General features: G+C 55.0%; 10 protein-coding genes across 29 annotated transcripts; 3 read left to right on the top strand and 7 right to left on the bottom strand.

The window, feature by feature from the left end:
- Positions 1–20103: 20103 nt before the first annotated feature.
- Positions 20104–36790, top strand: LOC120502479 (carbonic anhydrase 9-like). 2 transcript variants are annotated; one of them, XM_039709940.1, is made up of 12 exons: positions 20104–20297; positions 27103–27126; positions 29699–29869; positions 32035–32177; positions 32834–32926; positions 33185–33251; positions 33426–33583; positions 33731–33866; positions 35895–35918; positions 36096–36122; positions 36260–36353; positions 36497–36790. In XM_039709940.1, the coding sequence occupies exons 1-12, from the start codon at positions 20177–20179 to the stop codon at positions 36558–36560; spliced, it is 1122 nt and encodes a 373-aa protein (XP_039565874.1). In that variant the 5' UTR covers positions 20104–20176; the 3' UTR covers positions 36561–36790. The 2 variants fall into 2 exon arrangements, with proteins under 2 accessions (XP_039565874.1, XP_039565873.1); XM_039709939.1 differs by lacking the exons at positions 20104–20297; positions 27103–27126 and adding an exon at positions 28432–28550.
- A 710-nt stretch (positions 36791–37500) lies between these two features.
- Positions 37501–42200, bottom strand: LOC120502474 (gamma-secretase subunit Aph-1b-like). The gene is made up of 7 exons (XM_039709935.1): positions 41981–42200; positions 40912–41082; positions 39762–39835; positions 39468–39590; positions 38990–39117; positions 38634–38757; positions 37501–38414 (listed from the first exon to the last, which is right to left on the bottom strand). Exons 1-7 carry the CDS (start codon positions 42091–42093, stop codon positions 38377–38379), a joined length of 771 nt encoding a protein of 256 aa, XP_039565869.1. The 5' UTR covers positions 42094–42200; the 3' UTR covers positions 37501–38376.
- A 4839-nt stretch (positions 42201–47039) lies between these two features.
- TPM2 (tropomyosin 2) lies at positions 47040–60489 on the bottom strand. Of its 12 annotated transcripts, none has more exons than XM_039709724.1 (9): positions 60267–60484; positions 59286–59411; positions 53113–53246; positions 51967–52084; positions 51775–51845; positions 50950–51025; positions 50757–50819; positions 50360–50429; positions 47040–47351 (listed from the first exon to the last, which is right to left on the bottom strand). In XM_039709724.1, exons 1-9 carry the CDS (start codon positions 60378–60380, stop codon positions 47269–47271), a joined length of 855 nt encoding a protein of 284 aa, XP_039565658.1. In that variant the 5' UTR covers positions 60381–60484; the 3' UTR covers positions 47040–47268. The 12 variants fall into 12 exon arrangements, with proteins under 12 accessions (XP_039565658.1, XP_039565656.1, XP_039565664.1 ...); XM_039709722.1 differs by lacking the exon at positions 50950–51025 and adding an exon at positions 51470–51545 and having other exon boundaries at positions 60267–60481; XM_039709727.1 differs by lacking the exon at positions 47040–47351 and adding an exon at positions 47358–48587 and having other exon boundaries at positions 60267–60489.
- A 3217-nt stretch (positions 60490–63706) lies between these two features.
- Positions 63707–98456, bottom strand: TLN1 (talin 1). Of its 5 annotated transcripts, XM_039710036.1 has the most exons (59): positions 98365–98456; positions 92148–92311; positions 89847–89944; positions 89484–89613; positions 89102–89254; positions 88671–88813; positions 88139–88266; positions 87613–87673; positions 87236–87340; positions 86758–86913; positions 86426–86527; positions 86141–86217; positions 85809–85989; positions 85026–85139; positions 84612–84720; positions 84222–84430; positions 84006–84104; positions 83772–83822; positions 81893–82060; positions 81328–81622; positions 81065–81231; positions 80599–80727; positions 80191–80304; positions 79947–80060; positions 79655–79789; positions 79385–79513; positions 79184–79286; positions 78903–79111; positions 78701–78820; positions 78343–78540; positions 77874–78013; positions 77678–77771; positions 77442–77531; positions 77149–77271; positions 76829–76972; positions 76341–76502; positions 76112–76252; positions 75715–75896; positions 75235–75367; positions 75014–75115; positions 74752–74922; positions 74440–74589; positions 74208–74309; positions 73985–74104; positions 73545–73691; positions 72638–72804; positions 72222–72405; positions 71845–71970; positions 71444–71560; positions 71179–71364; positions 70973–71080; positions 68772–68774; positions 67922–68027; positions 67657–67781; positions 67234–67359; positions 67038–67100; positions 66624–66806; positions 65850–65975; positions 64783–64914 (listed from the first exon to the last, which is right to left on the bottom strand). In XM_039710036.1, exons 2-59 carry the CDS (start codon positions 92275–92277, stop codon positions 64783–64785), a joined length of 7680 nt encoding a protein of 2559 aa, XP_039565970.1. In that variant the 5' UTR covers positions 92278–92311; positions 98365–98456. The 5 variants fall into 5 exon arrangements, with proteins under 5 accessions (XP_039565974.1, XP_039565972.1, XP_039565970.1 ...); XM_039710040.1 differs by lacking the exon at positions 83772–83822 and having other exon boundaries at positions 63707–64914; XM_039710038.1 differs by lacking the exon at positions 98365–98456 and having other exon boundaries at positions 63707–64914; positions 92148–92277.
- Positions 98433–99482, top strand: LOC120502536 (proline-rich protein HaeIII subfamily 1-like). 2 transcript variants are annotated; one of them, XM_039710043.1, is made up of 2 exons: positions 98433–98948; positions 99382–99481. In XM_039710043.1, exons 1-2 carry the CDS (start codon positions 98463–98465, stop codon positions 99400–99402), a joined length of 507 nt encoding a protein of 168 aa, XP_039565977.1. In that variant the 5' UTR covers positions 98433–98462; the 3' UTR covers positions 99403–99481. The 2 variants fall into 2 exon arrangements, 1 of the variants encoding a protein (XP_039565977.1); XR_005627537.1 differs by lacking the exon at positions 98433–98948 and adding an exon at positions 99004–99073 and having other exon boundaries at positions 99382–99482.
- Positions 99483–99519: 37 nt separating this feature from the next.
- CREB3 (cAMP responsive element binding protein 3) lies at positions 99520–103996 on the top strand. The gene is made up of 6 exons (XM_039710042.1): positions 99520–99663; positions 100163–100269; positions 101615–101683; positions 101834–101918; positions 102050–102131; positions 102560–103996. Coding segments are annotated over exons 3-6 (510 nt in total). The 5' UTR covers positions 99520–99663; positions 100163–100269; positions 101615–101681; the 3' UTR covers positions 102901–103996.
- A 2973-nt stretch (positions 103997–106969) lies between these two features.
- LOC120502445 (avidin-like) lies at positions 106970–108676 on the bottom strand. The gene is made up of 4 exons (XM_039709883.1): positions 108547–108676; positions 107810–108020; positions 107575–107707; positions 106970–107161 (listed from the first exon to the last, which is right to left on the bottom strand). The coding sequence occupies exons 1-4, from the start codon at positions 108616–108618 to the stop codon at positions 107128–107130; spliced, it is 450 nt and encodes a 149-aa protein (XP_039565817.1). The 5' UTR covers positions 108619–108676; the 3' UTR covers positions 106970–107127.
- Positions 108677–110407: 1731 nt separating this feature from the next.
- On the bottom strand, positions 110408–112107 carry LOC120502439 (avidin-like). The gene is made up of 4 exons (XM_039709870.1): positions 112000–112107; positions 111289–111502; positions 110752–110872; positions 110408–110592 (listed from the first exon to the last, which is right to left on the bottom strand). The coding sequence occupies exons 1-4, from the start codon at positions 112075–112077 to the stop codon at positions 110493–110495; spliced, it is 513 nt and encodes a 170-aa protein (XP_039565804.1). The 5' UTR covers positions 112078–112107; the 3' UTR covers positions 110408–110492.
- Positions 112108–116594: 4487 nt separating this feature from the next.
- LOC120502413 (avidin-like) lies at positions 116595–119371 on the bottom strand. Of its 3 annotated transcripts, XM_039709815.1 has the most exons (7): positions 119112–119371; positions 118754–118842; positions 118611–118705; positions 117637–117738; positions 117320–117533; positions 116852–116972; positions 116595–116771 (listed from the first exon to the last, which is right to left on the bottom strand). In XM_039709815.1, exons 1-7 carry the CDS (start codon positions 119348–119350, stop codon positions 116738–116740), a joined length of 894 nt encoding a protein of 297 aa, XP_039565749.1. In that variant the 5' UTR covers positions 119351–119371; the 3' UTR covers positions 116595–116737. The 3 variants fall into 3 exon arrangements, with proteins under 3 accessions (XP_039565749.1, XP_039565750.1, XP_039565751.1); XM_039709816.1 differs by lacking the exon at positions 119112–119371 and having other exon boundaries at positions 118754–118858; XM_039709817.1 differs by lacking the exons at positions 118754–118842; positions 119112–119371 and having other exon boundaries at positions 118611–118747.
- Positions 119372–124682: 5311 nt separating this feature from the next.
- LOC120502407 (avidin-like) lies at positions 124683–126116 on the bottom strand. Its single transcript, XM_039709806.1, has 4 exons — positions 125956–126116; positions 125660–125873; positions 125138–125258; positions 124683–124818 (listed from the first exon to the last, which is right to left on the bottom strand). The coding sequence occupies exons 1-4, from the start codon at positions 126025–126027 to the stop codon at positions 124776–124778; spliced, it is 450 nt and encodes a 149-aa protein (XP_039565740.1). The 5' UTR covers positions 126028–126116; the 3' UTR covers positions 124683–124775.
- Between the last annotated feature and the right edge of the window lie 3282 nt (positions 126117–129398).

Here is a 129398-nt window from a genome sequence, read left to right as displayed (position 1 = left end):
CCTGAAGTACTTCTGGAGTGCTCCTTACTCCACCTGTAACATCTCTCCTCCCAGCCAGCCTCATTTCCCTGTGGCTATGTTTCCCTGGCTCTGCTCCAAAGGACAGCCAAGCTGCCCACCCCACCTGCCCCCTCCCTGGGAGGCATGGCTGTGTCCAGGCTGGTGCTGTTATCTGTGATACAGGGTGTGGGTTGCAGTGTCTCAGCACTGCCTTTAGTCACGGGGCTGTTTCTCCTCCCTCTGCTCTGGTGCTGAGCAGTGCTGGATCACAAGGCAGCGCTGCTGGCTGCAAGACAGGGAAGCAGGGGCTGTTCTGGCTCTCCCCAGCACTGCCTTGCAGCGTTAACACACCTTTCCTCTTCCTCATGTTGGGTTTTGGCAGCTGCTTTGAAGCTGTTCAGGAGAGAACTAGTCCAGGCAGTCAAAAGCTGCTGTTGCCAGATTCTTCCTAGCTGAGCCCAGAGGTGTTTTAGCTGGGCAGCCTTGGCTTCTTTCCCAGTGTTCTTAGTTTCCTCCACCATTGGGCTGCTGGGAAGCCTGCCTTCTGGGCAGGACATAGAACCTCTTGTGGTCAAAACTTTTCTAGGAACTTGTGCACAGGGCTGAGACATGTATGAGAAATGCATGTCAGTAATGAAGTCCCTCAGTAACTCTTTCCTAGTTCCTGTGCCAAGAATATGGTGCACGCCCAGGACTAGGAGCCAGCTGCAGAACAGCTCCTGTAGCTTGGCATGGATCCTGCTAAGCCAAGCAGGGTGGTGAAGAGCTTTTCCCCAGCAGTGCCTCCAGTTCTTCCTGGGTGCTGCTGCAGGCACAGGTCACAAGTGACAGTGAGAGGAATGACATGGTGGGGGTCAGGATGATTCCCTGGTAGGTCTTCATGGCACATCTGGCAACATTCCCCAAAGCAGAGCAGATCAATCACAGATTTCTGTTGCTTCTGTTGCAATGGTGCAAATTGAATCACCATGTGTGCAGCCAGGAGCCTGGCACAGACCCAGGCAGCACACCTGTGTTGGCAGGTCAAGTCTCTCTCACATCTGTTACTTCTGCTTTTTCTGTGACAAGGCAGGAGGGAACCAAGGGAAGAGAGGGTGCAAAGCTGCTGGTCAGAGAAGGTTATGCAACACAGATGACATTGGCATAATTTCTGCAGGGCTCTGGTTTGCAGAGTCATTAGCAAACAGCCAGTGCCCTGCCTACACGCAAAGTCTAGCCAAGCTTCTGGAGAGCAGCGTGGCTGGTGCTGGGCTGTCATGGGCACAAATGTGTGCCAGCAGCTGGGAAAAACTGGAGGAAGAGCTGGGAATACAATAGGCTGCTGAAGAATAAAGTGCAGATTTGATATCTCAGCTGTGGTCTTTGCCTGCATGCCCCCAGCTGATGGCCAAAGTCAGCACTGTGTGCAAGCTAAGAATCAATTTCATCTTCTCACTGAAGGTGACCTGTCCTGTGAAGATAAGCTGTGAGAGTCAGATTGTTCAGCCTGGAAAAGATGAGGATCTGGGAGACTTTATAGCATCTTCCAATACCTAAAGGGCTACAAGAGAGTTTGAGAAAGACATTTTACAAGAGGCTGTCATGATAGGACAAGAGGCAATGTCTTCAAACTGACACAGGGTGGGTTTAGATCAGATATCGGGAAGAAATAATTTTCTGTGAGGGTGGTTGAGGAGCTGAAACAGGTTTCCCAGAGAGGCTGTAGATGTCCTGTTTCTGAAAGTATTAAAGGCCAGACTAGATGGGCAGTCTGGTCTAGTGGAATGTGTCCCAGTCTATGGCAAGGAGTTGGAATAAGATGATTTTTATGTTCCCTTCCAAGCCAAGCCTTTCTATGATTCTATGATCCAATTATCCATTGAAGAGGAACCAATACATGAGCAGCCCTAGCTCATTTCCCACAGCAGCATTTTACCTCATAGCACTTGGAGAACTCTGTCTCAGAAAAAAGCAAAGAATAAATCATGTAAGCCAAGGTGGGAAGACCTTTCATGATACATCATGCTAGTGTATGATGTACATGTTCAGCTAACGTGTGATGAAATGTATAGGATTTATGAGAGAGCAAATACCAGCCTTTACTGGGCTGGGTGAGCATGGCAGCACCCTGTGCAGAAAAGAGTCAGGCAGCCTGTGGATCCCCTGAGCACTGCATTTCATTCCCCATGGGCCTTAAGCTGAGCTCTAAGAGGAAGGACAGGAACAGAAACACAGGCGTGGGAAGCTGGGAAGAGCCAGCACACAGGAAGATGGGAAGAGCAGCAAGAAGGATTTGCAATCTTCAGGAATGAGAACTGGAAGTGCTCCTCTGGGCCTGAAGGCTTGGGATGAATTTTATTTCATAATCTGGGCCTTAATAGTCATCCCCCTACACTCCTTCTCTCTAACTAGTGTTTCATACCACCCTTTAGAGAGCTTCCCTAACCTGCTTCATTGTTTTTGCAGAAGGGTTTTGTGCTCCTTTTGTTACCTCCCTCTATCCTTTGCATTTGAATGATCTTGGCTGCAGACTTTTTGGCCAGTCACCTCCGGACTAAGACCTACTCCAGGTTAGTCTTGTCCTGCCCAGACTAAAACTCTGTCTTGCCTTTGGCCCTTGAGGTATCTGGCCAGCAACTCTCCTCCAGGCTGGCTGAAACAGAAATTTTCACCTTCCTTCCATTCTCAACATTTCCTGTCCTTTTTTACAGTTCTGGTTTTTCTCCTCCTCTCCTCAGTCTGGCCAACATCTCTGATGTATATTTGAGTTTTAGGAATGCTTGTAACCCAAGCACTGGTATGGCACTTACACTCTTTTCATGAAGGCAGCCTTCATGTTGTTTGCTTTCTTTCTGGGCAACTTTATAGAGTATGTTGACATGTTTCCTTCCCCAAATGTGTCTTAAAGACTGATTTGGCCAACAGCCCAGGCAAGGGCTACTCCACACTACCCTTAGCCTCACTCCAGCCAGTGTCAAGTGACCATGGAGTGTTGTGACAGCCTCTCTGAGATACAGTCTTTTCCTGTCTTCCAGCTAACTTTGTTATCCATACCAAGTTCCCGCATGGTGTGACTTTGCTGTGCAACAACATTTGGGATTGGCTGCTTGGCAAGGGCTTTGCATATCAGCTTGCTCCTGCTGGTGCACCACAAGAGCACAGAAACCACTGTGAGGTTTAGGGGACAAGCCTGTGCCAGATTCTGGCTGTGAAGGTGGCCAGTGGGGTGTGGTTGGAGCAGATGGAGGAGCAGTGTAGGTATAAAGCCCCATGTTTTCAGCAATCTTTAATACAAATTAAGCCCTGCTTAATCTTTTTCTGACCAAGGCATCGTTTTGCCTAGTGGTCCTTGTTGTGTTGTTCTTGCGTAAGAGAATCTGATTGCCTTTGATCCATTCTGCATTGTTTTGCATCCCAGATGTCCTAGTTAATTAATTCCCCAGACTTACAGAGTCACAGAGCAGGTAAGATTTGAAAGGACCACATTTGTTCCAACCTTCCTGTTCAAGCAGTGTCATCCTAGAGCACTTTGCAGAGGATTGAGTTCAGATGGTTCTTGAATATCTCCAGTGAGGGAGACTCCTTAATGTATAGTAAAAGAGTACTTAAATTTGCTTCAACCTGTTATGTAATTTCTTAATTAGTATGCTTTTGTTCCTGTACAGTAAAACAAAAAAAGTAATCATTTCCAAATTATCTCAGTCACTGCAAATGGTTTTTCGACACATCAGTTTGTCTCCCTTGGCTGTCTTCTTTGTCCCATGCACTTGATTTTCCCTTTGCCCTTTTCCACTTCTTCTTTATTCCACTGTCCCTTCTCTGAGAAGGAAGGGAGAAAACCTGTAATTGATCCCCAGGCCACTTTCCCAGCTGGGGATAACTGGTCTGAACAGCTTTGCACAATTATAGCTTCTCCTTGTAAATTACACCTACCCACACTTTAATTTTTCATTTTATTTTATTATTTAATTTGTCTTTTTATCCCCCAGCTTTCATTCTGAGATCTTGCTCTTTTTCACTACACTGCATTTTTCAGCTTCACCATCAAAGTTTTCCCCCTCACTGCTCACACACAGACCATTTATGAACACATCAAAAATCACAAGCCCTAGCATAGATCCTGGTGGGACACACTGGTGTGTTCCATTTTAAACACTGACCATTTTCCATTCATTATCTTCCGCCTTGCTGTTATCCATGGGAATAAGCATGTTGTGGAGAAGAGCAGTTAAGGACATTTGGTGAGGGATCTTTCTGAAAATGTTTTGGGCATCCAGTAATATCCATCTGTACAGCCACATTAATTAAACTGGATTCCTCATTCCTTTAATGAGTGAGACATTACTTTTTTCTGCTAGAGTGGGATCCTTTCTTCCCCTTTAATCCCATTTTTCTATGTGCCCACAGATGCTATTCCATGGCAGTGTCTTGGAATTCCTCCAGAGCTCTTGGATAAATGCTGTTTGTATAGTTTACGGTTTGTGTTATCAATTTGTTTTTAAACATATCCTGCTAACTGCTTTCACTTGAATCATCTGTCCCTCCACAAGGAGATTGTAGGATGGAAATTTCCCTTCATTCCTTGTTGGTGAGAATTACTCATTTTGCTTTTGGCTGGGCCTCTACTTTCTCTGAATGATCTTTCACACCTCTGTTTTGCTATTTCTGGCAAGCTTCCAGGGTGAAAATGTTGGGGTTTTTTCTCTCATTTGTAATGGTTTGGTGGTTTGGGATTTGGGGGGTTTTATTTAGTTTTTCAGCTTTTCGCTCTAACAGACTGTTATGGTTTTCCATTTCATCTGTTGTGGTTACTCTTCTTCAGAGAATTGCTGAAGGTGTTGAAATATCCTCAACAGGGTGAATTGTCTCTTCCTATATATCTTATTTTCTCTTTCACATGCTAATTTAATTTCTCAGAATTTGGAGTTTCCTGGAAACCCATTACATAATCCTTTCAGCCACACTTTTGCCAACCTTAAACACCACTTCAGATTTCAGTAGCTTCATCCTGAACTCTTTTAGAGCCACTTTGGAGGAGGACAGAACATGGAGAACATTTCACAAGGGCACGTAGAGATAGGACAAAGGAAAATGGGCTTTAGAGGAAAGAGCATACATTTAGATTGGATATTAGGAAGAAATTCTTTACTGTGAGGGTGGTGAGGCACTGGCAGAGGGGGCCCAGAGAAGCTGTGGGTGCTCCATCCTTGGCAGTGTTGAAGGCCACCTGGATGGGGCTCTGAGCAACCTGAGATAGTGGAAAGTGTCCCTGCCCATGGCAGGGGATTGGAAATAAATTACCTTAGTACCCCTTCCAACCCAAACCATTCTGTGATTTTACAAAGCATGCAGAGAAGGTGCAGAATTAATGCCCCATGCAGCACCATGGACCTGAGTCCAGCAGCAAAGTTATGGTAACTCTTCAGCCCCTCCTGTGGTATATTCACACTTGCATGAGGCTCTGGGCATTTTTTGCTATCATCACATATTGGGAATGCTGCACATTTCCAGCAGACTCTCTGGAGGAAGCATAGAGCATCTGAGGCTCATAACTGCTCTGGACAGGGCAGGGCAGGCTAAAAGATTTTCAGGTTGTGTTTTGGTCTGTGCACTGAGTTTGCCTACCATGTCTGGCCTCAGCTCTTTGTATCACAGATCCTGGCAGCTGACAGCCAGGGGAACCCCCTGTGTACCACAGGTTTTGTTCCCATAGCCATGTTTGGCTTCCAGTCAAGCAAAAACATTTGACAAATTAGGATGTTGGAAAATTAGTAAGAAACACCACACTGTCAGGAGACCTGCAAGAGAGTTTCAAAGTGTTTCTCCTGCTGCTTTTGTGCTTTGGAGGTGTCTGCCAGCAACTGAGCCCTGCTGTGGCTGGTCTGGCAGGCGTCAGCTCAGCTGCTCAGTCCCTGCCAGAGGCAGGGATATTGGCTGGAATGACAGCAACAGCACAGCTGAGGGCCTGCTGAGCTGAGAGTGCACCAGCCTCACCACGCTGTGGGCACTGTGCTGGGAGGAGAGCAGGGGGACAGTGGCAGGTGCTCCAGGAGCTCTGCACAGCCCAGGGACAATGAGGTGGCTTCTCTGGAGGAACTGAGGCCATGACTTCAGGCAGATCCCAGCTGGGAATAGGCAGTTATCATCCCATCTTAAGGCTGTAAGAGATAGCTTGTGTCTCTGTATGCTTACAAGTTTGCTGTTATCCTGGATGAAGATTGAGGGGGAATGGACTCCAATCCTGATGAGTTAGGTAATGGAAAATATTTACCAGTGCAAGACCTAGAAATGCTTCTGTAGAAACCAGCCTGGGTCCAGCATTGTCACTGCTGATCCACAGCTCAGCATTCCTAACACAAGCCATTTCCTCAGAGCTGGTTTGAGGTGCCCACTGTGCTCTCCAATGTCAGAGCTGGGGCGGGGGGTTGTTATCATGGGTGCTGCTCCCACTCCAAGCCAGCTCTGCACCACACTGCTCACATCAGCCCCGAGCTACCTCTGTGTCTTCACATCCACAGCAAGGTTAATTTACAAACTCTCCTCAAACAAGGGAGAGTTGGAGTTTCGGAGGGGACTTTGTATTCAAGATAGAGCTGGAAAACATAACCCTGTGCTGTAGCCAACAACTTCCAGCAACATTTGTCTATAGCTTACACCTACAGTTCTCTTCTAATTTCATCCAAATTTGGGCGCGTCTGCTCTAGTTCTCAGTATCTAAATGCAAGACCTCTATCCCTAGTTCCACTTCTCAACTAAATTTTTCATTCCTCTCTAACCTGTCTTAGTGAAAGAAGAAAAGGAAATTCCCTGGAATCATCTGATTTCTTTGAGGAAGCATCACAGGACATGGGGAGAGGCATGTTTGTGCTGAGGGCTCCAAGAAGAGGTGCCATTTTTCCATTTTTCCTCAAGATCAGTGCAATCAGCTTGTCTAGTGCACGCATGGTGTGACTGTGTGTAGCTCCTGTGCTCTGCTGCAAGCACAGGCCATTCCTCTGGTTCTGGGGCGAAGGAAACCTGGCTGCTTTTCAGCCAGATGGCTAATGGCTGGGGCAGGGGACAGCGCTGCTAACACTGCATCAAAGGCTTAATGAATTCCAAAATCATGTGCTCCACGTGACAGCACTAATGCTTCCCTTCAGCGGCTCATTTGGGATTTGGTTAAAAACACATTTTCCTGACAAGTTCCCAGAGCTTGTTACTGCTCTTTTGATCCTGTTATCCCCTCATGGTCCTGCTGCAGGAGGCAGGGGCTGGGTCTCCATAGGGCTGGGCACTCTGTGGGCCCCACGGCTGTCTCTGGGCATTAGCCTTGCCATGGGCACCAGAGCAAGGAGAGCAACACAAGGAATCACAGGGAACATGGGACTCCAGACTCTGTGCTGCGAGTTCCTCGGATTTTTTGCTGGGGCTTGCCATGTCCGGTTTTTCTCAGACAGATTGTTGCTGTCTGTAGAAGATAAAGTTAGAGAAAGAGGCTGCTTTGCAGTTTAATAATAAATGGCCCAGGTTTCCCTGCAGCATGTGCAGATGACTTTGCAGTTGTTCAGGTTTTGTAATAAACACCTGGTGTTTTATGCCCACGATGGCCAAACTCGGTGTGATGTGAAGCTTTTCTGCTTCCTCTTCTCTCACATATGTATTAAATATATGTTTATATTTTAAATTATCACATTTTTCTCTGGTCTTTCAGCAGTTTTGGTGATTAGCATCTTCATTCAGTGTTACCTTCCTATTGGTTTGCTTCACACTGGCTTGGTACACTTTGTGCATGGTCAGATTATGCTTGATCGAGTCGTTCCCTGCCTCTCTCAGCCCAAAACTGCCCAGTTGCTCTTCTTTTGCCTCCTCTATGTAAACTCTAACCCTTCCTGTAAGGGCTGCTGCCAAAGGAGATGGTTGATCTAGCTGGGCTTGCGTAGGAGAGGAGAATCTACTGTTTGCAGAGTTTTTCTTTGGTAGCTGGGGATTGTCTTTTGTCTTTAATTTTGTAGCATGAACTTTGACTTGGCAGAGTCCTCTCTGTGTCATCCTCTTAGGAGGTGAAGAGTGGAGCTTTTTGGATGGAAGAATGTTAGTCTAGATCAAATGCAAAAGATCTTCATTGCTCTTGAGTCTTTCAGAACAGGAGTGGATATAGCACTGAGAAGTGCTTCTGCAGGAAAAGGTAGATAAATTGGGGCAGTAAGTCACAGCCCTGTGATTGCCCAACTTAATGACACTTAATTTGTTGTTGCTAAGTGTTTTGCTGACTGTTTTTCGCCTTGTAAGAAAATGGGATCTTATGTGTCAGACAAATAATATGCTGCAAGACTATGCGGGATACGGAAATTATCTGCATCTGATGGAATTAAACTGTACTCCCTGCATTCCTGTTGTAATTATACCTGTTAGAGAGGAGCCTCTGTGTAACACAAAGGTCTAATTAAACTGCAGCCAGGAAAGAACTTGTCCGTTCATGGTGTATCAAGTTCACAAGAGACCACAGAACCACTTGGCCAGAAGTCTGTGGTGGCCCAGGGGAAGGATTTCATGTAGTCCTCACATAATGCAAGGCCTCCAGCCAGGTGGACTCTGGGGGTGTGTTGGTTTTGCTGCTAACCCTTGGCTCATCCCACCTCATTTTCTGTCTTCTCAGAATGTCCACTTGAGACTTGGGTGGTGCCTCAGCCTCTGCAAAGTGCCTGGGGCTGCCCCCAACCTGGGGACACTCTCCTTTCCTGGTGGCTCTGAGCAGCAGCGGGAATTGGTTCCTCTCTCCTGCACTGTTCAGAACATCTGCCCTCCTTCTGCTCCCTGGGCAGCCGGGAGAGGCTGCCTGCTGTCCCTCTCTCTGCTGGGAGCACGCTGCTGCCAGGGCTGCACAGCCCTGTGCTCTGCCTGGGCTTTTCCACTCTCCGGCAGGTCGGGGCAGATGGACACTGGTGTCCTGCAGAGCTAGGGGTTTTCTCATGCTGCCCTGAGGTCTTGCACTCCTGCCTGAGGCAGCAGCTTTTGTTACACTACATGCTGTGGATTAGTACATAGTGGGGTAGTACCACATTGTGTTGCAGCACGCTCTGAGCCCAACCCACAACACATCCACAGAAGCTCATAGAATCACAGGATAGATTAAATTGAAAAGGAAAAAATCAAGATCATCTCTGCCATGGGCAGGGGTGCCTTCCTCTAGACTATGTTGCCCAAAGCCCAGCCAGCCTGACCTTGAGTAGTGCCAGGGGTGGGGCAGCCACAGCTTTTCTGAGCAACCTGTGCCAGCACCCTCACTGTTAGAAACTTCTTCCTCATATCTAATGTAAATTGACCCTTTTTCAGTTTTACACCATTGCCCCCAGTCCTATCACAACAGACCCTGCTAAAAGGTTTGCCCCTCTCAGACCCAGCAGTCCCTCTAGCAGTGACAAACTATCCAGGAGTGCCTGGTGCCTTCTGTTAGCTTCTGAACCAAGGGTTGCCTGGTCTGGAGCACGTCAGCAGCAAAACTGATGCTAAAAAAAGCCACGAGAGGTTATGAAGAGTTTCAGGCAAAAAAGTACTGGGAGAATGTTGTGCAGAAAGCTGCACAGGGTCAGGTCCCCAGCTGCTAGACGAACATCTTGGGAACACTCCTGCTGCATTTTGCTGCATCACCTTCCACAGGCATCACACGAGTCAAGAGCAAATGTGACTGAAGAGGAGATTCAGGAACAACTGGGTCAGAGACCTGCAAAGGCCAGCTTGCTTGGTAGCACCACTTTGGTGAACTGTTGAGGCAGTAGAAAGATTTGTTAGGGAATCCTCTACTTCTGCATGGGGCAAAAATTATAGCTGGTCTGTAACACCGCAGTGGGCAATAGGTAGATGTCCCCAGACTGAGCTGCTTGTCCCTGAGGCACCCCAAAGCCCTCCTGCTCCAGGAGTGCTTCCTGCAGCCCAGGGGCAGTGCTGCTGGGTAACACCCCTTTGCCTTGTGCTCTCACCAGCCAAAGGCACGGATTAAGGTAGTGAAGGATCCTGGTGCACGTGACACCAAGGTCCTGCCAGGAAACCCAGGGAACAAAATGACTTTGCCAGTGCGCCTTCATCAGGCCATGCTCCCCTCATGCTCCACAGCTCAATGCAGAGCTTAAGCCCAGGAAAACCAGGAGAGGAGCATGCAGGGAGAGGCAGAACCAGATTGGGAAAAGCAGCAGCTGACTAAGAGATGCTGTGGTGAATTGAGACATCCTTGCCTCCTTGTCACAGTGTCCTCCCAGGGGTGATCAGCACCATCCCCCTTGCACAGCTGTGAGTAGGAGTGACAATAAGGCTCACACATGTCCCTGCTGCCCCGCACCCGCGTCCTGCTCCAGCTGCTATCCAAATTCTGGGCTGCCCCTCTGCCTTCTTTGAGGTAGGAGCTCTTCAGCAGCCTTGCAAGGACCTGGCAGCAGCACGTTTCTATAGGCTTTCCCCACGCTCTTTGCATCTCAGCTCAGACTGTGCTGCTGATCACGTCCACCCCAACACCCCGCTGGCAGAGCTATCTGTGGGTTTTATCGCCCAACAATGCGTGCAATGTTATTGTGCTAAAAAGAAAACAAAGCCTAATCCATTTTAAATTAAAACAGTGCCCCAATGTCATGCATCTGATGCAGACATGGTCTGGCAGCACAGTCCTGCTGGCTCCCAGAGGCTTCACCCGAGAGGTGCTGGGCTGCTCACTCTGTTCCCAGCAGACATCAGTCACAGCCTCCAGGCTGGGGGGATTGTTTTTCCCAGGCCCCTCTGGCCTGAAGGCCCTGGGCTGGCCTGTCTCCTAAAATGCTCTGTCACTTATAGGTGGAGCACTGCCATGGCCAGAAGTTAGCAGCAGACAGAAACCAAGGGAGACAGAACTGGGATCTTCCTATGGAAGGAAAGGTTGATGGGAGAAGAGGAAATGGTTTCAAGTTCCACCAGGGAAGGTATAAACTGGATATTGAGAAAAAATTCTTAATTGAAAGGACAATCAAGCGATAGATGACACTGCCCAGGTTAGTGGTGGAATTGCTGCCCCCAGAAGTGCAAAAGCCATGTAGATGTTGGCACTTAGGGACGTGGTTTAGTGGAGGATTTGTCAGTGTTGGGTTAATGGCTGGATTCAATAGTCTTAGAGATCTTCTCCAGCCTAAATTATTTCATGATTCTATACTGGTATAAGGCTACAATAGAGGCTTTGCCAGGTCTGGCTTAGGATTTATGAAGTCTCAAATGAACTTAGGATGGGATGAGAGTGCTGGTCCTTTCAGTCCAAGAGACCATTTTTTGGCTGGACTGCTTCTGTTCTAAGAAATTCATTTCTGTGGTGGTGCCTCACATCTGCGTTTGTCACCCAGCAGCATTAGAGTCTGCTCAGGAGGCAAGGCTGGCTCTGAGGGTGCTTCCCAGCCAGGATTCTTTCCCAGCCCTTCTCCATGGTGACTTTTTTTCCAGCTGATGTGTGCATGGGTATTGGCCACAGATGCACACAACAGACCTGTGGTGTCCAGACTGGGTCGCATGCTTGGAAATGAGAATTTCTGGCTGTGAGAAGCAGTCTCACCTCCACCTTTTCTTCATCCCCAATGCTGGCAAGATGATTAAAGTTTCATCCCATTGTGATGAAGAACATGCTGTGCCCTGCTGTGAAGAGCTGTTTGGCTTGTTTGATATACAGGTCTTTTATGTTTGCACTATTGTGCAGCAGTCACGGGTGTGGGCTTTGCTTCGTGGCCATCACGTGGCAGCAAGCCCTGCCAGTGGAGGCTCTGGCTGCAGGTCCCTCCTGAGATCCCTGCCTGTCTCTCCTCTGCTGCTTGTCACTGCATGCAGCAGAGCCTGGTCCCCGTGTGCAGCTGTGGAAGACAAGGACTGGCAGCTGCTGAGGAGACTTCAGACCTGTTAGATTTTTGTAAGCCAAGTGGCCATGAGTAAAACCCCTTCTGTTTGCGTGCTGCATCTCTCTGCATCTGACCAGTGCCCTTCTATGAAAGATGCGGCCCCTGCCCCGTGGCTGTGTGTGTGCAGCTGGCTCTGAGGCGCAGAGAGCTGCTGGCAGGCTGCAGCACCCCCGGGGGATGAGCTGGGCTGGGCTGGGCTGCCTTGGGGGCGTCTCTCCAGCATATGCTAGAGCCTCATGATTTCCATGTGTCTTTCTGGGTCTCCTCTCCTCTGTCACAACCCTGCAAGCACCATTTGTGAATCTGACTTCCTTTTCCTCAGCCTATTTTGCCAGCTCATCTCTGACAGGGGTGATTCTTAAGAACAGAGGTGAAAGAGTGCATTGACATCCCCTGACCCCGGGATATCCTGCTACGTGTTAAAGAGACATATCTTGTCTGTGGGCTTCCACACAAGCAGGGCCAAAGATGCTCAGGGCATGCGAACTCCGCAGCTGATCTTCTGAGGATCTTTGACAGCAGAGAAGTTCTCTCCTGCTGCTAAACAACCTGCTGAGATGGCTGTCAGGAGTTCTGCTGAAGTTGGCTCTGTGTGGGGGCAGTCTCTAGTCTGGAGGTTAACACCAGGACCCTCTGGCAAAATCCCAGCTGTGCTCAAGGTGAGGATTTACTGTGAAGCCTGAGTGATGTGGTTCTTTTCAAAAACATGGCACATGAAAGCCAAGCATGAGGACAGGGAGCAGGGCAGGCTTGGGAAATACAGGGTTTTTCCTTGGAAATCCAGATGTTAGAAAATAGTATTGAGTATGAAGCAGAGTGGTATGAATTCCTACCAGGATACTGTGCCAGAAGAAGCTAATGCTTTTCCAGACAAGGATGAATTGCAATGAATCACAAAATAGTTTTGGTTGGAAGGGACCTCAAAGATCATCTTGTTCCAATCCTCCTGCCCTGAGCAAGGACAACTTCCACCCTGGATCTTGGATTAATATCTGGGAACAGAGAAGGGATTCCTCTTCCGTGAAAAGTTTTGGTGAGGCTGTGGTCATGTAAAGTGTCCTGTTCTGGTGTCCACATCTTTGAAATAACTTTGATGGAAAATTGGAGAACTCATAGGAAAAAACTATGGACTTTCAGGCTGGAAAAGGGTCCTCCAGATATTAATTAAAAGGGCTTTGTTTTAATAATTTATCAAGGTGGCTGTTAAAGGGTGCTTCAAGTGACATGTGGGAAAACACACAGGGACAGCTCAGAACCCTGGACTGTCACACAGCATAATGAGAAGCAGCAGCATGGTGTTAATCAGACTAATGAAAAACAAATACAAAGTATGTCATTTCAACATCCATTGGAGGCGAGTTCTAAGAAAAATCCTAAGTCCCCTGAAGGTTTATGAGCTCCAGCTATGTGTTTCCCAGAAGTGAACACTGGATCATGTGCAAGCTGCCAGGCTGGGTGCCAGGGTGGTTGGGTAAGGTGATGCCTGGCAGAATGGTCTGGTGACTCTTTTTGCAGCTCTAGGTCTCTAACCTGCCACTGGGATCTTCCATCCCAAGTACCTTTTCTTTTATTTTAACTGCTTTAAGTCAATAAGACACTGTAACAATAGCTGAAAGTGAATTTTTGTACAGCTCTTCCACAAATTACCCTTTCTTTGTGTATTTGCCTTGTAGTCTTATGGCCCTAGCAGTGGCTTTTCTACTCAATTCCACTTTTTGGAGAAGCTCTTAAGGAAGAAAAAGTCACCATGCAGTCCACCACACAGTCATCCACAATGCTGATGGTCTGTCTGAGTACTCCCAACCAGCACCAAGTATCTCCTAAGCAGTGAAAATATGTTTGGTTTCTAGGGTATAAAGTTTACAGGGCTGGGGAAATTTCACCAGAAAGCATTTCACAATTTTCTGTAAGTTACAGCAAGATCCTCAACACTGCTAATTTCTTATTCATTGAGACACTGTTTCTCTTTCCCTAATGCCAGTTCTCAACGGGGGAGTAGCTTGGTAGCTTCCTGTGACTACAGCACAACTCAGAGTTTGCTCTGAAGCCGCTTGCACCAGCCGGGGCTTGCTCAATTTAAACACCCAGGGAAGTGGCCTGAGCGGGTGGTCATTAACACTGCTTCTTACGAGCGTGGAAATTGTTGTAAACTGGCTGGTTACAGAAAATAACCTTATATCCACTGATAAGAGTTTCATTACAGCGAGTAAAAGGTTACAAATGTTTACAATTATGATACTTAATTTCAAGGACAGAACTCAGAGCAATAAATTGCAGGAACTAGTTAATGAACTCACCTGGACTGAGGAGCACGAGGACTTGGCATGGAGCAAGGAGTGGCATGGAATTTTTTAGTTCTCTCGGTACAAAAAGCATCTGAAATTTGTGTCCTGAATAATGTCTAACTATTTTAGGAGGTGACTCCAGCCCTCTGTGCTTGTATATCTATGGTGAATGATATTGAGGATGAACAAAGGAATCTGAGCAATAAAACAAATGGTTAATAAAATTAACAATGAGCGTGGTAACTCGGGGGTCAAGTTGTACATGGAAAACCCGAGAATTGTTCCCAGCTGAGAACCTGCAGAGGAAACTCCAAAGTTCCATGAAAGGGTCTTTAGTAGTCTTTGATGGAGAGCAGCAGAGAGGAAGGAAAGCTGTGTGAAGATTGAAAATCCAGTGTTAGGTGTGACTCCTCAACCAGGCAAGCATCCACCTCCATGCTGTGGGACAGGGGAACAGAAAATGAGGACAAAACAAAAAGCAGGTGTGAGGACACGCTACTCCAACCAGAATAAAATCTAGAGGTGTTCTAAAATCTAAGGTGTTCAAAGGGCTTGAAAATTGCACCCTGAGACCTGAAAGAAGCAATAACTGGCTTACAGATCTGGTGTCTAGCAAGAGGCAGTGTTAGAGCAGAGACCAAAAAAGTTCCACACTTTCAGTGAGAAAAGGGACCTGGATGTCTTCAGGAGAAGAAAAGTTGTGGAATAAGCAGGAAGAAGAATTGGGAGAAAAGGAATGCAATTTTGCTGCAACGATTTTTTTTTTAGTTTACTAATAGATTCTCTCTGGACAAAGAAAATGTTCTAGGTTCCTTTACCAAGATTCCAATACATTTTTAAAGTAATTTCAAATGTAAGTATTAATTACAGTCAAGATGACAAGGAATGCAAATATACCATTTTAAAAGGGAAAAATAATGGTTACCTTTAAAAAAAAGAGGTCCTGCATGGTCAAGAAATGCACTGAAGTGGATTTTAGGACTTGCACTCATAAATACTGTCATTAGGAACAGTAGGGGGAAGGGAGAAGAACATGCTGATGAAACAAACTGGGAAACACTGCTGTGCAGCTGAAAATCAGATGGTTGCAGCAGAGGTGTGAAGACTGCCTGTCATGGAACCTTCTGTTGTGAGCTGCTCATCAGAGTTCCTGGTATAAACTGCTGGAGGAAAACTAAAAAATGAGAGCATGCAAACCACCTAATTGTGTGCTTACTCTGAGTGGTTTCACATGTGGCAGGACAAGGGTTTTCCATGCAGTTCAAATGTATAATTTAACATGTCTGTGTTCAGAAAAAAATAACTTGGACCTTGAAGAGGTGCAGCGGGTTAACAAGATCCTGAGTAGAAGGAGCACTTAGTCTGTGAGAAGCTAAACTCTTTCAGACTTCATTCTAAACTTTCAAAACACAGTTTTAGAAGGGATAGAGTTGCTGCCTATAAATATACCAGGAATAAATGCTGCCGAAAGGGCAGCCTTAATACAGGAGCAAATAAATTCACTTTAAAGGAAAATTCAAAGAAGATTCATAAACTCTGAGGTTTTATGGTATGATCAAGAAAAGACGGGGCAGGAGGATGACCACTGCTTTCCACACGTGGCTTCATCAGGTTGTGAAGGAAGCCACAAAGCTGCTTTTTAAGAAGAGGCATCAAACTCCATGCCCAGGCAAGGATTGTCAGTCCTAATTTGAACACAGCTGTAGGTAAACTCTTGCTCTGTTTGCTGCAATTAAAAAGATTGATGTCTTCACTGCTAAAGAGAGATCATGGCACACCTTGGTGTTCTTGGAATTGCTGTCAGTTTCAAATCCCCACATTTTTGTCCTGCTGGAACAGCACTATAGCCAGTGCTTGCCAGCAGCTGCTGGGAACATTGCCTCCCTACCTGGAATATACTGACATAAGGATCCAGAGGCTCCTATGTAGAATCTGCCCAAAGTCAGATTTATTCTGCTTAAAGAAGTTTTGGTATTCTGAGACTCAGATCTGGAAGCAAGCTTCTCAAAATAAAATTCTGCTTCCCATTATCCGAGTTATTTTTAACCAATAGGCAACAATGTGCGTGTAAATGTTATACATTACAATTGTGCATAGAAACACTAAAATGTGTATTTTAAACGCACCTCTACTGCAGCTGCTAGAATTCACAGTTTTAAAGCAGCTCACGTATCTCAGGTTGGCTCTCAGGCCAGTTTGTTCCCCTGGCCACCTGCTTCCTGCAGTTTGGCCACAGAGAAGAGCAGACCAGGATCTAGACTGGGTCTAGAGCCCCACAGCACAGGTGCTGAGGTTACTCTGAAACTAGGCACTATTACTAGACTGGGTCTAGAGCCCCACAGCACAGGTGTCTAGGCACTATTACCCTAGACATCCAAGGGAAAGCAACTACTTAATTAACACCCTTGTCTCCAAATGTCCCTTGTCATCCTACCTCAGGTGCTGGAGATTGAAAGCACTGTAGGTGTAGGGCTTGGGCAGCTGATGGCACCAGCCCAACAGATGCTCAGATGTGGAGATGAAAGTAAGATACCTGTGAGGAGACACTTCCTGCAGCTTTTGCAATCGCAAAGCAGACTAACACAATCTCAAAGGAGTGACTGTTGTTTAGGCAACTCTACCCAAATCTCAGTAATGAAATACTAACTGCAGGTGCAAACCTGGGATTCACTTCAGTGAGTGGCATAGATCAGCCTGAATTTGTTTGGAAATCATCCAGGGAACTTAATTCTAAATTGTGAATAGGCACAACAGCAGCACTGATAAAATAGTGTCTGCTGTTTTTGCATTAAAAGTAACAAACAAAAAACCCTCAATAAGCTCAGGAATTCACTAGTATATCCCGTGGGAAAGGATTACTGGTACAATTTTGAATCAGGCCCAGAGTGCCAAAATTCTTCTAGACATCCAAGCCTTTCCTTAACACGAGTTAATTTTCCTGGGAATGACATCCTTTTCCTGAGAATAAACCCTTTTACAAGCATTTAGAGGTTGTCCCTCCCTGCAGCACTGGAGCTAAAACAAGACCAGCCAGTGTTTCCAGAAGCACACCCACTCTGTCTCAGGCTGGTGCATCTTGTGCAGCACAGGACTGGAGAAGCTCCCTGGTGCTTTGTGCCTCGGGCTGGATCCCTGCTGAGCTGAGCACAAGTTTGCTGCTCTGTATTTCCAGGTAGCTCACAGCAAAGAAGGGCACAGCCCTGGGCTGTTTGCAGGGGGCTGAATTCCTCTGATCAGATCTCCCCTGACATAATTCTGACAGGGAAGCCCAGGGGACAGCTTTTGGTGAGGATGCAGCACTGGTGTGAACCTTGTACAGGACAACAAACCCCTTGTGCCCCTCCCTGTGTGGCCTGCAAGGCTCATGGAATGTGATCCACAAACTCCAGCATTCCCAGGAGGCACTATCCAGACCAAGTGCCCTGGTGATGGAGTCACCTTGTATTCTAAGTGTCCAGAGCTGCCAAGTGTCATCTCTACAAAAGAGCTGACAAAGTGTAAGAGATCATAGGTGGAAAGAAGACACGTGCAGTTACAGCAGCCGTGATATGATATGCTCATCCTCAAAGAGCAAGAGAGAGGGAGCACAATGAAACCTAAGAAAGCCAGGGCAGCAAAGAGAATGCAGGCTATCCTGCCGGGGGAAGCAAGCAGAACTGATAAACTCAGGTGTGAGGTGGGATACTTCAGGGTCTTGTCCTGAAAAAAGGGTAGACTGAGTCTGTCATTCCTCTGCTGTATAAAACTGCTTTCTTCATCTCCCTTCAGGATAAAGACCATTTAGATAAACCACAGGATATGAGCAGGAGAGAGCACTGGAATTACAGTTTATGGTTTGTTTTCCTCCCACAACCCTTCTTCCTTGAGTCTTGACAAATTAATATCTTCTTATCCAATGGTTCAGTTTATGTGGTGTGGGAAGGAGCAAAGTGGATCAGAATAATTGCATCGATCCTACTTGCAGGTCACCCCTGGAGGCAGAGTTCTCTGTCAAGACCTTCTAGAAGAGAGGGACCATCTCTGGCACAGCCCACAGCAGAAGCCCATGGTGCCAGGTAGCCAATGGCCAGCAGCTTGTGTTCCCAGCTACCAACTTTTTTCCATGGGTTCCTTCTGCTCCAGAAGGAGCACAAGGGAAAAAATCCAGCCCCAGACAGATCTTCTGTACCCCTTGATGGATCTTGAGCCTTATTGCAGCAGTAGCAATCCTGTGGATATGGATGTATTCACACAGCTATGCCGAGCACATTCATAAAGGAAGGTGTTGGGTTGACCAGTGATTTGGGCTGGGAAAGAGCTGGGCAAACTGGTTTAGCAGAGGTGTGGAGCCTATGGGGCATGGCACAGAGCTGGGGCTCCGGCAGCACCGCAGAGCAAGGCACAATATCCCACTAACCTGTCCAGTGCCTTTTTGTGTGTGCACAAATTACATATTGACGGAAAGGATTTTCCCATTCTCTTCTGCACCACATGAAAAAAAACTATTCGCTGGTTGGACTCAAACTTCCTGCTGGATGATTTTCATTGGTTGTGCCGTAAATCCGCTATCCCAGGAGAGTAAGTGCTTGCTCCCTGCTCTCTGGTGCAATCCAGGATGCTACAGACACAGAGTTCACTCCACCAGGCTGGGCAGCCAGGCCCGCTTTGCTCCTTCTTTACATGACAATCACTCTCACCTCCAAACAGCCCTGGGGCCCCATACATGCTGTTTCTGTTCCTGACCCTTTTGTGATGGGAGAAACAAAACCATGGACAAAAAATAAGAGGAGGTTTCACCCAAGATTTATTCAACAGCAGGATGGGATGGACTTTTTGTTTTGGTTTGGGTTTTGTTTCTTTCTTGATAATCTCTGATTCTTACTTCACTTTTTTCTTGGCAAGTTATGAGCTGACATGACCACAACTCTCTGGTCTCTTCTGATGTGTTTCATTAGCTGGTTAAAGACCACCCTTGTGCCGTGCATCTTTGATTACACCAAATGTGCAGCACTTTGCATCTACCAACAATGACAGCAGTCTGTTGTCCATGTGCCCAGACACTTTTGGTGCAGGACCTTGTTCAGGGGTTTTTGGTACCCAGGTACACTGTATGTGTACACTGAGCAGCACCCACAGGCTTCCTGCCACCTCTGAGGAGCAGGAGAAAGACTTCTGCCCAGAGTGGCGTTGTGCCATCCTCTAGTCTCCATAGAAATGTTATTCTTAACTATACACCAGCAAGAAGAGGGCACATCCACCACTGAGGAGTCCCTCACCCACCACCGAGGAGAGGAGACAGCCTTGGAGGGGTCTGCACCTCAATACAGCAGGCTCCTTCACCCATTGCTGAGGAGAGTGGACACTCACCACTGAGAGACCCTTTGCTCAGGGGTCCCAACACCATTACTGAGGGCAGGGGACAGCCACTATCAAAGGGCTCTTCAGCCAGCTCCGAGGAGAGAGGACATCTGTGATGGAGGGGTCCCTGACTGACCACTGAGGAGAGGAGACAGCCACGGCTGAGGGGTGCCAACACCATTGCTGAGGAGAGCAGAAAACCACTGCTGAGAGAGAGGAAACCCGCGGCTGACTGATCCCAGACTCATCACTGAGGAGAGGGGACACTGACTACTGCCAGCCCATTCTCTCATCACTGAGGAGAGGGGACACCCAGAGACTGAGGGGTCTCTCACCAGCTGCTGGGGAGAGGGACCCCGCACCCTTGAGGGGTCCTTGAACCCTCAGTGAGGAGAGGGAACACCCATAGCTGCAGGGACTGAGGAGCCCACTGGGCTCCCCCGGCTCCACCGCGTGTCCCGGCGGGGGCTGCCGTGGGGCGGGGGCACCCCCGGGGGGAGTCCCGGATTCGAGTCCCGCGCCGGGCGGCTCACCTGCCCGGACCGTGCGCCGGCAGACTTTGGCTCCAGCCCCTATAAAAGGTAACGGAGGCGTGAGTCAGAGCCGCCTCCTCCTCCCCGCCCGCTCTCACTTACGTGCGGCCGGGCGGGCGGGCGGGCACGGAGCCGCCGTCCCGCACCCGCGCACTTGCCGGAGATGAACCGCGCCGCGCTGCGGGTCTCGCTCCTGCTCCCGCTCCTGCTCCTGCCCGCCCCGGGCCGTGCCGGCTCCGAACAGGAACACGGCGGAGAAGAGACGCCGCACTCCCCGGGGAAAGGTGAGCGGGGCTCCCTCGGTGCGCGGGGCTCCACGAGGCGTGGGGAACCCCGCTGCTGCCTTTGGGGTCCCCGTGCAGGAGACGCCTCGGGGCTTAGTTTGGGATCGCCTGTGCCTCAGCGCCCTGATGCGTGCGGCACCCCAACACTGAGTTTGGGGTCTCTGGTACATGGGGTGCCCTGAGGTACAGGGTTACCTCTCTTGCTGGGCGGGGGGTCCTTGATGAGTGGAGCGTCCCAGTGCAAGGGGTGCTGGACTTGGGATGTCTGATGCTTTGTGGAGAGGTATCCCCAATGCCAGGAGTTCACCCCAATGCCAGAGAGTTCTCCCCTTGCTTGGTTTTTGGGTGGAGGGGCTGCTGCACCTCCTGCTCCAGGTGCGCCCCAGGCTGAGGTGTCCCTGTGGAGATGCAACCGCCCAGCATCGCCCAGCTGCGGGCGCTGCACCCCCCAGCACGTCCCTGCCTTTGTCCCTGCTCCCGCCAACTCCCGTGCGGCTCGACTGGCCCGACCCCTGCCCAGGGGCTGGGCCCTCGCTTTGTCCGCAGCCCTTTTCCCTCGCTAAGTCCCTCTCGCATCAGACCGAGGGGCTCAGAGCTTCCTGAGATGGGGCTGCAAAGGTTGTGCGCCAAGCGATCCCTGCTCGCTCCCGGGGACCGCCCGGAGGTTCCAGCCCTGATCCCCGGCGTGGTGGACGGCGGCCGGTCCCCTCACCCTGCGGAGTGTCGGCTGGGCTGCCCTGCGCCCTCCTGGTCCCCCGCGGCCCGCTAAGCTCGGGGTCTGGCCCTGCTGCAGAGTTGGAGGGGGGCTGGCGATGGGGGACGGGGACGTGACAGAAGGCAGGGCTGCAGGGTTGTGTGCCCCTCCTCCTCCCCGTGAGATGTCTTGCTGGTGTTGTGGGGGCTTTCAGAGTTACAGGTTCAGGGGAGAAGTCCTGGGTCTTTGGTCTTGGTCCTTTTCCCGGTTGGAGGCTTGGGCACTGTCAGTGCTCTGCAGGGATTTTGGGGGAGTGCTGCGGATTTGCTCTTCTGGGGCTGAGTCTTGCACAGGGGACGTTGTTGTCCCTGTGCATGCTCCTTGTCCTCGCTTTGCCCACAGGTTTGTTTCCCGGGCTCAGCCTCATAGCGTGCCCTTGGTTTTGCCTCTGGTAAGGAATTGTCCTGACCTGTGCCAGGACAGCTGCCCTGTGGTAAGGACCAGGAATTGTTTTGTGCCAGGAGCTGCTTTTGTTATTCCAATGAATCACTTTTCTTACCAGAGCCGCTCTTGCCGGGCTGAGCACTGGACAGAGATGAGGATGCAGACGGTTCTTGCCACAGAGATGAAGTAACCCAGGCCACAGGGTGGGAGGGTGTCGGGCGTTCAGCATGCCGGTGTGCTGCGCTGGCCAAAGGGCTGGACACTGCTTGAGGCTTGAGATGGGTGGGTGGAAGCACTGGGATGGAGAAGGGGAAAGGAGGTGGCCAGGAGGTCAGTAGGGAACAGGCAAGTTAGCCCATGCTGTGCCAGTGTTGAGGCTGAAATTCTGGATGGAATCCCGTGAGAAGCAGGTCATGGCTGGAACCCTCCAAGGCTCCTGCTGGGTGCCAGGACCTGCGTGCCTCAGCACCTCACCAGTGGTGAGCTGGTTCCCTCTTCCTCAAGGCTAGTGCATGATGTAGGGCTGGTGCTTCCCAGCCCATGGACTCAGCACATGCTCAGGGACTTGCCATGGGGCTGTTCCCTGAAAAGAACTGTGGCTTGCCCAGAGACCTGAATCCTACGCTAAGTGTGTCTTTGGGAAACAGTATCTCCCTTTCCCTGCTTCCTCTCCCTCTTATTCAGATGTGTCTTGCTCTCAGTGTCCTCTTCTTGCTCATTCCCCAATGTCCTTTTCCTCCATCTGAACCTATTTTTCTTGCTTAATACTTCTTATTCATCTCTCTCCCCAGCTCCAAGCACTGATCTGTCCTCTGGGATTTCCCCATTTTTATCCCTTTTGTTGGGATGGTCCTTTCTCCACAGCACTCTGATTGTTTCCTGTTTCCCCCAGCACTTGCTGGGGCAGCTGCGTTTGGAAGGAGCAGGAACATGCCCTGGAGTAAAGCCTGTCCTATGCCTTCCTCCACGCAAACCCTTGCCCCTCCTGCGGGGGGCTGGCACAGTCTTGGGCTCCACAGCCCAAGCAGTTCTCCGCCAGGAGAACAAAGAACAATCCCTGCAGCGACCTGTGCTGCCAGTGGCAGATTAAAGGCTGATCCCAAAGGCTTGCAGTGGGTCAGAGTTTATAAACACAAAGGGGCTTTAATGCAGGCAGGCTTGGGAGGGATCAGTGCCCCCGTGGGCAGCACATGGGGTGGTATCCTGGGCTGAAAGCACAGGGGTGCTGCTGCACGGGGGTGGGTCTGGATGGAGAAACCAGGGAAAAGATGGAGTTGGGATGGCACAGCCCTCCCACAGAGAAACTTCCTGTGGGGCTTGGCAGAAGGATGCACAGGTTATGCACCCCCCTGCACAGACCCTGTGCCTGTACTGTGCTTGCCACAGCCTGGAGAGCTGGCTTTGGGCAGCGTGAGCACAGTGGTAGAGCCCAGATTCTGCAATCAGGTCACTGCTTTCAAGGGACGTGGTGTTTGGATGTGTTTCGTAGGCTGGGACCTGGCTGCTGTGGCTGGTCCCTGCTTTGGGACCTCACTCTGTGCATCTCTGCATGTCCTGGTACCTCCTGGTCTACTGACCCTTGGGAACAACACTCCACTTCTCTCTTCTGGGCCATGAGCTCCACTGATCCCTTTGTAGCCTGGTGGCTACAGCAAGGCTACAAAGGCTACAGCAAGGTGGTCCTGGTCTGGCATCTGTGAGCTGAGCTCATCCCGTGGGGTTTTGAGCCAGGTGTGGCTCAGGATTGGGTCCCAGTGGGAAGAGGAGGCTCGGGCAGGATGCCAGCACTCCCTGTGCCTGAGCACATGGCACAGCGTGCCCAGCTGATAAGAGAGCAGGATGGAAGAGCTAGAAGTGAGCTCGCTGTCCTGCGTGCCACACACACGAGCCATTGAGCTTCTAGAGTTCACGGCGAGCAGAGAGCAGGAGTGGCTGTGCTGCTGTCAGGCAGCGTCCACGCCGTGAGCAGCACGTGTTTCAGGGCTATCAGGTGCTCTGCAGCACCTCACACAGCATAGACCCTAAAACATGAAAAAGTCAGGAGGTGAAGACCCATAGGGCAAACCCCCGGTCTCCTTCCTTCCTGTCTGGCTCCGCTCTCAGACCTCCTGCTCTGTGCAAATGATCCCGAGTCCTTCGGGTGCACAGTCCATCCCTGCGTGCCCTTGGTGAGGTCTCCTGGCTGCAGCTTGCTGCATCAGTGCCTTTCCTCTGTGGAATTCACAGCAGCCAGTGGTTGAGCTGGCTCCTGACGCTGCCAAAAGCTGCTCCTACCCTCCCTCCCGGAGTGCAGGACATGCGGAGCAGCACGCTGGTAATGGCAGCGTCAGCCTGAGCTCGGCGGGAAAGTGTTGTTGGATGGTGTTGGATGTCAAGGAGGGAACGGAGCTGGCACTTGCAGCAAAGCCTGTATCCCAGAATGGGAGGGCTGAGTGGGAGCAAGGAACAGCAGGAGAAAGCACAAAGGGAGGGTGTGAAGGGGGAAAACTCGTGGGAAGCTTGGCTGGATCGCGGGCCGCCGGGGAAAGGCGGGTGGCAGGCGGTGCTCAGGTGAACAGGCGGGCTCTGAGCTGCTGAGAACGGAGGCGTTTTTGCCTGCAAGGGCAGGCAGATCCTGTCAGCACCCTGCTGTGTTCTCCTGCTGGAACCCCTGCAAGGAGCTCTCTTATCTCCCGCTGTGCGCATCTCATCGCCAGGGCTCTATTCCCCCGCGTTTTTGGGAGAGCTTTGCAGTCTCTGCCGGGCTAGTGGGTGCTCAGAGGAAAGGCAGGGCATGCAAAGAGCTGCAGCACCGCTGCCGAGGTGCAGCCACGCTCAGCGGTGAGCGGCGGCAGCCCAGCAGGAGGGAGACCTGGCATCACACAGCTTTTCCAAGGAGAAGACGTGCTCCGGCGGGAGGTGTGGGAGGCAGAGTGAATTATGCAAATCGACACTTGGGCAGGGCAGTGGGTTAATGTTCACGGCAAAGGGATGCGAGATTGCCCCAGGTGGAAGGGATGGGAGTAGCTGGTGCAGGGCTCCTGCGAGCCGTGCCGAGGCCGGGGCTGATGCCCAGAGCCTGACCCAGCGCCCGGCCGGGCTCCTCCCGGTGCGTGTGCCCCGGGACACAACCCTCCACAGGTTTGGGAGATGCCTGCTTGGGGGTGGCCTGGCTGTGCCACCACTGCACCCAGATCCGCGGGATGGGAAAACACACCCAAGGGGGCTCCAGTGGGCGGATAGGAGCTCATGGATCCTTCTGGTTTTGATGCTGAGACATCCCTGGGGAAGTCTGTTGTCTTGGGGTGGGTTGAGCTGGCTCCTGGGTGCAGGTACAGCCTTTGGGGTGTCCAAAGCTGCCGAGCTGAGCTGGCAGGAGGCTGTGAGGAGGGCCCGGAGCCCCCTCGGCTGGGAATAGGCGTGTGCTGGGAGATGTGGGAGCCTGAGGTAATTGGCGCAGCGCTGACACAGCAGGGCAGGTGTCAGCACGGGGCTATTGCTCAATCTGTGATATGATGTTTGAGCTGCTTTCTGTCCAGGCAGAGTCCCTGGAGGTGAGCAAAAAGTGGGGTGTCGGGGCAGGCTGTGCCAGTAGAGGCATGTGCAGTGAACCAGGTGCTAGCCCTGGGGTGCTGTGCCTTTCCTGTGCCAGGACTGCCCCAAAGTGAGTGTTTCTTTGTGCAGACAGTGCCAGGAGGGGCAGGAGAGCGGGAGCAGTGTGAGAGAAGATATACAGTGTTTCCAGAGGAGGCTCCATACTCTCTGGATTTTGTGCAAAGTCTGTGTCTGGGTAGCAGGCATCCTTTGTGTGAGCAAGGTGGGCAGAGTAAATGAATCTCAGCTTGCTGTGGCACAGCTGGGTGCATCCCTGGGCAGTGCCATGCCAGCAGATGTGGAGAGGGCACTGCAGTCTGTCCCGTGTCCTGCTGCGTGCAGCAGAGGCTGCCCAGTCCTCTGCTTGCTGCTCCCTCTTCCTATGCCTTTGGGAATACCAAAGAGATTCCTAAGCATTGCTCCTGAGCATCAGAAATGCGACAGAAGTGAGTCACCAATCACACAGGACAGAGCCCCAAGATCTGTTCCCATCTCTGCAGCACACAGTGCCCCTAAACACCCTCCAGCCCTTCCCAGCCCAGCCTGGCTGTGCTCATCCACCCTCCTGAGCAGCAGAGGCACCAAGACCCCCAGCAGTGCCCATGCCTGCATCCTCGCTGAGTGCAGGGCAGGATCCTGCTGGGCTTAGGGCCTTGCATGGGACATCTGGGCCTGGGAAAGCTTGCCTCCTCGTTTCTCACCCCTGAGCTGGAATCCACTCCTATTAATAGCAACAGCGTGTCGATAGCTCTTGTCAGCAGCAGGGATGGGGGCTGGAGCAGCTTCTGCTGAGACCCTCCTGCATCCTGGCCAGGCTGGCAGACCCCCACCAAATGGCCCCACCAAGGAACAGAGACAATATTCAGGTTCAACTGTACCAATCAAATGCTCCTCCATGTCATTGTCGCTGTATGAATGCCCCCCTTTGCCCCAAGCCTGTCCCATCCTGGCGCTCTCTGCTCCTGCACTGGCGGGCTGGGAAGTGCCAACAGCCTGTCTGCAGTGAGAAGCTTGCTGGTAAGGATAAATCAGAGGAGGAGCCTATGAATTACATGTTGTGCCAGCCAGAGCAGACACTTTATCCTTTTGGGGCATGTTTTCCTGCTTGGGGCAAATTTGAGCCCCACATCCCTTTGCCTGGAGCTGGTTGTTTAGAAGGGCTGGTGATAGTTAAGGGGGCATCTGAGAAGAGGTTCTGGCACACTTCTAAGGCCAGCTCCAGTGGTGTGCCAAGAATCCAGGCATTGCTGGCAGCCCTGGAGGAGAGTGACAGTGTGAGGGCCAGCCTTTTAAGTACAGGGTACTGTCAGGACCTTCCCAGGAGGTCTTTTTCCCCTCTAGATCTGCACAGTAGATCTGGAGATCTCCTGTGGGAACCTCAGGTCACATCTTGCCCTGGGTGACACAAGAAATGCAGAGCTCCTGGCATGGGATCCCTCATCCTCCCTCCTGCTTTTCCAAAGGAAAGAGTTTTGCATGGTAGGACCTTATGAAGCTCTGTGTGGGCATTTGGGTGGTCATATGAACTAGAACTGGGGACAAGAGCTGAGCATTTGGCCTGGCACATATTCCTGTGGAATTCCTCTGCAGGAGCGCTCACTGATCTAAAGAGAAGGTTTTGATGCTCGATTTCTTCCTCTGCTGCCAGTCCCAGGGCAGCTTGCCCAGGTGGGAGGAGGGTGTCTGCATGGTGCAGTGCACCTTGCTGCCCAAACTCCTTGTGGAGTGTGAGAGCTGCACTTGTGAAGTGCCTTGCCTTTGGGCACTGGGAGGTTTTGGCTGCTCTGGAGCAGCTGCTGCTACAGCTGCTCAGTAATGGAAGCATTTTTCTTTATTAAGGACGACGACAAAACGTCAGCCCTGGGGTTTTCCCTCTGACTGACAACTGCAAGGGACCTACAGGTGCTCCGAGGAGGCAATACCCTCTGGGAACATGCCCTTGGCTGGGACAGAGGGAGAAGTGGGAAAGCAAAGGCGGGGAGGGGGGTGGAAGGCAGTGGGAACCCAGAGACCTGCTGCCTGGCAGAGGTGTGTTTGCTGACAACCTTTCCCTTCCATTCATGTGGTTCTTTCTTTTCTTTTTTTTTTTTCAAGGCCACAGCCACTGGAGCTATGAAGGTAAATACCCTGCAGTTACTTCTGCTTTTTTCCTACTACCCAGCAGATCCTGGAACTGAGCCAGCTGTGGTTAATTATTACAAGGCTTCCGTGCACACTCCACGGCTCACCCTTCCCTCCTGCCTGACCCTGACACAGTGCCCGTGCTCAGGCATGGATGGGCTGAAGAGCCAGAGGTTGATCTGATTTCACCAGGAAGCAGCAGCTCCAATGAGGGCTTTCCCAGCCCCTTGGGTGTGGGGGGATGACCCCAGGGAAGGGCTCCTCCCTGAACGAGAGCTCCCCTGACCCTGTGCCAAGCAGGGGAAAAGGCTGCTCTCCCCAGGCTGGACTTGCAGCCCTTGCTGGGACTTTGACCAGCCCAGGGATTAGCTTGTCTTCACCTCTGCCCTCCGTCACCCTCCCTCCCCATCCTGCCTGGCCCTGCTCATCCATCAAGGCCTGGGGGGCTTCTCCACAGCACCCATGATAGGCATCACCACAGTGCTGTGACAAATACACCCTTTACTACTTACTGCACCATCTCTCTGGGGTTTGGCTCAGCTGCTAACACCCAGCTCCATATTTACAGGGGTCCTGTGAGGGGGCAAGCCTGGGTTGGCACTGACTGGCCCATGACACGCCAGAAGCAGCCCTCTGCAGTGCAGAGGGAGGTTTCTGAGGCATCAGCCATGCTTATCCCAGCGGTGGTACTGGGAAGAGGTGGCCATTTCAGCAGCCAGCCCAGCCATGTCTGTGGCCCTTTGCCACAGAGCCCAGGAGCACTGTGGTACCTTGCTCAGGCAGCGCTGGGGTGACACCTGCCAGAGGCCAGGCTGTGCAAGGCAGCCAGTGTGTGATGAGCTGCAGGGCAGCAGCTCCTCGGCTTGCCAAGTCCACTTGTAAATGATCTTCTTGCACTCTTCCTAAACACCCCAAAAATAGACTTTCCTGGCAGCTCACCATGCTCTGAGACCTTTCCTGATACAGCTGCACTCAGTCACATGTTGGAATAAAGCTGCTCCCAAGCTAACTTCGTGGAAGCTAAGCTTATGCGCATGGTTACTTCCCTGGCCAGTGCAAGTCCCCTTCCCCAACACCCCCAAATGCTCTTTCTAGAAGCCTCCTCACCCTTCAGGAGATCTCACTGACAGTCCCTCCCTTCCTTCTCACACCAGACCTGAAGCACTGGAGCACAGACTACCTGGACTGCGGGGGCACCAAGCAGTCACCCATCAATGTTGACACGGCTCAGGCCATCTTCAGCCCTGACCTGCGGCCAATCCAGCTCTCTGGCTACAGCCTGCCTGCCAATGGAAGGCAGTGGGAACCCAGAGACCTGCTGCCTGGCAGAGGTGTGTTTGCTGACAACCTTTCCCTTCCATTCATGTGGTTCTTTCTTTTCTTTTTTTTTTTTCAAGGCCACAGCCACTGGAGCTATGAAGGTAAATACCCTGCAGTTACTTCTGCTTTTTTCCTACTACCCAGCAGATCCTGGAACTGAGCCAGCTGTGGTTAATTATTACAAGGCTTCCGTGCACACTCCACGGCTCACCCTTCCCTCCTGCCTGACCCTGACACAGTGCCCGTGCTCAGGCATGGATGGGCTGAAGAGCCAGAGGTTGATCTGATTTCACCAGGAAGCAGCAGCTCCAATGAGGGCTTTCCCAGCCCCTTGGGTGTGGGGGGATGACCCCAGGGAAGGGCTCCTCCCTGAACGAGAGCTCCCCTGACCCTGTGCCAAGCAGGGGAAAAGGCTGCTCTCCCCAGGCTGGACTTGCAGCCCTTGCTGGGACTTTGACCAGCCCAGGGATTAGCTTGTCTTCACCTCTGCCCTCCGTCACCCTCCCTCCCCATCCTGCCTGGCCCTGCTCGTCCATCAAGGCCTGGGGGGCTTCTCCACAGCACCCATGACCACAATGCTGTGACAAATACACCCTTTACTACTTACTGCACCATCTCTCTGGGGTTTGGCTCAGCTGCTAACACCCAGCTCCATATTTACAGGGGTCCTGTGAGGGGGCAAGCCTGGGTTGGCACTGACTGGCCCATGACACGCCAGAAGCAGCCCTCTGCAGTGCAGAGGGAGGTTTCTGAGGCATCAGCCATGCTTATCCCAGCGGTGGTACTGGGAAGAGGTGGCCATTTCAGCAGCCAGCCCAGCCATGTCTGTGGCCCTTTGCCACAGAGCCCAGGAGCACTGTGGTACCTTGCTCAGGCAGCGCTGGGGTGACACCTGCCAGAGGCCAGGCTGTGCAAGGCAGCCAGTGTGTGATGAGCTGCAGGGCAGCAGCTCCTCGGCTTGCCAAGTCCACTTGTAAATGATCTTCTTGCACTCTTCCTAAACACCCCAAAAATAGACTTTCCTGGCAGCTCACCATGCTCTGAGACCTTTCCTGATACAGCTGCACTCAGTCACATGTTGGAATAAAGCTGCTCCCAAGCTAACTTCGTGGAAGCTAAGCTTATGCGCATGGTTACTTCCCTGGCCAGTGCAAGTCCCCTTCCCCAACACCCCCAAATGCTCTTTCTAGAAGCCTCCTCACCCTTCAGGAGATCTCACTGACAGTCCCTCCCTTCCTTCTCACACCAGACCTGAAGCACTGGAGCACAGACTACCTGGACTGCGGGGGCACCAAGCAGTCACCCATCAATGTTGACACGGCTCAGGCCATCTTCAGCCCTGACCTGCGGCCAATCCAGCTCTCTGGCTACAGCCTGCCTGCCAACAAGCTGCTCAAGCTGAAGAACAATGGGCACACAGGTGGGGGCAGAGGCAACTGCAGGGCCTGGAGCACACGGAGAGGATGCTCAGACTCTCCCAGCAGGACTGGGCTTCTCTGATGCCCTTCCCCAGGGCTCTGGGGTGCAGATTGTCTTGCAGGCTGCAATCCTGTTGCTTTCTAGGCAAAAAGGGAAACAACAGGCTGTAGAAATGTTACATGTCCATTTGTTTTCCTGCACAAGGTGAGAACCCCAAGGTAAATAGAGCCTTTGGAAGCTGGCTCCAGAAATTTGTTAACTCCACATTTTCTTTAAAAATGCGTCCCTGATATTTCTGATGTACATTTTCAGCCACTGGTTCCTCCCCTGCATTTCACTTTCAAAGGACTCGAGTCTCTGGATGTGGCTTAGACTTTAAGCTACTTACACCTGTCTTTTAGGGCACAACATTGACACCTTACTTTGTGTGTACTTAAGGATTCTATCTCAAATCTTAAGAAATTTTCACAGCTTTTTGTTTTCCCTTCTCCAATACTAGGATGGTTTTTGTAAACAACTCTTTGGACATGACTTACTCACACTATTTTAGTATCAGCCTTGGTATTCCAGATATGGAGGAAAGCCACATCTTTCCACAGCTGAGGATGGTTGGACCCGGTTGTTTCCAGCTTTTTCTTGGAGGAGGCAGAAAGTTTTGTGCACACTGATGTCTGCCGGTCCCTGAGCTAAGAAAGGGTCATGGAGAAAGGGCCTTAAGGACTCGCTGATGGTGTGATAAGGCACCTCCTTGCCCTGGTAGCCAGCGAGACGGAGCTGACCTGTGTGTACAGCAAACTTGACAGGTCAGGCTTGCTGTGTACGGTCAGATCAGCTGCGTGCTGCATGCACAGAGCTCTGTACTGCGGCCTCCTGCCCTAATGTGCCTGCAGAGTTAAACTAGTTGAGCTCAGTAGTTGCTATTTTAGACACCCTGGCATCTGGTGTTGCTTGGTGTTTAGAAAAGCAGTGAGAGCATTTTCATTGGGGAGAGGGGAAGTACTTTCTCACAAGGCTTTTAAGATGCCTTTTTTATTGTGGCAACCACTGGTCTGCTTTATGAAAAGTCATAAATAAATAAAAAGTTGCAAGCCTAGTAAGATATTTGTACAGTTACTCATTTTGGTAACAAAGTGTATATGTTATATAAGCTTTTTTGAGGGCCTGAAAATGACTCAGGTAGTTAGGAGAAAGAAAAAAATTGTTTACCTATACAAAAGAAGTGCAAAAGCAGATAAATTCATAGGGAGGGAACAGTTTCTCACTTCCTGTATTTGAGTTTTCTATCTCTGAACCCCGTGGCAAGGAACTTGAGATGGCCAATGACTCATCACAGTCCTGTTACGTGGTTAATCCCAAATCTGTGCCCTGTTAGTGATGTTGTGAAGGGACACCCCATTTAAAAAAAGAAAAAAAGGAAAAGACCTTACATTAAAAATTGGGAAAAGGTGCTTAAAAGGATAGGGCTGCCATTTTCAGGGTCCAGGGATGTTCCTGATATTTTTGCCACACGTCCAGGTAACTCAGTTTTAGATTTGCCGCATTGCTGTGTAAGTCCAAAATAGCTGGACAAACCACACTAAAATAAGGAAAATTAAGTACAGATTCATGGTAGCCAATGAGGCAAAAGTTTTAGCTCTATGTACTTTCAAAATATTTAATGCTTCTGTGTCACTAGCTCCAGGGCTGTCATACACTTGCAGGCTGCTTTATTTGAAAGGTCCCAGCTCGCCAAGAGTTGCAGCTCTCTGTCTCTTTGCCCTGCTCTCGTAGATATTCACCACTCTGCCAGTATCTTTCCCTATGAATTTTGTTCACGGTCTCTTTGTATTATTCTCACTTACTGAATAAATTGTTGGATAACATTTGGCTTGGAACTGGCCCCAGGAGTCTTTGTGGAGGGGCTCTTCACTTTCCTGCATTTTCGTAGCAGCTCTTTTTGAAGCTGACATATTTACTGCAGTATCCTACAACCTTAAGTCAGAAGTTGAACCCTGCCGCATTGGCAGGCTTGCCACAGCATCATGACAGATGGAAAAAAAGGTTTTATGCTCTGACCAGTTTCTAGAAGCCCAGACCGACTGTTTTTCTTGAGACGCCTCCTTTGCGTGCTGTGTAATGGACTGGGCTTTATGCTGTATTACTGACCTCTTCCTTCTGCTGCTGCAGTTGTCCTCGACCTGCCCGACTCCCTGGCCCTGACTGGGGGCTATGCCCAGCAGTACCGAGCTGCACAGCTGCACCTGCACTGGGGCTCCCCGTCCGGAGCCGGCTCGGAGCACACCGTCAACGGGCGGCGCTTCGCTGCCGAGGTGAGCAGCCCTCCTGGCGTGGGGGCACCTTTTCCCTCATGGGGCCGGGCACAGGAGGCCCTGGAATGCTGTCATGCTCCTCGGCCGTGGCTCTGGCTGTCACTGGATGTGGGCTGTGACTCCTGGCCAGCGTCCTGTACAGCTCTGCTCAGTGGAGTTCAGTGCAGCAGGCCACACTTTGGTGCTGAGCCAGACTCAAGCAGAAGCCTGGTCCAGGGCTGATGGAGCAGGAGCTGTAGCAGTCCCCAGGCTGTGGAAGCCAGCTTTTCTGAAGGCTGTGAGCCTGCTTTGGGAGCTACAGGGACTGTTTACTCTGTACACACTGTCCTCTTGCTCTGCCAGCTCCCATCTGGTTTTATCCCTCCTTCTCTAGCTGCTGTCCTCAAACTGAGCCTGGCTCTGCAGCCCCTGTTATGCAGGACAGAGTGTCGATTTGCTGTTTCTGAGCAGGGAAGTTCCTGTAGGCAGAGCTTCTTGCTGGCTGCTTTGCACCAGCAGATTTTCTTAGACCCACCAGCATTTTCCCTTGCCTGCAGAGGCACTCATCACACCTGCATATGTCTCACAGCCCTTGTGTCAGCAGGCTGTAGCCCTGTGGGAGTCAGCATCTCCCAATGGCGTCCATCGAGCACTGGGATTGCATTTTTCCCTTCCAGATCCATGTGGTCCACTACAATACCAAGTATGACAGCTTTACAGAGGCAATGGTTCACCCAGATGGCCTCGCTGTACTGGGAGCCTTTCTGGAGGTGAGTTTCATGGATCAGCAGCGGGAGGATGGAACTGGGGTGGGCAGAGATGGACACGGTTTTGGGGACTGACAGAGGTGCAAATGTATTTAGAAGAAGGGGAGAGAAAGGGCAGTTAAGAATGAAGCCCTGATAAGAATGAAGGAGTCACTGGGATGGGGTGCCTCTCTCAAGGAGCAGTACCTCCCTACTGCCATCACTGTCTTGTCTCCCTTTGTCCCGTGACCTTGCTGTTACCTTGGGGTCTCTGTGTTGCAGGTTGGGCATGGGGAGAACCAATACTACCATGAAATACTTAAGCATCTGGATGAAATCCAAGAAGTAGGTAAGGCCCTGTCCCACCTCGTACTCTGTGTCAGGGGCTGCAGCCCAGCAGAGAAACCAGCTGCTCAGCAGAACAAGCTGCAGCACATGCAGTGCCACACTGCCCATGATCTTCGTGCTGTTCTCCTCCAAGGGGTTCGTACCAGCCTCATTCCCATCATGTTTCCTTTCCCAGGACAGGAAACCTTGGTGCCCGGATTCAACATTGCAGGTCTGCTGCCTGCCAACCTGAAACTCTACTTCCACTACAATGGCTCTCTGACCACCCCTCCCTGCTACCAGACAGTCAAGTGGACAATCTTCAACCAGACCATGCTGCTCTCTCATCGCCAGGTCTGTCAGGACAGTGAGCTCCACACTGGTTTTTTTCCCAGCCTCTCTCCGTAAGCTGGTGCAGGTGTCCTATGCTCTGCTCCCAAAAGTGGGATGTTATCCCCACAAATATTTTATGCCATTCTGGTCACACTGTTCTCCTTCCAGATGTCACTGCTGGTTTCGACCCTGAGAAGCCCTGATGATGAGCTCCTGCAGAACAACTACCGGCCCGTGCAGAACCTGCATGGGCGACGGGTGCTGGCGAGTTTCCAGAGCCCCCCTTCAGTGAAACACGCTCCTGGTAAGGAGTCACTGAGTGTGCTCAGGCTGCTCCAGCAGCAGGGGTGCAGTGATGGGGACAGCAGCAGGAGCCAGTGCTTTGTGTATCTTGCAGAAACACGGCATGGGTTAGACCTGCCCGGCAAGTGACACGCGGCAGCACTGCTCTTAGGGTCCTGCTCTCTCCCATTTCTGCACTTCCTTCACCCTGCCTGGGGAAGACTGGTTTATAGAAACTTATTTTATCCTCAGTCTTGCAGATGTAACAGTAGCAGGACTAGGGGATGCATGGTCAAGTGCAAAGAGGCAGGTCCTAGCACTCCAGCTAGGTACTTCTATCCCAAATGCAATAGATAAATTCAGTAGGAGCTGCCAGAGGTAGAAGCTTGCAGTGAACACCTCTCCCCCAAATCCTGCAGGACCCCTCCTGAAGGGTGTGCTCTGCCAGCAAGGCCTCACAGCCATCCTGGCCAGGCACACAGCCCCCTGCCTGACGGGTCCCTGAATGCTCACCCCCTATTTCTCCTTGAAGGCCTTTCTTGCATTGGTGATTTCCAGGCATGAGTAGAAATCACTATTAATCATCACATGTGACTATTGCTCTGCATCACTGAATTTTTGCCTATTGCTGCTCCCTGAGGTCACTGGGGGTTTTCTGTTCAACATCCTGTTCCTTTTCTGCTCTGATGGCATTTCCTACACCTTCTGTGAAGGTGACTAATAGGAACAGCACAGGGTTGGTCCCAGGCCTCTGGGCAATGCCTCAATAACCACACAATGTGGTGCAAGGCACTTCCCTCACCGTTCCACCTGCAGCCTGCTCGCTAATGGCTCCAGGCTTTTAATCACTGTGGTCTTCAGCCTGGCTAGCAGTTTCCCATGTGGCACTGCATCAAATGCTTCACTGAAACGGGGAGAGATAAAATCTACCGCATTTTCTTTGTCTAGAATATCACTTATCAAAGAAGGATATCGGGTTAGGCTGGCATGCTCTATCTTTGGTAAACCTCTTAGATACTTTATCATATTTTCCATTTACCTTCAAGCCTTTCTTTTACTACTTGCAGAAGCTGTTACAAAGCTTCCCAACATTGGAGCAAGGGGGGAGTTGCCCAGCATAACTTTTTTTTTTAAATTTTTTGCTATTTCTATACAAAAGCCCCCACTGTAACAAAGCCACAAAGGTCTTGTTCTTGAAGTGCCTGGAGAATGTCCCACTACTCTTGGGTGAGGTAACTGATCCCCTGCCTTGTGTGCACAGGATTGTTGGGAGCTTCTCCCCACATCAGTGCTAATTACCTGCTTTAGCCCTTGGGGCTGCTGAGCACTGACATGGAGTGCTGTGGGGTCACACCTTGTTTTGTTTGCAGCTGCACCTTCTGTGCCATTTTTTGTTGATCTTTTTGCCAGTCACCCCCAGCTCGGGATAACCACTCCTGTCCCCAGGTGCTGGGAGGAGGTGGCAGCTTTCCTGCAGCAGCCATGTAGCTGGATAGAGCCCACAGATAGTGCCACCCTGTGCACCATACCCGAGCCACGTACAGATGATAATGCAGCTCTTTAAAAGCCTTGCTTTCATGCTGGGCAAACATTTGTCCAGCACAGCTCCGTCCCAGCATGTAGGGCCACCAAGCCATCCCCATGCCAGGTGCCCTACCTGCAATGTGTGGCTGCCTCCTCCCTGGGAGCTGCTGACCCCTCACTGCAGTCCTGGGGAGCTGCAGTGCTCAGCACCCTGCCTGCTTCCTTGGCTGCAGCAACAACAGTGTGGGGAGTTTCTGGCTGGGCTCAGTGAGGCTCAGGTGTGGGCTGTGGTTCAGGGATCCTTTTTCCTCCCCTTTTCTCATGCTTCTGGCAGGGTGTCAGGGCTGGGCTTCCTGCAGCAAGATGCTGTGAGCTGCTGGGGATGCGGCAGGCAGCTCTCCCCTGCTCATGGGATTCTTGTAGGCAGCCCTACTTTGGAAGCGGAGCCCAAAAGCCTGCAGGCTTGACACTTCCCTCCCCAAATACTTCAAAGGCAACCCCCTGACTGTGTTGTCTCTCTTTACAGGTAGTGATGATTCAGCAACAGCAGGTACGTGAGGGGCTGGCACAAAGCAGGGGAAGGCGGGCAGGGGGTGTACCTGCCTGGGAACTGGGGTCTTGTGCAAGCCATGTGCTGAGCTGGGGGTGGGCAGCCACAGTGGGGTTGTAGGGCTGCTCTGGCATCCACACTGCTGGTTCTCATCCTCTGGTCTTTGTCTCCTTTCAGAAGGACACTCCAGTTCATTTCATGCAGGTAAGCATGCTCAGCCAAGGCTGGTCCTTTGTGTGCCCTCTGCCCCTGGGCTACCAGCCTGCTCCTTGCCTCATCTTATTCAGCCAGTAGTTGCAGGAGATCACCCCCAGTGTAACATGCCTGTGCTTGGCTTGCAGGGGATGTGCTGGCTGTGCTCTTCGGGGTGCTCTTTGCTGTCACAGCACTGGCCTTCCTGCTGTACATCTACAAGCACCGCAGCCAGAACGCACGGTGAGCAATGGGGAGACACAGGAGGACACTGCCTGGGGGCAGGATGGGGCCAGGGCCCTCACAAGAAGAGGGTCTAATGGTGGTTTCAGGCAACAAGACCTCCTGCATGGTCTAACCTCCCCCCCTCTTTCCTTCCCCTCCAGGCTGGACTCGCCGACCAAATCCAAGGTCATCTACACAGCAGCCAGCACCGAGAACACTGCGTGAACTCCACACCTCTGTGGCAGTCCCAGCCCCACTGGCTCAGCCTGTCACCCCACCTCCCCTCACTCCCACCCCACGTCAAGAAAGACCAGTGCTCCAGCACGCCTTGGCTACACGGGCTGCCCACATGGACTATTTGTCTTGGGGGCAGCATTGGGCCCCAATAGATATTTTTGTTATAAAAAAGGTAAAAACTACTAAAAAAAAAAAAAAAGTAAAATCCTCCCATGGTACCAGCTGTCTCTGCTGCCTTTGTGGGAAGCTGTGGGGCAGGAAAGAGCATCCTGGTTCAGCTGGAACCACAGTGGAGAGGGGTGGGCAGGGACCCCTTCCCAACCAGCAAAGACAGCAACAGCCTCTGTGCACCAGGCAGAGCTCCAGAGTAAGCAGCACAAGGCTTCTTCTACAGCCCAGCCCTGCCCTCCGACACTCTGGGACTTCTTCCTCCTCTTATTTGTGCAAAGCATTGGAAAAACATAGCTGTGGCTTGGTAAGGCTGAAGAAAGACAGAAATGAAGGTGGCAGAGCCACCGCTTGCTTGCTGGACAGCCCCCACCCAGCTCACCTCTGGCTTTATCACAGCTAGATTAGCCAGGACAACCCTAGGTCCGTGGCTACCTCCCACCTTTCACGATGGCTCCTGTGGAGCTGGAGCCAAGTCCCAGGGAGTTTTATGGCTATGATCAAACCGAAATAAACTGGCCCAGTCTAGGAGAGGAGAGGAACCTGCTGATCTCCAGCCCTCAGTGGCCTCCACCCCAAAGATGTAAAATTAGAGCTCAGCCAGTGTTAGCATGGACAGAGCAGGAGCAAGGCCTGCAGGCAAATGGGCTCTGCAACTGCCAGACCATCCCCCTCCAGTCACACCAGCACAAACCACTGTTACCACCGCTTGTACCCTCCCCACAAGGGCAGTGCTGCTGGCCACACAGAACCCCGCTTGTCTTTGTCTGTGGTATTTAATTTTATTGGTATAAAAGCCCACTGTGGATAAAACTGCCTTTTCAGCCCGATGGCAGTTTCTCCCTCCCAGCCCTGTGGCACAGAACCAGGGCTGGTACCCGCCTGAAAATCCCCAAGAACAGGAGAGGGCAATGATCCATTGGAATGGTCCCTTGAACCCCCTCCCAAATCTGTGCCTGCAACAGCTGTGGCATTGCATCTCCTCCCAAGCCCTCCACCACCCTCCATGCCCACTGGGTCCTTTGGATACTGTCTTTTTCCCTCTCCTCCTCCCATCCTGCATGGTGTCAGTACCCACGGGTGCCCCAGCACCATCCTGCTGCACCAGGATGCCGGCTCAGCCCTGCCAGGGCTGCGGCTCCTGGGGCAGCAGGACTGGGCAGAGAGGTGGAGAAAGGAGCACTACAGCAGTCAGCCACGTCCCAGGGCACGGCAGCACTTTGCAAAGCCCCTTCCTCCACCCTGCAGCGAGGAGCAATGCAGGCCCCCTGCCCTGGCATGGGGGGCAGCACATCTGTGGCAGCGGGGGGAGAAGCGATGGGTTTCTTTGGGCTCAAGCCTCCGGCAGTCGCAGGCAGGCTAACTGGGGCTGAGCTCACAGCAGGGCCAGCAGAGTTGGGTCCCCCAAAACTGAGGTGTTTCATGGGGACTCCCAAAGGGGCGTTGGAGTGAGCCAGTCTCAGCCACACCGGTCGGCTGGCTGCCACAGCTGGACCCCAGTGCCTGCCCCACCAGGGCTGGCCAGGGTCCCCCAGTCCAGGAGAAAAGATATTGCAAAGAAGGTGATGGCCGATCCTGCCGCCAGGATAGGAGGGGAGGGGAGGGGTGTCTGGGGACCGGAACATCCTGCAGGGCCTCAGGATCCTGGCTGGGGGCTGGCTCCGCTCCGTAAACCTGCAGGAACCAAGAAGAGAAAGAGTGAGTTTTCACCAAACTCTACCCCACTTCCCCCAGGACCACAGCCTCAAAAACGACCTGTTCCTCTACTCTGGGAGGCAAGGGAATGATGCCCTTGCTCAAGACATTGGGATAACCTCTCACCATCCCAGTACTACTCCTGGAACCCCACGAGACCCCAAGTGTCCCCCTCCCCCTCTCTGGAGCAGCACTTACAGAGCAGGAAGCGCCGCAAGTTCTGCGCGGATCCCCCCGAGAGTAGGTAAGCCCAGGCAGCGGCAGCAGCCATCAGCAGGTAGGAGGGCACCAGGCTGCCCACGTACAGGGGGTTGCAAAATGACTGCAGAGAGAGGCATGAGAAGAGAAGGGTGAGCAGGCAGGAGAGGACAGGGACAGGATGTGTGGCAGTGTATCACCTCAGTGAATGGAGTGGGACAGGCGGCACCAACCCCAGGATTTGGTTTGTGAAGGGCCAGCTCCTTTGCTAGTGACAAAGGCTATTTCCTCCCAGCACAGGGACCAGTACACTGAATAAAGGTCCCCAGCACAGAGTCCTGCTCACAGTTACTCACCAACCCCGAAACAGTGAGATGCATGATAACGACTGCTGCGATCTCCCACCAGCGCCGGTGCTCGCAGCCATGAAAGAAGAGGATTCCCCAGAAGGTGTGAAGGAAAATCAGCACCATGGTCATAAAAGCTGCAGGGAGAAGCAGAGATGTCACCAGGGAATCACCCACTTCACCTAGCCTTCAGACTTGGGGAAGGGGTAGAGATTAATCAGTAAAGGGAGGGTAGAGAAACAGCTTGGCTGGACTGGGAGGTGCTGGGTCAGACTCCACGTGTGGGAGACATGGAAAGAAGCACGGGGAGAGTCACAGGAAACAGCAAGAAGGGTTTGCCACAGACATATGTGACAGGGGACTATAAGGGTCTCAGGTAAGTGAGGGTGTAGCATGGACAAGACAAGGTAAGAAGGAAAACTCCACCATCTCATCTGCTGCCTCTGAGGTAGGGCAGAGATGTGAGCAAAGGGCGCCAGTTACTCACCTGAGGTGAGGAAATACAGCTGTGAATCCCCATGGATGCCCACAGTGCCAGGCCCTAACGCGTCTGCCAGGAGATTGATCATGGAGAAGGCGCCGCTCATGAGACCAAAGCCCACGCCAGCCACTGCCAGGACAGGGACACTGTTAAACTCTGAACCTCCCAAGGGTCACCCCACGCACCTCCGAGCGAGCTTTGGTGTGAGAAATCTCCCTTTGCTCCCAGCACCACCCTCAGCCCTGCCCAACCTCACCGCCTGCCCCGCGGTCAGGGTGCTCTACTCTGCACAGCACTCACCATATGCCATTTGCTGAATGGAAATGGGGGAGCAGCCGTCCTCACTGAGGGCCACCAGCCCCTCAATGGCCTTCCTGTGGAGTGAGAGCACATTGGAGCCCAGCACAGCCATGCCACCTCCCGAGGCGTGGTTCACTCTCCATCATGCCACCTTCCTGGCAACCTCCCCCTCCCCGAGCAACACCCACCACGGAGACTGTCCGTGTGACTGTACCACCAGACACACCAGGCATGTGAAAATCACGTGAGGCCACACAGAAAGATTTTCCAGAGAGGAATGTGGGTGCCAGCCAGCCCGGCAGAGCAGGGCTGGTGTGAGCAGGACGTTGGGTGCAAGGCAAGCAGCACCCCCGCATGGAAAGCAGCCCCACTGCAGGCGTGGGAGGCTGTACCTGATCTCCGCACTTAGAGAAGATGTTGACTAACAATGGAGGAGGTGCAGGAAGAGCTCAAAGAGTTAGAAAAATTCAACTAGAATTGAAACTAAAACTGTGAGAGGAGAGCCTGGAGAGGTTGGCACATAATTTGTGTCAGCTAGAGGTGTGACAGGTGAGGAGGATGCCAGGCAGGTCCTCGGCCGAGAGAGGAGAGCAGTGCTTGGGACCAGAGATCCTCAGGGCAAAGGAAACGCAGTGGTTTTATGTCAGAGGCTGCTCCGTGGAGCTCTGCCACCCTCTGCCTGCCTGCCTCGGGCAGTGCCCTGCCGCAGGGAGCCTGCTGACACAGCGTGCCTCCCTGCATTCTCCCGAGAAGACCAGGGAGTATGGAGAACACCTCCCCGTGCCTGCCTGCCCAACCCAGTGTCCATCCATCCACAGGACAGGGTGCAGCACATGCTCCCCTGGCAGCAAAAACCCCTGCGCTCCAAGACAATGGTACCAGGAAGGCTGGACACTGCCCAGGCTGCTCTGAGACTGTGACCCGGGCTGCTCAATCAGGGCACCAGATCCTCCAGACCTTAGGGCTGCTCTGCCCCACCACCCTGAGACCCACTAAGGTCAACACACCAAGACAGGTGCCAGCCAGAGGCTCAGGGTAAGCTTCCTGCCACACCTGACACTCCCCCCAGTCCAGCAGCTCTCAGTGGCACACCACAGCTGGGGACACCATCCAGCAGGGCTGGCACAGTGCAGGAGATGCCGTTAGTTACCTGAGGAGCTTGTAGTAAAGGAAGCGGAAGGCCTCCTGCAGCAGCACAGAGAACATCACCCCAAAAATCAGGAGCCCCTTCTGCAGCCGCTCATCCTGGGGGTCGCTGGCTTTCACTGCGATAAACCAGATGAGGGATGAGAGCAGCAGGGACACCAGCCAGAAGAAAGCCCTGTAAGAGACAGAGCTTGCTGGCACCGGTGCTGTGCCAGGGCCCCTGCTGTGCTGGCACTGGCAGCTGTGCCCCAGCCTTGCCCACTCTCCAACCAGCACCATGCCACTCCGGTACCAGTGCTGGGCACGTGGTGCCTGGTCGGGTCTCACTGCTGTGCTGTGCCTGCACAACTGCCCCACTGGTCACCAGAAGCAGCACCAGTGCCCCTGCTGTGCCCACAGCAGTACCAGCACCTGTGCCACGCTCATATCCATGCCAGTACCAGTTCCAGTACCACATCCTTCTGGTCCCACAGTGGTACTGGCCCCAGTTTCCCAGCTGCACACATGCACCAGTACCATTACCAGCCCTCCACTGGTACTGTATGAGTTCTCGTGTCTACGATGTGCTGTGACAGCAAAACAAACAATATTGGTGCTGCTGCCATGCAAGCAACAGCACCAGCATGGGTACTGGTGACTCCGGTGAGCCCACACCAGCCCAGCACGGGTCCTGGTGACTCCGGTGAGCCCACACCAGCCCAGCACGGTCCTGGTGACTCCGGTGAGCCCAGCACGGGTCCTGGCGCGCCTGCTGCAGCCGCCGCGGTGCCTCAGCAGCAGCAGTCACATGCCGATCACGCCCCGATGCCACCACACCCATACTGGTACCAGCACTCCTGTCACGCCCATGCCGGGCCGGCACCGGCACCGGTTCCAGCTCCCCGCTCCCGAGCACGGTGCCCGCGTCGGGCTGGGACCAGCAGCCGGCACAGCCGAACCGGGACCGGCACCGGCGGCAGAATCAGTGCCGCCAGATCGTTCCGGCAGCACAGCGGAGCTGGCCCAGCGCCCGGCCCGCCGCTCCCGGCGCCGATCGCGGCTCGGCAGCAGCGGAGCGCCCATGGCTGACTGACCCGGCGATGAGGATGATGATGCGGAGCGGGTCGCGGGCGATGGTGAAGATGAAGAGGCCGAAGGCGGGCCCGAAGGCGATGAAGGTGCACCCGAAGAAGACGGCGAGCGTCATTTCGGCGGGAGCGGGGACACGGCGCCGGGCTCGCACCCGGAGCTCGGACCGGACGGGCCCCGCGGCCCCTTCCCCCTCCGCCGCCCTTCCGGGCCGATGACGTCACGCGTGCGCGCGCCGCCGCCGCCGCCGGAAGCGGCGTCCCGGGGCGGGCCCGGGCCCGGGGGTCAGGGCCGGGATGGGGCCGGGAAGGGCCCCGGGGCCGCAGCAGCGCCCCGGCCGAGCTCAGGCAGCGTCTGGTGGACGCTCTGCGGCGCTGTGCGGGAGCAAGAGCCGGGCTCCGTGGGCCCCTCCCAGCTCGGCCTGTGCCGCCATCCTGTGGGGCCGAGCCTGCGCCCCGGGGAGCTTGGCCTCGTCCCCACGGCCTCCCCCAGAGTGGGGCCCGCGCGGCGTGCAGGCTGTGCCATCCTCACGGCTCTGTGTGCCATCCTCACGGCTCTGTGTGCCATCCTCACGGCTCTGTGTGCCATCCTCACGGCTCTGTGTGCCATCCTCACGGCTCTGTGTGCCATCCTCATGGCTCTGTGCCATCCTCACCACTCTGTGTGCCGTCCTCACGGCTCTGTGTTCCCTCCCTTGGGAGCCCCGGTCCAGCCCCGTTCCAGTGAGATCCACACCAAAGGCGCTTCGGGGCGCTTCCCAGCTGCAGGCACCCGCACACCCCTGCTGCCTCAGGAGGCTGCACGGGAGTGCTGTGTGTAGAGTTCTGCTGAGCCGGCAGAAACGCTGTGCCCAGGCCCGTCCTGGCACTCAGCAAGGCCAGAGGAGGCTGTGGAGGGGTCTGGAAAAGCTTTTGTTACATCATGGGAAACATGCCCTGTTAGTAAGAGGCACAGTGCGCAGCAGAGCACTCCAGCGTGGAGGGCAGAGGGCTCTCCTGAACCAGGGAAATCCCAGGGGAGCAGTGGTGGGTCCCGGCATAGCCCCACCAGCTCATGGGCTTGCCCTCACAGCCAGCAAGTTGGTGGCTGGAAGTGGATCTTTTCCATGGGGACATGACTGATGCTTGGCTTGGTCACCAGGGTTTACAAGGCCAAGTCACAGCCCCAGCACAAGGGGTCCCAGAGAAGGAGAAAGGGAAATAGTTTTGTCCCTGCCTAAGATTTCATAATTTCTCTGCAAAACAGCCCAGAGTCAGCCCACGTGGCCCAGAGAAGTCACATCCCACTCTGCAAGCCAGGGACATCCACCTACAACCCCTGTGCCTCCTACAGTTACAGCCCCAGGGGTTCTGCCTGCTTGGCCCAGAGAGCCCCTGGAGCTCCTGGGTGAGGATGGCCAGGACCCACTGAGGGGTGCAGGTGGAGGCTGGGACTTTCCAGCTGGGAGATGTGGCTCCGGTGGCTGCCACCTCAGGGAGGATGGGTCACAGCAGGAGGTGTCACCAGGGACATCACCAGGCTGCCCCAGCCCACCACTCCTGGATTCTGGTGGCCAGTGAGTGTGCATGCAGGGGAATGCTGGGCTGGATGGGGATGGGGAAATGCCCAGGGTGTTTCTAACGAGAAGAAACACAAGCACCTCGGGGCAGGACAGGCGACAGAGCTGTGCTTGGGGCTGGGAGAGGAGCGTGGGGCTCTCAATGGTGGCAGGTGCTCAGAGAGGCTTTGGGGACATCCTGGGTGTTCCCAGCCCCCTGCTGCCTTCCACCCAAATCTGATAAGCTCCCTTTCCATCCACCAGGCCTTGGCTGCAAGACTTGTGTTCTTCCTGGCTCTGCTGACCATCCAGCCCAGACTGCAGCACTGTGACCAGGCCAACGTGGACACAGCCAAACGGATGGAAGTGTGTGAGGAATATCTGCATCATGAGATGATGTGGCTGCTGCAAGAGGGGCACCATGGGAGCCCCACTCCTTTCTGCAGTGCAGCAGCAGTGGCTTTTTAAGGTGCTGTATCAGCCCTGGTCACTGTGGGCTGCTGGCTGGACAGATGAAGGCAGCATGCCTCTTCCAGCTGCAGAGAGAGCTCCAGCAGCAAGGATGAGGACAATGGCCAGAAGAAGTTCAAAGGTGCCCACAATGGTCTCAGATCTTTGTGATCACGCCATCCATCACCAATGGAAACATTCAAGCTAAGGCTGGATGGGGCTGTGGGTAATGTGATTTAGTTGAGAGTGCCCCTCCTCATTGTGGCAGTTATCTTTAGAGATCCCTTCTGACCCCAGATACTCTGTGATTCCAAAGCAGGGCCTGCCCAGCACCGGAAGCATGGGCCAGTGTGAGAGAATAAGACCAGTAATTTTATAATCTTCTAAGGTAATACTATGGAGTTCACCAAAATGATGAGCCTAGCCCAATCCACAAACACAATAAACATCAACACAGAGAAGACATCCTGCAAGAAAGGTAGTGCTTAACAGAACCCTGATAACAAGTGTTTTTTATTAATTTTCTTTTGCTCAGAAAGGCAATAAATCAACCTTGTCACCAACAACTGCTAAACCAATGCAATTAATTGTCCCCAGGAGTCCCTTTCTGCCTGTCACCCTGTTGTAGGCCTGTCTTGCAGCAGAGATGCTCCAGTGCTGCTCCCAGATCCCCTGAACAAGAGGAGCAGAGGCCACACATCCTCCTGTACTGCACACTTCACTCTCACAGGCAGCACAGCCCCAGGCACTGCACATGGGGCAGGCTCACACAAAACTGGGATGGTGCCACGTGGTCATGGCCACCCATGCTTCCCTCCAGCTGCCTTGTCCTCTGCTGACTTCGACAAGTCAGTAATACGGATTTGGAGACTGGGAGATTTATGTGGCACTTGGCTTTAGAGGGCCTGACCTGTTTTGAAATCCCCCAGAGCTTTGCAAAACCTTCACAATTTGGCAACACAGTTTTCCTGGCCCTCTCCCAATGTCTTAAGCTGTAGATGCAGGGAGAGACTGAGGGGTGGCAGTAGTCTGTGCCTGGCTCAGCACAGCTTGATAAGTCTCATCAAAGTATCTCAGATGCTCTTTGTGTGGTCCTCCCACTCCACCACGTAGTTCAAGGGCAGGGAAGGAATGGGAAGGATTCTGAGATGAAATGAGGCACTGGAGAGATGAGAAAACGAGCAGAGAGCAGAGGTGAGAGGCTGCTGAAAGTTAATGTGCTGGTATATCAATGGGCTGGCAACTAACAGCAGGGCTGAAAACTCTCTGGGGATATCTTCAGTCTGCCAGGCCAAAATAAAGAAATCCAAAGGTTGAAATTCCATGGGAGAGGTGGAGAGAGAGGAAGGGGGGAGGGCAGAGGCATTTTATCCTCAGAGTGGAGCTGTGACACCTTTGGGGAGACATGCTCCCATGCCAGCAGTTCCACAGTGCCCCATGCTCCCAGAGCTTTCCCTGGCCTACCTATTTCTCTGTGAGGCCTCAGGGGAAAGGAGATGGGTGAAAGAATGGAGGAAATGCAAAGTTTTGCTGAACAGTGACATAGCTCATGCCTTTTTCAGGCTGAGCATCACCTGGGAACAGCAGTCAGGATATCACTGCCAAATCACAGGCAGTTCAAAGGAATAAAAATCCCTTGCAGCGAGGTGTAAACAGTTAAGTCAACTGGACTGGTCCAAACCAGGAGGCAGCAGCAGCTAATGGGGAAGAAACAGTGGGTGTGAAAGGGCTCTTTGTCCCAGCAGGAAGGCGAAGGGCACCCAGAGGCTGGGCACAGGGACACACCCTGACGGGGCACAGGGCAGGCTTGTTTACAGTGCAGGGTGCAGGCTTCCAGAGAAGAGGTGCTTTTACATGCTGGCTCTTTTTGAAGCCAGACAATCCCCTGCCTGGAAGGTGCTTTGGCTAAACAGCAGAATGGCTCAGCTGATGCACTGCAGAAGAGGAAGGCGGGCCCAAGGAGGAGCTCTAGCCCTTGCGCAGGAACAGCTCAGCAGTCCAAGACAGTGTGTACTGTCCTCCCCTCCAGCTCCTCCAGGCCCAGGGTGGGAGGCTGCAGCTCACAGCAGACCTTGCAACCTTGGGAAGATGAACTGAAGATGAGCACCCCATGCACAGGGAGCTTTTTTCCCTGCTCTAGAAGGCCTTTGAACCACAAAACAGAATTGCTGGGCCATGGAGAGGGCAGGAGGCCAGCAGCACCTGGGCAGGAAAGAGATGCAATCTCAACACCCTTCTTTCCTGACCTGAGAGGCACAGCAAATAAAGGAAAGCAGATGACAAAAGCTATCCCTGTCAGTCTCTTGCTGGGTCTGGCTTGACAAGGGCTTAGCATGAATTGTGTTTCCTGGCAGTGTGTGGATGTGCTTTTAGAGGGATATCCGCTGGGTAGCGAGGGACAACAGGGCTTGGTCCACATCATGGAGGGGCCCAAAGCGAAGGGCAGGACTAGATAATGGCTTTGGGCATCCCCAGGAAATCCAGCCCATTTTGGTAACAGCAATGAGACACATCCGGCTGCTCTTCAATTTGTGTTGGAGAAAATACAGCAAGCCAGGAAGAAACTTCCTGAACACTTTGTCTGCTGCATTAATATTTGCTAGCTTCTACAGCTGTCCCTCAGGCAGGCGTTCAGCCACTGGCAAAAGAAATTACAACTAGTACAAATGGTGAGCAGCTAATCCCATACCTGGAGAAGACCCTGATAACTAATAATGTGTGCATGCATGATCATGTGTGTTTCCTCATTGTCATAAACATGAACCCCCCATGGAGATGTCAAGAACCTTGTGGCTTCCCCAGCTGCCACGCCAGTACCATGCAGACTATGGAAGGGGACACACCAGTGACATAGTTTATCACTGTGACTTGAAGAGAATGGTGAGTTTGAGCTCGAGACCTGGAGGTCTCCTCTGTGTTCCAAGGAAGTGATGGAGGTGAGGGAACACAGTCCAAACCACATGATTATTCCCAGCCCACCACAGCCAGAAGTCCTGCAGACCCTCCATGGATGAACTGGGGAGACCCACACCACCTCTCCCAGTGCATGTACCCACCCAAAGGACCAAACACAGCCATCCATTTTGTCAAACTGCTTTAATATTTGGACATAAAGACAGGACAGAGCCAGTTAGGCTGTGCACAAACAAGATCCCCTTGAGCAACAGTGCAAGGCTGCTGAGCTTCCCTTCTCAGTTGAGGTGTGGGTTTGGCCAAGATGCAGTTCAGCTGATGACCGCATCCTGAGCATGCCAGTGGGGTGCATGTGTTGGGTAGGGAAAAGGGATAGGGGCTTGCGAGGGCAGCTCAGAGGTTGTTCAGCTCCAGTAAGGTCTGGTCCAGGACCTGGTGTATCCCCACGTTCTCCTCTTTGGCACTGGCCAGGCTCTCTGTGAATACAAGGGACACCCAGCCACGCACACAGACACAACCCAAATGTACCCAGGTGCAGCAGGAGCCACACACACCACACCAAGCACACACACACACACACAGATGGACATTTCAGTACAGCAACGATCCCCAGTCAAACGGGGCGTCCCCTGCGGAGCATAGTCCACACAGGTAGCCCCATTTCTGGCAGGGATGAGTCCAGCCACTCTGGAATCTGCCAGGGAAGCCAGGCCAGTCAGGCTGGTCACTGGGACAGGCAGTTACCACTCTTCAGCATTTCCATCTTCCCAGGTTGCCCCGTTGCCCGTGGCTGAGCACTCTGCAGCACAGGTGCTGCTGGCAAGTACCATTATTTGGCATCACCACTGGCCAGCTGTGGGCACGTGCACAAACCCTCGGCCAGCAGAAGCGGAGAACCAGTGCCTGCTGCATGACCCAGCAGTGCTCCGAGAAGAAAAGAAGTGAGAAAGCAGCCCATTAACAGCCCAGGAGAGTGGGCAGAGGACAACAGAGAGATAAGGAGCAGAGCTAGCAAGGCTACAAGGATAAGCTCTGCCAGGCAGCCTTGTGCCAAGGCAGCCTCCCTCTGGTGTTCACTTCCAAACGGCATCCTGCTTCCCCCAGAGATGGGGATGGAACAAGACTGCTGTCCACCCAGCCCCATCTCCCAGTGTGCCCTGCTAGCCTCTTCCCTTTCCCAAGTTTGGGGCAGCAGGTGCTGCTGGATCCCCAGCTCTTTTCCCAGCCTTCCCCACACCCTCCAAGGACCTCTTTCTAAGGGGATCCATCCTGCACAATTTGGGGTGACCAGAGTAAGGAGGAAGAGGCTGCCCACTGACTCCCGGGACAAGGGGAGGAAGGCAGCAATACAAGCCACTGCATCCCTCCCCAGCAGAGCCAGGATGGTGCCAGAGGACAGCCATCACTACGTAGGCATCCCAGGACATCCCAAAACCCTTCATATCTCTCCCACAAAAACTCATCAACTCCAGAGGGGCGCCCTGTCCTGCCCAATCAGGGTAGTTACCCCTATGAGGATAAGGCAAGGCTTCACACCCTGCCTCACCCCAGTGGGGAGGGGTTCCCAGCCTGGAGCCAGCCTGGCCAAAATGGGGCAGGGAGGCTGGGCCGGGGCCAGGAGCTCTGGGCAGCTCAGTTGTTAAGTTCAGTAAGGATGACCCGCAGCTCGTTAGTGAGAACACGGTTTCTCTCGGCCTCCTGCTGAGAGCGCTCTAGAGAAAATGGAGACATCAACGCAGCACAGGAAAGAGAGAGAAAAAAGTGAGTTAGTGAAAAGAGACAGCATTTCTGAAAGCCTTTGCTGGAAAAACCACAAGCCAGCCAGCCGTGGCGGGCTACAGCTGGACTGACAGGAGGCAGCCAGTCCAGGTGCAGGGACAAGGCTGTAGGTCCATCAATTTGGAAACTGGGTTCTGGGACAGCGTAGGGTGGTGAGGAAGGAGGAGGTGGATCAGGACCAATTTAGGGATCACAAGAGATCATTACTGAAGGGTAGCACCAGCCTCTTCACCAAGGGAAGGTGATGCAGGAGCTATGACAGGGATGAGATTGCTGCTTTGTAGGCAATGTCTGAGAGTAGAGACACTGGACAGGCAATGGACAGGACCAGGTCTAACCCTGACATTTCACACCAAAAGACTCATGGAGAAGATGGCATGAGATGGGGAAAGCTGCATACGAGAGTCAGGGGGTGGCTGGGGTCAGCACAATGGCCCCATCCTGCTCAGCCTGGAGCCTCTTGGGTCTCAGCCACAGTCAGCCTGGGGGCCTGTGGCTGTGAGCTGCCTGCAACCACCTCCTACCACACTGCTGACAGTACCCACATGAGACAGGCAGGAGATGAGGGATAGAGTGGCATGAAGAAAACAAAGGAGAAACCAATGTTAAAATTTTATTGATATCAACTCATTAACCCAGAGGGACAGAACACAAAAGAAAAGTCATGAGATGCAAACTGAAGAGCAATGTGCAAAGGACAGAAGGGTGAGGGAGGAGTGAGGGTCGCCTGCCTGCCGGGGAACAAGGTGTCTGCACAGTTGGATCCAACCCTCCATCCCCCAGGCCTGAGCTTTGGCAGTGGAGGTGCCGCTTCCCCAATGCAGGTCATCCCCATGCTGGGGCCAGCAAGCAGCACCAGGGGACTTTGCTGGAAGTATATGGGGGGGGAATGGCCCCCCAGCCCTGGAGCTGCAGGGTCCCCAGTGCTTCTGCTGCTGGGGAGCCAAGGAGGGAGCTGCTGGAACAAAGGGCTTCTGGGCACAGTCCTGATCCCCAGGGCAATGCTGTGGCATGGGCCTACAACTACACTGTCCAGTCAGTATGTGGGGCTGCTCTCCTGCCCTTAACAAACAGCTCTAAGCAACTACATCTTGTCTCCCCAAAGAGGGGTACAGCGGGAACACCCCGGGTCAGCTCCTGTCCCAAAGGAGCTGATGGACAGGCACAGGCTAGGTAGGACAGAGGAGGACAGAGAGGGTAGGGAGAGAGGTGGGATGGCCAGGCAGGCAAACAGCCAAACTGGGGAGAGACAGGCAGGGAGCAGGTGCAGTGCTGGTGCCCAGCGTGGGGCTCAGAGGGAGGTGATGTCATTAAGTGCATTGTCCAGCTCCTCGCTGATGGCTTTGTACTTCATCTTCTGCGCATACACTTCATCTGCAGGTGAGGGCAGGCAGGGAGCAGATGGTGGAATAGAGTGGAGGACACAAGGTGGAGAGAGAGAGTGGCTGTGAGCAGCGGGCTGAGGGCAGCAGGGGTGTGTGGGCACAGGCAGCGTGGATGTGACCCTATTGCCTACCCGAGGGCAGGGCCCAGACCCCAGGAGCTCTGTGCTCCCACACCAGATGCCGCAGCATCCAGCCGCTCTGCTCCCAGAACTCCTGACCACCCCTCCCTCTGGCCAAGCACTGTCCAGCCCCACCAGGGGCATGGTGTGTCCAGTGCCACCCCACCAAAGAAGGACACGGGGCTGGTGGGGACATTTTACCTTCTAGGTCATCAATGGTTTTCTCCAGCTTCGCCACAGACCTCTCGGCAAACTCGGCCCGGGTCTCAGCCTGCGGGAAGCACAGAGGGAAAGGGTGAGATGCAGGACACAACGGGTGGTGCAGGCTGCACTGCACTCCAAATCTGCCCCATTTGCATCTCTGGTACCCTTCTCCAGAAGCCCTCCCATGAGAAAGGCAAGGGACAAGAAGTGACTAAGGCTCCATGAAGCCTCACACCCTAAATCAGAACAGACTAATGAAAGTCATCCCAGACCCAGGTACCTGCTATGATGCTGGGCTGCAATTTAGGAAACTCTGAGAGGACGTAGGCATAATGGGGTCAAAACCCATTCAGGATAGCAAGCACTGATTCAGTGGCAGCCCTACAACCCTTACCTCCTTCAGCTTTTCCCCTAGAAGCTTGATTTCCTCCTCGTACTTATCCTCCTTGGTGGAATACTGCAGAGACAGAGACAAGCACCTGTGAGTCCCCAGGCATGCCTCCAGCTGTCCTTCACCCCAGCAGGAGACCGCAGCATTCCCAGACCCCACGCGTTCTTCCCACCCTAGCAGCCTCACTGGGTCCTACCTTGTCAGCCTGGGCCTCCAGGGACTTCAAGTTGTTGGTGACAATTTTCAGCTCCTCCTCTAGGTCACCACATTTACTACATCCCAAGCAGGGCCGGCAGGAAGGGGGGAGTGGGGCCAGAGGGCAGGAGAGAGGCAGGAGCAGAAAGAACAGGCACGGGGAAGCAGGAAAGAAAGAGAGAAAACAAGTTGAGAAAGGAGAAAACTCAGTGCAGGTGGACCAGGAGCAGAGCCACTGCGAGCAGGAGCTGCCAGGACGCATCTGTTCATCCGTTCCTTGTGCTTCCTTGCACGGATACCTCGTGCATCACCACCAGCCAAGCCCTCGCTGGCCCCGCCAGGGAAGCAGGGATGGAGGGATGGAGGAGCGTGCCCGGCCTGCACCTGCTGGAGAGGGGGGCGAGGGGAGGCTGGTGCTGGAGGCAGTGGTGCAGAAAGGAGAGAGGTGGCTCGCATGGTTCGAGAGACAGCGACAGAGAGAGGGGGCTGCTGCACATCGCCCCACGCCCCTGCCCCAGTACCTCTTCCTCTGAGGCAATGAGGGATTTGAGAGACTGGTCCATGGTCCGCAGCTCCTCTTCCAACTGTCTCACTCGGCTGGGGTGGAAGAGGGGCACCCCGGGAGGGGGACAGCAGAGAACAGGGTCAAGGATGTGATGCCAGTGGGTTGGCACACCCCTACCCCCAGCCTGCAATCCCAAAGACCACCCCAGTGACAGACCCTATTGCTTCCAGGGACAGACATCCCCATCCCCATGTCTGCCAGGGATCTGGGACAAGGGCTGTGTGGGACCCCTGCATGCTGCCCACCAGGAGCCCCACTCACCTCTCCGCCACCTCTGCCCTCTCCTCTGAGCGCTCCAGCTCTCCCTCAAGAACAACCAGCTTACGGGCAACCTGTTGTTGGCAGCAAGTGACCCTTGTTAGCCCTGTGCTTGCCCCAGCTGGGGGCACAGGGCTATAAGGAGATGGCTCTTGGGGCTGCCAGGGTGTCAGGACTGGGGAATGGGGCACACACCTCCTCGTATTTGCGGTCAGCCTCCTCTGCTATGTGCTTCGCCTCCTTCAGCTGCATTTCCTGGAGTTCCATCTTCTCTTCATCTTTCATGGCCCTGTTTTCGATGACCTTCATGCCTCTGAGGAAAGACCATGCCAGGAGATTTTATTACTTGTGGGTTGAGATGTCATCTACACATCCTGCCAGCCCATCTGCACATTATGTATCCTAACCACGCCACCCTCTAGCTTCAGAGACACAGGACATTGCTCAGGGAGGATGCCACCACAGTAGGATCATACCACCAGTACCCCAGAAATGCTCCTGTGCAGAATTACAGTGGAGCTGGCCTCAGGACTATGTTCCAGAGTGAGGTATGGCTATGGTGCCACTCAAGCAGGCAGGTTCTGAACCCATATTTGAGGGGAAAAGGTGCCCAGCCCAGGATGAGCCAGCCACAACTTCCACAAAAACAGCCTGTCAGGCTGGAAGGCCTTAGGAAATACCAGAAAACATCCTGTGGCAAAGACTTTCTCATTCAGGGTGATGCTCACAAACAGGCAATCACCAAACCCTCACAGAAGGAGCTCCTGGAGATTCTCCTCTCACTTAGATGCTGTTGCTCTAACTGATCTTTGCCAATGGAGGGAAGAGCTCCCATAACTGCCAGGAATGCTGTGACATGTCTGGGTGCTCCCATACAACCTGAGTGCCCTTGCCTGCTCAGCTCCAGTCTGGGAAACCTACTTGCACTGAGGATGGTGCAACATAAACCCTGTAGTAGCCTTTTTGAATGAGGTTGTCTTGTCCTCAAATCTGACTTTAGTTACCAGCACAGAGGTTCCCTCTTGGGCTCTTATTTTGTCCTTTAGCATGTATAGCTGCTCTGGGAAATAAATTATGCTCATATTGTCCTCTGGCTTTGGTTGCAGTCTATTGCTTTTATAAATATCAGATAAAATTTTTCAGGATGTTATGTGTGCTCTGGATAAGAGTGTCTGTATCTGAGGGACTTCTTTGCACTGTGGCTTTGCTCTCTCCCTTTGAAGTCTGCAGGAACAGCAACCCCAATAAGGTCAGCTCAGAGGGACCCCACTGCAAAACTAAGCGGGCTGTCTGCAATCCCCGGTGACCTGATACCACTCCCACTGTCCCCCTCCATCCCACCTCTCGCTCTCATCAGCCGCCTTCTCGGCTTCCTCCAGCTTCTGCAGGGCAGTGGCCAGACGCTCCTGGGCGCGGTCCAGCTCCTCCTCTACCAGCTGGATACGGCGGTTGAGGGAAGCCACTTCAGCCTCAGCCTGGGGGAAAAGGAACCCCTCAGTCATCCCATGTCAAACACATACACTGAAAAACGCATTTTCAACGATTACCCCTATTTACCATCCAGAACGCCCCGTGGCACTGTGCAACAAGCCCATGTTCACTGGAATGGCATGCCTGACCATGCATTCCCTTGCCTCTCTATGGGGTTATCTCTATCCCTAGTGGCTGTTTGATGCTGGCTTCTCCCAGCCTTGCCATGTGCAGCCCCACCATGTCCTCACACTTCCAGCTCCCGCCCTGGAGTGGGACAGTGCACGTTCGCCGGGGCAGGGTGGCCATAGCAGCCGTGTCGTCACAGGGATGGTATTTGGGGTTTGCAGAGCAGTGAGTAAAGGGGGAGGAATGCCCTGTGCGGCTTCGCTCCCGAAAAGGAGATCGGAGCTGCTTGTGGATTTCCTGTTTACAGAGGCGGCAGAGTGAGCCGGGAGCTTCTCCTGCAGGAACCCCAGGGCCCTGTGCAACAGGGCAGCCTGAAGCCAAGCACGGAGCCCCCCCAGCTGATGTACAGCACGGTGCCGGGGGCAGTGGAGCGAGTCGCCCTCGGCAGGCTGGCTCCTGGCCAAGATGAGGCTGGCAGGACCAGAGCCCTCCCTTTCCCAGGCTCCCCACGCACAGGGCTGGGAGCTGGGGCCGGCCAGGAGCAGTGGCCCTGGCCCTCCGCCAGCCTGTTGACGCCTGGCCTTGCACTCTTTCCATTTGGTAAAGGCCTCCTGCTCCATCGCCACAGTCAGGAAATGCTGCCTCAGCAGCTCTCAGCCCTGTTTCCCACTAGGAAGGCGCAAGGAAGACAAACCCCCTAAATATCAAGGGATGGGTGGCAATAAGACCTCACTGTGAGGAGCAGCTCCATGCACCAACCCAGGAGACAGAGGCTCCTGCTTATTCACAGCCTGCAGCAAGACGGGCTGGCTGCAGTGCCTGGACACAGCCAGCCTCATGCTCCAGCATTGGGAATGCCCCAGGGAATACTAGCCAAGAACAAGAACTATGGGAGTGGCAAGGGTCTGTCACCCTGCACGGCCCCACTGAGCACCCGCAGTCCCCTGTGGGGAGTTGGCAGGGTGGGGACAGGCGCAGCCAGCACCTCTTTGAGGTGGCTGCCAGCCCCACACCTGCCAGCCCCACAGCCACCTCCGCCCCATGATCACCCTTTCTACAGACACCCAGAGACCTCGTCCCTTGCCAGACTGCCCAATGGGGAGCTGGAGCTGGCACCCACAGGTCAACACCCTGCCTGCAGCATCAGCCTCACTGTGTCGGTAGATTTTTTTTCCCAGGGAATCACCCCCCAAGTGGGTCAGAGCTGTCCGGACGGACACTTGGGAACATGAGCTCTCCCGGCAGCTCCCAGTGACCAGGGAACCCGATCTGAGGCTGCAGGAAGGGGCCATTTCCTCCGCACACAGCCCGAGTGACAACAACCCGGGTACCGCACCCAGCTCTGCCGCTCCTGATATGGTGAGAATGTTGAATGAGTGGGCATAGGAAACAGAAAGAAAGGGAAAAAAAGTAAGCTCCAACTACAAATACAAACCAGGAAAAAGCTGCAGCTCGGGCATACCATCCTGCTGCCAAAATGGAAATTTTGGCCTGAGGCAGTGTGAAGGGGTGGCTTCTCCCCACGAAGGGACAGGCTGGAGCTAAAGCTCTGCGGCCCGAACGGCAGAGTCCGCTGGAAGCCGGACAAGAGCCTGGGCGTGGGATTCTGAGCTGTGCAGCCGGCCGCCGAGGGAAGAGACCGGTTCCCAGGAGGCGGCGATCGCCAGGCAGGGCTGGCCGCTGCCCGCTCCCGGCCAGCCGGGAAGCGCTGCGGAGCCCGCGGCGCGCAGCATCCTCTCTCGCCAGACCGGGAGGAGGGAGGCGGCCCGCAGGCAGCGACGGTCCCGGGCTCCTTGCCCCGGGGCTCTCCGGCCGGGCGGCAGCTCCCCGCGGCTCCCCGGGAGCCTCCCGGCACAGCCCGGCCGCCGGGGCTCGGCGGGGCCCGCCGGATGCGATGCCGGCAGCGGGGCCGGGGGATCCCGAGGAGCCGCCGGGGTGCCCCCCGCGCCCCCTCTTCCCATTCCAGCGGCCCTTACCCGCTCCCGGGCCTGCCGCTCGGCATCGGCCTCCCGCTGCAGGTGCTCGGCGCGCTCCTCCGCCTCGTCGGCCACCTGCTGCAGGCTTTGGATCTTCTTCTTGACGGCATCGATGGAGCTGGCGCTGGCCATGGCGGGGGCTGCCGGCGGGGAGGCCACACCGCCGAGCCCTTTGTGGGATCCGCCCGGCTCGGGCAGGAAGCGCTCAGGCAGCGGCCGCTCCCGCCGCCCGCCCTGCCTCCATCCCTTCCTGCTCCTCCTCCTCCTCCTCCTCCTGCTGCTGCTCCTGCTGCCTCGGGCCGACCGGCTCCGCCGCTCCCCCGGGCTAGGCGTGCGGTGCTCACCCACGGCAGGAGAGAGCTCCCACGCCGGGAGGGATGCGCAGTGCCCCTCGTCCCAAATAGGACAGAGGGTGCCCCGGGCAGGGTGCGCCGTCCTCCCCAGGCTTTGGTCGCTGTCTCTACACCCCCGCCAAGGCAAGATGCACAGCCGCTCCTGGGCAGGGCACAGTGTCCCCCCACCCTGGGTCAGCACGCATGGTCCCAGGTGGATGCATGGTCCTCTGAAGGGGTACATGGTACCCCAGAGAGGGCTCACAGTGGCCCCAAGGCAGGGCACACACTTCTCTCTGTGCCCAGGATGCATGCTGCCCCCCGGGCAGGGATGCACAGTCATGCTGAAATCCCCCAGAGCAATGGAGAGGACCCCAGGGAAATAGACTCTTTTCCAGCAGTCCACGGAGTCTGAGAGTGCTGGAGCCTGTCCTGGGGAGCCCCATGGCCACAGGAGCAATGTACCCCTGCGTACTCCCCAGGTGCTGCCCTCCCCAGACATTGCTGCAGAGCTAAGGAGCGTTGTGGACTTTTTCCTTATGGGAAGTCAGCAAGAGGCAGGAGCAGAGCCTGCTCCTGGGCATCCTCCGGGGGTACCTGGGCTGCAGCCAGGTGCCCAGCATCCATCACGTTCAGTCCCTTGGTATCCCCAAGGTGACGACCTGTCCTGCAGCCCCACAGAGACTCATGGGGCCCATGGAGACTCTGGCATCTCCTGCCTTGGGGACTGTGCCCTGTGGGGGAGGTCAAACTTCCAGCTCCTGGCTCTCCATCCTGGCTGGGGCACATGTCTTGATCCATCAGAAGAAGCTGGAGCTGCTGGCACTCAATCCTCCCTTAAGATGTACTGACAGCTCCCTGGCTGCACTTCACACCTGCCTCCAGGAATGCCAGCTCCCAGGCTGACCTCACCAGCTGGCATCAACTCCAGGGCCAGGGGTCCTGGGGGTGACTCAGCCCCACTGCTATCTGCACCCTGCAGATCCGTGTCCCCTTGCCAAGAGGCAGCGGAAGAGGCGATACTGTGGGTCCCCGGGGAGCACACAGCCTGGGGCTTGGCCGTGGGCCTGGCTGGTCCTGCCCCTTCCCACCCCGAGGCCTGGATGTCACTAATGCACCAGCCAGGACATGGGGGCCTGGAGCAGAAACAAGGGTTCCTGGCAGCAGTGGGGCAGGGACGAGCCAGCTGCAGGCAGAAGGGGGACAGGTTAGGGGGCAGCCACCCTGATCCCCTAGTACCAGGCTAGGTGCCTCCTGCGGTGGCCCCACCCCGAGATGCAGTCACTTCCCAGCAGAGTCCAGTTCCCTCCCACCAGCTCAGGGAATCGCCAAATAAGAGCAAAGTCTTGGCTGGGGAACGCAGCTGGGGCGGGAACACGGGTGAAGCTTTTGGGATCATGGCCTGGGAACGGCAGAGTTTCCCTAAGGCCCCTCCAGGATGGCTGGGCACAGGCCTGTGCTGGGGATGTGGGGCGGTGGAGAGGGCTGTTCTGGCCTAAACCTCGTGTCCCAGCTGCACCGTTTCCAGCAGCCCTTGCCCATCCTGACCTGGGCACCATGGGCTGTCCCTCCTGGTGACCAGAGGTTCTACGACCGTGGTGGGCTCACAGAGCTGCTGTGAAACTCTGTGGAGTTGCTGATCAAGGGTCAGGCTTTCCCTGCTCTGTGCACTGACACCTCTCCAAGCGCCTGGGGCAAAAGCATTTGCACTCTTTAGTGCAGTCCCCATGGCTTTCCTGCCCCACCACCCAGTGCCAGCAGCAGGGCAGGGCCATGCTGAGTTGGGTGTTTATTCTTTTAAGACATTGACATTTTTTGCCAAGAGCAGGAGGCTGCCTGGATCGCTGGTATGAGCCTGAGCCTCCTGAGGAATTGGGACGCACTGTACTCACAGGCACCCACTGTCCTGGCAGCCAGGGAGGACTGGGGGTGCCTGGGGTGAGAGTGCTCTAGGGGTCCACCCAGCGCTTCCTCTGCTGGAAGCAGGAGCTGTGCTGCACCTCGCGGCAGGGAGGAGGTGACACCAGCCCTGGCACTTAGAGCTGTCAGCACATTCAGCTCCCTGGCGTGGATGGGTGACTCCCAGAGCCCCAGACATGGTGCAGCCTGTCCAGGCTTTGGCACGGACCTGGGAGGGCTGTGCTGGTGATGGAGCCCTAGCCCTGATGCAGCCAACCTCCAGCCTGACACAGCTCCTTCACCATGGCTCCTGCTCAGGCCCTTCCCCAGTGGCTCCCATCCACTGGATCTTCTGGTATGGCACTCTCCATGCTGAAGCCCACAGATTTGCCAAATTGCTGTGGACCGAGAGCAGCGAAACACCCTCCCTGCCCAGGATGGCATGGCACAGCCCACTGCCAGCAGCAAACCCCTCCACACCCCACTGCTGACATCTGCCCGGTACCACTGTGTGCCCCTTCCTCTGAGCCCTGCACTGGGAACATCACATCCACTCTCAGCCACACGGAGTTTGCCCTGTCCCATACCAGCACAGACCCAGCCAGATCAGTGTGAACCCCACTGCACACAGCAGCCACCTTGCCCAGCTTGGCGTGCTAGGTTGAACGTGCCCTTCCAGAGGATTCTCAGTGTTTTAAAGGAGAGGCATCTGTAGGATCAGCAGAGAGGTCTGAGGAGACCCCTGGCAGCTGCCCAGGGGCTCTGGGCTGCCACAGGGCTGGTGTTGCCACTGCTCGTCCTTGTCCGCTCACCCCTGTCCTTGGCGGCGGCCTCAGAGATTTGACGCATCTCCCCCATTTAGCTCCATAAACCAGCTGGGATTGAATTTTTTGTTCTCAATCCTGAAAAGCCTGGCCATGCCCTACTGGCTGCACTCCAGACGGCTCTCCTTTAGCTTCTCCTCCAATTTCCAGGGTTGGTTTTCATCAAAGAGGGGCTGGCTATCAAAAGGAGTATTTATTTATAGGGTGTCAAATACCCTGTGTGGCACCACAGGTCGTTATACCCCATTCCCAAGCGGCCCCGTGGCCGCACACAGCTGTTCCACCCTTCATCCTGGCCAGGCACAAGCCAATTTCAACACCTTCCTAACATCTCCCCAGAGGGATCTATTTCCCAGGAGAAACATCAGTCATGGCACTAAATAAAACTCTTCCTGGCCTTGCCCTTCTGAGGGTACAAAGTAGCACACTGGACCCCAAATCCACCCAAATCCCCGTCCATACACCCCAAGCATTCTTCCTTGCAGCCAGCACTCAGCAGCTAACCACAGCAAAAGATTTTTCAGTTTCTCTGACCTGCCACAGTTTAGCAAGCACCACAGCTTTTCCTACGAGCATTGAGGAGGTGCATGCCTGGGGACTTGTGACACAGCTTGGGACACTTGTCCCCGTTACCTTTGGGGAGCCAGGCTGTAGGCTACCCACAGGGTTCAGGAGAGGACCAGCAAGAGCACTGCTCACCGCAGTGGGCCTGGCCCCCCCACCCCACGCAGGACCCATCAGCCCGGTTCAGTGTCAACATCGAAGGAATGGGATCCTGACAGTCTTCCCCTCGGACGCTTTCCATATAAGGGCCCCCTCTTCCTTTAACCCCCCCCGAGGTCCAGAGCCTGCGCAGGGGAGGAGCTGCTGGCGTGCCTACTTACATCTGTAGCTTTCTTCTCCGCCTGCTCCAGCTTCTCCTGGGCCTCCTTGACAGACTCGGAGTACTTCTCCACCTCATCCTCAGTGCCCTTCAGCTTCTTCTGCAGGCCCTGCTGTTCCTCCTCCAGCTGGGGAAAGGACAAAGGGTGGGGTTCAGGGGGGATGGCAGTGCCTGCAAGGCTGGAAGGGGATCTGTCCTCCCATCCTCCTCCTGGGGACACCCAGCCTGTGTGGGGCACAGCAGGAACACATGGACATGGACGTGTCCTCTGACAGCTTTGGGTCTACGGTCCCTGGGGGGCTCTTGGTGTACAGCAGCCTCCTGGACCCCCATCATCCCTGACCCTGGTGGAGGTAAGGGGGTGGTGGTCTTCTTCCCTGTATAGGGGCTGGAGATCTCCTGACATGGGGACACAGCTCTGGGGGACACCAATCTGAGTTCCCATCTCTCTGTGATTGCGGTGGGAGCGCGCAGTCTCCAGGGTTCTCCCTGGCACAGGGACAGGGAGGTGGAACTGGGGTGTCCCACTGAGATAAGACATGTTTGGGGGGACCAGCATAGGGGGTCAGGGGAAAGAGACTAAAGTGTTGGTTCCTGGGGAACATGGGGTGATGTCCCTGGGGACATGGAAAGGTCTTGAGGGCTGCCAATCCCTAGAGCTGGCATCCACAAGCAGGACACCCAGTGGGGCAAGGTCCTTGGGCCAGGACATGCTTAGGACAGGGGACTCCAGGCTGGAGAACCAGTGTGGGGAGATCAGTAGGATTGCATGATCCTAGAGAGTGCACTGTCCCCAGGCTGGACGATCAGTGGGATGGCATCCCCAGGGTTGGGCACCCAGCGGGACGGGCTTTCCAGGACTGGACAACCCTAGGGTGGAGGGTCCCCAGGCTGGACTCCCAGAGGAACGGGGTCCTGGGGCTGGACACCCCTGGAATGGAGGGTACCCAGGTAATGCCGGGGAAGCCCGTGGGACACCCACCTGCTTGCAGCGATCCTCCGCCTGCTTCTTATCAGCCTCCGCTTGCTCGGCGCGGTCGATGGCATTCTCCTTGTCCAATTTCAGCATCTGCATCTTCTTCTTGATGGCCTCCATGGTGGCGGTGTGTCGGCGGCGAGGCGCGGGGCGGCAGAGGGACGCGGAGCACCGGGAGCGGCGGGAGCACCGGGAGCGGAGGGAGCACCGGCACTGCCTTCCCCGCCCCGCCGAGCTGCCTAAAAGCTGGGGAGGGGCCGTGCCGGGCGGGGGCTGCCCCGGTACCTCCCCCGCCGCCCGCCAGCACCTTTTAGGGACTGGCTCGCCACCGGCCCTCGCACCGAGCGGGACGGGGGGGCCGCCCCCGGCGGGCATCGCCGCAGCCCCGGCGCCCGGCACCCACCGGGAGCAGGGCGAGGGACACCCCGGGTCACGGCGCTAGGGACAGGCCGGTGGTACTGGGCAAAGGCGCCCCGGGATACTGTGCTGTGGGTAGCCTGGTGGCGCTGGGTGATGGACACCCCGGGGCAACGCTGTGGTGGTAGCCCTGGACCCTGGATGGGGGCACTGTGCGAGGGGTACCCCAATGGCAGCGGGCAGGGGACATCCTGGGGCACCGAGTATGGGCACCCCAGTGGCACTGCCCCAGCTGGAGCTGTCCTCATGCTAGTGCCCGAGGTACACCACGTGCCCTGTCACAGCACCCTGGGGCCTGAGGGACCCTGCCTGCTGGCACTGCCCTGGGGACACCTCAAGGGCTGGCATGGCACTTGGGAGCACCAGTGGGCTGGCACTGAATTGCAGGGGACACACTCAGGCTGTGATTGCACTGGGGGATGCATTTGGCTGGCATTGCCCACATGGGGAAAATCCCCCAGGGGAGAACTGAGCAGAGCCCCTGACTTTCCCGTCCAGATGCTGGTGGGGCAGGAGGGCCAGAGCTCTATGCAGACTTCTTGGCACCCACCTTCCTTCTGTCTTGCACCTAGGTGCCACTGTCCCTGGCACCCACAAGGACACCTGGCACATGCACAGCCCCTAGATTGGCATTTTAGAGTGACACAGGGCATACAGGCAGCTCACTGTGCCTCTTCATCTTTCTGCTCTAAATAAACTGTATTCCACAGGCAAAAAAATGCAAACCCTTCAAATCCCAGCTCCTCCAAAAATAACCTGTACTTTAATAACGATCGTAAATGCTTCTGGCACATTCCCAGCTGCAGGGTGGGCTGTGGGTCGGGGGGGCTGGAAGGAGCTGGTGGAGGGGCCATGGGAGCCGTGTGGCACGTGTGGAAGGCTGGGATGGGATGGGATGGGATGGGGACAGGAGGGGTGCACAGGCTCCCCCAGCCCACTGCCCCTGGGCTGCAGCCAACCCTTGACACAACTTCTCAGCACCAGTGCTCCAAGAAGAGAGGAACAAAAAGTTTTTGACAGCTGGAGAAAGTTCCTTTTAGGAGCCCTCCAGCCTGGATGGTGCAGGGCATAGGAGGGGTGGGAGCAGTCAAGGACCAACAGGCTGCTGGCTCCATGGGGAAAGCAGAAGAGCCACTGCTGGACTCTGGAGAGAAGCTATTAGTACTGATAAATTAGGCACATATTTGGACAAGGAGAGTCTGTAACTGCCAGCGTGTGGCTTCTGAGGGGAGGGGGAAGATTCATCTCCCATCATGCCTGGGAGAGAATAATTGTTTTTCTGCGAGATGTTTCAGCCTGGAGCAACTACATTGGCTTGAGCAACTTCATGTGCTCAGTGCGTGGGGCAAATATAATGAAGGAAATTGCCCTGGAGCCAGGCCAGCCCTCAGATGTGCCCCCAAAGGATTCTGTTCTCCCTCTCTGCCCCATAGCCATGTCTGATGGACACTGCTGGAATCATCCAGGAGCCAAGGTCCATGACTCTGCGCTTAAGACTGACCTCTGTGGTAACCTGTGGGAAAAGGGACTGCAGGGGGGTGTGGGTGAACATCCCTCCCTTTGCTGCCCCATGCCCAGGCTTCTTCTGGGCTGAGGTCTCCAAGGATGGCAGTCCCCTCCATATTCCAAGCCAGGGTCAGACCTTACTCCCGAGGAAAGGCTTGTCCTGAAAACTAATGTGACCTTTCCAGGTGCAATCTCCAACTGCCCCATTCCCGGGCTCCCCAAGAAGCTGGGACGTGTTTTGCCCACCAACCTCCAACTCAGCTGAATTTGGATCCCTGCAGTGGCCTGGCACCATATGACTGGATCATCCCAGCTCCAAACCTCTGAACCTGCCTGCCAAAACAACCCTTTGATCAGTGTGTGAGATTAAGGGGCGGTGGTTAATCACACCCCCGTGTCCCTCCCCTGGGATTTATGCCACCACCTCTTGCTTGTACCCAAGCTGGAGGACACAGCAGTGGATATGCTTACAGCCCTGTGCAGGGAGTGCTGGAGCTCCCGTCTCCCCAGGATGCCAGGATGAGGCCAGAGCTGCTGCCACGCTGTGCCCGCTCACTGTCCTTGCTGGGCACTCCAAAGGGCCCCATGTCCAAGCTGGTACCTGGGTGAGAGCCTGGGTCAGGCCAGTGCAGATTGTCAGGGGACAGCTGGGAGGACTGGGATGCCTGTGAGAGCCACAAATCCACCCTGGAGCCTGGCCAGGGGTAAGTGTCTTAGGAGAAACAGCCCCTCCACACCCCCAGGGACGTGACCACAGGGGGACGGGGTTTGCTGTCCGGGATACTGCAGGATGCTGCCCTTGCCACTGATGCTTGTAGCTCACACCACCAGGAACAGCCCCAGAGGCAAAGGACACGTGCCAACCTGCCTGTGCCCCTGCTGCACCCTGCAACGTCCCTGTTGCACCCCACATCACCTCTGCCTGCCCTGCCACTGCTTAGGCCCCCCAAATCCCTGCTGAGTGACAGGGTGGGAACAGGTGGGGACACGCTGGGGCAGCTGCTGCCCGCACAGGTTGGCTCTGGGGGGCTATTTCGGGGCGTGAGATCAACGCTGGCAGCCGGGAAGGCTCCGGCCACATTCCCAGACCCACACCACAACAGACTGTTGCTTCCCCACTGATGGCCCACCAGTGACTGTGGGGTGGGAGTCACCCCACCCGCACCCCTATCGCACCCTACCCAGGAGTGTATTTGGCTGGTAGCAGGAATGGGGCCAGGAGCTGAGCTCCACACACAAACAGCCCCCCTGCCTTCCCTGAAGCCCAAATCCCCAAGAAACAAAATCCCCAAGATCCCCTCCTGCAGTGGTGGCCCCCGGCAGCACCTGCGAGGCCAGCACATGGCTGGCAGCGGGGGTCCGGCCTGCCGGGTGCCTGGGGCTGGACGTGCCTCAAATATTTTCCATGCTGTATAAGCACCCGTGGTACACTCCCCCCTCCCTCTGCCGGGAGGGAAGGCGCCCAGGCCCCCCTGCCCTCCCCTTCTCCTGGAGAGGCCCATTGATACCCAGCTGGCAAGAAAGCAGGAAAACCAGATTTTATTGTTGAGTGCGTCTTTCTGAGGAGACACTGGCATCCCCCACCCCACCCCGGAGGCTTAGGGAGAGCTGGTTTCCTTCCATCTTTAATATGGGATGCTTAAAGTATCAAAATGGTGAGAGAAGCCTCAGCGAGTGCAAAGGGGAAGGGACGGGGGTCCCGGAGCCAAGGAGGGGTGGGATGCTGGGCTACGGGACCCCGGCGAGAGCCGGGTGTTAGTGTGCAGGGCATGAGCAGGCAGGGAAATAAATGAACTTTGGAAGCTGCAGGCTCAATACTAGAGAAATGGAAAAGTTACAAAAATACTGCAGATCTTGGAAAACAATGCAGGCACTTGGGAAGAAGGAGGAAGGCAGAGCTGGCTGGGGCCGCAGTCAGGGGGAAGCCCTACAGGAAGGCAAAAAACAGCTCTGGGGGGGTGAATTCATCGCATCATCCCCCATCCTGAGTGGAGGCACTGTGGCTTCCAGCCCCGCTGCTCCACAGAGGGGCCTGGGCTGAAGAAGATAGTCATGGGGTAGACTCAGGGCCTTCCAGAGCTGCAGAGGAAGATTCAGCCAGCAATAAGGCATTGGAGGTGAAAGGCAGTTCCACGCGAGAGCTTAGCAAGGGGCGGCTGCTCCCTGCACGCCATCGCACAGGAGAGGGCAAGCCACCTGCCTGTCCCCATCCCGCGTGGAGGAGAGAAAAAAAGGGGCACAAAGAGGGAAGGAAGAAGGCACAAGTAAATATCCCCTTGCAGTGGAGAGCTCTGTGGGCCCGCACCCCGGGGCTGGCGGGTGAGCCCTGAGCCAGTGCAGCCCCGGCTCCCACCCCAACCGAGTCCCTCCGAGCGCTCTGATTGTGCCTTGGGTGTGCATGGGAAGGTGGGCTGGGCAGCAAAGCGGAGTTGCTGGTGCAGCACCGGCTTGGAGGGGCAGCTGAGTTAGTCCCGTTGCTCTGGGTGCGGGCAGAGCTCTGGTCTAGCCCAGCCAGCCCTTTGCTTGTGGCGGGTCGTCTTAAATAGGAGCAGGCAGGTGGGCAGGCGGCAGTCTGTGCGGCGAGCGGAGGGCGTGCGGCTCAGTTCTGCTCCTCGTCCCGCAGCTCCGAGGGCAGGAACTTGTACTGCTGCTGCCGGATCATTGCCAGCTTCTTCCGCGCCTCCTCCAGCTCGCGCTCCTTGCGCAGCATCTCCTCCTGGGCGGCGATAATCTGCCAGGAGAGAGCCCCGAGGTCACAACTGCCTGCCACAGGGATGGCCAGAGCCTCTGCCACAGCAGTGTCAACCCCAGAGCTGCGTTCTCTGGCTGCTGCTTCCCTCCCATCACAGCCACTGCCTCACTGGGCATGAGGACTGTTTGTCCCTGGGCAGGAGCACGGTACTCTGGACATAAAGCAGAACAGCAGAGCTTCTGGGCTCTGCCCCATGTGCTGCGCAGAGACTCTCAGCTGCAGGGAGCCAGCACTGCGACACCCCACACTAGGCAGATCTCGCCCTCTACCCACTGCTCTGCTTTTTCTTGTGTCACAAAGGATACTGTGGGCTCTGCACCTAGGAGCAGCCAGGGCTTTACACTCCTGGGAGCATGCACCATCACCCACAGCTGCTTGTGGTGGGATAAGGTGAGGCCTCATTGTTTAACTGGTGCTCAGTGGTGTGGCAGCAGCTCTCTGGCCACAGAGCAAAACACAACTTTCCCAGGCATTGTTTGTGAGAAAAATTTGTGAGAAGATCAGAGAAAAGAACAAGAAACAATTCTTAACTTGCTGCACCTGGTATTGTGAACATGTGGAATGTGTTATGGAGATTTGTTTACCAGAGGGTGGTTTCTTAATTAGCCAATGGTGATGGTGTTTGGACTAAAGGACCAATCAACTACACCTGTAGTGAACTAAGGTATAAAAGTATGGGTTTCTTAATAAAGATATATTAATCAGTCTTCTGTAATACATGGAGTCTGTGCCAATTATTACCCGGCTGGGGGCCCGTTGCAGTGATAGAGTGGGATGGATGCACTCACAGCATTTTTGTGAGGCTCTCAAGACATGACCTGTGCCTGCTTTCTAGGACATGCTTCTGGGACTGGCACACACAAGTTGTGGTGGCACCTAGAGCTGCTCCTGCCCTGAGCAGCCTCACTCCTCACCTGTGCAATTCCTCCGACCATCTTCTCCTTCACCACCACCGTTTCATCATGGTCCTGGAAGGCAGCTGCCTTCTGCGCTGCCTTCACCAGATTGTCTGATGCCCTCTTCACGGCATTTCCAGCGGCCTGCAGCAGGAAGGAGGAAAGCATCCGTGTGAGTCACAGCCCCAGAGTATGACTGCCGTCCAGGGGTGTGAAGGAACTCCTGCCCCAGGCTGGGCAGCAGGCAGGACTGGCAGCCAGGAGAGCTGGGAGCTGCAGGCAGGGATTCCTTTACATGGCTCGCTGCCTTGTCACCCGCTCATGACCATTTCAGGCGCTTCTGCTCCCAGCCAGGCTCTGGCTCCTCTCTGAGCAGCAGGGCAGGGACTGGGAGGCAGCCCTGCTGCCTCTCCCCAGCCCTTGGCTCCAGTGCTGAGATCCTGTGTTAACCCCTCAACACATGGGCATTAACCTCATGTGTGCCATGGCCTCTGGGGATTAATGGTGCTACAGACCATGTCCCCCACACATTAACCTCTTGAATGCCAGAGGAAGTGTACCCATTTCAGGTATTCCTGTGCCAGGGCGCTGTTCCTGAATGCTGCCAGGCTGAGCAGCCCAGCATCACTCACATGCCTGGCACACAGCTAGCAGTGAAATCCAAGCAACCTGGAGCCTGTGTTCCAATGAACTTCCCACTGGTGGCCTACAGGCAGAGAGCGTGAGCCCTGCAAAGCACCCATGTGCCCTCCCAGCCACCCTTCAAACAACAGGGGCAGAAGAGGGACTCACCTGGAGCCGCTTCATGGCCTCCGAGTCATGGTCAGCCTTCACCTTGCAGGCCACCAGGAGCTGGGCTGTGGAAGCAGCCACCTGCTTGGCAGAGGAGATGAGCTTCTCCTCACTGGCGTGGCCCTGCACTGCGGCGTTGGCGGCTTCGCACAGGTTGTTGGTGGCAGCAGCCACCATGCGTGCCTGTGGCAAGAGAGGCTGTCAGGGGAGGTACAGGAGCCCTGATCGGCTCCAGGGAGGCTGTGGGGCATGGCATGGGAAGAACCACCTTCCACAGCATGTGGGAGAGGGAGGAAGAAGCATGGCTGCTTATTCCACTGATGGCAAAGAAAAGGGCAGAACATCCTCCTGTTTGCAGCAGGAGTCAAGAGGGAAGTTTCCCCCTCAACCCCTTGGCATGACCTTGATACTCACGGCTGAAATGAGACCCTGGGACCACTGTCCATCATCCACTGCGTTGGCTGGGATGGCACCCACCTGTGAAGAAGGAGGGGAGGAGTAAGGGTCACCACCCTGCACACCTCTTGTCACAGGCATGAGGGTTACAAGCAGCCCCAGAAGAAGGGAGAACCCTTCTCTACATTTTCTTCTTCCCCTCTTACAGCCTTACTTTTCCTTGGGCCACTAGTTCCCGCTGGGCTGCTGAGGCTGCCTTCACCAGGGCACTTGTGGCTGCAGCAATGGATTTGGCAGCTTCCAGGATCTGCTCCTCAAAGTTCAGGCTCTCGTCTGCTTGCTGTGGGCAAAAGCAGAGTGTGAGTCCCAAGCAGGAGTGCTGGGACAGATGGAGTAGAACAGGAGGATGGCTACAGGGGGCTGAGGCCAAACATATAAAGCTGGATTAAGGGCTGTGGAGTGCAGAAGGGCATGGGCTACCCAAGGGAAGTTCTGCTGGGGATGTGGGAGGTAGCAGGAGTACAGGAAAAGGGACCAGATGTCAGATAGGCTTTCAAACCTGGCTAAAGCACCGGCAGAGGAGCCCCAGCCCAGCCCACACTGAGCACGAAGGTCAGACAAGGCTCAGCACTACTACCTTGGGCTTGGCTCTTGGTTTCAGCTGCTCCAGCTTCTTGGCTGCGGCCTCAATGGCAGCTGCTGCCCCCAGCAGCTCATTCTCAGCGATAACAGTGGGGTCCTCTGGGTCAACCCACTCCGTCCCTAGGAACACCGGGAAGGCAGGCAGGTCATACCTACATGCATCTCATATCTGAGTTTCCCTGCCTCCTCCAGGAGCTGCTGAGCCTTTCACTCTAATCCCAGCCCTTGGTTATGTCCCTCTGAGCTGGAGCTTTCCTTACCTTTCATGGCCTCGGCTGCCTGGATGAGCTCAGTGACAGAGCTGGCCACGCGCTTGGAGTAGCCTGCCAGCTGCTGCTTCAGCTCGTGGGTCGGCTTCTGCAGGATCTGGGGGGAAGGAGCAGATGTAAGCACCTGGAGAAGGGGAACTTCACAGGTCTGTTTGGGGTATGCTTCCCCAGGAAGTAGGGTGGCATCCCCCAGCCCCCTCCCACATGTGTACATGTCAGGCACTGTTGGAGATGCTTTCTCAAGTCAGTCTGGCTATTCTATTTTTATCTTATCCCCAGGATAGGATGAGCTTCCCCAGGGCCCTCCTGCATCCACAGCTTCTGGGACATCTTACAGACACAAGACCCTCACCACAAGCCTTTCTGCACTCAGCAGCTACCCACACCAAAATTTCTCCCCTGCAAATAATTTCAAGTTCCAGAAGCATACCTCCAAAAGCACTGTCCCCATTTTGGAGGTTTGTTTGCAAACACAAGCTGGGCAAAGGGGCATACCCTGGAGTGACATCCCAGCCGAGGAGGGCTGGCCCCATCAGGATGAGGTGGCAGGCAGTGCCCTAGGGGTCCTCCCTTGGGTTGGAGGGACACATGCACACACCACAGCACACGTGTGCACACACACAAGGTCTGTATGCACAAGCAGAGCTCGCTGCTGGCCCAACTTGCACCAGACAGCAGCTAGAGCAGGGGTGAGTACACAAACACAAACACAAGGACCCCAGGGTCCCTGTGGACACACCCAAGTCCCACCCCAGCACTGGGCTGGGCACACAGACACGCCATGAGCAAGGCTCATGCTGAGGTTAGAGACCAGCAGGCACCCCAGTGTTGCCTTACTCACCGGCTGACAGAGAGGAGGGAGAAGAGAGAAAAGAAAGCAGTGAGCGCCCCAGCCAGAATGAGGGGAGACAGGGGAGGGTAGGGGAGGTGGGCACTTTTTGGTGAGGGGTGAAGGGCAGCCAGGAGAAGTGGGAACAAAGGATCAGAGATCCTGGATGGGGAGCTGTGCTGCCAGTATTAGCTCTTACTTCAGCCTCACAGGGCCAGGCAAGACAGGGCACCTGGATGAGGCTCCCACAGCCAGAAGAGCCACCTACACTCAGAGTAGCCATGGATCCACTCTCCCCCTCACACCCTTTGCACCTTACTTCTCCCCACCCTGAATTGCTTCACTGCAGTTCTGAGCCACGGAATCTCTCTGCTTTTGGAGGGAGAGACCTATTGTTACCAAATACCAAGTCCCCATGGAGGTTCAAATTCCTACCCCTCCCCAGTGAAATATGCAGGCTTTCCCACTCCTCTGCCGGGAGCCATGTTTTCCAGCCTGAGACAAATAACCCTTATTCTTGAACCCTAACCATACTTGTTCATGCTCTGCAGAAGGCACTGGTTCCCTTGGGGACAAAGTGTACAGCAATGACCTTGCTGCTGCTGGGGAATGAGGCAGCACCCCATCTGCCATCTGCCATCTCCCCTCCCATTCCCCTAGATCCTTCCTGCTTGTGGTTTCCCAGGAACCTGCTGTCCTTTGATAAACAGGACCCGTGAGCTTCACTCCTGCCTCTGCTTTGCAGACCAGAGTGCTGTGGAGACTGACGTGAGTAATGGCTTTTTCCTGGCCTTGTGCTGGGCCATCCCAGCAGAGTCACCAGAGCGGCGTGAGGCTCAGAGTACTCAGGCTGATGGCACACAGTGATGACTGGTTTGCCCTCATGAGCATATCTAGTCTAAATGCCTTATTATTAAGTCTGCTGTCTGCTCTGACAACGTGTTTAAAACTGCTAAAAGATCTCTGTCTGGAGCTGAAGGCACCCCGGAGGCTACAAGCTTACTAAGAGGCACCTCCAGTGAACATTTTTAAGGATGTTCCAATGTATGATAGTCAAAACATTGCACAGCAGCAGGGTGGTAACACCCAAAATACAGGGGAATGGCGTGTTCCTGCAAGTAGGCTGACCTCGGGCACTGCCACACTAAGTCATTAGCCTAATCATCTGCTAACAACAGGTCAGCCAGAGAATTTCTACTCAGCACTCCAGCCTTGGCTGCCATGATTCATGTGTGCCTGAAGCATCTTCCAGGCAGACATTTGATCCAGATGCAGAGGATGGAAAACTCACTGCTCCCCTTGGAACTGTACCCCAGTGGTTACCTCCCTTTAATAAAGCCACCCTTTGACATCTCCTCTGCACAGCTTTGATTTCTAGCCATCGATTCCTGCCCACCTCCCTCTGCTGCTGCCAGTGCTGGTTACCCTCTGCCGAAGGGGGGTTTCCCTGCAGGAAACCACAGTTTAGGCTCCACCACTTTGCAGCTGGTGATCCCAGACAGCAGACTGTCACTAACCAGCTTAGTGCAACCTTGACACGGAGCTGAATCACTATCAGTCTTTGTCCTGTTTGAGAGATCTCACAGCACCAGGAGTTGAGTGTACACATCCCCACAGTGCCCCTGACTCCACTTCTGTGGTCTTGCCAAGAATGCAAACTCTTGGAATGACTTCACTGGATCTTTCCTACCATGCTAGAGGCTTAATTTACTTCTTGTAAACTAATGTTGCAGCTGAAGTCCTTGGGAGGACTCAATCAGAGGGAGACTGGATCAAAAGGGTGCAGTGGGTGCTTCCAGTCATTATCTTTGTTATGGCAGGCACTGTCCATCTCCCACACATAGTGCTGTGGGCATGACACTTTGTTTTCCCACTGCCTGAGGTCTATTATTCCTATCACTTTTACTGGAAGCTGTGTTTTTACAAGATTATGCTACCATGTTATTGATTTCCAGCCTCCATCTGTTTGCAGTCAGTTAATCTCCATCTGTTGTTAGCAAAATACCTTTCTTAGAGCCTGTTGAGCTCTCTGACATCTGCTTCCATGGCAGGGGCATGGACACATGCTGTGCCAGCACAGGCAGCAATGTGGGCTGTGCAAAGGGCTCATTGGGAAGAGGTGAAGAGCCCAGAGGACACTGGGAGCAGGGGAACACCCAGGCAATCCATGGTCAGCCTCTGCCCACCCTGGGAACCAGAGTGGGGACACTCACCACCAGCACATGCTCCAGCAGTTCCAGGTAGCCATCAGCACACTCTTTGCCGAAGCGCAGCGCCCGCTGCCGCACGTCCCCGCTCACCTCCGGGTGGTAGGCTGCTTCCTGCAACCCAGACACAGGGAAACCCCTATTCACATCCAGCACCATCCCCCTCCACCCACAAATCCTTGCTAGAGATCCACACCCACTGCCTGCCCCACCTTGCAGGAGCGCAGCATGTCTGCGATGGCCCGGCGGCTCAGATTGGCCGTGGCGATGACATCCTCCTGCCGGCACGAGTTGCCAGCGGCCACCGCTTTGGCCGTGGCCATCGTGATGCCTTTCGTCATGCGGATGAAGTCCTCTGGGGTGGAGACCTTGGCAGGAGGCACCGGGGAGGAGAAGACCTGCGAGGCGAGGGGCAGCAGTGAGGGGCAGGGCGGCAGGCGAGCAGTGTGGCAGCCACAGCCCCGTGGCCGTACTCACCGCCAGCTCCTGGCGAATGTGCTCGATGGTGGCCTCCAGGGCCCGTGTCCCCTTCGTGGCCTCGTCCTCGACAGCCTTCACTGTCTTCAGCAAGGATGTGACGTTTGTCACCATCACCTATGGAAGGAGAGAGAGCACCAGGTGAATCCCCACACAACTCTGGCCTGTTGCCAGCACCTGTCCTTCCCCTGTGGATTGGTTCAAAACTGCCCCATACTGCATTCAAACTGCCTCAATTGCTCCTCTGCAAGCTGTGTTCCACCTTTTATATGTCCCTTCCTACTCTTTTGTCGTGACTGCACCCCAGTTGTGTTCCTGTGCTCATAGGGGCAGAAAAAAACCCTTCTCTTTCTCCAGCCCCACTGCCTCCTCCCCTTCCTCCCATCACAACCAGCACAGACCTTAGCAGAGTTCTTCAGCTGGTAGACAGCAGGGTCATCTCCAGCTTTGCCAGCAGCTGCTTTGGTGGCACCAATCAGGTCTCCAAGGGCCTTGGCCACATCCTTCACAGCATTGATCAGGACAACCTGCAGACAGCAAGATCAGGGGAATGGCTGAGCTAAAGTCACACTTTGGCTGGGGGTGGTGTGGCTCAGCAGTGAGAGATTGGGGCACCACAGGGCACACAGGGAGTCCTGCTCAGCCAGCACCAACCAAAGCCCAACCCCGTGTCCCCAGCTCTGGGAATCCAGCCTGAGCACCACGTGACATCTGCATCCCTCAACCCCGCCAAACAAGCTACCAGCAGCCTCCACTCAGCCCACACACCCAATCATACCTGGGTTTCTGGGTCTTCAGATCCCAGGCTGGCAGCACCCAGCTTCACCACCTCTGCCAGGCGGGTGATGGTGGACACAGAGGACTGGGCAGCCTGGGCTAGCTTCTCCTGGCTGGCTGTGGCGTTCTGCACCAACACCTTGGTGTCCTCCACCAGTGCTTTGGCTGTTTTCAAGATGCCTTCCCTGGAGAGAAAAAGTGCGTCAGGGAGGACACAGCTCTCTACTGCACACATGGTCCTTGGGGTACAGAGAGACTGTGGATCCTGCTTTTCCCATGTACAAGCTGGGAAACTGAGCCAGCACAACCTGAGCTTGAAGCTCTCCTTGGGGCTAGTCCCCAGCTCAGAAAGACCATGGGACAGAGCTTGACACCCTGTCTCTGGCTGATCAGAGGCTGCACAGGGTGCCTGGGTACCTGTGGTCAGCAAAGGTCTCAGAGTTCTCCCGGTTGAGGGTTCCTGCTGTAGCAAACATGATGGTCGTGTCCAGGTCAGCAATGATGCCAGAGACAGCACTGGCTGCTGTGATGCAGGCTTGTGTCCCACGGTTCCCAGCCTGAAGAGCTGCCAGCACATGAGACACCTGTGGGGTGAGAGTAAAGTGACTGGAGGAGCACAGCAGGTTCAGGGAACCCTCACCACACAACTCCAACACCCCCAAAAGTGGAGCTGCTTCATAGCAAGCAGAGGAACTGGGAATATTTTGGTCGGCACACCCCTTCTTAGCTTCCAGTTATTTATTTTTATCTTGCACCTATCATGTTTGGTGGCCTAAGAGATGCTGGACTCAGCTAATTTTCAAATTAGTAAGATTTGCAGATGCCAGGCACAACTGACAAGTGCTTACTGTTGTGTTTTTGCTTACAAGCACTGCTGCTCTACCCATATCAACTAGACTTTTTAACCCACATTTTTTCATCTATTCTTCAGAAGTGTGCTCTTTAGATTGACTTGATGGACAAGATGCCAGCAAAAGGTGAAGGGGAGAATGATCACTGAGCATGAGCTGCAAGCATTGCTGCAAATGCTTTGCCCAACTCTGCAAGAACTGATCTGGAGAGCCCTGGCCTGCCACGAGTGTGTAGGTCAGTTTTCCCACGCAGGCTGAAGCACCTGGGAATCACACTCACCCACCAGCTGCTGTTACAGCGTCTGAAGAGGGGGATCCATTCTCCACCCCATCAGCTGAGCAGGGGGAGTGTGGCCAAGAGAGCCAACAGATTCCAACAGGACCAGGAAACCACCCTGGGAGTGGTGGCTCCAAGGGCACATGGCTGAATTCAGGATCCCTCCCACCTCACCATCAACCTCTCGACCACCTACCTTCTCAGAAACCTTGCGTGCACTCTCTATCAGCTCCTTCTTGGTGTAGGCATCGCTGGGGCTGCACTGCAGGGCTCCAGCCTTGGTGACCAGGGCAGCACAGCCATGCCCCAGCTCCTGCACCCGACGCTTGATGTGGGAGCCGATCTGCAGAGGAATGTGTGTGTGACAGAGTCAGCAGAGAACTAAGCCCTGCATCTGTGATACCCACTGGGAAACACTCACCACCCAGCTCCTCTTTCCCAATCCTCCCACTCAGGGGAAGGAAAAAGGAAACGCAGCTTTGCTCCTTGTTTCTATGTCATGTTTCAGGGGAGGTGTGAAAACTGCCTGCCCCCAGCTCCAATGGGAGGTTCAAGTGTCCCTGCTCTCTGTTCTCACGCCCCAACAGTCCCTGCTCTGCTCCACACCACACTCCAGCACTTCCCCCAGGCTCGCACCTCCTCATTCTCAGCAGTGAGGGCAGCTGGCTTGGCCTCTTGTGCCAGCTGCCCGTAGTCATGGGTGAGTTGGTTGGCCAGTATGCCCAGCTCATCTGGGTTGGTGGTGGATTTGGTGACCTGTTGATGGAAGAAGAGCAGGAGTTGGACAGGGCAAGGAGGGCAGTAGCCTGACTCAGTGGCAGGCACTGCATTCTACAGTGACAGACTTGCTTGCACCCACCATTTCCTGCACAGTCACTGCAATAGCCTTGGCTGTCTTCACCATCGTGGTCTGGTAATCCACAAAGGTACCTTCTGGCTCACCCATGGGCCCCTCGTCCAGCTGCAAGAGACCACCAGGAGATTCTGGCTCCAGCTCTAACCCACAAGGTCTTTAGCTTGTAAGGTTTGATCCTGACTATTCCTCTCTCCCACATCCAGCCCTGCCCAGGTCCTCTCCTTGCTCCCCTCACCTGGTTGATGGCTTGGGTGATGGAGTCCACCATGCCCCCCACGACACCTGCAGCACTGGCTGCCTCATTCAGGGTGGTGGTCAGGTCCTCCACTGCTTCCTTCATCATTTGCACAGCCTCTTCCAGAGCCTCCTGAGTGTGGGCAGCTTGCTGCAAGGAGAAGCCAGAATGAGGGAAGGCAAGCAGTGGTTCCCTTCCCAACAGGGATGCTGCGCACTGACCCTGGGTTTTCCGTCAGGCACACGTGTGTGCACTGTGCAGCACCCACATGCAAAGGAGGGCATGCCACTGACACCTGCCCCTCCCACTCACCTTGGGGTTCCCACCAGCCTCCTTGGCTGTGTACAGCATCTGCAAGGCGGATTCAGCCAGTGTTTTGGTCTGGTCCAGGAGGTTCATCTGCTGCTGGTGGTTGGGTGTTTTGGAGGCAGCACCGACAGCTGCCATAATGAGTGGCTCGAAATACTGAGCCATCTGGGACACCTAAGGAAGAGCAGTGTCAGCACCAGCAGCTTCCAGCCCCAGCTGTGTTGTACCTCTCCTCCCCAGGCACCAAGTGTCACACCCCCATTACCTTGTGCCCCAGCTGCGAGGCCTCGGCCCGTGCCGCAGCAGCAACAGGCTCGATCAGGTTGCTGATCTCCTGGACAGCTGTGATCATCTGATTGTGCAATGCCTGCGCAAAGAGAGGGTATTGCATGAGGCTGCAGCAGGGCTGGGCTCCCTTCATGCTGCTGAGAGCCTGGGGAAGGATGCCCAGTCCCTTAGGCTTGCCCACAGCATGCCCCGACCCACCTCCTGGGAGATATCTTGTCGGGGGGCCAGCTGCTGGCTGATGGCAGCGAGGGATGCCTGGTCCACCTCCCGCAGGCATCTGTTCAGGACCTCAATGGCCTCATCACACTCCCGCTGTCCTGGCGCTTTGTCCCTGAGTGACAGATGAATCAGCCAAGCACTGGCAGCTGCTACACCACCCCTTCAATCCCAGCCTCGGCTGGTGCTGATGAGGGGCAAGACCACCCTCCCAGGCTTTGGGGCAACCCAGTGTGATAGAGCCTGGGCACATCAGCGTGTGTTCCCATCAACCCTTGTGAGAACTGGAGGAGCAGCTTCCAGGAAGGACAAAGGGACAGTGTCTTCCATCCTGTCCCTTGCCTGCCTGCACCAGCTGTGTCCAAGGAGATGATGAGCCAAAACATCCCCAGGAATTCTTGCTCAGGGCAGAGGTATGTGCCAGCAGGGACAGAGCCACAGCCACAGAAGGACTCCGCTCACCTCATGTTGGTGATCAGCTTCTTGATGGAATCTGAGACTGTGCGCGAGTGGCCAGCAAGCACTGACCACTGTGGTGGGTCCTTGGGGTTGACAGCCAGAGAGCGAGCAGTCTGGATGAGGCCAGCAGAGCTCTCCAGCATGGTCTTGGCTGAAATGACAATGGGCTCCATGGCTCTGCGCCCCTGCACAGGGAGACAACAGGTGAGGTAAGGGAGTGTGCATGGGAAATTGCTCCCTCTCCCATGACCCTTACCCTGGAGCATACCCTTAAAGCCCAAGGCTATCACACCCCCTCAGTGCAGGCTCCCCAGGCTCAGGGAAGGCACAGCTTCTTTCCACCCCAGAGCAGAGCCTGTCACAGCCAGGCTCCATGCTCCCTGTACCAGCACCATCCCACCTCTGGGCTGATCTGAGCAGGAACGGTGGCAAACTCTGGGTTGGAAGCAAAGGCTGTCAGGTTATCCACGGCCTCTATGAGAGGGGCGGTGGCAGCACGGCACCGCTCCCGGTTCTCTTCGTTGAACTCGCCGTCCAGGGCCTGGTGTGGAGAGACCAGAGCAGTTACCCAACACCCACTGCACCTCAAATCCCATCACCACCACACTGCCTCAGAAGGGGCTCCACACCTTGATGGTCTTCACCAGGTTGGCAGTGCTGTTGGCCACCTCCTTGGCCGACTGGACGAACTGGCGCTTGGCCACAGGATTGGCGGTGCGGGAGGACGCCAGGCGGCACGTGTTGCACAGGGCTGACGTGTGTTTAGCTACGATGGTGGCTGCTGACAGCACCTGCAGGGGAAAGCAGAGTAAGGCAGGATTCACCCACTTTCCTACAGCTCTCCCTCTTCACCCAACCTTTGTAGAGCACCTCCGACCACAGACATCCCTTTTAGGACCCAAGAAGGGTCACCAAGATCCTGCATGCCCACAGAACCCCCTATCTGGACTGTCACCATTGCACCAAAGCTGCCAGCTGGTTCCCAGTGCAACTGATGGGGCCTGATGAGACACTAGCCATCATCTTGGCCAACTCTTAGGATGCAGCACTTCCAGCTAGCTTCATATTCCTTTGGATTCAATCAAATGCCTGTAATGGAACTGCATGCCAAACTCACCTGGGACTGAGTACAGGCAGGGTCCACCAGGTTCTGGCAGGCCATCTGGATGGCTTGGTTAGCTCTAGCAAACTGAGTAGGATCCACCAAGCCCTGCTGTCCGGCCTGGCTGTTGGGGTCTGAGACCCCCACAAGGTAGGCAGCCTAGAAGCGTGGGAGATGTGGTGAGAGCCTGCACACTGCAGGGAGGCCCACACAGAGCATGGGCTGCTGAGGAGACTGGCAGCATCTCCCACTTATTTGGAAAGGCAGGGGTGGGGGTGCATGGAACAACTGCGCCCCTGGGGTAAGGTTCAGGGCTGGGACTGAGTGTGTCTCACCTGGGCAGCTGCCTCTGTAAGCCCACAGAGAGCTTTGGAGGCGGCACTGATGGACTCGCCAAACTCGGGCAGTTTGCTGTTCTTGGCATTCTGGGAGATGCCAGCCATGGACTCTCCCAGCACCTGCAGGACACACCACACACTGATTATGGAGACCACCTCTGACTCTTGCAGTGCTCCCAGGATCAGAGTGCACTGTGCTTCATTGGTAGGGGAGGAATCACCCTTCCCATTGTTCCCATATCCTTCCCAAGCCCTCCCTGTTCTTCCCCAAACCTCCATTCAGGGCTTACCTTGGAGTTCTCCATGACACTGTCAAGGCAGTTGAAGTAGGACATGTCATTGACAGTCTGGGTGGGGTTCTCCAACAATTCCTTCACCGTCTGCAGGGACACAGGTGTCACACCCAAAGGAAAGTTCTGCATCCTTCACTTGCACCTCCTCTTCATTCCCTCCTGTTCCTTGCAGTGGGGTACAGCTCCCCCCATACCCAATATCTCAACCCCTCCAGTGCCTTGTGGCTTCTTACCTCCAGCTCTCGCAGGGCATTGTCACACTCCTTCTGGCCTGGGGCCTGCTGGGTGCACATGGTGATCAGCTGGTTAATGCTGTCAGTCACAGCCCTGCCAGGGACATGGGAGAAAGATCCACAGATCAATGCATGCCCCACCACCCACGCCACTACTATCTATGGCCAGCAGCTCTCAGGGAGCAGTTCCTCTTACCGTGCTGCTGCTGCCAGTTGATTCTTGAGGTTGGGGGCAGCAGGGTCAGCAGAGAGAGCCTTTGCAGCCAGCAGCAGCTTGCTGGAGGACATGGAAATGCTCTTCAAGTTCGACACCACCTGTGCCTGGTCTTCCTTATTCTGCAAGGAGCCAATATAAGTTTTCTGCAGCACCGTTTAAAGTCCATACCGAGCCTGGGTCTTCTCTGGGGATTTTCAAGCTGAGCTAGTTCCTTTCATCCACCTTGTCCACCAACAGCAAGGCAACATGAATTCTTGCCAAACTAACCTAAGCCACCTTCTCCCTGTTGCTGTGGTTTTGCACAGCTCCAGTCCCCATCTCCCTGGCTCCATTGGGCATCGCCACACTAACCACCACTGCCTGGCCTCCCTGCCTTGGTCAGCTACCTTCTCAGATATCCCAAATCTCTCCCTTCATTGGGGATACCCCAACAGGCATTTCCTCTCACCGGGGACTGGCTGGCCATCTCCACTCCTGCCTGCAGGAATTCATTGAAGTCATGTCCGAATTTGCCAGAGGACTTGGCCAGGTCTTGAGGGGTGCCACGTGATGCCTGAACCAGCTCATTGGCAGACTGATTGAGCCCTGCTGCTGCCTGGTTCAGCTGGCTCTGCGCTTCCTGGAAGCTCTTGCTGCTGGGAGGGAACTGGAAGGAAGGAGAGAGATTAGGAGAGGCAGAGAGATGAGTGGAGATGGCAGATGAACGTCTCGCACATGCCTGGGGACATGCAAGAGGAACCCAATGCAGCTGGACCAGCCTGCATTGCCAGATTTTGCCCTTCCCCTCCCGCCCCAGCTCAGCTCACCGAATCTGACAGCAGCCTCTTGCTGGCCTCTCCCACCATGCGGATGGCAGCGTCCACGTCCCGCTGCCCTGGCAGGCAGTTAACACAGCGGTTCAGGGCCTGTGACACTGCCTTGGCCACCTGCAGGGAAGCAAAGAGAGGTCATCACCTCCCAGCCAGCCCCACACGCTTCCTACATCCTGGCAGGGCATGCTGTCCCCACCTGGGCCAGGCGCTGCTGGCTCTCTGGGTCACCAGGCTTGGCCACTGCTTTCCGGGCCTCCTCAATGAGGTTGTTGGCTTTGTCCATGACATCACTGGCGCACTCCAGCATGGCACTCTGTGCCTGCGGGTCGGAGGTGTTGGCTGCCACACCACGGGCAGCCTGGCTGAGTGAGCGCAGGGCCTGGGCCACTTCCCGGGCAGCAATTCCTGGGGGGATGGAGAGGTCAGTGCCTGTCAGCTCAGCGCCCCTTCCCCCAGCCCTGTTGTGGATGCCAGTACCTGTGTAGTTCTCATTGCCCTGGGCCACCTCTCCCAGTAGGTGAGCAATGGCAGAGCTGACAGCTTTGGTGCTGTTCCCCAGGTCCTGGGCACACTTCTCCATCTGCAGGGGGGCCAAGTTGGGACAGGCTGGTGAGCTGCACCTTTGGCACCTCCACTGTCCCAGAGTCCACCCTGATCTACCCTTCCCTGCACCCTCACCGTTTCTCCTGGAAGAGGCTTGAGCTTGCCATCACGGGCAGCTGCCTTGGCTTCCTGCAAGTCCCTCTCCAGGCTCTGCACCAGACCCAGGGCAGAGTCTATCTCCAGGGGTCCACAGGCCTCTTGAGCCTGTGATAGAGCAGAAGGGAAGGTGAGCAGGTGACCCCTGAGCCCACCAGGCTGTGGCAGAGACCAGAACCTGCCACCAGGCTGTCCCCACCATTCCCCAGTGCTCTGCACATCACTGCAGGACAGGACTCAGCCTCTCACCTTCTGGGCTGCTGTGCGGAGCTCAGCCAGAGCTGCGGCCAGGTTCTTGGCACACTGGCTGAGCTGCATAGCAGAGGCTTGGTCCGTTATGGTGGGGACAGTGGCCTTGGCTGCAGCTACCATCTTCCCACCGGGCTGTTGGGCCAGAAAAAAAAGCAGTGAGAAGGGAACAAACAGGCAGCATCTCAGCTGCCTGTGTGCAGAAGACTTCCAAGTGTCTTAAAAGGGACAGGCACGGTAGGAAAGCTGTAATGCCAGAGCTGGCATGGGAGGCTCTGGGCAGCACGGGTACCTGCAGGAAGTTCTGGCTGGCAGCAATGAGAGCCAGCTGGGCACTGGGGCTGTCCGGCTGGGACTGGCTTCCTCGCACACCTTGCACCAGCATTGGAATCTGCTCTGCCACCACCTGCCAGAGAACAGGGTCACTGGAGAGGATCACACATGGATTCAACCCAGGACCAGTGATCGAAAGACCAGCTCCTACAGGACCTAAGTGAGGACCCCAGGAGATGCTGAGATCAGGCCCAGGCCCTTACCTTGCAGCTCTGCACCAGCTGCTGCTGAGCAGCAGGGTTCTTGTTGGAGGAGGAGGCGTGCTGCGCAGCGGCGATGGTCTGCGTGGCCGAGGCAGCGGCCTGCTTGGCTGCGTGCTGGCACAGGGAGGCACAGGTTAACACTGGCACGCTGTACTGAGCCCCCCAGCCATGACCAGGGCCCAAACACCTTCTCCTGTGCCTACTCCTGTGGCACCCAAGCATCCCCAGCACCCCAAAACAATACAGGGCACACAAGGGAAGGGAGATCTCTCTGTGATGCAGCACGGACACTGAACTTGAAAAGGACTTTACCCCTCTGGAAAGAGGAGCTGTATGGGGGCTCTTGGACAGGCCTTGCTCACTGACTGTGCTTGCTTGCCCTTTGCAGGTCCTTGCCCAGCATCTTACCTCCAGCTTGTGCACAAGCTTCTTCTTGATGGCGTTCTGGGCTGCAGCATTGGTTGCCATGCGGAGCCCTTCTGCTGCCTCACGCAGCCGCTGCTGCTGCTCCTCGCTGTCCGGGTGGGCTGCAGCTCCCTGGAGAAAACAGAAAACCCATCACACCTCTCAGGGACCATGGAGTCCCTTTTCCTCCTGGAGCAGCACCTCTGCTCTGACCCCCACAAGACAGCCCTGTTTATGGTACTTGGGAGATATTCACAGCCTCTCTGGAAGATCCAGGAGCAACAACAGCTCCTCTGCTACCACCCACAGCTTCCTAAAACTCCTTTACGAGGAGTCCACACCACAGGTCCCTAGCTCAATGCAAGATCTTGCTCAGGGAACTGCTGCTCATCCCCTACCCAGCACTGAGACAACAGCATTGGACAGGCCTGGGGCCAAAGCCAGCATCCACCCTTCTCCACACACTGACCTTTGCAGCCTCTACCATCTTGGCAGTGGCATCAGCCAGGATCTTGGCTGCACTCAGAAGCTTGCGTGAATTCTCCAGATCTGTCTCTCCTTCAGCATCAGCTTTGATGGCATTGACAAGGTCAGAGGTGGCCTGGGCCAGAATACGAGCCTGGCGCACCATTTCCCCTGGAACAGAATGGAAGTGTGGCCTGTTAGCAGGTCCCAAGGGCTCTCTGATACCTCCCTATCCACTGTGCTGTGCCCTGGGTGTCTCACTCTCACCTGCATCGCCCATGGAGCTGAATATATTCTCAGTGACGTTGAGGATGGTGTCAGTGGCCTGGTCGTAGCGCCCGATGGGCTGCCCACCCAAGGCATGTTGCTTTATGTGCTGCAGAAGGTCGTTCAGGGCCTGGGTGACAGCCGTGGCTGCCACCCCCACCTGCTTCAGGAGCTGGTCATCGCTGGTGGCTGCCTTAGAGGCCTCCACACAGCCCTCAGCTGATTTGGCCACCAACTTGCCAGCCTCGATCAGCTGCTCCTGGCAAACTGGGGAGCTGATTGTAGGAGCCACAACCTGGAAGGGAGAACAAAGGCTGGGCAGCAAGCATGGTATGCTCCATTGAGGAGCTATCCCAAACTTCTGCTCCTCCAAAGAGGATTGTCATTGCTTGGGCACAGTGGCAGGGTCTCCAAAAAGAGGCAGCCTGCACTTCCTGTGCCAGATTCCCAATGCCCTGCCTTAGGACATGTGGACCTGGCACACCTAGGATGCTGCTGCAAAGCTGCCCCCCAGCCAGGTGAAGCTCACAGCCATGCTGAGGCAAGGGTTAACCCTGCTGCTTACCTTGGTGCAGGCCACCAGCTGGGAGGTGGAGAGGGCGCACTGGGTGGCTGCTGCGATCACCTGTGTCTGCAGCGCGGTGTCCTCTGTTTTCTGAGCCACGTTCTTGGCTTTGAGCACCAGCGCAGCGGCAGCGTTGGCCACCGCCTTCGCCAGCTGCATAAGCATGTCCTGGGAGGGGACAGAAAGGGTCAGCGAGGCAGCCATGGCAGTGGGAGCAGCCGCAGCCATCTGCAAGGCTCTCATGAAATATTCAGATGGGAAATGTGAGCCCTCGGGACCCTTTCATCCACTCTGTCCCAGCACCAGCAGCACTGAATAGCTGGAAAAGCTGGCAACACCTCAATCCCATCTCCACTGTGTTCTACAGCTGGCAGTGAGGCTGTAGCCTGGCCCTGAGCTGCAGCCTGCACTGCCACAAACACCACCCACAGAAGCCTGGGCTATGTTCAGCATCACTGCAATACCCACTCCCCAGACAACCACCCATCCCTGATTGTACCACAGCAAGAACCTGCTGCTGGTACTTCCTGGATTTGACTGGGTTTGTAAACATTTGAACACAGTGAAAAGATGACAAACCCTTCCGGCCAAACAGCAGGCACAAGCCAGCCCTGGCACACCCACACCATGGGCAGCTGCTAGCAAGAGGCAAGTGGGAGATGCTCCCATGCTGGCCACCTGTATTGCAGGTATGCCAGCTATTTTTATTTTCAATTCTATCTTGTTGACTGACAAGCTAGAGTACATCTCTGCTGTCATTCCCAAAGCTAAAAGAGAGGTGTGACAAGACAACCAGCCTCCTCTCTGCTGGGTGGCAGGTACACAACCAGTGCCAGGAGGCAACAGGCAGGGACCAGCACATGGTGAATTGCTTTCCTGCAGGGCACCAGATATGACAGCACACTGCAGCCTTCAGGATTAGCCCTTGTGGCACACTGCTGGTGAAAACTAGTAGCACCACCCCTAAACAGCAAAAATCCTGGTAGGCAGGGCAGGGCTCTCTGCCTACTGCAGCTGCCAACCTCCTGCTGTTTGTGTGATCACAGCAAGCAGCCCTGCACCCTGCAACAAGTAAGCCTCCAGCCACCAAACCAGAAGAGTCACAGCATCCACTCGCCTCCTGCAAGCCAAGACTACTCCAGCTGCAATCCATCACCTTTTGCGACAGGAGGAAAGACTGCAGAGTGCATGCATCCAGTTCAAGAGTCCCCAGACCACTGGATCTGAGCCCATCAAAGGAAGTACATACACTCGGGTCTGACAACTGTGAGGCAGAACATCCTGCTGCTTGACTGAAAATTGTCTTCCAGGTCCAAACTCTGACCTTTGGGGATATTCTATCCTGGCACTGCTGCATGGCCAACATGACTTTCTGCCCTGCTCCTAGATTTTCTGCTCCCCTTGGGTATCTTTCAAGGCTTCTCCACTCAGTTGAATCTGTGTGGCTGCCATGAGCAGAAACCCCTTCCTTCTGGAGTATTTTGGACTATAATATGCCTGGATTGTCCTCCCCAGCACAGTGCTACCTCCTTTGTGCTGGCAGAAGCAATCATGGGAAAGCAAGTCAGCTGGCAGTCAGCTCGTCTAAAAAAACCTGCCACACAAGGCTTCACCCATACTGGGTCTCTGATGGGGGCAGGCAGGCAGCTCCCACAGGCAGGGAGCAGCAGGCAGGAGCTGAGGTAGCTGCAAGGGGTGATCTCCAGAGCAGCAGTTGCTCCAGCAGCAACCCGAGTGCATGGACTTCTGAGATCCAACCACCAAAAAAGCAGAATTTTGCAAGAGCCCTTCTCCAAAGATTTCAGATTATAGTTCCCAGAGGAGCCCCCTTCACACTGGAGATGGCAGGGACCACCAAGCCAAGCCAGGCCTGTTTTACCGTCTTTGGTTCAGAGGAAGGCAGGATCCAAGCACACCGGTTTTCTGGGATCTACATAGAATCCACAAGGTAAGAGCTGTTATATCACTCTAGAGACAGATGGGCAATGGTCTGTCCCCTCCCTCACCACTGGGCACTGGTGAATGTTCAGCTTGGGCTCCTTCTGTGAGTTCCTGTGCAAAGGCCGATAGTTTTACGGAGTGGCTGTCCTTGGTTGCTGCTGGGTGCACTCACCTGGAACCGGGGGTCAGTGTCACTCTCCCCTATCTGCTGCAACAGCTCCCCGCTGGTTTGCCCCACCAGGCCAGCAGCCTGCAGGAGATTCTGGCGAGGCTGCAAGGAACAAAGCAAAACCAACACAAGGCTCATGAGCAAGCCTTAAAACTTCACTCAGTGGTTTCCCTTGGCTTCCCCCTTCCTCTCGGTCCCACAGCCCCTCCAGCTCCCCACCTCAGCGCTGGCAGGCTGTGCTGTTTTCAGCAGGTCTGAGACAGCGCTCGCCAGGTTCTTGGCTGCCTGCAGAAGCTGCCGTCCGTTCCCTCCTTCGTCCTCCATCAGGGCAGCCAGAAGCTTCACACCTTTAGACATCTCCGTCAGGTTGGAAGAGATGGTGGTGACGGCGCAGCCCACAGCAGTGTAGTCTGTGTCTGCTGGATCCCCTGCACAGGGAAGAGAGGAGTCAAGATGGGATCTGCTCCAAGTGATGCTCCAAGTACATCCCCACAACTGTCACTGATGTGGTTTTCTTTTCAGGGAGCAGAAGGGAGTCTTTCAGCCAGACAAGAGAGACCAAGTGTTTTACTGAAATGGGGCATCCCTCTACTCCAACTCTCCATATACCTGCAGTGAGGTTGACGACTGAGGCTGTGCCAGCAGTTATGGCATCCACTTGGGAGTGGATCTCATGTTTTGACTCATCCATCTTGTTTTTGCGCCAAGCTTTTGATGCCTGAGTGGGGAGAACAGGATCAGGAGAAGGTGGCAGAAGGTGCACACATACTCACAGAGAGAAATGCAAGAAAGAGGATATAAAGAAAAGAGTGGGAAGACCTGTAACCACCCAAATTCTCTGGTCCACTCTGACCAAACATGACCAACTGTCCCCTCCATGTCTGCCCACAGAGTGGGATAAAACCCCATCTCTTCTCAAGCACCAGGAGCTGTGAACACTTCTTCTGGGAATGCGGCCAGCCTCACCCAGCCCAGCTTCCAGCAAGGTCCACCCCCAGCATCCCACCTTCACCCAGCACTCACAGCATCCTGCCCAAGAGGTGGCAAGGTCTCAAAGTCGTCCAGCGTGGCCTGGGCTGCATGAACAGCCTGCATGCTGGAGTTGATAGTGCCGGTCAGGGCCTGCTGGGCTGAGGTCTGCAACACAGAGACATAATGAGTGAGATATGCAAAAGGCTTGGAATCTAGGATTACATATTTTGCTCAAATGCTCTCCTGCAATGTGCTGCTGATGGCACTGCCCTAGGTAGGTCACCTAGAGTGGGATGCACTTAGCAAAAAGAGATTTTCCCCTCTGCAACTCCCACTGGAAAATGCCTCACCCCACCATGGTTACAACTACGTCTGACAGTTAAGCAGTTCTTGGGGAGCGGGAGAAGATGTTGTGAGATCCCACAAGGCTTTCACAGCAAGCACCCACAACACACTGCATAGGGCAAAAGAAATCAGCCTATCCGTGGCCTTTTCCAAGTGCTCTTCCAACTGCACAGGAGATGGGGGCACCAAAACATGGCATTGGGTTTTGCTGCAAACCATAGACCTAGTGGGCTGTCCAGTCATGACCTGAAATGAGAGGCTGCAGTCCCTAGCCAGAATAAAACGCTGAAGTGTAGCTCAAGTTTGCAGAGAAGGTGTAGGAGGATGCCAGCTCAGCCAAGCCAGCAAGCACACAAAGCCAGTGGCACAAAGTCCCTGCTCTCCACAGCAAGACAATGCTTGGTCATGGACCCAAAGAGATTGGTCTACACAAGACTGACAGTCACCTCTCTGAGTTTGTGCCTCATGGTGAGCACAAGAAGAGCTTACCAGGGGAGGCATGTGCCCTCGGTGCATCTGGCCACTGGTGATTTGCAGCTGAGGCTGTGGCATCGTGCCCACCTGGAAGTTTTCTGGCCCTCCAGCCCCAGTCCTCATGATGGCTGGCAGGGCCACTGAGCCCAGCTCTGCCTTGCCTACACGGTTAAACTGCTGCTGCACGACTGTCGACCTGAAATGGGGAGAAATACCAGGTAAGGAAATGCCTACAACGCTGGCATCAGGCATGGCAGCTCTTCCTCCTTGCTGTGTTGCAAGCTTTACTGGAGCACACTCTCCATTTAACTCGTGTTTGGCAGCTCCCTTGTTCCTGGAAGACTTACTTCTTTGGAGACACAGAGTCTTCCAGCATTGTGGACTCCTCATCACCCTCCAGTCCAAAGTGGTCTTTGCTCTTTTTCTGCAAAGGGAAAGACAAAATTATACCCCCAAGCCCTCCCTTTCTCCTGCAGCCCAGACAGTATACCAGGGTAACAGGGTCCCCTTGCCCTGCCTCCAGCTTTCCCAGCAGTACTGTCTGCCAAAGGCTGTTTGGAGGCAGCTGGAAGGCACATTCTGTACGTCCCTCTGGAAAGGTGCTATCAGTGCCCTTCTCAGCACAGCCTTACCTTTTTGAGGATGATATCAATGTAGCCAGCAATCAGCTGGGCGATCTGTTCCCCTTCCGTCGTCTGCACTGAGTAGTAACCATCCTGGTAATCTCCAAAATCCTGCAACAGCAGGGCACAGGGTAGCACCAGAGCAGGGCACTGGCAGCCATCCTGAGCCCCTCTGGTATGCACTAAGCACCCAAGCACCAGCCTTCAAAGCAAGCTCTGAGAGAGGCACCAGAGGAGGGCAAGGCTGTGCCACCATGGAGCAACAGCTGTGAGAGGGGCTGGAGTGAGAGCAGCCCCCCTACAGCGGGAAGGAGGCATGGGAGACCACTGCTGGTGCCTACCAGAGTGAAGCTCTTGGGCGAGGCTGCCCAACGCTTGATGTTGGTCAGGCTCCATTCCTGAATCACTTCCTTGGTCTTCTCATCCACACGCATCACACACTCCTTGGTGATCCCCAGCAGCCGTGGCACCAGCTTGTTCTTTCCCTTCATCTTCTCCTGTGGGCCATAACAGAAGGTCTGTGGGCTACCCCCAAGATGGATCCACAGAGGCAGAGGTATCTGAGGTCTGCCATAGCTACCAAAACACCCACAAGGCCACACCTTCTAGTAGTGACAACTATCACATGTAGCTTGACAACAAGAAAAAGCATGAACCAAGGAGTAGGAAGGCCGTGCACAGGGAAATGCAACAGGGGAGATGCAAAAAAACCTGGAGCAACATAGGCTGAGGGGAAGCAGCTGGAGACACAACAGATGGATGCTGAAGAAACAGAATTTTGGTGAGTCTGAAGTGGGAACACGGGGGCTGCTACTGTACCTTGACCAAAAAGAAGGAGACCCCATAGGTCTTGAGGGAACGGGCAAGTTTCACATAGCGAACTTTGGCTTCAATCTCACTCATGTTCCCACAGTTCTTGTGGGCCTGCAACAGCAAAGACAGAACATTGCACCAGATCCACAGTCCTGCCTTGACACCATTGCACAGCCCTTCCGGGCTCTTCCTGACCCACCAGCATCCCCTGCACCAGCTCTGATCTCTGAGACCTCAGGAGCTGCCTTGTCTGCCCACCTACAGCTCCTGCTCCTGTTTCTCACCCACCAGACTGGTGTGTGCTGCCTCCTCAGACAGGAGCGCCTCAAACTTTAGTGAGGAGGAACAAAAAGTCCAGATCTCAACCTCCCCACTGCACATACCAAGAAGATCTTGCGTTCTCCTTTCTGTTTGATGTACTCCTTGGGCAGGAAATCCTTGAGCCTGCCAACAGACAGCCAAGTGAGTTGTTAGCAGCAGAGCCCAAAGCCAGTGCCTGTCCTTGACTATGAACAACTCCAACCGAAAGCCGCAGACAAGCCCGTGCTGGAGCATAAGCTGAAGTTTTTGGAAGCAGTAAGAATGTGGGAGAAATTGCTGCATCTATGAAAGCTGTCCTTGGAGTTGCCCTAGTTAAGAGTGGGGTAAAGGTGCTGATAATGCAGCCCTTTGTGTGGCATCACGGCAGACCAGCAGACTGACTGCATGTACCTACAGGGCTGCCAGAGGATGGGGCAGCCCTCATAGTTGGTGTGGCTCCCTATGCTTGGGCACTGTGCTGTGGGGAGGAGAGGGATTGCACCAGAGGCACCCAAACCCCCAGAGCCCCACAAGGCAGTGTGGCACTGGGTGCTGCCAAGCTGCCCCAGCTGCCTCAAGACAAGCCCAGGGGCTCCTCAAGACACTTACTCCAGAAAGCCCGGCTTGTGCTTCTGCTCGTTGTATGGCCCAAACTGGATCTGGCACTGGTGGCCAGCAAACTCACAGGCTTTGTCAAAGGAGACAGGGTGGGAACCGTTCAGAATGTCGTCACGAGCCTGTTTGGGAATAGAAGACACCATTGTGGGCTGGGCAGCCATACAGCCCTGTCACTGCTCTTCTCTATATCAAGCATGACATTGTTTTACAGACTTAAAAGAAGTGGCTCTGAAAAACAGAAGTATGTAGGACCAGGTTGTTCCCTACAGGCATCAAGCCTGGGAGAGGAACAGTAGCAGGATTTCAGGATGATTCCTACCAGGCAGAGCTGACATGGGATTCCCTGGGGAGCTCTGGAGTACCCAGAGGACACAGCTGGGATTGCCAGTGTTGGCTCTTACCCAGGTCATAACTGGGTATCCCAAAGTACTTCCCCATCATGGCTCCTGACAAAACTTTCAGCCACCAGACTTGTCAGGGGCTGGCAGGAGGCAGTGGAACCAGGTGCTCTGGGAAGCTGTACCTGCACGTAGAGCAGGTTGAGCTGCACAGGATCTCTCGAGTCCACGTTCTGATCAGAGTAGAAGAACTTGCGCCGCAGCAGCAGAGTTTCATTGTCATCGATGCCTTGCTCACGCAGGGTCCGGCCGTGATCCAGCCAGTTCACTGCAGACAATGCCAGGCTGTGAGCAGGGACAGGCACCAAGGCACGGCTGGTCCTGGCCCTGGGGTTGCTTATGTTGAGTGAGAAATGCATGTCTGCCTGATGTATCCCAGCTCTCACCTGTCTGCCCTGCATCCCCAAGCAGGATTTATTCTAGGAAGTGTAGACAAATGTTCCTTCATCCACATGTTTATCTCCACACCCTCTTCCCCCTCACAGGGGTCCCTGCTCCCCTCCCGCAAGGCTGTTGGCACAGGCTGACCCCATTCCCAGAACATCCAAGCACCTACACTCATCATCTGTGTGCAACTTCTGCTTGAGCTTTTCCATCTTCTTCTCATCTCGCAGCAAGGTCTTGTCCTTCTTGAGGGTGCCAGTAACCTCTTCCTTCTTCTCTTCCATGATCTCCCGTACAAGTGAGTACTCATCATAGTTGGTGATGCCTGCAGGAGAGCAGAGAACCAAACTCAGAAGGACTGTTCCGCCAAGCACAGAGCATGGAGCAATGCAGGGGTGCAGAGCAATGTCCCCCCTCTTGTGTCATGCATCCCCCAGATACCCCTGCTGCCAGCCATCTGCCACAGAGCTGCTGCTGCTCCCCCAGAAGCCTGTTAGATTCTGCCATTCTCTCCCCACCTCCCTTGTATCCCCCTGTTGCTGTCCTCTCCTCACCAATCCGGGCACATATTGTCATGAGCATGTCTGTGACAGTTTTGGAGTCATCCACCATCACTGTTTTCACTGTCCCATCCAGCATGCGGATCTTCAGGGGCCGCTGCTTCTTCTTGTACTCCATGGTATCCTGCAGGCACAGCAGAGCACAGCTACAGCAGTGGCACCAGTGCAGGGCACCCACATCTCACCATCAGGCCAACAGCTCCCCCCTGCCTAGTGCAATAGTGGGGGAGACAGGGTGAGCTGCAGGGCACAGTGCAAGGCAGCACAGCAGGCACCTACACCATCTCCACGCTGTGAGCAAGACATCCGACCATGGAGCAAAGGATGCAGCTGGAAGGATGTGGGATGGATACTTACCCCATTACGAAGCATGTAGTAGTCCAGAGCCTTCCCAGCCTCCAGCCAGATCCCTTTCTTTGGGTCTTCATCCGAGAGGAAGAGCCCAAAATCATTGGCTGAAAAACAGGTACAGTCTCTAACAGGGTAGTCCTGAGAAGCATAGGGCCACCACAATGCCATTCTGTGCCCAGGGACATGCACTGGTGCAACCCAGTGTGTGAAGTACAGCGGCCCTGTGAAGGCTGGAGCCCAAAGCTAATGACAAACAAACAAAGTTGGCACGCAAGCTCTGAGGTTTTACCACAGTTATCTGTGGAAAAAATCATCTGCAGCATGCCTACGCAACGTTGAACTTGGAACTGACAGACACAACAGAAGGAAGAGCTTGCAGTTGCGGCTGACAGCTCTCTGAAATCTTCAGTGCAATGTGTAATAGTAGTGAAAGTAAGGTAGTAAAAATGCTGGGGATCACCAGGAAGGGTGCTGGGAACTGGTTTATAAAATCTTGGTAATCCACATTTTGAGTACTCTCTAATGGTAGGGTCTGCTCAGGACACAGTACAATTTGAAACCTTGGTGTGAGGGACTAGAGGAGCTGAGATTCCTTTTTTTTGCAGAAAAGGAGACTCAATGAGAACGGGCTCAAGGCTTACAAAGTCTCAGAGGTGGTGAGTAAATATTCACCAAATCCTGCTCCCTCAGGGTGGGGTACCTGGTGAAAGGGCTGCTGCTGCAGGCTGGGCAGCGTCTCCCCAGCTCAGACCCACAGGGACAGGCCCGTTTTTATGTAGCAAGAGGCCAGGACCACGCCTGGCTTTGCCCTGAAAGGTCCTTCTCCACCTCTGCAACAATCCTGCGCCGCAGGCTGTCTTGGTTGGCTATGTTTATAACTCGTCATCTTGTTGGCAGCTCTCTTTGGGGAGGGACAAATTCCTGAGCCGCCCTGCGCCTGCCTGGCTAACACTGCTGTTAGGATCCTACTAAACAGGGAGCAAAAAAATCATGAAAGCTTGCCATTTTATTTTTGAAGTAAAAAAAAAAAAAACCAACAAAAAACCAAACTGTTTTCAAAGCAAATTCCAAGAGGATAAATCCAAAGCACAGAAAACTGAGCAGCTTGCCCCAGATCCATGGGTTGGGCAGGGAGAGGCACTTCCTGAGACAGAGCAAGAGCAGAGCTGGAAACTTACACCGAAGCTCTCCCAGCCCAAAGGTGACAAAAAAACAGGGCAGCTCTAAAAAGGAGCCCGAGTGCCTGTGGGTAAGGAGAGCAAAGAGAAGTAAAAGCTGCTAGGAACACATAGGAAAAGAAAGGCTGTGAGCAACTGAAAAGGAACGCAGGAATAAGAAGTTCCCTTTAAGGCCTTCCCCTTGGTGCTTTTTTTATAAACAGGCTGGCTCACACCCAGGAGCAGGAAATGCAATGCTCCTTCCAACACCACTACAGCCCTGCATATCCAAAGACATCCAGTCCCTTGCTGAAGCTGAAAGCCATAGTCTGCTGGACTGCTGACCAGCCGGGCATGGTGTGAGAAGGCATTTCCTTTGAACCTCAAGGAATGTGCTGCTCCCAGATGTCGCTGCACTCCCCCTCCTCTTCCCACGACTCTTGACCTCCACTTTGCTGTCTCTCCTCCATGGCACAGCTGCTTTTGGGGGTTGCAGGGACTCAGGAGAACCCCTGAGACAGCGTCCCAGAGCTCCAACCCCCCCATCCATGATGGGGACAGGCCACATCCGCGTGGGTGTGAGTCACATCATGAGCCCATGAGCCATAATCTAAATTGTGAGTCTAGCGGCAGCAAGAAAATGCTGGAGCTGAGGCAGCCTAGAAAGGTAATGGAGCACCAGCAGGGGTCTGGCAGAGAGCTGCCAATGGGAGACGGACCCAGTGGAGATTATATATATATCCCAAGAAAGAAAAAATTAACTCAAATGGTTTATTAATGTTTGCTATGACCCCTGCAACTGTTTAAACCCACGTAGCCCTAGCTAGTGGTGATGAATGTAAGTAGGACAGAAGAGCAGAGACAGAAAGGGCAGCAGACTCAAATTGCTTAGAGTTATTTCACTTCCAAATGTGGTTTCCTAACTTCTAAACACACAAATGTTCTTCTGAGGTGCTGAGGAGGGAGTCTGAGAAACTCAGACCCTCACATCAGCTGGGCAAGAGGACTCGGACTACACTCCCCCCACCACACCACTTCTCTGGGAAAGTGCCAGAGAGGCACAGACAGAAAAAAAAAGGGAGACGAATGAAATGCCAGGAGCTAAGCCAAGGCAGCCCTGGCATGGCAGCCAGTCCCACCATGGACTTACATTGTCCTATCTGTGCCTCAGGCACCCGCTCACGGATCATGCGGCAGGCATCGTACACCATGGTGGAGGGCTCAAACTGCATCGTCTTCACCACATTGCCGATGCTGATCTTCAGCGAGAGGGCAACCATGGTGGCGGCTGGGCTGTCCCCACTCCTGCGTCACCTGCCGGAGGAGACAGACGGGTGAGCTCTGACTGCTGACCCCACCAGTGTGCAGCGTGCTTGCTCCCTCCTCCTTCGGCAGCACCTGAAAGCCAGGATTCAGCTTCCAGCAGCAAGCAAGGGCTGCAGCCTGTGCTGGCGAGCCTGTGAGAGGTCCCCTTCCAGACCCTGGGGCCTGAGACCAGCACTGGGACCCCCACCTCCTTGTCCTAAGGTCCTAAAGCCAATTTTACTTGCCTTGTGGGAACGACAGCAGCTGGTACCCACCAGAGATACTGCCAGGGAGAGGAAGTGAGCATGAGGGAGCACACTAGATAAGCTGTGAGGGCATGATGGAAGGGGTTATAATTAAACCTGCCATGACACGGAAGCCACAAGAGGAAAACCAAGCTGTGACACAGAGGTGGCAGGGCCCTGCCCCAGCTGTCAGGACCCCTCATGTCACCAGCAGACGGTGCTGACTGGCAGCCTGAGCACAGAGGGACGGAAAAGCCAGAAGCCGCACGAGGAGGCAAGATTAGGGCACCAGGCATTGAATTCACACATTAAATGCAATTACCTGGGAAAAGCACCACTCACACCCAAGGTGTGCTCATGAGATCAGGGTCCGTGGCAGTGGATACCACACCAACCCAGGGCACAGGACAATGCACAGGACGGCAAGGGACCACCTGTGACAGGTCTCACTGCATGGGCATACAAGAGCCCCGCCATGCCATGAAAAAGGACTCAAGCAGGCTCCACCTTGAAGGATCAGCTTCATATAATACAATCATAGAATCATCAGGGTTGGAAGATCACCCAGTCCAACCACCCACATAGCACTACCACAATAACCCCTACATCACTAGATCGTATCACCCAGCACCAGATCCAGATTCCTCATAAATACCTCCAGGGATGGTGACACCACCACCTCCCTGGGCAACCTATTCCAATGCCTCATCACCTTAACAGTGAGGGGTTTTTTTCTGATATCTAACCTGAACCTTCCCTGTCTCAACTTAAGGCTGTTTCCTCTTGTCCTCTCACTGCAGGTATGGCACAAGAGACTAGCCCCCATCTCACTGCAACCCCCTTCCAGGCAGCTGCAGAGCTCAGGCTTAAAGGATTGCATAGAGCAGCTTCAGAGCAAGCACCCCTCAACAGAGCTCCAAAACACCAGCTGTAGTAACACCTAATCAGAATTGCAATATCTGTATTGCGGAGTAAAAGCTGAAAAAAGTAGCAGAACTAAAAGGAGGTCGTATGTAAGTGCCCCACTTGCCTGATGCAGCTGTTAAGAGCGATCTACCCACTGTGAAACAGCTTTCAGTGCTTTCCCAGGTTGCCAAACGCCTCACGGTCCCTCCCAAGTCCTTTGCTCCTGCCTCATTGCTCCATGCCCTTCTCAGAATTCCCTGTCCCTGTCTGGCCCCAGCCTGATGCTGTCCAGCAGTGACATGCCTTTTCCCCTCCCTGAGTGCCTGCTCATACAGAGTGAGTCCCTGTTCTGCTGACCCAGGCTGCCTTGTCCTGAAACTTCAGTGATGGGAGGATGCAAGAGCACTGGTGGGATGCATATCTGCTTATCCTCTTTTAGATTCATTTGCTCCTACCAGACTTCCTATTATGGCTGTCAGGGAAAGCTGATCTTGCATCCTCAGCCTGGCCTGGGAAGGTTCTTGGGCAAAATGTGCTGGCAGCCTTCCTCGAATGGTGAGTCTGTGTATCCCTGCCCGGTGCTGCCAGCTCCAGTCCCCCTGGGAAGGGGGTACACCAGCAGCAGGCTGCTCTCAAACACAGACCTGAGCAGCCTAGGGGCAGGATTCGTGTCCAGTTTTGGCCAGGAGAAGTCAGAGGGCAGGGGCCCTGCTCCTGCACAGCCATAAAGCCACACTAGTGGTGCAGGGTGGGAGGCAGGGACCAAGGAGCGTGCCGCCTCCGCCAGCACATGGAGCGGCTCCAGCTCTGCATTCCTGAGCCGTTCTGCAATGTTTCTGCGGAGGCCCGTGGCCCCCACTGTCTCCGCTGCTGAGGAATGAAATGCACTTCAGCTCCGGAGCGAGGGAGCCCATCGGCGGAGGGAAGGAGGTGGCACAGGCACCCGCCCGTGCCATTGCCATCTATCCGGAAGCACTAGCAAAGCTATGGAGCTGAACAAACGAGGAACACCCTGTCATGGAAAGGGTTTTCCAAGTATTTTATATGCAGGGCGGGCTGCTGCGGTCACCAGGCCAACTTCTCTACATCTAAAAATATTCTCAAGTTGAGCATAAAGCTGCTTTCCATCCCTCTGCAGGAAAAGGAGAACATGCCACTGACAAGACAAGGTCAGAGACCATGGAGGAAGGAGTGGAGGATGTTGGACAGTAGAGAGGAACTGAGAGGAGCCAGGACATCTGCCACTAGTTCTGCATCCTCTTCTTGCCCTCACAAAGCCACCCAAAACCAGGCACTGCACCAGAGGCACCCCCTAGCACACCCTTCACAGGGGTCACATTGCTTCCCAAGACCCCGCAAGAAGATGACTGCTCAAGCCTTCCCACTCCCCAACACTTAAAAAAATTACAGAGCTCAGCAGGGAAGATGCTGATGACATCAAGGAAAACCTCAGAGAAAAAGGAGACGGTTCACTTCAATTTCCATATTTTATGGAAAAAGTCAAGGCTGCAGCAGCTAAACTTTGCTGAGAGCAGTGTACAGAGCAGAAACATTCTCTGCTGCAAAAGGAGACCTCCTCAAACTGGGGAGAGATTTGTCAGCAAAACGTGGCAACTAATTACACAAGGTTTGCAAATCTGCTGCCTGGTGCGAGGGCATGAAGGCAGGGCTCAGCCCCTACAGATCTCTCCCCTCTGCAAACCATGAGGAGAGAGAAAAGCTGGACTAGATGTAACAAATGAGACAGCGTGGGAGCCTGGCACTGCAAACCAGAAAAAAAAAAGGACAGTGAAACTCAAGCTGTCCCCCTAGAAAGAAGAAAAACAAAAAACCCAAACAAACCAAGTCTTGATGAGCACACACCAAATTTTTGCTGGCTCATCTCCAGAGAAAGCAAACCCATTCTCAGTCAAACCTATTCTCAGTCACACTGTCAGTATGCAAAGTCAGATAAGGCACCGGAGCAGCCGGATTGACACACTTCTGCATTTTATAGCAAGTTGTGTACAACCCTTTTTGAACCACAGGCATGCTTCTGAGCCAATCCCAAGATGACGAGGGGGAGGGGTTAACCTTGGTGGGGTCCCACCACTTCCCGCCGTGGCTTCCTCCATCTCACCCCACACAAGGTGAGCAAAACCCAGACAGTGGTGGAGGCCTGCAGGCTCTGCCTGAGGGCGAGGTCAGTGCAGGCAGGGCTGGGGGCACACGGGACCTGTGTGGGCCAAGGAACCACCGAGTCATTGCCGGGGACCACTGACAGCGCGGTTTTGTCACGTGATGGAATTGCTGTATTTTTGTCAGGAGTTCACTGCTGCGGTAACAGTTACATGGAAGGGTTTGTGTCTTAAAAGACAAAACAAAAATCAAGTATTCAACTGCGGACAGCTGGAACACTTGTGACGAGATTCCAGAACAAGCTGCGAATCTTCAGATACAACAGTTCTGCCATTTTTATTGCGTTCTCTCTTAAGGGATACTCCAAAATAGGTTTTGTAATGGGGTTTGTTTTCTTCCTTCTTTTTTTTATGGTAATACCAAATTTCACCTGGGAAAGGCCCCACTGCAGACCACCCCTGGACCAGGAGCTGGCTGCAGGAAGCTTTATCAGCTGCAAACCACCCTAGTGCTGGGGTTTTCCACAGGCACAGCCCAGTCAGTAGAGCCACTAAAACAGCTAGGAAGATACCAGGCCACCAAAACGCAATGTCTGCAGCAGTGGCTTGGCCAGCACGTCAGCATCTGCACCCCACCCCATCAACAGCATCAACAATTAAGCTGGTGAGAAGCCAGACTAGGCTCTGGTTGGTTCTCCTGCGTTCGCCAGTGCAGGACCAGTACACACAGCCACAGCAGGCACTGAGGCAGACAGGGCTCAGCCCGGCAGCAGTGGGAAGGCTGAGCCTGCAGCCCCAGCTGGTTTAGTGTCACACGCTGCTGAGACCGTTCAGCCCAGTTCCTCTTTCCCAGCTGCACGTCCACGTCAGATGGGAGGACAGCTTCTTCCAGCCGAGGCTGAGCTTGCTCCTGGGGAGCATGAGTGGCTGTCAAGGCCAGACACAGCACCCCAGTGGCCGATCTGCTGTTACCCATGGCTAGGACAGGAGCATCCTCTCACTCCTGCAGGGGGGGAGCCCTGCTCTGCACGGGAGATGGGCAGGGGCCAGGCAGCTGGGCTGGAGGTTCGCAGCCGCAGCCTGCTCGCATGCACTGCGCTGCAGCAGCTCCAGCTATTGACTGCCAACATTTCACACACATCTCACATCCTGTCTGCTCCTGCTCGGCATCCCCTGACCTCCAAAGGAATGGAGCACAAATCACAGCACCTCTAGACTGCCCATGACGAAGGCAGGCATGGGGACCAGTGGGACTCCAGCCACAGCCTCTCCTGCATCCTTAGCAAGCTGGCCCTCTAGCACAGGACCCCAAAAGCAGGGGTTGAGGTGCACTGCGTGCTGTCATGACCTCTGGAAAGCACTGGGTGCCCTGATCCAGGCATCCACGCTTCCCACAACAAGCAACGTGCCCAGCACTGTGCTGCTGGACAGGCAGAATGGTGAAAGAAGAAGAGAGCATGGCTGCATTTTGGGGTCATTTCACCCAGTAGCCAGCAAAGCTCAGTTCTGAAAAGAAGGGCACCCCACAGGACTCTCTTCCCCTTTCCTCAGTGTTCCCACTCCCCTTTCTCTGAATCTAACGGGATGTGTCACTTTGGAAAGCATCAGATTCCTGCCGCTGCCATTCAGCAAGGAAATGGAGTGCTTGGCTGGTGCTTCCCATGCACCATCACAGACTCACTTAGCACTTGGGTGCTTTCACCCTAGGACCCAGGGAGAAGCAGGTGGCCAGGACCCTTTACGGGGCAACTCACAGGTTTTGAAAAAACTAAAGATCCTAAAAATATGCGCCCTCCCCTTCTCAGCAGCGAGGCTCAGAGAGAGAGAAGGGAGTAAACAATTATCGCTACCAAATATGGGTCTAACAGCCAGCGATGAAGCCACAGCAGAAGCATGTAGACATCCTGCCGGCAGATTCAAAGGGATGGGGGATTTGCAGGGGCTGGGGCAGGATCCGGCAGAGGATGGGGCAGCGTTTACCCCTGCTTAGTTAGCTGCTTCGGCCGGGACATGGTGGGGACCCACACCTTCCCCGACTGGGGCCAGTCCCACCCTGCATGGGAACCTCCCCAGCGCCCCATCCCGGGGCCCATGGCCAGCTGGGTGTCCTGGTGGGAACTGTTGCGGTGACCTCCCTGGCTTCGGTGCGGCCATGGGAAGCGCTGTGCCCCCGTGTCCCCACCCAAAACCACGCAGCAGGACACAGACACCCTTGCCACTCGCTCTTCCGCGCGTCCGGCAGGGTGACCGGGGTGCCGGGGGAAAAGCTGCGCCTGGCCTGCCCCAAAGGCCACCCCACGGCCAGGCTCGTCCAGCTCGCTCCCACGGGACCCCCGAGGTGAGGATGCTGGTCCGGGCCTCGCCACGGTGGGCTCCAGGCCGGAGCCTGGTGAGGCAGGGCAAGGGCAGGGCCGGGGATAACGTGGCCGGAGATAACGCGGCCGCGCCAGCCCGTGCTGCCCGGAGGCTCCGGTGGGCGCCCGTGCTCGGCTGGCGCGGCCCCAGCGGCGATCTGGGCATGGCCCAAAGTCTCAGCGAACCCCGGAAGCCCTCGGGCCACCGCAGCCCCGCGGACAAGCCCCGGTTGGAGCCGGGAAACCCCGGTAACCGGAAAGCTGCTTCCTCCCTGCCTCCCCGCCATTTACCGGGCGGGGTGCAGGGCAGGGTCCCCGGGACATCCGTTTCCGGCAGCCCCTCGAGAGCCAGGGCGCTGCCGGCCCGCAGGACCCCACTCTGCGGCGCCCCCTCCCCGGTTACCGGGACACCGTGTGTCCTCCGTCCCCCGTCCCCGTACCTTTGCGCGGGCAGGAGCAGCGCGGCGGCCCCGCGACGCTGAGGGGAGCTGAGCGGGCGGCACCGCCCGCTTCCCGCCCGCCCCCCTCCCCGCTGCGCATGCGCCGGAACGCGGCGCGCCGCCGGGCGACAAGGCACGGCCGCGCACGGTACCCCGGGGCTGCGCTGCGCCCGGACACCGCGCCGCGGGCATCCCGCTCCCACCGACAGCGCTGCTCCGTGCCCGCGCGGCCCGGCCCGACGCCCCGGGGGCTGGGCACGGTTCCGCGGCCGCGCGGCGTGGCCGTGCCCCACCCGCTGCTCACACCGCACCTCCGGGGCGCCCACCCCACCACGGGACACCCCCGCATGACCCCGGACCCACCGCCCATCCCCTCGACCCGTCCGTCCCCTCCCCTCCTCTCCCCGCCCGCCCCGCGCTCCCGCCGCCCGCGCGCGCTCCCGACGCCCACGCGCGCCCCCCAGCCAACCAACGGACCAATGGGAGACCGGGGCGTCAGCGCGGGAGGGGCAGGGGCGGCGCGCGCGCGGCCCGCCGGGAGGCTGGGTGACGTCAGGCGGTGCGTTGGGAGCGGCGGGGCTGAGGTGAGGGGCGGGGGCGCCGGGCCCGAGCGGGGCCGGGGCTCCGCTGCCGGGACGGTCCAGGAGATCCGGGGATCAGGGGTACAGCCCGCGGCCAGGGCCGAGACGGGCTGCTTGGTTCTCCTCGGGTGGGTGTCCCGGCCCCCTGCGCTCCGGTCACCCTTCCTTCTCCGCACCTGCTCCTCCTGTTCCCGTCCTGCCTGGCGCACGCTCCCTGAGGGAAACTGCTCCGAGTCTGTGGAGACCATGGGCCTTGAGATTGCCCGGGTTTGCCCAGCTTCTCTTCCTCTTGTTGCTGAAGTTTCTGCTGACAGCTCTCCCCTCAGTCAGCTGGCGCAGCAGCCCTGGCTGGGGACTGCCCTGACCCTCTGGTTTCGGGTGGGGTTTCAGGTGGTTTTGATGGTATTCTATTTTTCCTGGGATTTTTTTTCCCCAGACCGTGGCACTCGACAGCTAGATGTGAAGGCTCAGCGGTGCTGATGGAGAGGTGCGATGGATGCCTGCGCTCCGACAGCCTGAGCGGTGCCTCGGCTCAGTTCTTTGTGCTTGCTGCATGCCCTCACTGGCCCAGGGTGGACTCCCTGTATTATGCATTTTCAGTAGGCTTATTTTTGCTGTTTTCTAGTCTGACTTCCCAGAGCTGGTCCTGACAGAGGAGGAGAAGCAGCTTCTGGAGAAAGAAGGTGTTACATTACCAACCTGTCTGCCACTGACCAAAGTGAGTCCTCACTAGAACCAAACAGACCACTCGACTGTATCAGGTAGTGTAGGGGTTTGAAACTGCAGGACACTGCCTTGATGAAAATATTGTTGTCCAGGTGCTGCATTCAGGGCAGTGTCCATCTGGGCTTGGTGTTGTTTTCCTTTCTTTGAGTCCAGGGCGTCATCCATGTGCACAGCAGTTTCTGTCATTCTCCCTAATCATGGCTGTTGGCAGGAAGCAGTTACACCACAAGTGCCTGCAGCTATTTTTTCCTGCTTGCCTAATGGCTTGTGGTCTGTGTGCTTTTCATTTTCCTTAGGTACGCCTTACTTTTGCTAAGTCATGGAAGCTGCTGGCTGCATCAGCAGGCCAGGGTTTGCCTTGCTGTTTATTCAGTGGTGTGGGAAGGACAGAGAACACAAGCACCAGGGCTGGGCACTGATATGTGAGGGCAGTCTGAGAGGGTAGGATTGCCAACACCCTGGGATTGCTGCTAATGAGGTGATCCTTGCAGGCTGAGGAGCGAGTTCTGAGGAAGGTGCGTCGTAAGATTCGGAACAAGCAGGCAGCTCAGGACAGTCGTCGCCGGAGAAAGATCTATGTGGATGGCCTGGAAAACAGGTACGGTCACACAGCAGTGTCATCCACCACTGAGGGGACCTGTGTTCTTTTAGGGATCCTTGGCAGAATGATGATGGCACTAAATTGTCATTTCAGGCATAACCTCATTTTCCTGTCATGTTATGATTAGTGTAGCAGAAGATTTGTGATTAGAGTGGCACAGTTTTTCTACAAGTAGAATCAATGTAGTACAGTCTATAACCATTGTAATACAGGGTCTATCGTACCACTTAACTTAAAATATCTAATCATCTGCATTCTAATATGTCTTAACTTAGAATTTCTAGTCACCCGGGCTCTCTGCGGGTTGCATCAGATCTTAATAGATAGTTCTGTGTATTAATATAATGATCATGACATAGATTCAAAAATTATACAAATAATACAAGTCTTACCCTCAGTCATGGGAGGAAGCAGGCAATGGTAGATGTGTCCCAGATCAGAGGGGTCCTGAGCTGTCCAGCAGAAATTCTACTCCCAAGGTGCCCTTAGGACTTTGTAATTGCTTGATTTTGTGGACAGTGCACTCTGTGCTGTTGTGCTTCCCTGCTCTGTGATAGGGCTGTCAGCAACACAGAGCTGGCTGTGTGCCTGCAACCTTCAAGATTGGTAAGGGAAGGGCCTGGTGCCCAGGGACTTTCAGGCTGGCAGGGAGAGTTAGAAGAAATCTGATTGTTTGTTTGTTTGTTTTAGTACTTGGTGCACAGGATCTTCAGTGCCTGATAACAAGGGGCAGGGAATGAATACATGACTTGGTGGGCCATGGAATGGCTGCTCCCTACCTGCATGGCCTGAGTTGTGCTGACCTCATTGCCAGGTCCAGGATCAGGGCATGCCTGTCACAAGCTGCTGTGGTGTTTGTTTGGCTGCTGGCTTCCTATCACCCTGTGCAAAAAGTGAGGCTGGCCCTGTGGGGCAAGAGCTCCCTACAGAGGGTTCAGAACATCAGGGTGAAGCCTATCTGGTGCTCTTGTGCTTGGAGATGACCCAGAGCTTGCTCTGTTCAAGCTGGATAGCTGACCTGCCAGGACAAATGTGTTTTCCAGGTCAGGCTAGTCAGTAATAAAGCCTGATGTTACAGATCTGCAGGGCTGGTGTGCTGCTGGGAGTGAGCATCCATAGGGGTTAATGAGCTGCTTTTTTGCAGGACTGGCAGGGCTTCATTCCTCCTTATATCTGGTATGAGGTAGTGCTCTCTGGGCTTTGCTGCACATGATACCAGGTGGACCCCAGGACCAGTTTTGTCTGCCCCAGCCACCCAGAGGTGGTGACTGATGTGAGGTCTCCACTGTTGACCAACAAAATCTCTCTGTTTTTCCCCACACCTCTCATCCTTTCTGGAAAGGGTGGCAGCCTGCACAGCTGAAAACCATGAACTGGAGAAGAAGGTGCAGCAGCTGCAGAAGCAGAACATGTGAGTTTGTCGTGTTGGGTTTGGCAGGAGAAGTGGTGGGGAAGGCTGTTCCTGTTCTCAGGACTGTGGCCTCTCCCTGGCTGCACAGGGTGGAGGAAAGTGTGCAGCTGTAGGTCCAGGTGCTAACCTGCATTTGCTGCTCTACTGCAGGTCACTGCTCAGGCAGTTACAGAAACTGCAGGCCTTGGTGGGACGGTCCGCCCCCAAAACTACCAGAAGAAAAACCTGCACCATGGTAGGTGACCTCAGCCCCCGTGTGTGTGGAGTCCCTGCTGTCCTCACAAGTTTGGAAGAGAGGCAGTTACTGCATTTAGTGATGCCTGTCCATCTCCTTTGCTGAGATTCTGCTGATCTTTCTGTTTCCAGATCGTGGTTCTGTCCTTCTGCCTCATTCTGTCCCCCAGCATCCGCTTGCCCGGGAGCGTAGAGCCACAGCGGGAGCTCAAGGGTGAGTGCCCAGGTTGGGGCTGAGGTGTGGCTCCAGGTGAAGTGCTGCCCTTCAGAGCACAGCATCCTCCCCAGAGCGTGAACTCCGGGGTGCTTCCAACTCATCATGTCCTTGCCTGGGGTGACCACTAGCTTTGTCTTGCTGTCTTGGCCTAGCTCTGAACTCTTTGTCAGCCTTGTTGCAGAGACCTGCCTGGAAGCAGGGCCCTGTGCCAGGGGCGGTGCAAGGACAGGAGAGTTCCGGTCCCTCTTGGAGCACAAACTGTGCTTGTGCCTGGCAGCTGTGCAGCATCCTCTCCCCACCTCCCCTGGGAAGAGGAAGTCCTGGTTAAACAGTTTGTCCTCTCTCCCGGGCTCTGTGGTGGCTCCATGCTCAGCACAGGAGGGTGGGAGGCTGGCAATGACAGGGTTGGCTCTGCTCTCTTACAGTGCTGTCACGGCAGATCCGCGAGCTTCCCAACCAAGGAGCACCTGATGTGCAGCATGACACTGAGCTGGAGGGCTTCAGCCCTGACCCTGGAGACTCCTTGCTATCGGGCAACCTCAGTCAGTCATGGGAAGAGGGGCAGAGTCCACTTAACTCCAGTCCCAGATCTTTCAACAGCAACTCATCCTCTGATCCTCCGGCAGCAGCCGGCTCCAAGCCAGGCCCGCCCCAGAGTGACCCTTTGCCAGCAGCAGTGCTGGTGCCATGGAAATCCAAGGGTCAGGAGTGGGTAGAACACTCTGACAGAGTTCTCATTCAGCAGCACCATGCCAATGAGATGTGACCAGTGCTGCATCCTGCTCCTTGGGATGATACTGGGCATCCTGTGGAGCAGGGACAGAGTTGCACTAACAGATTATCTATCCAAGCAGTTTCTTCTCAATACTCTCCTCATTGCCAGCAACTCAGAGGGTTTACCAGGGAGGAATCAATCTGACATTTTTTATCAGACTCCATCTGAGATGGGACAGGAAATTCTGAGAACTTCACTATGCCTGCTGATGTGGCTACCAGAGTGCACCTGGTGACTTGTGGGGATGGGCTGTGGCAGGGAGAGTGGAGGCAGTCCGTCTGAGGTGCCAGTACTTGCTCTGACTGGATGCAGCTGCCAGTGCAGGCCACTGCCCTGCTTCTTCACTGCCCAGCTGGAGATGAACAGGCACTTCTTAGTCTGTGTTGGGGCCCCAAACATATGTTCTATGTCAGTGCCCTTTAATCCTACAGTGCTGCCTGATTTCTAGGTGTGAGGGAGCAATTTGACCTTCATTGCTCTCACGGGAGTAGTCCTGCGTGCTGCTGCGACAGACCCAGCATGTCGCCTGTTCCTGCTAGCTTTTGAGCCATGGCCACAGCTCCCAGCCTGGCTGGAGAAGGTAATGCAGAGTCCTTCCTGAGCCATGTGTGCTGTTTGCCTACCGTAAGGGCTGAGCCTTTCATCTGCTGCAGGCTTTTGGGCTTCAGGGAGCAGGCATGCCTTGAGCCAGACTGCTGAGGCAGCATGTTCAGAGAGCAGCAGAGCTGCTTGCTCCTCTGAAGGCTTTCCTGGCCACAGGACAGTTTCAAAGCCATGTCCTTGTGTGCCCAAGCCTTGCTGTGCTGGCTGGTGATGCAGTCAATGATTGTGGGTCAAACAGAAACACTTTGAGCTGGTGAGCCGTGTCTTTGCCAGCGTGCAGCTTAGTGGTACCTGTAGAGATCTCCTCATCCTACTGCAGGACATTCCATAGAGTCATATAGAATGGTTTGGATCGGAAGGGGCCTCTAAAGGTCATCTCGTCCAGTTCTCCCTGCAATGAGCAGGGATAGCTTCAAATTGGATCAGAATAATAATGAATAGCTTCCTTATTAATAGAGTCTAAATAAATATTAATGGTGTGTGATTGTGTCCTCTCTGGTTGTTTTGGCGAGGTGCTGGGCTGCTGGGGACTGTACCTGGGGCTCAGAGTCTTGTGGGAGAATCCCAGGGGAGGCTCGGGAGCAATCCCTCTCTCCTCTCTGGTTGTTTTGGCGAGGTGCTGGGCTGCTGGGGACTGTACCTGGGGCTCAGAGTCTTGTGGGAGAATCCCTCTTGGATGATTGCAGGGGAAATCTGCCTGGCTGTGGCTCTGCACAGGGGCTTGTTGAGGCACAGCGTGGGTTTGCAGGGCTGCTGCTTTGCTCTCACCCTGCCTCAAGGCGAAAAGTATGTGGTCAGCACCCACCAGGCACTCGCAAGCCCCCAGGCTGCGGAAGCGAGCAGCTTCCCCCGGAGGAAGCGCGAGGAGCCGGTGTCGGCCCCCACCGCTGCTTTCTGCTTTCGTAACGGGAGCTGCACAATCGCAGGAAGTGGAGCAGAGCCAGGGTGCTGCAACAGCCACCGGGTGGGCCCTGCCTGCTGTGCGGTTGCTAAATTCAGGATTGTCCCTGGGTCTGGTTGGGGTCACTGGGTCCACAGGAGGCACTGGCAGACCCTGAGCTCAGGCTGCAGAGCCCCGTGTAGGATTTGGGGGTGTGGGAGCTCAGCAAGGCAGTGGGTGCAGGAAGCTTCGCACTTGCATCCCACCCAGGGGGCAAAACCAAACAAGATAATGTTGTGTCCAGAGGGGAAACAGCCAAGGAGAGGCTCACCAGACCCTCTGCCTCAGGACAGGTAGCAGCATGCTCCCAGCAGGGCTGCGTCACAGCTCTACCCTGGCCAGGACTGACAGCCCTTGAGCATCACCAGGGAACCACTGGAACTCTTCGCCAGGAGGTATGCATGGCATCAGGAAGGTCTAGGGCCCCATCTACACTTCAGTTTAATTTTCTGCAGTTTGAGGGAGGCCAGGCTGTGTAATGCCCCTCCATACTTTAGTTTCATTTTTTGCAGTTTGGAGCCAAAGTACGTAATGTCCTGTTCCCACCGTACTTTCATTTTTGCAGTTCAGGGTCGATGTGTGTAATGGCCTGTTCTCCCTTTAGTTTCATTTTTTTGCGGTTCAAGGCCAGAGTGTGTAGTGTCACAGATGTTACACAGTGTCCCTGACCCAGCACTAATCAATATCAAATGAGCCATCTGAAGTAATATACAGCGGTGTTCCCAGCAAAGTTGGGAGCAGCCATGTGAGCTGGTGTTTGCCTGGGTATGATGGGGTCACTATTACTCTTTGTAGCAGTCTGGCTTTCTTGGCCAGATGTCAGGAAGGGAGATAACTCTGGGAGAGCAGGCTGAGCCAGGAGCTGGGAGTTTTGGGGAGGGTTGCTCCATGGCCCCAGCTAATAATGACCCAGGTCTGCTATTTTTCGTTGCTTTCTGTGCTCTTGTGTCAGTCCCACAGCAAGCAGCTTTGATCTGGGGAGATAAATGAAGCTCAGTCTGGACCTCATGCCTTGGGTTAAAGGGCAGCAATGATTAAAGGGTTCATAATGAGTTTTTTGGCTGAGGACTTGATTATATCAAGCAGAGGAGCAGGAGCCAGCTGATATTCCTGCCACCTTCCTGGTCCTCTTTGCTGCAGGTCCCCTCCTTTTTCCTAGCATGCTGCAGGGTCAGAGCATGGTCTGAGTGTGCACTGGTGCTGCTTGCATGCACACACAGCCCCACATTCTGCCTTAGGTCAGTGGTATGGTCCCAGATACAGGTCAACCTGTATCTCCCCTATGTCCTAGCAAGTGCCTTTGTCATCGTTGTGGGACTACGCTGGCAGACTGGAAGTATGAGCTTTTCAGGGCAAAATATCCTGGATGGTCCTTGGCAAGTCCCAGATGGGTGTTGCCAGATGGAAACAATATTTTTTGCTTGGTGACTCCTCAAGTACTAGAGCATCTTCCCCTTTCCATGATAGTGATGTATTGAAAATTATGAAAACATAAAATGAAATTTGCTTTCTATTTCTAAGGAAGTCCTGGGCTGTGTAATCAATGCAAAATGCTTTGTGATCATGGCTTTAATGGAATCAGGTTTGCCTTTTTAAAAAAAAATGAATTAGGGTTTTTCAGAGACATGGAAAATTCAGTCAGTAGCAGAAACAAGATTGTATCCACCTTTTCAGGGGAAATCTAAATCCTGTGTCATCATCCATCCTATTTTTATCCACTAGCACCAGCTGCTGGATATTGGTGGAAACAGAAAAACTAACAGAAATCTGAAAACTGGTTTAAAAAGCAGCTGGAAATACAGTGATGGAGCCACTGCCCCCTTCCAGCTCTCACAGTGGGGCACCTCAGCTGTGGGCCTGCTGAAGCCCCAGTGGTCATGTTTGGCAAAGTTTCTAAAGCAGAAGGCAAAGAGGTCGGGCTGTGATGCCTAAAAAATTCCAGCCGGTGCCAGATGTGCCCTTCCCCTGTTCTCTTTCCTTGGCCACGTGTGGACATCTTGGCTGGAGACACACCCCAGTGCATTGCTCGGGGGATGCAGCCGTGCCGAAGGGACTCTTGCTGCAGGGTATTTGGGAGCTTTCCCCCGGCCTGGGATGGGAGGGCAGCTGGCAGCCAGCCACGGCTGCATATCTGCCAGGGCTGGGAACTGCAGGCTGGTGGCTCTGCAAGGTTTGCAACACCCCGTGAGCTCGGGCACCCGGGAGCTCCCTGTGCTCGGCTCCCTTGGGAAGGCTCTGCAGGACTGGCCGTGCCTTATCCTTCTGCCCGGCCACAGCCCGGTTTGTCCCCCACCTCTGACCCCCATGGACTCGTTACCCAGAGCCTAGCATCGGCTTTGCAGGCACAGTACACTGCCAGGGAGGGGAGCTGGGGCAGTCGCCATCCCCAGGGATTCTGCTGGCCTCTGTCTTTTTCAGTCTCAGTGCAACATGAAACCTCCCTGTGGGAGGGTGGCTGCTCGGTGAGACAAACCCCACAAGTTTGAGGCAGGGCAGAAGACAGAGCCAAGCCCTGCATCCCCACAGAAACCCTTTATTTTGCATCTGGTGAACTTGCCTAAGAAAGCATGAGCCTCTGGGTTGAGGTTGCACCTCAAGTGCAGCGTGTTGGTGCAGCCAAAATCTGCCTAGGCACTCCATGCCATCCTGAGCCTGCTGGATTTTCCCACTTGCTGTTATTTTATCCGTGTGAAGGTGCTGGTTCCAATCCTGCAGAAAACACCAAATCAGATGGGGTCATGCATGCTTTGGAGGGTAGAGGGGAAACCCAGGGGAAGCATTGTGTGGCTGATTGAGGTACTACCGGTTCCAAAAGCCTGTAGCAGAGGCTGTGCCAGGTGCTGTCATCTTTTCCTCCTCTCCCTGTTGTAGAGAGTGGAAAGAAGGCTCCGGAGAGGGCTCTCTGTGGCCAGAGCCCATACAGGGATCCCCCATCCTGAGGCACATCTGGCATGCAGGCGTGAACCATGCTACATGGATGCTCCATAGCCCTTGCATATCACTAGTGAAAAACCCATTCCACCCTCACAGTCCTCCCTTGCTTCACCCTGTGGGATTTCTCCCTTCTCCAGCCCAAGTTGCAGAAGGTTCTGGCAGAGCAGTGGCTGGGACCCAGCACTCACCGGGTGGCTTTCCAGTCCTCTGCAGGACTGTCGGCTGCCTCTCGCAGGAGCCACAGGGCATGCAGGGTCTCCTTCCCCTTGGTGTCCACATAGCACTGGCCCAGGAAGACACTTGTCCGGGCAGTCTCTGAGTCTGGAAGGGTTTAAGGTGATGTGAGTCAGGTAGTGAGGCACAAGGTCACCCTGTGTCCTGCTGGCATCCCCGCCTGCAGGACGATGGCCCCCTGCTGCCTACTTTGGAGTCTCCAGCTCACAGTGAAGAAGAAAATGGGCTGTGAGACCAGCCCTGTATCTTGCTGGGACCCCTCCAGTGGTGAGGTGAGGAGTTCTGAGTAGCCAGCAGCAGGTCCTGGCAGGTAAAATCCGGAGAATCTGTTGTCCTCGTCCAGGGCGGACACAACCATCCGGCAGCTGGTGTCACTCCGCCACGACCCGGAGAGAAGGCACTGCAAGGCCAGTGCTGTGGGTTGGAGGCAGGGAGAGGGGGGAGCGTCCTTCACCCCTTCACCCTGGCTCTCCCCAGAGATGTCTGCAGCAGTGGGTGGTGTGCCACGACCTGATGTGCCGCTGGCATCACCATCTCAGTGTGAGCACCGTGCCTGAGCTATGATTGCGTTCAGCTCAGCCGCTCTCCAGGATGGTTTCACCCACCCAAGGGAAAGTGAGTCCTCCCATGCTGAAGCAGCAAGTGTGCTGCTTTCCCTACACTCTGGGGAGGGGGAAACAGGAGCTGTCTGGGATATGGCTCTGTTTGCCTTCCTCTGAATGACTTCCTGCAGCAAGAATCGTCCTTGCAGGAGCAGCCCCTTCCTCCCAGCCTCATTGCAGCTTCCCTCAGCACTGCACAGTGCTGCTCCCACCAGCTCCAGCAGCCCAGAGCTGGCTCCCTGCTGAGCTATGATGCCCCAGCAGCAGACGTTGGGGTCTAGCAAGATGTCAGCCCCACATCCCCACTGTCATCTGTCCCCATACCTTCCTCTCCACAGGGGCAACACACACTGCCAGGGCAAGGGCGAGCACCAGGGCAAAAGCACTTCTCCCCATGGCTGCAAGGCTGCTAAGAGCTCCTCCCGTCCCTGGAGCCCAGCACCCTTTATAGGGCTGTAACTGGAGCCCCACCAGCACCAGGATGGCAGCTGTGAGATGAATGTCTTGATGTCAGGGTGCCCGGGACAGGCGAGGGAGGTGAGCAGGTCTGCATGACCTGGTCAGGGCTGGAGGAACGCAGGAATAAGCACGGCTGGGCAGAGGGGTGGGGACACGTAAGACCCTATAGTAGCCTGGAAAGCATCAATACCTTCTTTGGGAATCTGCCTCCCATGCACAAAGGCTGGAAACTAACCCTATTTCAACATTTACCCCCTCCCTGCTTTGCTGCTGCCACTGCCTGACGGGGATGCTGCACTGCTGCACAGAAGGGAAAGTTTACTCATTTTAGAAGCAGTAACATTTCTCCAGCCTCTTCTGGATATCAGCTGCTGATTTTGATGCTGTTGCTTTTACTTTTGTGAGAGTTAGAGGAAGAAGTAACCACAGCAGTGCTACTGAGGTCCCAGGGAGTGTTTTTGCTAAACACACAGAGTGTGATAAGCAGCACTGTATTCACACTTCTTCCTCGTATTTGCTGCTCTAAAGGACCTTTGATGTGAAAAATGCAGCGTTCACTGTCCCTGTCTTCCTGAGCCATGCCTTTGCTGTGATGCCTGGAGCAGGCATATGGCTGTGGCAGCTGAAAATTCAGGTGGGACTCAGCTGAATCAATACCTGCTGTGCTCAAGACAGCAGTGTTTGGGGCAGGGCATGGCAACAGGGCTGGGGTGTGCAAACTGGGGATGGGGCAGTGCCCCTTTGGGGTGGCACCTCTCAATGCCCACTGCTAGCCCTGGCACATCCTGGCACCCTGGGCTCCGCACATCTCTCTCATCTAGGTAACCTCAAAAGCTGGGCTGAGTGGAAAACACCCCTCTCCTAACACGTCCCTCCTCCTTTTTGTCTTTTTCAGTCCCAAACTCATGGCCTATCACAGGTACTCAGAGAAATTTCCCCTGGGGATTATTTTGCTATTGTCCTGGATGCCACACTCTGTTCTTTTGGCCTGACACCAGCTCCTGCCTTTCTGTGATGTTTGGCAGGGACAAGCCACCTTGTTAGAGATCCCAGGGTGGAGCCAGGTTTCCCCCCACTTCATGGCACCATGCTGCAGCTTTGCTAGAGCTGGGCCAGGCTTAATGGACTGTGCAGCCATGGTGCTGTCATCCCTGGGGCTGGGGTGTTTTCGTAACACGTCTGCAAGAGGTCTTCTCTTCACCCACTGACCTGCCAAAAGCGTTGTGTCAGAAGAGCTGACTAAGTCTGGCAGGTGTCCACAGAGGCAAATAGAGAGGCACTGCCAAAATGCAATGGTAGAGAAGGGAAAATCCCTGAGTGTAATTCAGGGGGATGGGATGGAGTCTTAACTTGTGCTCATTTTACTTGAGGTGCCATACAGCACAAAGTTAATCAGCATCTCAAATCTGCTGGTAATGCTGCCTCCATTGCCCACCGCAACAGATCTTGGATTCCCAGTACTGGAAAGGGTCTGGTGTGAGTGGATATGAAGGCACTGCAAGGAAGTGAGCTGAATTCAGGATGCTGCTGCTGGCCCTGCCACCAACAGGCAGGTGGGGAATGATGACACAGGGTGGAAGTTTGGGTTCAGATGAGATGGGGAATGAGCCCAGGGAGGCAGATGGGTGGGATCAGGTGTACAAGGGCAGTGGTGAGACCTCACCTCAGCAGGGGTATTTTTGGGGACAGAAGGTGTAGCAAGGACAGACTCTAAGAAAAGCAACAGTTGATGATTTTAAAATTTTATTCTCAGCTGGGAGGTAGGTTTTTCTTGCCTTGTTGGGGGCTTAGGCTGCAGCCAGACCATCCCATCATGGGCCTGGTGAAGACACAGCCTCACAGGGAGGGGACAAGTTCGGCAGGATCTTTCCTTTTGTGGTGCGTTTGCGTGTGAAGACATTCCTGCCCACCCTGTGAGAAGTTGAGAGTTCCTGTAGGATGACCCACAGACACTGCCTGCTCAGAGCTGCCAGTGCTTGCAGCAGTGACGGGGTGTCCCTGAATTCCCCCGAAGTTTCCTCAAGGGAGGACCCCTCTGTGGGATTGGTGTCACCCATATTCCCCCTCTACCTTGTGGCTTTCCAGTCCTCCTCAAGTGACCCGACAGCTTCACGCAGCAGCCACATGGTGCTCAGTATCTCCTTTCCACCTGCATCCACAAAGCATTGCCCCACGAAGGTGGTGGTGGCATCTGGGAGGAATTACTTATTGGAAGATCCGTGGGGAAACTGGCTTCTTCCCCTTCCCCACTGTCCTCCCAGATGCAGCTGTGCTCCTGCTCCAATGGCCACACATCCACCAACCCCATGCTGGGGGGGCCCTGCCCTTCCCTGTGGCTCCCTCAGGGCGGCAGGATTTGTAGCACCACATCCCAGCTGTGCTAACAGGCTCTGGACCCACCGTGGCTGCCCCAAGGGTGCTGGGGGAGGAGGGGCTCCCCTGTTCAAGCCCAGCATTGCCCCTTTGGCACCACGCTGTGCGGGTGTTGCTGCTTAGCTGCACCAAAGCATCACCCAGCTGAATTCCTGGCGAGAGAAAATTCCTGCTGGCCGCGTGTGTGGCTTCCACTGACACTGCCGTGCCATCCCCAGGTGTCCCAGCACTTACTGGAGAACTTGTCCCAGCGCACAGTGAAGGCAAAGGTGGGCCAGCCCTCCTCTCCAAGCTGCTGCTGGGCTCCCATCAGGGGAGAGATTTGGGCACAGCCCCCGGAGAGGGTGGCTCGTGTGAGGTATTGCCCCTGGAAGTCCCCGTTGTCCCTCAACACCGAAATCTCCATCAGTGAGTCCTGGTCATTCCTCCACAGTCCGCTGAGCTGGCACTGAAGGAATACAGCCACATACTCTCTGTGCCCCTGCGTGCAGAGGGACCCCATCCCTGCTGCTGCCCCACACCAGGGGAGCCACAGGCCCTGCTGAGAGTGCAGCTGCAGGGCACTGCCTGTCCCTGATCCCGCTTTGGGGAAATGCCGAGAGGATGGTGGAGCAAGGCCAGGATGTCCCAGGATGTCCCCTGTCCCCTCAAATTGCACACCCAGACACAGCCCCAGACATGTCGGATGCACGGTGCTCCCAGGCACAACCCCCAAGGGAAGGGATGCCCTGTGCATGCTTCCCTCATGGGAACAAATCTTTCTGGAGCTGGTACAAGGTGGCTGAGGGTGATCCAGGGATACCTTGCCACCTGCCTGGGCTTGGTTCTTGCATGGCTATCCTGCTTGTCTAAGCCTAAAATGGCACTGAAGGGAGAACTCCTGGCTGCCCGCACTGCATCCCATCGCCATGTCTGCCACGCTCCCGCTGTCACCCATCCCCGTACCTTCCTCTCTGCAGGAGCAAGACCCTGTGCCAGGGCCACGGCGAGGGCGAGGAGCAGGATGGAAGCGCCGCCCCCCATGGCTGTAGGGCTGCGAAACACCGGCCCGGCTGCCTCCCTGCTGCATCCCGAGCCCCTTTATAGCGCTGTAACCGGAGCCACGGCCGGAGTGTCCCGATGTCAGCGCGCCCCGGCCGGGGGAGGCGGCGAGGTCTGCCTGACCTGGCAGCGCCCGAGGAACGCGGGGTGGGCACGGGCTGGTTTACACACCCGCTGCCCGAGAGGCTCAGTGCCGGAGCCCCGGGGGCAGGCACGGCCTGACACTGTCCCGCTGCCACCGAAACACAGGCTGGAGCAAGGGCAGCCCGGCCAGCCCCGCTGCACCGACTGGTGTCGCGTCTGCCCGCGGGGGCTCGTCCCTGTCACCGTCCCCTCCTGCACTGCGAGTGTCTGCTGCTCTTTCCAACCTGCTTTTTGTCCTGGCTGTGCTGGGCTTCCCTCGGGTTTGGGACCTAAGGCTGTCACTGCAGCAGGAGTTCTTGGATCAGCCGTTCTTGCAAGCGCAGACGGGCTTTCCTGGAAGGAGTGTAGATGTTAAAATTCGCTTATTCCTGTGGGAGGGTGTGTTCTGTGCACAGTGCTGCCCTGTGCCAATGCCATATGCAGGATGCTCTGATGCTGGGCAGGGCCCTGTCCCTGTCTGACCCTTCCCAAGGAGTTCCTGATGGTGCCAGACTGTAATGGGGGTGCTCAGACTGCCTGGCATCTGCACAGGGACACGGCACAGACACATCCCCTAAGACACCACCCTAACCAGGTGAAAATGTCACTCCCAACAACGCAGGGGAAGAGAGAAGTGGCATCTGGCTGTGTCCAGATCACAAGGTGCCTCTCTGGCCCCTGCCCAAGCACAAGGGGTGAGATCTGCTTTGACAATCCTTCTCATCTTTCCTGGGCCTGAAGATGAAGAAACCCACTCTCCTCTTCCTCAGGGAGCAGGATCCTATGTTCAAATTGCACTTCAATAAAAAAAATTATAGGGCTGTGTTCAATTCCCATCCTAGGGACTTGCTGCAAAAGCCCTTGGGATCTTGACACCACTCTCCCTTGCTTGCTGCCCAGCTGGCTCCCAGCACTCAGGACTTGGCACTCCCCTGTGGGCTCCATGCAACAACCCCAGGGCAGCCCCAGCACAGGGAAAGGATGGACAAGTGCCCTGCAGCCCACCCAGTAGCTTTGCTGTCATCCCCGAGCATGTCAGCCTCATCTTGCGTGATCCACGTGGTCCTGCAGTATTTCCTTTCCCTCCTCATCTGTGAAGCTTTGGCCCGTGGAGGCGGTGATGGAGCCTGCAGACTGGGATGGGATGGGATGGGATGGGATGGGATGGGATGGGATGGGATGGGATGGGATGGGATGGGGCTGTTCCTCTTAGGCACCCAGTGGTAAAGGCTGCTTGTGGGTGGGTGATGTTTCCCTCCCCAGCCTCCTGTCCTGCTGGGACCTTGAACAGGCATGGGAAATGCAGGGCATGGTGGCATGAGCCCAGCTCAGCTGGACATCACAGCAAGGGCAGGGATACTCCAGGGTCATCTCAGTGGACACTAGAGGAGCTCTGAGAATCCAGGAGGGAGGCTGGGAAAGGAGAAGCACCTGAAAATCTCTAGCTGACAGCTGAAGGCGGGCTGGCTCTTGTGGTTCATCGGGTGTGTCACTGCAGCAGTGACACCCAGACCTCGTTCATGGTGTGTGCAGCAGCCAGTGAAGTTGCCTTTTCTGCTCACAGACACGATGCTTACACTGGAGGTCAGTGACCCAGTGCCTGGTCAGGGTGCAGTGGAGGGGACTCAGCCCTGTTGCCACAGCACAGCCTGGGTGGGGCAGAGTGGCAGGAGTGAGTAACTCTCTGAGCCATGTAGGGCAAACTGGACAAGCTGCAGGTTCCTCATCCACACAAAGGGTCATACTGACCAGTTTCATGAGCTCATCTGTAGGGTGGGGTGAAAAACACATCTGGGAGGGTGCCCTGGTTCCAAACCAGACCCAGGATGGGCTGAGAACATAACTAAGGAGCTCCTCCAGTCTCTAAGGATGGCAGTCTGTGGTTGGCAAGGCTACAGCTGGAGCAGGGCCATGGAGAGAGGCAGAAAAACAGGGAACAATGTGTGGCCCTGACCAGAGGACTATGTAGAAACAGTGGAGGGGATAGGAGCTATGTGTCTCCACTCATCAGTGAAGTTGTAGCTTGAAAATTGAATTTACTCTTTTGTCATTGCTGCAGAGTGGAGGGGTACCAGGTTTTGGTACACTAAAACCCACCAGCCATGCATTCCCTTCAGCGCCCTGGGAATTCCCTGACTCCATCTGCCTAGATGGGTCAACAGCTGCTCTGAGAGATGTTGGGCGCCAAGATGTTGGGCATTGAGACATTTGCAGACGGTTGACAGGAGCAGTTCCCGCAGAAAACGGTTGCGTAGGAACAGTTTTCCACATGTGGTTAGGACATGTAAGTGCTGAGAGGATGGTGGAGCAAGGCCAGGGTGTCCCAGCCCTGCAGCATGCAGGGCACCCCCAGACACAGCCCCAGACATGTCGGATGCTCCCAGGCACAACCCCCAAGGGAAGGATGCCCTGTGCATGCTTCCCTCATGGGAACAAATCTTTCTGGAGCTGGTACAAGGTGGCTGAGGGTGATCCAGGGATACCTTGCCCTGGCTGAAGCTGCAGTTGAAGCTCCTTCTCCATTCTAACAGTGACTTCAGTGCTTGAAGGGATTTGATCCTTATGCAAGCATCACCCCATGCCAGGATCCTAATAAGTTCATTTTTGGGTGGTTTTTTTTTTTTTTTTACTGATGCACTATGTGTGTGAACAGCTGTGCCACACAGCCATGTCCCTGTGATTTCAGGTGCCTCCTGCCTCCACCAGCTCCCGCTGCCCCTGGAGGCATTCACAATGTGTGAATGACCCCGGTCAAGCCCTGTCATGCAGCAGAAACAGCGGGTTTTCCTGCAGTGGGGCTGGAGGGGAAGCCCTGCTCACGTTTGCCTCGCTGGTGAGGCCATGCTAGGGGGAAACAAACGGTGCTGGGTCGGCAGAGCAGCACCATGAGCAGGTCTGCAGCTGAATACAGCTCAGAGCTGAGGGGTGCTGAACGCCCACGGAGAAACATCCCCATCCTTAACCACTCCCTGCAGTCACCCCCAGGTCCCATCAGCTGTCCCCCCAAACCCGAGGTGTGCCAGGGAAGCACTGCAGCCGGGCTGGGTGCCCTCATGCAGGGCCTGGCCTGGGAAATGGCTCTGCCAGCTGTGCCTGCCGTGCTCCTCACCAGCGCTGCGGCTGCCTGCTGGGGTTTGCAGGGTGCTGCAGCTGTGGTCAGCCCTGCTGCCTTGCTGAAGCACTCTGGGAATGCTGCACAGCCTCGGGAGAGCCTGCCCTGGGGAAATGCTGGTGTGAAGGCAGTAATGAGGTCAGGAGGATGTGAGGCTGGAGGCTTAGGGGGCACCTCAGTGCTGAGCTGGTCACGCTTCAGGTGGGAGCAGGCTCCCTCTGCCTCTCCCTTTCCCACTTCTCAGACTCCTCTAAAAGCACGTAAAAGGCTGTGCAGATACATAAATGCATAGCAGAGGGCTGGTGTAAAGGCATTCTGGTCAGAAATGCTGCAAGGGAGCTGAAAAAGCTGGAGAAATGCCAGCGAGGCACGGAGAAGGGAACAGCAGCACTGCTCTGGAAGAGGAAGATGAGTCCCAGGGAGAAAGAAGCAAACCACAGGGGAGTTTGCAACAAGGCAGGCGAAAACACAGAGCAGGCAAACTTGCTAAAGCCACAGGTGCTGTCAGCAAAGCTCTCCCACCCACAGCCTTTGTGGCAGAAAAGCCAGGGGAGCAGAGGGGGGGTGGCAGCCCCAGCAGTTCAGTCTTGCTTTTAAAAAAGTTCATCAAATCCAGGCAGTATGCCAGCTCAGGGCATGCAGCACTGTCCCGGGTTATTTTGGGAATCAAAGACACAAGGACTAAGTTTCACATTCAGACCCAGAGCTGATTTCCTGGAAATCATTTTCTTTGGCTTAGAGGAGTGCCTAAGGCAGCAGAGGCACTTCCTGTTTTGGTCAGTCACACAGTCCATTGGGCAGAGATTTCAGAGGCTGTCTTTACTGGTCATTAGCTTTTCAGTACATCACATTTCCCAGAAAGGGTTTTGGGCTGGAGGTACTGCAGCTGCTGGCCCTGTGTGGCTGGTACAGAGCAGCCCTTGGCACTTTTCAGCAGTGTGGACACAGCCAAGGCCCCTCACCTGCCTGCTTGAGGGCTGTGTCAGAGCCAGGGGCCTCCCAGACAGGTTTTTGGGATGCAGAAGAGCTCCCCAGCTTACCTCCCATCACACTCACCAGGCTTTCAGCAGGAAAGAGTGAGTACTGGTCACAGTTAGTGTCAGAGGGTTACTTTGGGGATGCACCGTCCTGTTTGGGCTGGAAAAGGGGCTTTCTTGGAGCCAGTCTCTTCCCAGAATAAGGGAATGAGAGTTTCATCCCACACCCACCCTCCACCATGATTTAGCCCAGCTTTTCCAGGACATACCCACAGACTGCACAAGGCTGTGTTTGAATGTTTTTAATTTTATTTGGCGTTTTTTGAAGCATGCTGGTACAATGATGGTGCTGAGGGGACTCCCGTGTCCCGAGCGTGGCCAGGACAAGGCGCAGTGCAGTGTGGCAGAGGAGGCAGTGCTTCTCCCTCTGTCAGCCCACTCGGGTGAAGGTGTTGTGGCCCGTCCTGCGGGGAAGCAGCAGCCCATGGGTGCCCAGCCAGCAGCAGGGTAGGGATCCCAGATGGACTGGGGAACTCTGGCTCACCTGGTGGCTTTCCAGTCATCCGGCTCCGAGTGGACTTTCTCCCGCAGCAGCCAGGAGGTGTGCAGGACCTCCTTCCCTTCATCCCCCTTGAAGCACTGGCCCACGAAGACAGCTGTGGAGTCTAAAGCAGTGGTGGCTGTCAGCATCCCAACAGGACCCCAGCTGATTCTGAAGCTTCACGGGCATCAGTGAGTCTAGTGCTCATGGAGCCTGAGTGGATCCCGATATTTGCAGGAAAATGATGTGTGGCAGAGGTGTCAAAGCAACCCTTGGTGCTGCCACACCCAGACCTTGTTTTGGGAGGTGTACTGCTGTGTGCAGACACCATCCAGAGTGGGGAGAGATCAGGGAAGGAGGGACAGAGGACAGCAGAGAGAACAGAGGAATTGGGATGAGCACTGGGACCTGCCTGAGCTCCCTCTCCATCCCACCACTCCATCCAACAACAGCCATCATGCAGCTACAGACCTGAGAACTTCTTCCAGTTGACAGTGAAGCCAAAGGTGCACTGTCCATCCTCATCCAGGTGCTGGGAGCCAGTCAGTGGGGACGCCTGGATGGGTTTCTTGGCGTTTGACACAGCAGTGTGGTACTCCCCAGAGAAGGTTCCGTCGTTGCCAGCCTTGAACACTTGCATCTTGGAGCCCAGATCATTCTCCCACCAGCCAGTCAGGTTGCACGGCTGGGGATAAGCAGATGTGTCCCTGGGGGCTGCCTGTACACAGCCCTTACAGGCTGAGCCCCCTGCCCACAGCCCCCAATGCCCACGGGGTGCTGGCACTCACCTTGGTGTGCCTTCTGCTTTTCCCCAGGTAGCTGAAGATTGCCTTTTCCTCTTTCTCACCGGCCTTTTCCTCCCCAGGGTGCTCAATTCCCTGGCAGAGGATCTTGGAAAAGAACACAAACAGGTCAGGCTGTGGATGGTGGCACAGCAGAGTGTGTCTGGAGTCCTGAGAGTGCTTGAGCATTCATTTTTAAATTACTTCATTCATAAAGTTGCTGCTATCTCAGCTACATCAAGAGGGCCAAAAGCTGGGGTAAGCCAAGCAAAAGGGGAGAGGTGAAGAGGAAAAGTGAAAGGTGGGAGCCCTGGAAGGCAGGAACATGGATGGGACCCCTGCTGTAGCCCTGTCAGGTGAGTTGTGTGAGTCCAGGGCACATCTGCCCGTGTTCATGGGTACCTGTGCTGTGCTCAGCACACGTGTAGCACGACAGGGAAGCTCACTGGGATGGGCACAGCCCTCAGGTCCACAGTGGGCTGCCCCTCAGCCAGAGCCCTGCACATCCCACCTGCAGTTCTAAGCGCTGCCTGTTCGTTCCTGTCTCGTCCGAGACCTGGGCAAGTCACCCCCTGGGGCAGGATCCCCATGCTTCCCTGGCCCAATTCCCCTCCAGGTCCCTGGGAGGGAAGTGGGGGATTTCCATATGCAGGACCCCTGCAAGAGAGAAGGAATCTCCGTGCACACGGACTGCCCTGGAGCATCACTTCCCTCATCTCCCCCGGCAGGGTTTCCGGTCTGGATACCCGCTGGAGCAGGGGATCCTCGTGTTGCCGAGTATTCCCCACGCAGAGGGGTCTCCCACGCGTGTCCCACCCCTAACAAGCGCTGCAGCTCCCATACCATGTTCCACCCACCCCTCGGGGTATCTCCCACCCGCGTCCCTCCCCGGACACCGGGATGGATCCCCAGGCGTGCTCCCCCCCGGACTTCCCCGGAGCCGGGTTTCCCACGCGTGCCCCCCCAGCAGGATCTCCCACCTGGAAGCCTGCCGCAGCCGCGGCCACGGACACCCCTGCAGGCAGGGCGAGAAGGGAGAGGACGCGGCGGCTCATCGGGATGCAGCGCGGGATGCAGCGCGGGATGCAGCTCGGGATGCAGCGCGGGATGCAGCGCGGGATGCGGCGGCGGCAAGGACCACGCCGTGCCAGTGACTCACAGGCTTTTATATTCGGCTCCGCCGCTGCTTTCCGGGAAAGCCCCGGCTGGCACCTGAGGGAGGAACTGATACTGGGACAAGGGGAAGGAGAAAGGGACGGGAAGAGGTGTGGGGACAGGGTCAAGAGCGGGGATGGGCACAGGGATGAAGACAGGAAGAGGTTGTGGTGGGATGGGATGGGGAACAGGGGCAGGGATGGGGGCAGGGATGGGGGATTGGAGGCATGGATGGAAATAGGCATGTGGACTGGAACAAGGATGGGGATAGGGAAAACAGGCACGCAGGAGGGGTTGCGTGGGGCTGCCCACTGACATCACCCAGCCTGGGGGTCTTTAGCCCCATGTCTACTCTTGAGGGCTGGGTCCAAGTTTCCATCCTGCCCTGCTGGAGCTCCTGTGTCCCAAAGCACGCTCTGGTCACTGCAGGGGATGGACAGAAGGACAGAGAGTCATGAGGGCTGGGCAAGGTATGTGCAGGTGATCTGCAGTGGGTCCAGGGAACTGGGAGATGCATGAAGCAAACCAGCTCAAATAGCAGCAGGAAAACCTCTGAGTAGGGCATTGCAGGCTGGAGGTGAGCAGCCCAGGTTGCATGTACCAGGCAAGAGGAAAAGGCAAATGAAATGTCAATAACAGGGCAGGATCACACCAAGGTCAGGGACAGGATGTGGGATTGTTAGGACAGCTGATAAGCACAGATTGTGATGCAGAGGGGGTGGTGCCCCCACTGCTGATTTCTCATAAACTCTACAGTTTTACTTTCAGTTTTCTTATTAAGCAAGCACAATGCTTGAATCATTCTCTGTCCCACTGGCTGCCTTCTTAGGAGGAACTAGGAGTCAGGGAATTTGCAGCTGACAGAAATGAAATTAAATCTTATGTCCTGGGCCAGTATGGTTCTCAGTGGCCTCGTGCCCTGCTGTTCAGGGCTTCCAGCCTCGTCCCCCTGCACTGGCTTTAGCTTCACAGGCCACTGAGAGACATCTTAGGGTGCTTATGGTGCTGGTGACAGCCACAGTGGGCGTTTGGGGAGGGGGAGCAGGAGAACGAGCCCAGCCCAACCAGGGCAGTGCCAAGGATCAGTGGGGATGAGCTGAGGGCTCTGTGCAGAATGCAGGCATGAGGATGAGGGTGAAAGAGTGAGGATGAGGATGCAGGGTGACTTCGGACCAAAAGCTGGACCACCAGGCACATCAACCAGCTGTGCTCAGTCAGTACAAGCTTACCCTGGAGGTCTGTGTGCTCTGTGTGCAGCCCCAGAACCCAGCAGGGAATGAGGGAAAAGAGCAAAGACTGAGGAAGGCTGGGGAAGGAGAGGCACACCGTGGGAGGAAGAGGATGGCAGACAGGCACTGACACTTTCTTGGGGCACTGTGTTCTTTCTGCCCCATCCAGCAATCTCTTGCCCCAGCAGCCCTGCAGCTGCCGGGCAGCGTTGTCCTCCACACCCTTTGCAGCTCTCCCTGCCCACACAGCTTCTCCCTGTGGTGCTCAGGAGGAGTTAGGAGCTGTGCATCGTGGATTATGTAACTAATGAGTTAGAAACTTCATGAGCTGCTGAAATGATGGATTAGTGAATTGTAGTGCCAGACCGGTGCAAAGGCCATCGGGCCCTTGTTTGATTTGTTTCCTTTCCTAGGGAGCTGACAAAGTTTAATGTTCAGATAACATCCTGTGAACGTGAACACCAGAAAGGATCCGTATCCTGTTCCACCTGCCAGCTGATAGGGTGACAGCCAGTCAGTGTACAGAGTGTACAGAAGTACATTGTGCCCGCATACCTGCAACAGGAACGCCTGCAGTACCTGGCTTTAGCCACCCGCTCTGCCCAGTAGCTCCCCCTGGATCCCAGGCCTCTCTCCTGATCCCCCCAGCATCCAGCCTGGATTTTGGACCACCCCAACACCCCGGATTTCCCTCTGTGAGGGCTGGCACCCAGCTCTCCCCATGTGTGCATGCAGCACCGAGACTCCCAGCCAGAGCAGTAGCTGGAAATAAAGTTTGATGGGAGGATGGGGCAGAGAGGGGTGTAGAGACACAGGATGAGGCCAGGAGACAGTGCTGGCTTTGCCTGCATGTGGCTTTCACCCCCACGCTCAGCTGTGGGGTGTCCTGTGCCCCACACTGGGGGTGCTGCCTGGAGCCTCCCAGCACTGTGCAGGTCCCTAGTGGGCACACAGGCAAGAAGGCACCTGCTGAAGCCATGATCAAGCAGAATTACTGTCCCCCAACCTCATCTTTCCCATCCCCTCCAAAACACTCCCCTGTTGTCCCCCTGCCAGCACCTAGCTCTCCCCATGGCCACAGATGGGGAGACATCCACACACGGCTGCTTTTGTACCAGGCACACAAGGGACGCAGCTCTCTGCCGTGTGGGGAAAGGTTTATTTGGCTCCATGTGCAGGGCAGCAACTGTGGGAATGGGGAGCCCCACCAACAGGTTGCTGGGAGGCACTGGGAAGAAGCAGAGAAAAGTGAGGGTGTGTTTCCTTGCCAGGAGCCCAGCTTGGGACTGGGACAGTGGGGAGACTTGGAGATGCAGAAGAACAGCAGGGTGCAGACAGCACTGGTCCCTGTTCCCATCACTTGATGGGGGTGAAGATGGAAGAGCTGACCCTGTGGGGTGAGATGGCAGGGACAGAGCTCACCTTGTGGCTTTCCAGGTGTCCTTGTGTGACAGGACCTCTTCCCACAGGAGCCACGTGGTCTCCTCCCATGAAGCCCACAAAGGCATTGGAGGAGTCTGGCAAGGTCTGAGAGAGGCAGAGCAGGGTGAGAACCTGCACCTCAAGACAGGGAGGCCTGGGCCACCTGGTCCTGGCAGACAGACAGACAAACATGCCCTGGACAGAGAGATGGACCTCCCTGCCACACCGCCCAGGTGGACTGTTCCACATCACTAGACACAGAGCTGGCCATCAGCTGTGTGCCCCTTGGACAGACAGATGGACACCCCTCTGTCCAGACAACCCTGAAACCCACAGCAGACAAGCTCTGCCACCACCACTTCCCATGGCAGGAGTGTGTGCATGTGGCCAGTCCATGCCCACAGCCAGGTCTGGGAACCACAGGGGATTTGGGGCATGACAGGGGGGTCCCCACTCCCAGCATGGGCAGAGGATCACTGTCACTGCTGTAGCTGAGAGCTGCCACTGCACAGTGGAGCTGAAGGTGGGGTGTCTCTTGGCACTGGGATGCTGCTGGACCCCTGGCAAGGGTGACACCAGGACCTGCTCGTTGGTGGCTGCCACTGCAGTTTGGTAGGAGTCTGAGAGGGTCCCAGCTGTGTTAGTGGCCTACATGACATATTGGAGCCCAGCTCACTTCTCCACAGGCCCTGCAGGTCACACTGGGAACAGGAGTCATTCCCACACTGGGTGTCTTGGGTAGTGCTGAGCCACAGTTCCTCCACCCGCAGTGGCATGTGTGTCCCATGGCATGGCCCCTCTCTGTGGCAACTGAGACCAGCACGAGGGCACCAGCTGGGACAGCACCTCTCCTTCCCTGAGCAGGGCAGCAGAGCAGGAGGTGCTGGACTGGACCCCTGGCAAGGGTGACACCAGGACCTGCTCGTTGGTGGCTCCACATGCACTCAGTAGGAGCCTGAGAGGGTCCCAGCTGTGTTAGTGGCCTACATGACATATTGGAGCCCAGCTCACTTCTCCACAGGCCCTGCAGGTCACACTGGGAACAGGAGTCATTCCCACACTGGGTGTCTTGGGTAGTGCTGAGCCACAGTTCCTCCACCCGCAGTGGCATGTGTGTCCCATGGCATGGCCCCTCTCTGTGGCAACTGAGACCAGCACAAGGGCACCAGCTGGGACAGCACCTCTCCCTCCCTGAGCAGGGCAGGGCAGAGCTGTGAGTAGAGCGTGCCCCCCTAGAGCAGGGCAGGTGACCCACAGGAGCCCCAGGGAAGCAGAGCCAGAGCTGGCAGCCTCCGTGGTCATGGCCACTGCACTGTGGCATGGCCCAGCATGGTGCAGGCCAGTGCAGCCAGAGCCTGCAGCCCCTCGGGCAAATCCTCTGTGTGCTGGGGTGGCAGAGCATGGCACAGAGAGAACACCCAGCCCAGGGACGATGGCACGGCCCGGGCGTGCAGCCCCTCACCCTCCCTGCACCCGGGACAGCACGGCTCGGCACGGCCAGGCTGCCCAGGGCTGCTCTCACCTCCCTGCATGCAGCAGCACGGGCCACGAGCAGGGCCAGGGCGAGCAGCAGCAGCAGCCCGGGGTGTCCATGGTGGTGGTGGCTGTGTGTGATCCCTTTCATAGCAGAGGGGGCTGTGGCCAGGCAGCGGCTGCCGACACCCGGCCTCCTGCCCAAGGATGCCCGGTGGGAGATGGGCAGGCAGGCACTGCTCCAGGCTGAACGGGCTCCTGCTGCCCTGGGCCAGGGCACGAGGGTCCCAAGGACCGTGGTGGGGTGGGGGGGCTCCAAAGGAGACTCTGTGCCATGCAGGATCACAGCAGTGCCTCGGATATGGTGACAGAAGGGACCGTAAGACACCATGTGGGTATTGGGAATGTGTGTGCTGAGCCACGACAGAGCTGTCCAGAAAAATTGGATTTGTTACCTGGTGCATAACAAGGCAGTAATTACACACCCAAGAGAGACACTGATTTTTTGTTTTTGTTCCACAAGCCCAAGTCCTCAGTGTTATTCCAAAGATCAATCACACCGACTATCAAAACATTTTGCTCTTTACATATCTAGCAAACAAAGGCATTAATGTTCATTGGCTACGAGTTATTTAGTTCTTTTATTATTTACTGTTCTCTCTCCTATTGGTTAAGAATTCTCTTGCATCTGATGCTAATTACTTTTTGGGCTCAGCCTTTCTCTTCTCTTGAGTTGGTGGGTTTCTTGACTCAGTGGGCCATAAGTCATGATCTACCCCAGCCAGAATTTACTTTCTAACCAGTCAGAGCTGCTTCAGCACTGCATTTTTCCTGACCCAGTTGTCTTTATTAGTTTTTTCTTATCTTGGGGGTTTTGCCAAGTGTCCTGTAAATTCTGCAATCTTTGTGTGCACTACCAGTGGTGTATTGTTCATCCCAAGTTTTGTCACCTGCACCCAGCTCTGAGATCATTAAAGCCTGTTGCCAGCCAGGGGTTTATGTACAAATCACAAACGAGATGGGACTGCTGTGAACGTGTCTTGAGCTGTTTGTTTTCCAGCATCACTCTCATTACAAGGTTAGGGCAATGGGAAGATGCCATCACCTCACATCCCCAGCAGCAGACGAAGAACTCAATGTTACAACTCACTTTACAAGTTTTTTGACCAATCACACAAAGCAAAAGCACATTGACAGTAGTTCTGTCCAACCACTATAAGCACAGGTGCCTTTGGTTAAAACAATGCTTGCTTATTTAGAATACAACACCTGCTTGTAAGCCTTAAATGCACAGAGCTCCATTATCAAGCTCAGAACTTCCTAATATCTTGCTAGATGTAGTTTTCTGCAGCTTAGGGAGTTATTCTAGCCAAGCATTAATACACAGACTGTTGTTCATTTGTCCTTACCATTCTACTTTTTACATAACTTTTCTGCTGACAAATCTTATGGTTGCTGCTTAGCTCTAATTGCAGTTCTGCTGTCTCTGAGTCCTGCCTTTTGCAGCTTTCCCAAAACTCTCTGATTTTAAGGATTCCCACAAAGCCCATCAAGACCTAAACCTTAACAAGGCAATTCTATCAAGATCTCTTTCTTACAGCACCTGCACAAGCTTAGAGCTTGTTTGCTGCTCTCTGTTTCACAGGCTAAATGTCCTTTCTTGTTGATTATGTTTGAAAGCATAAAAAAAAAAATTAAACATCAAAGAACAAACCTTTTTAAGAAATATTTTACTTATCCCACATTTTGCAACAACATGACAGGAGGCTGTGGGTGCTTGCAGCAAAGCTTTATTGGGAGAAGCAGGTGGTGCTGCAGGAGCAGGGCCACAGCCCTGGCACTGCTGGGAAGCCCCCGCTGTCACCGTCACTCCTGTAACTGCAGGCGGGTGAAGACGTTGGTGCCCACCCTGTGGGGACACAGAGCACAGGATGTAAGGGGGGGACGTGGCAGTGTCCAAACACGCACCCAGCCCTGCATTCCTGCACCACATCTGCACCTCGGCAGGACCCCGGGGGATGGTGTTTTTCCATTCTGTGTTTTATCACAAAGCAATCAAGTGAACCTTGCCATCGAGATTTTGTAAGCTGTGCTTTTAAGACAGATATTAAACCTTGTCAACACCTGTGAGAGTGGCTCTGCAAGCAACCTAAACCACTTAACTTGTGGCAGCCCCAACCCCTCGGGGGTGCACAAGGACAACTTTGCCAGGCAGGGTCAGGGCTCACCTGGTGGCTTTCCAGTCATTTTTGATGCTGTCCACATGTGACCTCAGCAGCCACATGGTCTTCAGAACCTCCTTTCCTTGCTCATCCACGAAGCACTGGCCCGTGAAAACAGTGACGGAATCTGTGTGGACAAGACAGGAGGTGGAGGGGAGCGTGGCCGAGGTGGCAGTCAGTGGCTGCCCCAGCTCAGGGGACAGTAGAGCCGTGCTGTCCCCAGCCTCTGGGGACAGTGGGCATGGGGAAAGCAGCGGGAGGGCTCAGAGGGCCGGGGTGTCCCACGCAGATGGGCAGGCAGTGCAGGCTTCAGCCCCTGCTGCCTCTCCTGCAGCCTGGGACTGGGAGCTGAGAGCAAGCCAGGAGCTCCAGGGACAGGGATGGGGCAGCTGCAGGGAGAGGAGAGGGAGAGCAGTGGGGATAGGGCAGGGAATCAGCAAGGACACTGAAGGGAGGGCAAAAATACTTCAAGAGCAGAAGAGGCAGGGCAGGGGAGGTCCAGGATACCATAAGGAGGGAAAGAGGTACCTGAAAAGCTCCAGTTGACGGTGAAGCCAAAGGTGGGCTGGCCCTTCTGGTTAGGGCTCTTCTGCATGGATCCCTGCAGTGGTGACTGCTTGATCTCGTTGGAGGTGGCTGTCACAGCCGTGTGGTAGGAGCCAGCAAAGAGACCTTTTGCGTTCACGGATGCGATGGTCATGTTGGAGCCCAGGTCATTGACCCAGCGCCCGGTCAGGGAGCACTGCAGAGCAGGGAATTCAGCACTGGTGCAAGCAGGCACAGCCCCCTGCCCACCCACCCTGTGCATCCCAGCCTCACAGTACCTTCTTCACAGCAAGGCCATGAGCCCCCAGGGCCAGGAAGAGCACCAGCAGCAAGGGAGTTGCTTGCACCATCTCTGCAGCAGGAGGACAGCTGATGCACCTGGGATGTGCTCCTTGCAGCTCTCTGCTGATGCTCCTTTTCCCTCTCCTTTTTATTGCTGCCAGGGATGTGGGTGGCACCGCTGGCCAGGGCATTGTGCAATCTGGGTGTTTCCAAATTTGTGGTTCCCAGCCATAAGAGGGAGTAATTGCAGCAAACATTCCCAGAAATGAGTGCAGAAAATGTCCATTGCTGCTCTCCTGGCACCTTGCAGGGAGGCCCTGGCTCCTGCTGGTCACTGGCTGCTGGGAAATGGTCAGTGGGGAAAACCCCTCTCTGGAGCTGTTGCCCATTCTGTCACCTATTTGCCACATCACTCTGTACTCAGATTTTGAGGCTCCTTAAGCCTGGTGACCTCAGGACTGGCTGCAGTACACGGCTCACCCTGCTCTTCCTCACCAGGCATGCTCATGCAGGCTCACCCACCACCCAGATTCTTCTGGGTTCAGCTTTCCCGTGCTCGCCCCACCCCACTCCCTTACTGATGGGTCTACAAAGGTCTGATGTGCATGTTAAGCTGTTGTTTTTGCAAACTGGTTTGTGTTGGAAGGGAATTATTTACTTAGTGAGAAGCCAACATTCACTGAATATCTGGGACATTGGATCTTAATAGTGACAAAAGTTGTATTTACACTGGGATTCTTAAACAACTGTAAGAACAAATTTTCATAATTCCCCTTATGGTACGTTTGTTGCTGGCCAAGGAGGCTGAAGTGAATGGATTCAGCCCAGAGTTCCTCACCCATTTCTGAATGATTTTCAAGGCATTGTCCTAAAATGCCTGGTTTTGTTTCCCAAATCATTATACCAAAAGCCGAAGGAGTCTATTCACCAGAAAACAATACTTCTTGTAAACTGGAGACAAGGCAGTTCTTTGCAATGTCTCAAAAATAAACAATACATATTTTTATTTTTCTCAGCCTTTGCTTTTTCTTAAATTTCACATTGGAGCTCTGGTTTCTCTCTGACAGTAAATTTCATTGCAATCCCAGCTGGAGAGAATTGTTTTTCTGCTGCTGGCATCTCCACAGCCCCCTCTCCTCCCTACAGGAGCCCTACAGCCCTCTTGCATCCTGCCTGGAAGAAATCCCTGTCCAGAGAGCTGGCTGGCAGCCGCACATTCCTCCCCAGTGCTTTCTGTCCCAGAAATCAACTGCTTAACAAGGTGTGCTTTAGCACATAGCTGCCATTTGCTCTGACTGTTTTTTGGCAAGCAGGCGCTGCCCAGAGCATTGCCAATGTTTGGGATAACAAGTAGGGTAAATCTGGGAAGGTTGCAGAGGGCAGGAGGGGCAGACATCATCCCTTCTCCATCACCACGGTTCAGGGGGCTCCTGCAGGAACCCTGTGGATGGACAGCACAAAGTCTCCCTGCTGTTGATGGCAGCCCACAGCTCATTTACAGGTGTAGGTTTATTTTATCATCACACAAACAATATTGTTTGTTTGTTCACATAATCTTTATTTTTCCTGTAGTTTACAATCCCTGTGGCTCCTCTCGCAGGTTCAGGGGCCAGCTCAGTGCCCAAGCAGGCAGATTTCTTGACTGATCTCAGCTGAGTGCTGAGGTGTCTCCGTGGGGTTTGTGCCCTCCAAAGATCAGAGAATAAATTGCCTTGGAGCTGACAATCATCACCAGAACTAAATTCTGCAATGCCATGCCTGAGCCCTGGCACAGCAGAAAGTGGGGGCAACCAGCAGTCAGGGAAGAAATCCAAAGCAGGAAGCACTGAAGAAGTTAAAGTCATCAGGGCTGTGGTTTAAAACCCATGTACATTCAGGGTGTTGTGAAAAATAAGGGCTGGTGAATAATAGTAAGAAACAGTTAATGAACAAGTTAACTTGCTGCTCAAACTGGGATTGAGACAGCCTTGAAAAACAGTGGTGCAGGCAAAATGTCTGTGACCAGGGACTGTCCTCTCAGCCCTCAGCTCCATCCATGCAGAAGCTGACAAAAGCTGAGCCTATCAGATACAAGACTTATTGAGGTGATACAGCCCAGAGTGGAGGAGAAATCAGAAATATCCCTTTATACAGACTGAACCCCAACCTTTGGAAGGCACGCTGCCTGGTTAAGGAACAGTACTGATGTGGCAAAGCAATACCAGTCCAGCCAGAAGCTCTGCTGTCCTCAGTGCCCGCTCTTGTTCCTTGCCAGCTGGATTGGGACATCTCTGCTATTGTTGGAAGCTGCCAACAGGATACGGATGGACGTGGGAACCTTGGGTGTTCCTCGCTGATGTGCTGGCACCCCTGTCCCACCAACCTTGCCACAGTGACCCTAAGGGACTGCATCTCCATCCCTGTCCATCGTCTGTGGGCTTTGCCATGTGAGGATGACACTGGCTGCTCTGGTCATGCTGCATCCAGGACAGCCTGTCCTTCCTGGGTATTGTTACTTTCCTACTTATGTGGTTGCAGGCACACTCCCCTGGGGAGTGAAAAAAAGGACATTTGTCACCCACTGACAGCCCTGGGCCACCATGGCATGCCCTGCCTGCCAAGTTCCCAAGACAGAGAAGTGGGGGAAGAATGCTCCCAGTAAATAGGATAAGCTGCTTCCCATCCTACCCTAAAGGCTGCTGAGGACTTAGGGGACACTGAGCTCTAAAGTGGACAAAAAATGCTGATAGTCCTTCCTGTGGTGTCCTTGGAGCCCTCCTGTGATGCCCTTCACTGTGATGTCCTCAGAGATGCCCTGCCCTACCTGCAGTGTTCACAGAGCTCCACTGCCCTCCCTGCGATGTCCTTCATGCTCTTTTTCTGTCCAGCTCTATTCGAGATCAAGTGAGCTCCCTGTCCCTGCCCTGCACAGGTCCCCTGGGCATCCCCAGGGACGATGAGGCTGTCCTACCCCATGGGTGTCCCTTGCAGGAGGCTCAGCCCCCTCTGCTATAAAAGGGGCTGAGGGGGCATGGGGCAGCAGTGCAGGCAGAGCCCTGGCACCACACACACCCACCACTGCCATGGGGACCCCAGGCTGCTGCTGCTGCTGGCCCTGGCCCTGTGATGCAGCATCCAGGGAGGGGAGGGCAGCCCTGGGGCAGAATCTGGCCGTGCCGTGCTGAGCCGTGCTGTGCTGTCCCGGGTGCAGGGTGAGGGGCTGCAGGCCCTGGCTGTGCTGTGCCATGCTGTCTAACAGGCTGTGTGCTCTTGTTGAGCCCTGCAACGCCATCCCACCCCATCCCAGTGTTATCCCATGGTGCAGCGTCCGTGACCACGGGAATTTCCAGCTCCGGCTGTGCTGCCTCTGTGAGTACTGTTGATGACTTACCCACGGTATAGGGGAGTACCCAGCACTCCCAGCTCTGTCCTGCTCTGCCTGGCAAAGGAGAGGTGCTGT

The sequence above is a fragment of the Passer montanus genome, unplaced genomic scaffold (genome assembly GCF_014805655.1).
Source record: "Passer montanus isolate IOZ18808 unplaced genomic scaffold, ASM1480565v1 scaffold22, whole genome shotgun sequence".
Classification (NCBI taxonomy): Eukaryota; Metazoa; Chordata; class Aves; order Passeriformes; family Passeridae; genus Passer; species Passer montanus.
Note: the sequence above shows the minus strand (reverse complement) of the source record. Positions and strands in the feature narration are given on the sequence as shown.

Coding starts and splice junctions, on each gene's coding strand:
- TLN1 (XM_039710036.1), bottom strand. CDS start 92,277: ATGGTTGCCCTCTCGCTGAAGATCAGCATCGGCAATGTGGTGAAGACG. Junction 84,721..85,025: donor CACCTCTTGGGCAGGATGCT/GTGAGTGCTGGG, acceptor CTCCCCACTCAG/GCATCAAAAGCTTGGCGCAA. Junction 75,116..75,234: donor GACAAGATATCTCCCAGGAG/GTGGGTCGGGGC, acceptor CTCTTTGCGCAG/GCATTGCACAATCAGATGAT.
- CREB3 (XM_039710042.1), top strand. Junction 101,919..102,049: donor GAAGAAAAACCTGCACCATG/GTAGGTGACCTC, acceptor TTCTGTTTCCAG/ATCGTGGTTCTGTCCTTCTG. Junction 102,132..102,559: donor GCCACAGCGGGAGCTCAAGG/GTGAGTGCCCAG, acceptor GCTCTCTTACAG/TGCTGTCACGGCAGATCCGC.
- LOC120502536 (XM_039710043.1), top strand. CDS start 98,463: ATGCGCCGGAACGCGGCGCGCCGCCGGGCGACAAGGCACGGCCGCGCA. Junction 98,949..99,381: donor TTGGGAGCGGCGGGGCTGAG/GTGAGGGGCGGG, acceptor TTTTTTCCCCAG/ACCGTGGCACTCGACAGCTA.
- LOC120502479 (XM_039709940.1), top strand. CDS start 20,177: ATGAACCGCGCCGCGCTGCGGGTCTCGCTCCTGCTCCCGCTCCTGCTC. Junction 27,127..29,698: donor CAGCCACTGGAGCTATGAAG/GTAAATACCCTG, acceptor TTCTCACACCAG/ACCTGAAGCACTGGAGCACA. Junction 36,123..36,259: donor CTCCAGTTCATTTCATGCAG/GTAAGCATGCTC, acceptor CTTGGCTTGCAG/GGGATGTGCTGGCTGTGCTC.
- TPM2 (XM_039709725.1), bottom strand. CDS start 60,380: ATGGAGGCCATCAAGAAGAAGATGCAGATGCTGAAATTGGACAAGGAG. Junction 53,247..59,285: donor CGGAGAAGAAAGCTACAGAT/GTAAGTAGGCAC, acceptor CTTTTCCCCCAG/GCTGAGGCTGAAGTGGCTTC. Junction 50,820..50,949: donor TGGAGGCCCAGGCTGACAAG/GTAGGACCCAGT, acceptor CTGTCTCTGCAG/TATTCCACCAAGGAGGATAA.
- LOC120502413 (XM_039709815.1), bottom strand. CDS start 119,350: ATGCCCTACTCAGAGGTTTTCCTGCTGCTATTTGAGCTGGTTTGCTTC. Junction 118,706..118,753: donor GCGTGGTCCTTGCCGCCGCC/GCATCCCGCGCT, acceptor GCATCCCGCGCT/GCATCCCGCGCTGCATCCCG. Junction 117,739..118,610: donor CGGCTGCGGCAGGCTTCCAG/GTGGGAGATCCT, acceptor TTCTTTTCCAAG/ATCCTCTGCCAGGGAATTGA.
- LOC120502439 (XM_039709870.1), bottom strand. CDS start 112,077: ATGGGGGGCGGCGCTTCCATCCTGCTCCTCGCCCTCGCCGTGGCCCTG. Junction 111,503..111,999: donor TTGCTCCTGCAGAGAGGAAG/GTACGGGGATGG, acceptor GTATTCCTTCAG/TGCCAGCTCAGCGGACTGTG. Junction 110,873..111,288: donor GCGCTGGGACAAGTTCTCCA/GTAAGTGCTGGG, acceptor AATTCCTCCCAG/ATGCCACCACCACCTTCGTG.
- LOC120502445 (XM_039709883.1), bottom strand. CDS start 108,618: ATGGGGAGAAGTGCTTTTGCCCTGGTGCTCGCCCTTGCCCTGGCAGTG. Junction 107,708..107,809: donor TGTGAGCTGGAGACTCCAAA/GTAGGCAGCAGG, acceptor AAACCCTTCCAG/ACTCAGAGACTGCCCGGACA. Junction 107,162..107,574: donor GAGGACTGGAAAGCCACCCG/GTGAGTGCTGGG, acceptor TGTTTTCTGCAG/GATTGGAACCAGCACCTTCA.
- LOC120502474 (XM_039709935.1), bottom strand. CDS start 42,093: ATGACGCTCGCCGTCTTCTTCGGGTGCACCTTCATCGCCTTCGGGCCC. Junction 39,836..40,911: donor CTTTACTACAAGCTCCTCAG/GTAACTAACGGC, acceptor CTCACTCCACAG/GAAGGCCATTGAGGGGCTGG. Junction 38,415..38,633: donor CTTGCGGCGCTTCCTGCTCT/GTAAGTGCTGCT, acceptor TGGTTCCTGCAG/GTTTACGGAGCGGAGCCAGC.
- LOC120502407 (XM_039709806.1), bottom strand. CDS start 126,027: ATGGTGCAAGCAACTCCCTTGCTGCTGGTGCTCTTCCTGGCCCTGGGG. Junction 125,874..125,955: donor ATGGCCTTGCTGTGAAGAAG/GTACTGTGAGGC, acceptor CCTGCTCTGCAG/TGCTCCCTGACCGGGCGCTG. Junction 125,259..125,659: donor CGTCAACTGGAGCTTTTCAG/GTACCTCTTTCC, acceptor TTGTCCACACAG/ATTCCGTCACTGTTTTCACG.